The sequence below is a fragment of the Pogoniulus pusillus genome, chromosome 13 (assembly GCF_015220805.1).
Source record: "Pogoniulus pusillus isolate bPogPus1 chromosome 13, bPogPus1.pri, whole genome shotgun sequence".
Taxonomy (NCBI): Eukaryota; Metazoa; Chordata; class Aves; order Piciformes; family Lybiidae; genus Pogoniulus; species Pogoniulus pusillus.
The window spans coordinates 22061595-22200755 of record NC_087276.1 but is presented as its reverse complement, the minus strand read 5'-3'; the positions used below and the strand labels follow the sequence as shown (position 1 = coordinate 22200755).

Sequence of the window (139161 nt, the reverse complement as noted above, 5' to 3'; positions counted from 1 at the left end):
TTCAGGCATTGGAAGAGGCTGCCCAAAGAGGCAGTGGGGTCACCATCCCTAGAGGGACTGAAAAGATGTGGATGTGGTGCTGGGGGACATGGTTTAGTGGTACCCAGAAGCAGCGGTGGGATTGCGAGCTCCAGGTGAGGGGTTGGATGAGATCATCTCAAGGGTCTCTTCTACCCTCAACAGTTCTATGATTCTTTGTATCAGCATCACAGCTCACCCAGACCCACCCTACCAGCAACCCCTGGTAGGTGCCAAAGCAACATGGCAAAGAGCATCTTGCCGTGCCCCAGCCGGCTCCGCAGCCTGGTACCCACAGCTCCCCAAACGCCACCTCCCTTACAGTCCACAGACCTGTCTTTCAGCCACGCTGTGGGAGCACTCAGACAGAGGCTGAGTTAACCACAGCAGGTGACAGACCTCTTGTATCTTCTCAGATCAGGTATTTCCTGGCACATACGACAGCAGCCGAAGCTTCCTGGAACTTATCTTCTACAGGTTTGCACAGTTTGCGCCGTACAGAGACCTCATGGACTTCTACAAGGACTTCAATGGGGTAAGGCCACCTGCAGCTCTCACAGCACAGTTATCACAGTATCACAGTATCACCAAGGTTGGAAGAGACCTCATAGATCAAGGCTAGACCATGGCACCAAGTGCCACGTCCAATCCTGCCTTGAACAGCCCCAGGGACGGCGACTCCACCACCTCCCCAGGCAGCCCATTCCAGTGCCCAATGACTCTCTCAGTGAAGAACTTTCTCCTCACCTCCAGCCTAAATCTCCCCTGGTGCAGCCTGAGGCTGTGTCCTCTCGTTCTGGTGCTGGCCACCTGAGAGAAGAGAGCAACCTCCTCCTGGCCACAACCACCCCTCAGGTAGTTGTAGACAGCAATAAGCTCTCCCCTGAGCCTCCTCTTCTCCAGGCTAACCAATCCCAGCTCCCTCAGCCTCTCCTCGTAGGGCTGTGCTCAAGGCCTCTCCCCAGCCTCGTTGCCCTTCTCTGGACATGCTCAAGCATCTCAATGATCAACACCTTGCCAACAATCTGGAGCTGCCTTTTGCTCCTGCTGTGACTTCAGTGACTCCAAAACACTCTCTGAAGTGTTTTTACTACAAACTGCAGACACAAGCCCACAGCTCTGATGCTCTTACCTTTGTTTCTGCCCACACTGATGCTCCAAGGCTACAAACCAAGGCAAACTGGTGTAAGAATCTCACAACATATTTTCTTGCAAGGTTTCCACACTCAGCAATGTGCAAAGTATCAAAAGTTTTGAGTGTGGGTTTTTTTTCCCCCACAATCTGAACTTGCAGGAGATTTTATCTTCTTCCACAGCTATCCCCAAGGGAAGATCATAGGATGTCAGGGGTTGGAAGGGACCCAGAGAGATCATTGAGTCCAACCTCCCTACCAGAGCAGGACCACACTATCTAACACAGATCACAGAGGAACACAGCCAGACAGGCTTTGAAAGTCTCCAGAGAAGGAGACTCCACAACCTCTCTGGGAAGCCTGTGACCCTTACAGTAAAGAAGTTCCTCCTTGTGTCGAGGCAGAACCTCTTCTGCTGCAATCATTTCATCTGGAAAAGACTTTCAAGATCAAGCCCAACCATTAATCTAACACTACCAAGTCTCCAGCACCACATCTACACAGATTTGAAACCCCTTCAAGGAAAGGGACTCCACCACTGCCATGAGCAGCCTGAGCCAGGCCTTAGACAACCAGTCTAGGGTAGAAATCATTCCTCATCTCCAACCCAAACCTCCCCTGGGGCAACTTGGGGCCATCTCCTCTCATTCTACCACTTGTTCCTTGGGACACCTTACCAATATCCACCTCACTCTATCCTCCTTCCAGGGACTTGTAGAGAGCCAGAAGGTCTCCCCTCAGCCTCCTCTTCTCCAGGCTGAACAACCTCAGCTCCCTCAGCCACTCATCAGATGATGTTCACCAAAGAATCAGGAGGACTTCCTCCAGATCTTCAGTATGAAGTGCAGTTGATGATTGTTCCACACATTTTATGGCAGTGTAGCACTCCAGCAGGGACACTTCCTAGCCCAACATTTTCCCCTCCACTGCAGGAGTCATTGCCACTCAGGTTTTTAGTACAGCAGTGGAGTTAAGTGACTTGCAAAGAGAACAGAACGGCTACTACTTGACTTAGCTGTGACAGCTGATGATGGGCATTACCTTCAGCCTTCTGTGTCAGGACATAATCCTCCAGCACAGTGGAGGTATTCAGGTGGCTTTAGGGCTCTGATGAGTCATTGTCAGTCAGAAACATCAACAATGAACTATGCAGGTGGCTGAGGACTGTCACGTCTGGAGTTCTGTGTTCAGTTCTGAGCCCCCCAGTTCGAGAGGGACATAGAACTGCTTGAGAGAGTCCAGTGCAGAGCCACAAAGATGATGAAGGGAATGGAACATCTCTCGTACAAGGAGAGCCTGAGGGAGCTGGGGCTCTGCTGCTTGGAGAAGAGGAGGCTGAGATGTAACCACACCAATGTTTATAGAGATGCAAAGGGTGAGTGCCAGGAGACCTTAGCCAGGCTCTGCCGGGTGATGCCCAAGGACAGGACAAGGGGCAGTGGGTGGCAGCTGAGGCATAGGAAGTCTCATTTAAACATGAGGAGGGATTTTTTTCTCTATGAGGGTGACAGAGCACTGGAACAGGCTGCCCAGGGGGGTTGTGGAGCCTCCCTCTCTGGAGATGTTCAAAACCCACCTCTGTGATCTGGTCTAGGAGATCCTGCTCTGGCAGTGGGGCTGGACTGGATGAGGTTTGAAGGTCCCTTCCAGCCCCTGTGATTCTGTGATTACTGAACAAGCAAACAGCTTCCTAAGTATTCTTTCTGCTGTGTTCTCCTCACCAGTATGAAGTTCTGGAGCTGCTGTCTGCCAGCCAAATAGGAGAGATGGCAGTAGCCAGCAGTGCCCTCCGGGAGGAGCGCCTTGCTGTGCAGGTACTGCTGGAGATGGAGAAGCGCTCCCGGGAGGAGCTGACTGACTTCATACAGGGGCTGAACGCTGCAGCAGCAGAGGTATGCCAAAAGCTCTCATGCCACAGAACAGAGAGACACACAGTTCCAGGAGCTGGGACACCCCTGCTATGAACACAGGCTGAGGAAGTTGGGGTTGCTCAGCCTAGAGAAGATAAGATTCTGGGAGGACATTATAGCTGCCTTCCAATAGCTAAAGGTATCCTACAAGAAGGGCTGCAGAAGGACTTTTCATAAGTGTGCCTAGCAATAGGACAAGGGAGAATGGTTTTAAGCTGAGGGAGAGCAGGTTTAGACTAGACTGGAGCTTAGGAAGAAGTTCTTCAGCATAAGGGTGGTGAAACTCCAGAATAGGTTGCCCTATGAGGTTGTGGATTACTTCTCTTTGGGGGTGTTCAAGACCAAGTTGAATGAAGCCTTGGGCAGCTGAGTCTAGTTGATAGACAGAACAAGGGGACACAGTCTCAAGTTGTGCTGGGGAAGGTCTAGGCTGGATGTTAGGAGGAAGTTGTTGGCAGAGAGAGTGATTGGCATTGGAATGGGCTGCCCAGGGAGGTGGTGGAGTCAGCATCCCTGGAGGTGTTGAAGAAAAGCCTGGGTGAGGCACTTAGTGCCATGTTCTGGTTGATTGGCCAGGGCTGGGTGCTAGGTTGGACTGGATGATCAGCTTTCCTGAAAGCTCTGCATCACATGATGGGGAGCAGAAGAAACCTCTTGCCAGAGGCAGCTTAATGTACCTGTGGGAAGCAGGAATTGCTAAAATCATATTTTTCCCTGTACTGGTTGTGTTCCCAGAGGGATCTCACTGTTCTCCCTGACCCCTGGACTCGGCAGCTGCTCTTCAATTTGCTTTTTAAGTCTTTGCCACTCAGCACCTTCACAGCCAAGGAATACTCCTTCTGGTTTGGTTCAGAGCTGCAGCTCTTCCTGCCAGCTCTCAGTGCCAACCATCTGCAGCTCCTGCCTCTGGATATTGACTGCCAGTCTCATCAAAACCTGTGAGTCACGGGCTGCCAGCTTCCCTGAGGGTGCCCAAGCTCTCCCTATCCCATCATACCACCAGGGTTGCTTTCCCCAGGCTGACTCCTTACTGCTTTCAGCACACTGAGCTTTACAACAGTTTTGCATCACAGAATGCTTTGGGTTGGAAGAGACTTTAAAGATCATCTAGTTCTAACCCCCCTGCCATGGGCAGAGACATCAGCCAAAAGCATTCACCAGAGCAGCATAACATGTCCAACTATTCCTTCACTTCATTGTTCAAGTTGTTACAGAGGGAACAAGGAGGGGAAAAAAGAACAGTTTGATTTAGACCAGATTAAGCACCTGCCTAGTTGGGGGTGTCCCTGCTGACTGCAGAGGGGCTGGTCTAGATGACCTCTAGAGGTCCCTTCCAACCCAAAGCATTCTATGATTTCAGTTTTACCAACACAAGCCCTTTCAGCTCATGTTTCCTGTGGACCTCAAGATGTCTGGCCCACAACCTACTTCTGCTCTTGTGTTGACAGAGTGCAAGCAATGGGCAGAGCATATGAGCACTACACAGAGGAGCAGAGGCTCTCCATCCACCACAGAATACACACCTTCCTGATGGCTCACCTTACCACTCAGGGTAAAAGCACTCACACACACTTCTCCAAAGCTTTTCTTCTCCTCCTGTTGAAGATTTTCATCCTTGTGCTTAGCAAATATTTTCTAGGTTGCAATCTTCTAAGCCCAAAAGTCTACACAAGCAGAGCCAAAAGGGAGCTGTGCAAACCATCTGTGAAGTCCACTAGGGCCTTGCTATCACTGCTCATTTCAGATGTTAAGCCTCTAGGTGCTGCAAGTGATGGATAATGGTGCAGAAGTCCTAACACAAATCAGACAGGGAACAAATAAGATGCTCTCTGATGCCCTGTGCTTGCTTCCCTCACTCTAACACCCTGCTGCACACAGCTGAGGTGGATCTGATGTTCCTCCTGTTCCCATCACAAGACAGGCTTTGTTTGCAAGCTAACCAAGAGCTCAGGAAGCTGCTGACTGCTTTACTGACTGTGGGTTCCTCTGCCTTTCAGGTGCCACCTGCTCCCCAAGTGCAAACAGCAGTGCATGGATAGCTGCCAACTTTGGCTCCTTCAGTGCCTATGCCACTCTGAATGACTTCTCTTCCCTCAACCCAAATTTCAATGGGGTAGGTCATGTACTAATGCTTGATGCATCTGAGCACTGGCAGCCCCTCTCTACAGAACCTTAGCTGATCCATAACTTCTGCCACAGTGATCTCTGTTACAAATACACATCTCCATGTTCCTTCTCAGATGTCAGCCCTGGAAAAGCTGTCACCAGCTCAGCTGGCACAGCTAACACTGGAAACAGGGGCTCTGGCTGATGAAATCAGTGTGATCAGCATCATGGACAACCTCTGCACACCATCAGCCCTTGCAGAGTTCTTTGCCACGCTGAACAACATGGCATCGGTAACTTCCCTCACTGGGCTCCAAAGCTCTCCCACCCAAACCCTGCAGCCACTTGAATCAACACCTGCTGAGCTCTGATACTCAAACCCCAGCCCTGATAGGCTTATCCCACAGCTCCACTCGGGGGAACCTGCCTGAGACAGCTCAAATCCTGGTTCTTAAAGGCCTGGGGGTTGTAGCAACCTTCTGGCTCCATGTCCAGACATCAGGCTATTCTTCCTCCAAGGGCCTGCACACAGCCATAGCTGGATGTGATGGGAAGAGAGGAAAGTGTAGCTCAGAGCAAACAGACCCACTCAGAGACAAGCACTGGGAACTCTCTCCAGGAATTCCCTGCTTGGATTCTTCACTTGGTGCCACAGAGCCAGTCACCCTAATTCCCACATGTGAAGGGAGAGAGAGCAAAAAGTCCTGATCTGGGGAAGGCCATAGCTGGATGTGATGGGAAAAGAGGAAAGTGTAGCTCAGAGCAAACAGACCCACTCAAGGACAAGCACTGGGAACTCTCTCCAGGAATTCCCTGCTTGGATTCTTGGTGCCACAGAGCCAGTCACCCTAATTCCCACATGTGAAGGGAGAGAGAGCAAAAAGTCCTGATCTGGGGAAGGCCATAGCTGGATGTGATGGGAAGAGAGGAAAGTGTAGCTCAGAGCAAACAGACCCACTCAAGGACAAGCACTGGGAACTCTCTCCAGGAATTCCCTGCTTGGATTCTTGGTGCCACAGAGCCAGTCACCCTAATTCCCACACGTGAAGGGAGAGAGAGCAAAATGTCCTGATCTGGGAAAGGCTCAGCATGGCTTGGGGGAGCACAGTTAATGGTTGGACTCAATGATCTTGAAGGTCTTTTCCAGCCTAAAAGATGTGTCTGCTGAATGACATGACAAAGCTGGGAAGGTGTTGTGTGACTGCAGGTGGAGCTTCAGAGCAGCGACCTTGCCCATCTCCTGCTGAGCAGAGCCTTGCAGCAGATCGCTCCTACTCTTCCCAAAATGAAAGCTGCTGGAGTCGCCTCCTGGTTTCAAGACACCCTGCAGAACGTGTTGCATGCAGTGGATGAGCTGACTGTGGCTGAGCTACCTGTCAATATTTCCTGTGACTCCTATCAGCAAGTGTGAGCCATCTGTTCCAGCCTCATTTAGCTTCACCCAGCGCTTCTATTGACTCACGCCGCGTATGGCTCCCTGGCAATACATTCCCATCCTCAGAGAATCACAGGCTGAGTTGGAAGGGACCTGGAAGATCAGCTAATTCCAGCCCTCCTCCTACATACTCCTACAGCAGAGTGTAATGCTCCTGCTGAAAAAGCTCAACAGAACACTCAGCATTTCCAGGGCAGCTTCATACACTGAAACTCAACAAGTTCTTAATTGGAGCAGTCTTGGCAATGCTGTGGCTTTTATCTTAAGCAACTGCATTGAAGAGAGAGCATAAAGTCTCTAGAAGGGCCTTCCAGTATTTGAAGTGGGCTACAGGAGAGCTGGAAAGGGACTTTTCACAAAGGCTTACAGCGACAGGATGAGGGGTGATGGCTTCAAACTAGGAGAAGCTGGATTTAGATTTGATATTAGGAAAAGTTAGTCCCCAGGAGGGTGGTGAGACACTGGAACAGGCTGCTCAGAGAAGTTGTGGAGGCTTCAAGTCTGGAAGCATCCAAAGCCAGGTTGGATGAGGCCTTGAGCAACCTGGTCTAGTGGAAGGAATTTCTGCCCATAGCAGGAACTGGATGATCTTTAAGGTCCTTTCCAACCCAAACCATTCTGTGACTCTGATAAAACGACCTTACCACAGAGGTAGGCTCTCTTCAGTTTGCTCTGAAGATGCTTTGCATTTGCACCTTAAGACTCTCTCTGCTTGCAATAACTCATAGTAATGAAAGCTGTTGACATCTTTCTAACAGAAAAGTTTTTGTTCTTGGACAATTCTGACTTTGTTGTGTTAAAATCCTTCCTTTGACCACCCCGACGTTCCCTCCTGCAGGATGAAGGGCTTCAACAAAATCTATGCTGCCATCCCCACAGTGAACATCCCTCATGTGTTTGGATTCTGTAAGAACTTCTTGTCATCCAAAGTGAAACCAGGTAACCCTCCTTGAGAACCCTTTGACAGACTCCCACAACACTCCTGACTTGAGATAGCAGCAGAAGGTCCTGCAGCAATGTCTGAGATCACAGCACGCTTTAGGCTGGAAGGACCTTTGAAGATCATCCAGTCCAACCCCCCCTGCAGTCAGCAGAGACATGTGCAGCTCAAGCAGGTTGCTCAGAGCCCCAGACAGCCTGCCTTCTTCATGGCAAGAAAGGCAAAAGGCAGCTTATTGCTGATCTGAAACTGTGTTCTCCTTTCACTGACCTGTGTTTTGGATGGCTCCCTAGGACCTTAGAATCATAGAATCAACCAGGTTGGAAGAGACCTCCAAGCTCACCCAGCCCAACCTAGCACCCAGCTCTGTCCAATCAACCAGACCATGGCACTAAGTGCCTCACTCAGGCTTTTCTTCAACACCTCCAGGGATGCTGACTCCACCACCTCCCTGGGCAGCCCATTCCAATGCCAATCACTCTCTGCCAATAACTTGCTCCTAACATCCAGCCTAGACCTCCCCTGGCACAACTTGAGACTCTGTCCCCTTGTTCTATTGCTGGTTGCCTGGCAGAAGAGACCAACCCCACCTGGCTACAACTTCCCTTCAGCTAGTTGTAGAAGTGACCTTCAGCCACTGCAAGCCTCAACATCAGATTGTCCAACACTGTTAAAGGAGAACAAGCCTAAATTCAGACCACAAACCAAAAACTCTGCTCTCCCTTATGCCAATCTGAACTAAAAGTATTCCCCTCTCTGCAAAGGTTTGCTAGGATTTTGCAGGAGTGACTAGAGTTTCCAGGCAGAAGGTCAGGAGGAATATGTTTGCCCTGGAATTCCCAGGATAGCCCTGCAAAAGGGGTTCTTTACCTGGTGAGCAAAGCCACTGCACACACAGGGTCAAGCTCTTTGCTTCATTTGGGCTCTGCACAATCAGCTGCTGGGTGAGAAATCCCACAGCCACCCCCTGCCCCGAGCTCAAACAGCAGCAGTTTCTGCACAGCACAAGTGCAAAAGGCACTCCCATATGGCTGGGGACAGGATGTGACACCACACCAACCTCTGCACACAAGCTCCAGCCACTCCCTGGCTCCTTACACTAAGAGGGTCCCACACTGGCATTGTCATTCTCCTCCTAGAGGGGTGGCAGTTGGTATTCAAATCCCCACAGGTTCTGGAGGGGACACCTCAATGGCTTCATCTTTGCCCAAAGCTGCCTCTGGTTTCTCTCCAGGAGCCACAGGAAGACATCAGCTACAGAAGCTGAGAGAATTTTACTCTCTGTAGATACTGCTGAGTCCTGTTACTGGTTATTTCAACCTCTGAGCTCATCCCATTCTGCAGTCTCAAGGACCTTCCATCTTTGCCCTGCTGCTTCCAGACCAGTTCATTTTAAGCTTATTCAGCCTACAAGTCTTTAACTCCATCCTGCCAACACCACCAGCTACAGAAGCTGAGAAAACTTTACTCTCTTTAGAAACTGCTGACTTCCTGTGTCCTGTTTCTGGTTATTTCAACCTCTCAGCTCATCCCATTCTGTAGTCTCAAGGACCTTCCATCCTTATGCTGCTTATTCACCCTAAAAACTTTAACTCCATCCTTCTGACACCACCAGTGTCATTACTTTTCCAGGTGCTGCATGTGGCAGTGCAACTCAAAGCACCCAGAAGTGGCTGGAAGTAAACCTTGGGAACTTTAGCAAATATGCTGAGTATCAGGACTTAGTCACCTGGAACCAGCACTTTGTGGGAGTGAGTAGTTGTCATCTTTCCCCCCTCACCCTCTATTAGCATTCCCATGGCAGTGTTCCACCACAGAACACATTCCTGTGCTGGCACCTGCAAGGCCTTTAAGCTCCATACAGCATGGAAAAAGGATTTGACAAGTGCTGTGGATATTCCAAGCCTTGCAGATCTGTCCTAAGCCCTTCTGGGAGCACCAGATTTAACAGATCACTCTCACACCGCTTACAATGGCTTGCTGACTGCTTTGTGTCCCTCTTGCACAGATGGATGTTTTGGACAAGCTGTCCCCCTCACAGCTGGCATCCCTGACACTGTCATCTGGTGCCATTAATGAGGAAGAGGAGATGTGTCAGATCCTTGCTAAACTACACAAGAAGCCAGCAGAGGAAATCTATCAGTATTTAGACCAGTTCAACAGAGAGGCAGCCCAGGTAGGGGTATTAGCACTTCAAGTCCAGTAGCAAGTCCATGCAGTGTGGACTTCAGCTACCCAGGATCCTAGAATCATCCTGAAAGATGGGTTCTGAGCTGTTGTCTCAAAGTATGGACAGCTTCAACAAAGCAAGAGCATGTTGCTTTGTTGAAGCAACATGGCCCAGAATGTTCAAGACTTAGTGGCTGGCTGATGCTCAAGGCAACACCAAGGTTGCACCAAGGAGAACTACAGAGCCTCATGAGCTGTGGCCCTGCAGAGGAAGCTGATCCTCACAGCCACTTCTTAACTGAGACATGCACCTGCCTGTGCTTTCATAGAATCAACCAGGTTGGAAGATATCCCCAAGATCCAGTCCATCCTATCCAGCCCATCCAGTCCAAGCTAGCACCCAGCCCTATCCAATCAACTAGACCACGGCACTAAGTGCCCCATCCAGGCTTTGAGTGGTCACAAGAGGCCACAGCCCTCAGGGATCAGTGGCAGAGTGTCCATTCCAACTGGAATCTCCCCAGGATAAACTTGTACCTATTATTCCTTGTCTTTCCCATGTGAAAATTGAGTCTCCATCATCCTGGTAGCCACCCTTTATGTACTGGTATGTGGTAATAAGGTCTCCCAAGCAAGGTGTGCAAAACAGGCCTGGATGAGGCACTTAGTGCCATGGTCTAGTTGATAGGACAGAGCTGGGTGCTAGGTTGGACTGGATGACCCCAGAGGTCTCTTCCAACCTGGTTGATTCTTTGATTCTCCATTCAGGGGACGGCATTGGCTGCCTACATGGCAGGATCCCCTAAGATGCATCTTCCCTTCTCTAGGGCTTGCACTGGGGTCCCTCCCTTCTCACCAAAGCTCACCACCTCTCCCTTTCAGCTGGCAACAACCACTATAAAGAACAACAACGTGAGGAAAAAGATGCTCACCCAGTTCACAGCAGACATTGAGGCAGAACTTCCAGCTTTCAGCCCAGCTGAGTGGACTCATTTGCTCACAAGACTCGCTCCACTGCTGCCAAGTGCTGGCAAGGAGGACACCAACTTCTTGCTGTCCCACATTTCTGGCTGTGACAGTTTCAGGGCTCTGTAAGTACACAAGGGAAGCATCCTCTCTAATGCCTACAAAAGGAAAAACAAAGGAGGTTGTGAGGAGAGAGCAAGAGTAGCAGCGTGCTAGAAAACATCTGTGCAAGAGAGAAAGAAGCACTTGGAGAAATGCTCTGGCAGGTAACAAGGACCAGATCTCTGCTCCTTGGAGTAAAACCCTTGGAATGAAACCCTACAGAAGCCAAGAAAATCATTTTCTAGTAACTTGTATTAAACAGATTGGATTTGCTTAGAAAATAGTGCAACTCACAGCAGGAAGATGAGGAATTATCAGGAAGAAGAGCCAAGAGGAAATATCCTGGGTAATGAACCAGCTTAAGCTGAGAAATAAAGGGCAGCCCTTGGAAGGAAACCACTCAGACAGTCATGTCTGGGCCAGGCCAAGCAGGGAAGACCACACTGCCAACAGCAGTCCTGCTCTGCCCCAGGAAAGATGCAGGAAAACAAACAGCAGGGCCCAGAATAGACATTTCCAGTCAGAATACCCCTTTGCTGGCACAACTCTCTCCTCAAGGGCTGGTGTGGCATGGCTCTGCCTTCTGTATCTGCAAAGGACTTGTGTGTCTATAGCAAATGGTTCAGACTGAGCAGCTGACGTGGGCTACTCAGAAAGCACTCTGAGATTAATTTGGCAGCACTGGGAGTGAGGTCAATTACCCACTTCAGGAGCTGTTCAGGGGTTAATGGACTCGTGAAGCACACAAAGAGATCCCTAAGGGAGGCTCTAAGGTCTCCAAGGACTTCTGACAGGAGCCAAGACAAACATCTGCACAGAGTTAATCCTGCCCTGGGGCACAGATCTCTCAAGCCCTGCCCTTGTCACACACAGATCACAGCCAGCCAGAGATGAAGCAACCCATAATTTCCTAACAATTAAGCTATCCTTCCTCCTCTGCCCTGTCATTTTGTGGAGCTCTGTTCATCCTGCAGTTAACATCTCTCCCATCTGCAGCATCATGGCAGCAGCTGGAGAGCAGGAATTAAACCTCTCCCGTGTGGTTTGCCTCCACAGAGTGTCCTCCTTGAGCCAGGCATATGTGTCCCTGTCACCCACAAACCAGCAAGGCATCTGCAGTGCCCTGCTGACCTTCCTGGAAAGCCAACACACCCTGACAGGTAAGGAGAGCCAACAACAAGGGTCTACAAGAAAGCTGGGGAGGGACTGTCGACAAAGGCTTGTAGTGACAGGATGAGGGGCAATGGATTTGAGCTGGAAGAGGGGAGATGGAGACTGGAGGTTAGGAAGAATTTCGTTACAGTCAGGGTAGTGAGACACTGGAACAGACTGCCCAGGGAGGCCATGGATGTCCCCTCCCTGGGGGTGTTCAAAACCAGGTTGGGCAGGACCTCGAGCAACCTGCTCTAGTGGGAGCTGTCCCTGCCCCTGGCAGAGAAGCTGTAAGGAGATGATCTTTAAGGCCCCTTCCAACCCAAACTATTGTGTGGTTCCTGGGCACTCCAGCAAACCAGGAGTGATGCTCTCTTGCTCTGTGCTGCAGGTTCTGCCTGTGCTTCGGGGCAGGAAACAAGCCTGGACTGGCTGCAGAAGAACTTGGGGGCGTTCACAGCCAGTGCTCATTATGAGGACTTCACCAGACTCCTGACAGATTTCAGTGGGGTCAGTTTGGTTTTGGTCTCAGATCTGAGACCTTTGCCTTTGCTCAGGTTTAGCCTCCTGCTCTGCTACAGCTCTGCATGCACAATGCTGAGCACACTCCTAGGTGATCTGATTCAGCTAACAGGCATTGCCCCAGCCACAGCAGAGCTCTGCTTCCCAGCTGGGGAATCCAGACAACTCTGTGGCTGAGGTCTCTGCTTGTCAGCAAGATTTTAGTCCACTCTGATGGTGCTCTGTTGGTTTTGTAGTTCAGTGTAAGGGACAACCTCACAGCCACCCAGCTCGCCCACGTGTTCTTTGACCCTGGAGTTCTGGATGATACCAACATGGTTGAAACTCTCTTGGACTCCCTGGAGAACAGGCCAGCTCTGGACATCTCTGCCTTTGTTGCTGAGTTTGTGGCCACTGCTTCTCAGGTGAGACACCAACCTTTGCTGTAGGTTTGGAGGGAGACAGCACTCTTGGAGGTGTTGTTTGAGCACACAGTGGACTGCGACATCATCTGCAGGAACTGCTCAGGCTTCAGCCCACGTGGACTTAGATAGAGGGCATCTCCCCTGAGCTGTTCAATGTTTTAGTACACCCAGGCCTACACATCTGCTACAGCAAGAGGTGGTTGAGGTCCCATCCTTGCAGACTTTCCAGGCCAAACTCGACAGAGCCCTGAGCAGCCTGATGTAGTCAGGGGCGTCAGACAAGATGACCTTCAAGGGTCCCTTCCAAGCACTTAGTGATTCTGTGGAGCAAGTTCTGCTCCCAGCTGACCTGTGCTGTCCCTGGCTTTGTTTTGCAGCAAGGTTTCCCATCCCTGGAGAACGTGCAGGTCCGAGATGCTATGTTCAGGATGATCTTTCACAGACTCCGAGGCCAGTTCCCTACTTTTGGTGCCTCCCAGTATAAGGACTGGTTCCAGAACAAGCTTAGCTTGTGGCTGGGCAGCATAAATGCCTCTGCCCTTGCAGCTATCCCCAGGAACATACCTTGCAGGATATACCAAATCATGTGAGTATTCCTTTGCCTGCATTCCCTTCAGCTTCTCCTCTCACTTCAGCTCTTGCACAGGAGAACTCCTATGGCCCTGCTTGAGCCTGTCTGAACAGAGACAAAATTGCACCTTAGAACCACAGAATGGTGGGGGTTGGAAGGGACCTCTGGAGATCACCCAGCCCAACCTCCTTGCCAAAGCAGGGTCACCTAAGGCAGGTCACACAGGAAGGCATCCAGGTGGGTCTTGAAAGTTTCCAGAGAAGGAGACTCCACAGCTTCTTTGGGCAGCCTGCTCCAGGGCTCTGTCACACTCACAGCAAAGAAGTTTTTCCTCACGTTGGGGTGGAGCTTCCTGGGTCCCAGTTTGTGTCCATTGCCCCTTGTCCTATCACAGGACATCACTGAAAAGAGCCTGCCCCCACCCTTCAGGTACTTATATACATCAGTAAGATCTCCTCTCAGCCTTCCCTTCTCCAGGTTAAACAGCCACAGGTCTCTCAGCCTTTCCCCACCAGACAGTCTCTCAAGAGGCTCCAGTCTCTCAACCATCCTTATAGCCCCCACTGGACTCTCTCCAGCAGTTCCCTTTCCATCTTAAAATGGGATGCCCAGACCTGGACCCAGTTCTCCAGATGTAGGTCTCACCAGGGCAAAGCAGAGGGCTCTAAACATCCCAGGCTCTCCCTTCCTTCCCGTTTTCACTCCCAGCAGCTCCACTCTCTGACAGGTTCTGTCATCGCCATCCAGCTGTAACTTTGCCACAATGATGCTTGTTCAACAACGCAAGTTCATCTGAAGGAATCTGACTACCAGTGAGAAAACAAGCCACAGGCTGCAGGGATGTCCTGTGCCATCATGTCACAAACTCCTGCTGACTTCAGTCACCAAACCCAGGGCTTTGCTGCTGCCCTCAGTCTGCTGTTTTCCTTTCTCTTGCAGAATGAGTGGCTTAGAAGGCAGCTTCCAGCAGATGTCCCCTGCTAGCAAGCAAGATGTCTACAGCTTTGCCAAGGGCTTCCTGTCTGCTCAGGCCTCTCAAGGAGGTATGTTGAAGGTGTTCTGCACTCTCTCACCCCTCTGACTTCCTTCCATCTCTATCAGAGGCAGTAACAAAATTATGGGATGCTGGGCACTTACCCATCAAAAAGATGATCCCATTAAAACTAGCAGAGGTCATAGAATCAACCAGGTTGGAAGAGACCTCCAAGATCATCCAGGCCAACCTAGCACCCAGCCCTATCCAGGTAACCAGACCATGGCACTAAGTCTTTTCTTGAACACCTCCAGGGATGGTGCCTCCACCACCTCCCTGGGCAGCCCATTCCAATGCCAATCACTCTTTCTGCCAACAACTTCCTCCTAACATCCAGCCTAGACCTCCCCTGGCACAACTTGAGACTGTAGACAGCAGTGAGGTCTGCCCTGAGCCTCCTCTTCTCCAGGCTGCACACCCCCAGCTCCCTCAGCCTCTCCTCACAGGGCTGTGCTCCAGGCCCCTCACCAGCTTTGTTGCCCTTCTCTGGACACCTTCCAGCACCTCAACATCTCTCTTGAATTGAGGAGCCCAGAACTGGACACAGCACTCAAGGTGTGGCCTGACCAGTGTTGATTACAGGGGCAGAATAACCTCCCTTGTCCTGCTGGCCACACTGTTCCTGATGCAGGCCAGGATGCCACTGGCTCTCCTGCCCACCTGGGCACACTGCTGGCTCATGTTCAGCTACTATCTACCAGCACCCCCAGGTCCCTTATGCTCTATAGCAAGGGGAACAAAGTGTCTGCAGAAGCAGCTGTGTTCCTCCTCAAGGCAAGGAGAGGCTCTGGTGTTAATCCTTGCCCCTCACTGCAGTGACAAGCCACCAGCTCACAACTGGACCATGCCTGGTACCTCTCTCTGGCTGCCACTACCACAGTATCTGAGACTTCTAACATTTTTATCCCTATGGCTTTGCCAAAAAGAGTTTCCTTACCAGCTGCTGACAGGTCTGAAGGTGCACAGGGTCACTTCAGTGCTGTGGGCATTTTCAGGGGCACCTAGACATCTTGGGTACCACAGAATCACAGTATGGTAGGAGTTAGAAGGGACCTGTGAAGATCATCCAGTTCAATCCCCTTTCCAAAGCAGCTTCACCTAGGTCACACAGGGACATGTCCAGCCAAGCTCTGAATCTCTCTAGGGATGGAGACTCCAACACCTCTCTGGGCAGCCTGTTCCAGTGCTCCAACACCCTTAAGTGTTTAGATGGAACTTCCTATGTTCCAGCTTGTGTTCCTTATCCCTTGTCCTGTCACTGGGCACCTCTGAACAAAGTCTGGTCCCATTTTTCTGACACCCACCCTTGAAGTACTGATCAGCACTGATGAGACCCCCCACACCAGTCTGCTCTTTTCCAAACCAGAAAGCCCCAATCCTCTCAGTCTTCCTTCACAAGAGAGATGTTCCTGACCTTGTAGCCCCTTGCTGTGCCCTCTCTAGCAAGCCCCTGTCCTTCTTGAACTGGGCAGGCCAGAACTGGACCCAGTACTCCAGATGTGGCCTCACCAGGGGTAGCTCCTGAATCAGCACACTCATGCTGTTCCCCCAGGAGGAGCAGAGGAGTGCACCACTGCTTCTACCACCCTTCAATTATGCTTTGTTTAAAAGGCAGCCCCTGCACTGAGAACACCCAGGGAAGCTTGGGGTGGCTACGGACAAACCTGGGCTCCTTCAGCTCCTTGGCTACCTACAGAGACCTGACTGAGCTGAACAGAGACTTCACCACTGTGAGTACCTCTGCGAGACAGAGCCCAGCACAAGGCTCAGGCCCTGCCCTACCACAGCTAAGTTCTGGCTGCATAAGGCAAGGGCAGGAATCTAAACATTTGATCTCACAGGTTGATGCTGTGGCAGGACTCAGCCTACAGCAGCTGGCAGCTTACACCCTGGCCAGTGATGTCCTGCGGGACTTGGACAAGGCAGGAAAGGTCTTCAGCTCTCTGAGCTCTCACACCCTTGGGGACTTCATGGATGCATTCAATGTGGCTGCAAAGCAGGTAGCAACTCCAGCTTCAATTCAAGAGGCTGGAACACAGCACTTTACAGGTGAAGTGTATGTTGATGGGGGAGCTTAGTTTCCAGGTATAAGAAGAGGCCACAGCTCTGGGTTCCATCCTGGGAGGGATACAATTTCTCCTCAATAGTGACCTTCTTTAACCCAGTGTGAATCTCACAGAATGACAGAGGTTGAAGATCATCTAGCCCAACCCCAGCCTTCACCAGAGCAGGGTCACCTAGAGCAGGCTGCATAGAACAGTGTCCAGGTAGGCTTTGAATGACTCCAGAGCAGGAGACTCCAGTACTTCTCTGGGCAGCCTGCTCTGGTGCTCCACCACCCTCAAAGGAAAGAAGTTCCTCCTCACATCTAAGATGGAACTTCCTATGTTAAACTTTGTGCCTGTTACCTCTTGTCCTGAATTCCTGACACCAAATATTCAGTGTCACAGAGGCTAACAAACCCCAGGGAAAGAATGAAAAGGGCACTGTGTAGACACTGCACTAGTCTCCTTGATCAAACAAGGGTCCATCACTTACCCTCAGCCTTTCCAGGAGCCTGTACCCACAGGCTATGTGCTGCAGGCAGACAGTTTTGAGCACCTGCACCCTTAGCTGCCCAGGAGGATGCCCAGCCACAGCAGACTAGCACCAAAGCTGCACACACAGCAGCGAGCTTTGGATTCAAAAATGAAATGGATTCTGCCTTCTTAAGAAGCATCTCCAGCAGAGTGACCTCAGACCTGCAGTGTAGTTGGTCTTCAGTCTGCCTCCTTTTCACCTGTCCCACACCTTCAAATGTTAATTGCACTGCACACTTCTAACCATGGGTTTTTTATCTCTTCTGGTTGAAGCATAACCTCTCTCAGCTTCCTCATGGTGACGTGAGACGATTCATCCTGGGGCAGATCTTCTGTCACTTAAGCACAGTGTTTGAGCTCTTCTCTACCCAGGACTACATCACTTGGTTTGAAGGAAGGCTTGGCCTTTTCCTCAGCAGCTTCAATGCACAGAATCTTGCCTTCCTACCCAGCGACATGACCTGTGAAGCTCTTGCAGCCATGTAGGTATCAAGTCCGTCATCACGTTACAAAGAATTCTGTACACTGAGGGTGGTGAGACACTGGAACAGGTTGCTCAGGGAGGCTGTGGATGCCCCCTCCCTGCAGGTGTTCAAGGACAGGTTGGATGAGGCCTTAAGCAACCTGCTCTAGGGGAAGGTGTCCCTGCCCCTGGCAGGAGATTGGAACTGGATGATCTTCAAAGTCCTTTCCAATCCATTCTAGGATTCCATGATTTCAATGACACTCTTCTTACTGCTCTCTCTGCCTGCAAAGATGAAAGCCCCAACCCCTGGGTGAGGAGAGAAGCTTTCTTTATCCCACCCAACTAGCACCACACCTGAGATAGTCTCTTGCTAAACACCATCATGATATTTGTGACTGGAGTGTCACAATTCAGGCCACAAACAGAAGACCCTAAACAGAGACTTTGTTTCACTCCTACCCACCTGTAAACCCACATTAAGCTCACCTCCTGAAGAAGCAGTTTGGGTCACAGTCCCTGGCATCAGGGGAGTGGAAGCATCCCTTGAAGGCAGCCCTTACACTTCTCCACTCACTGGCAGAGAGCTCTGCAGGTTCTGTCCCAGACTGGATGAGGCACTTAGTGCCATGGTCTGGTTGACTGGATGGGGCTGGGTGCCAGGTTGGACTGGATGAGCTTGCAGGTCTCTTCCAACCTGGTTGATTCTATGGTTCTGTGATTTCTGCTTGTGGCTGACTGACTGCCCATGTCCTGCAGAGTGAAAACGCTGAATAACCACAAAGCCCAAGGGCCCTTTGAGAACCCAGAGCACATCTACTCCTTCATAAAGAGAGTTCTTCACTTCCAGCTGCACAACTCAGGTAACCAATGGCTCCAGGCCTGTGGGGACACAGGAGGGAGGAAGAATTCAGGCAACTTGTAAGACATGCCAGCTGATGATCTCAGGTGATGTGCAGAGCTGTTCTTGCTGCAGGAAAGAGTCGGTTTAGCACTTCAGCAATAGGACAGTGAAGTGCCTAAACAGCACCAGGCCTTTAGTGCCCCTGGAAGTCAGCAGACAGAGAAACATCTCTACCTTTGGATAAGCTGCTCTGGAGGATAAATGTGCTGAATTTCCTGCTGATTGAGTCCTTCCTCACTCCTCAATCTGCTTTTTAGCCCCTTCAGCCCACAGTGGAGAGGGAAAGGCATTGCTTTCCTCTCTGGAGGACTAAAAACTCTCTCTGGTGGCACAGAGGGGTCCAAAAGCAGAAGCTGCATCAAGAATGAGACTAGAAAATGCTGACACTGCAGGAATCTGACAATCTCAGTAGGCTTAAAAGCTAAATCATTCCCCCATCCCTCTCTGGTAGCATCCAGATCCTACCAGAAGCCTGCAACACAAACTCTAATCAACACTTCACTGCCAGCAGGGACTCAGAATGTCCCATAGCTGAGGCATCTGGTGCAATGTTTTCTCTTCTAAGCTTTGCTTTTCCTTTTGCAGGCTTTGCCTGTACCCAGGGCACTGCAGCAGACAGGGAATGGCTGCAGCAGTATTTTGGTTCATTCACCACTTTTGGATCATACTCAGATTTTGCAACACTGAAAAGCAACTTCCATGGGGTAAGGGCTGGATACCAAACACACAGCTGGCATTTTCTTGCCAGTCAGGAAACAAGCTGCCAGGAGCAGAGCTCAGCTGGATTAGCTCATTGGGGGGCTCATTTTCTCCTGTTTCTTTCCATTTTTTGCTCTCAGCAAATGAGGGATAGGTTGGACTGGATGATCTTTGAAGTCTCTTCCAACCTGGTTGATTCTATGATTCTTAACTTTTAATGCTAGAACAGTGCCACAAACACTACTTGTAAGAGACAAACCATCAGGATATAATTCCCATAGGGAGACACAGACTTCAATGCCAAGCTGCAAACAGCACTGGCTGATAAGACACAGGAAGAAGAGCTACTAGACCACAGCTACAGCTGACAGCATTCTCATAGCTGTTCTGTCCAGCAGCAGAAAGGAGCCAGTACTACATTTAATTCCAGCAGACACTGTGCTGGCTGTCCAGAGAGAAGTTAGTGTTCCTTGGATGTCAGAGCTCAGGTGGGGTGACTGAGATGAACACAGGGAGAATGCTGTGGCTTGGTCTCCAGGCCTCACTCTATGCTCCATCTTCTTCAGCATGACTCCCTAGACCTCTTCTCAGCTGAGGCACTGGCCCAGTTGACTGTTCAAAGTAAGACCATCTACAGCCCCTCAGCAATCCAATCAGTCCTGGGGATCATCAGGAGCAAGGAGGAGCCTCTCCAGTACCTCAGTGCCTTCCTAGAGACCTTCAATGCTTTTGTCCTGAAGGTGAGTAACCAAGCACCTGCAATAATCCAGTCCTGGGGAGCAGAACAGGTCATGAGTGAACTTCCAGACTTCCAACTCTACAACTCTCATGGCCAGAGAGAAAGTAAATCTGGAAGATGAGCCAGGAAGCAGTTCCTCCTGCTCCAGTAAAATCTTAAATCTCAGCCCAGCCTTTGATCTGGTTTAACTTCTGTGCTCAGACCAATGTGAAAGGTTCTTTGTGGAACTCTGGGAAGCATCCCCACCACTCCAGCCCAGAACCAGGGTGCAACCTGCTGATTTGTGGTAGCCTAATGATTTAGGAAAGGTTCTAGGTCAAGCCCCAAACATCATCAGCGTCCACTAAAACATTCTGAGTGAGGGAGAGCCTCTGCTGCTTGCCCTGGTCCTGCTGGGCTGAGGCTGTAGAAGCTAACAAGAAGCCAAGCTGAGAAGCCTGGGCATGCCTCAACTTCACTTTACACAACATGACCACCCTGCTGCTGCCCTAACAAAAGCAGGGGCTGGGGGAGTCTAAGGGAAAGGAAATTCAAAGCACCTGCCTTGCTCTGCTGACAAAAGAAAACCTGAAGTGCCAAAGTCAGCTCCCCATGAAGGGCATAACAGGGTCATATTTCCAACTTTTATTGTTAAAGAGGAGAGGAAGGAAGGGGAGGAGAGCAGAAAAGAAGTGAAATTGTGATTGTTTGGCCAGTTTCTTCTTCACCACTGCTTAGCTACAGCACTCAAGGCTTCCCAACAGCTCTGCTCATCACCTGCTCCAACTCTTCACCTTCCCTCAGAGCTCTGACAACCTCGGAAGCACTAAAGTTCGTGAAACCATGCTGATGATGTCAGCTGAGGTTGTCTTCCCAGAGATGATGGACATGTCCCTGGAAGATGCAGCTTCGTGGCTGCACCGACTGCGCATCCTGCTGCCCAGCGTCAACGCCACGGTGCTGGAGCTGCTGCCCCTCAGCACACCCTGCCCATACTACCAAGCTCTGTAAGTGCCTGCCAGCCTTGTACTGCTACCAAGCTGGTCACTCCTCCATCTCTAGTCACCTATCAGGCAAGAACTGCTTTTTACCTTCATGCTTCTCAAACTCTGCTCTAAAAAGGGTCATTTCTTGTAGACCAACACCCAATGAAACAGCCTCAAGTTGCCCCAAGGGAGGTTTAAGTTGGAAATGCAAAGAAGCTTCTTCTCTGGAATGGTTGTCCAGGGAGGTGGCTGAATCCTCATCCCTGGAGGTGTTTAAAAGATGCAGAGATATGATGCTGAGGGCCATGGTTTAGCACCAGACTTGGCAGAGTTAGAGAATGGTTGGACTGGGTGATCTGGAAGGTCTTTTCCAACCAAAATGATTCTGTGGCTCTAGTCCGTGACTCAAACATTAATCCTTATTCTCAAGCACACCACAAATTCTATGGCCCAGCAGAAGACAAAACTAACCACCCATGTGCCACCTTTGGTGTCTCAGTGATGTTGTCCTCCCCCCACTATCCCCAGCTCTGCTGCTTCACCCAGAAGCCATCTGACACATGGTTTGTTCCCTAGCATTGCAGCGCTCGATGGAGCCTACCCTGTGCTGTCAGCGAGGAAGAAACATGAGGTCTATGAGTTTCAGAAGGTCTACTTGACAGCACAGTTCAAAGACTCAGGTAAGATGTCCAGGCAAGCTCCCAGGAAAGCAGTGGTATTGTAAGGACCAGAATTCATGCCTCCAGCACTGAAGATCTTCCATCTCACAATCACATAACTTCCCAACACTGAGGTGTAGTCACTTGTGCTGTCCAAATCAATCCTGGGAAGTTCACCACAACCCTGGCAAAGAGGAAGGGAGATGACTTCTCCTTTTGAAGCTACACCAGCTCCTTACTGGTGTAAGGAGGTATAAGATGAACACCTGAACAGGATTTGGTGCAACCATTTCCCCAGCCTGGGAGTGAATCAGAGCACAAGAGATGGGAGCCTACACTTGCCACTCTTCTGGTAACAGTTACTCCATCACCTCTCTGGAGGTGTCCAAGGCCAGGCTGGATGTGGTCTTGAGCAACCTGGCCTAGTGGGGTGATCTTTAAAGTCCTTTCTGACCCAACCCATTCTATGAGTCCATGAATCACTCACATGAAAGACATTAAGATGCCTCCTTCAGGCTCTTAACTCTTGGCATCTGTTTCCCTTACAGGATCAGCCTGCCAGGACGGGACAAATGGGACCAAAGACTGGTTGAGAAAGAATCTGGGAGAGATCTGCTCAGTGGCTAAACTCAATGAAGTGCAAACCTTTTACCCAGACATTGCTGGAGTAAGTTTCACCAGTCTGTGCACTGAGCAACAGCAAAATTAGCCCCAGCTTCCAAGCACACCTGACAGCTTTAGCATCTCCAGTAATCCTTAAGGGCAAGGCAGAGGGAATTCCTCACACAGTGGCTGTAGCTCTTTGAGCAGGAACCAGCTTGGGTTTATCTGGGAGAGGTTGTTAGCAGGGGATGGAATGCACACTGCAGCTGCTTGCTCCTCTCTTCACAGCCTATCTTTGATGATCTCTGCTCTCAGCACCAGTGCCAAAAGCAGGAAATAGAGAGGCATATTCCACTATGAGTGGTGAGGGAACTTCATAGCATCATAGAATGATTTGGGTTGGAAGAGACCTCCAAAGGTCATCCAGTCCAACCCCCTAAGGACATCCCTCACTAGATCAGGTTGCTGAGAACCTCACCTTCAATAGCTTCAGGCATGGAGCCTCACCTATCTCCCTGGGCAACCTGTTGCAGTGTTCCAGCACCTTCATGGTGCAGAACTTGTTCCTCTCATCCAATCTAAATCTGTTCTGCTCTCATTTCAAACCATTGCCCTCATCCTGTCACTGCAGGCCTTTGCAAACAGTCCCTCTGCACCCTTCTTGGAGCCTCCTTCAGGTACTGTCAGGCTGCTCTGTGGTCTCCCTGGAGCCTTCTCTTCCCCAGGCTGAACACCCCCAGCTCCCTCATCCTGTCCCCATAGCAGAGATGCTCCAAGCTCCTAAGCATTTTCATAGCTCTCCTGTGGACCTACTCCATCAGGTCCATGTCCTTCCTGTGTTGAGGGCTCCAGATCAGGACACAGCCCTGCAGGTGAGGTCTCCCCAGAGCAGAGCAGAAGAGCAGAGTCACCTCTCTCCTTCTCCACTGCTTTGGATACAGATTTTAAATCATCTTTAAAATCAAAATGCCTTGAAGGTGACAGCACAATTGGTCACACTGCCTCTCCTAACTCCTCCAGACTCTTCAAACTACACTTTATCTTCAAAAACACCAGAACTTGCTCATCTCCACTGAAATACCAGAGACATTGCTGTACTCCCAGTTTAGCTTAATCAGTAGCAATGGGTCACACACCCTGAGAGCACAGTGAATTAATCTTTCAAGCTGCCTGCATTGTGATACCAACTGGAATCACACCATGGCTGCAGTAAGAAAAGAGGTGCCAAAGGGCAACAAGCAGCAAGGGCAACAAGAACTAAATCCTGCTAGGCTGGCAACCATGCATTTAATGTGATCATCATACTGGTTTAGCAGCAAGGACAGCAATGGCATGAATGAAATGATTCAAGCACAGTTTGATACATCCATTCTGGTGATCCTGAGGGTCTTTTCCAACCTGGATGTTTCTGTGATTCTGCTTTCATGGGGAAAACCCAAAGATTTTCCTCTTCCTAACAAAGATTTTCACCCAAAGATTTTCTCTCCCTATCATGTTGTAAAACCAACCCTCAGGCAATGCTTTAACTTCAGCCCCTCTGCCATTTATTCAAGCACTGGTTTTGTTGACAGATGATGTAGCACAACCTATCAATCACCAATAAAAGCAATGTGCCACAACCCACCTGCTTTCAGACAATCTTCTTGATGGTGTTTCCACTCATGAAGCTGGGAGTGGTGCAGACACATTGGTTGCTACTGGTTGAACTAACCTGAAAGGACTCAGCCCAAATCTTGAACCAGTTGAACTCCTTGCAGAGATCCTGAAAGCAAATGCCCTTTCTCTACACCAACAGACAGCTTCTGGGAGCTGAAGAAAACTTCAAGACACACTTAGACCAAATCTGAATTTACAATTCCACTCTTTCCTTGAAGTTAAGTCAAAGAATAAAGGTACTGCACTAGACCAAACCTCTCAGCTTACCACATCCACAGCATCTGAACAGTCTAAGGCAGAATTTTGACCACACAACTTATTTGTGTTAAACATTTGTATTCTGCACCCCAGGATAGCCCTGCAAAAGGGGTGAGCAAAGCCACTGCACACACAGGGTCAAGCTCTTTGCTTCATTTGGGCTCTGCAGAATCAGCTGCTGGGTGAGAAATCCCACAGCCACCCCCTGCCCCGAGCTCAAACAGCAGCAGTTTCTGCACAGCACAAGTGCAAAAGGCACTCCCATATGGATGGGGACAGGATGTGACACCACACCAACCTCTGCACACGAGCTCCAGCCATTCTCTGGCTCCTTACACTAAGAGGGTCCTACACTGGCATTGACATTCTCCTCCTAGAGGGGTGGCAGTTGGTATTCAAATCCCCACAGGTTCTGGAGGGGACACCTCAATGGCTTCATCTTTGCCCAAAGCTGCCTCTGGTTTCTCTCCAGGAGCCACAGGAAGACATCAGCTACAGAAGCTGAGAGAATTTTACTCTCTGTAGATACTGCTGAGTCCTGTTTCTGGTTATTTCAACCTCTGAGCTCATCCCATTCTGCAGTCTCAAGGACCTTCCATCTTCGCCCTGCTGCTTCCAGACCAGTTCATTTTAAGCTTATTCAGCCTACAAGTCTTTAACTCCATCCTGCCAACATCACCACCATCTTAGTGCTACAGGCTGGGGACAGAGTGGCTGAGAGCAGCCAGGCAGAAAGGGACCTGGGGGTGCTGGTAGATAGTAGCTGAACATGAGCCAGCAGTGTGCCCAGGTGGCCAAGAGAGCCAATGGCATCCTGGCCTGCATCAGGAACAGTGTGGCCAGCAGGACAAGGGAGCTTATTCTGCCCCTGTACTCAGCACTGGTCAGGCCACACCTTGAGTGCTGTGTCCAGTTCTGGGCTCCTCAATTCAAGAGAGATGTTGACATACTGGAATGTGTCCAGAGAAGGGCACCAAAGCTGGTGAGAGGCCTGGAGCACAGCCCTGTGAGGAGAAGCTGAGGGAGCTGGAAAAGTGGAGGCTCAGGGCAGAACTCATTGCTGTCTACAACTACCAGAAGGGAGGTTGTAGACAGGTGGGGTTGGGCCTTTCTGCCAGGCAACCAGCAACAGAACAAGGGGACACAGTCTCAAGTTGTGCCAGGAGAGGTCTAGGTTGGATGTTAGGAGGGAGTTGTTGCTAGAGGGAGTGACTGGCATTGGAATGGGCTGCCCAGGGAGGTGGTGGAGTTGCTGTCCCTGGAGGTGTTGAAGCAAAGCCTGGCTGAGGCACTTAGTGCCATGGTCTGGTTGACTGGACAGGGTTGGGTGCTAGGTTGGACTGGATGAGCTTGGAGTTCTCTTCCAACCTGGCTGATTCATTCATTTATTCCCAGTGACTCCACATCAGCAGCTCTGAAAGGAGAAAGGCTGAAGTGTCTTTGCTTAGTGAGCTCCCTGCCAAATGCTGTGACATTAAACCCCTTGACTGTCACCACAAACTGTGACCTCTCATACACTACAGCAAACAAGACACGTCCTTCACAGGCATAGTGGTCCATTAACAACACCTCAAAGGGGCTTGCAAACAGGAGACTCTACTTGTTTTGATGTCATGTCCTGTTCTCTCATGACATCCCTCACCCTCTGAGGAGTGCTGCTGCATTCCCTGTAACATCCACAGAGCAATGGGTAACTGCAGTGACATCAATTTTGGGAAATCCACAGAACAATCCTCCATGCAAGAGCATTTCACTTCAATGGCAAACCTAAGATATTGAGCTGGAAGTCTGATCAGCGAGGCCACAGTTCAGGGTTGGTAACAACATCTTGTACTGGGCTTCAGAGGAATTCCATTTTCCAAATCACAGCCCAAGAGGTCATCAAATTTATCTCCAACTACCCCATCACAGTCAACAATACATTCACAGGCCTTAATCCAGCAGAAATCATGGAATCCTCTAGGATTGGGTTGGAAGGGACCTTAAAGATCATCCAGTTCCAAGCCCCTGCCATGGGCAAGGACACTTTCCACTCCACCAGGTTGCTCAAGGCTTTCTACAGTCTGGCCTTGAACACCTGCAGGGAGGGAGCATTGACAGCCTCCCTAGGCAACCTGTGCCAGTGTCTCACCATCCTCAATGGAAAGTTTTTTCCCTAACCTCCAGTCTAAATCTCTCCTCTTCCAGCTCAAATCCATTATCTCTCCTCTCTCCACTGCAAGCCCTTTCCAGAAGTCCCTCTCCAGGTTTATTGTAGGAACCTAACACAGTACAACTGAGCACTGCTGCTTGGAGACCATCATCTCTGTGCAGAGCAGAGCCAGGACCCTGCACAATCCCACCTGGGGACAGTCAGCACAATCCAAGTGCTAAAAGCCTCTATTATGCAACTACTGAAGAAGAAATCACCTTACTTTGTCCCTAATTCTTGTATTACTATTCCTCCTGTGTAGGAATTAGGCACTCAGAGCCTGCAAGATTTGCTGGGACCTAATGTTGGGCTTCACCCTGAAGGAGGATACTCAGAACAACCATCAGCAGGTGAGAGAAAAAGAGGACTTAGGAGTTGCCATCAACTTCACTCTAGCACAAACAGCCTTAATACTTGTTTAGAAGACTACAAATCCCAAAAGGTTCCAATCAGCATGGCAAGAGCATCCCAAAAGGTTATTCCTTGTCTGCCTGAGGGCAGAGTCTCTCCCACTGTACAGTTCTTCATAGAACCCAGAATTCCAACCAGGTGGAAGAGACATCCAAGATCATCCAGGCCAACCTAGCACCCAGCCCTATCCAGTCAACCAGACCATGGCACTAAGTGCCCCAGCCAGGCTTTGCTTCAACACCTCCAGGGACAGCAACTCCACCACCTCCCTGGGCAGCCCATTCCAATGCCAATCACTCTCTCTGACAACAACTTCCTAACAACATCCAGCCTAGACTTCCCCTGGCACAACTTGAGACTGTGTCCCCTTGTTCTGTTGCTGGTTGCCTGGCAGAAGAGACCAACCCCACCTGGCTACAGCCTCCCTTCAGGTAGTTGTAGACAGCAATGAGCTCTGCCCTGAGCCTCCTCTTCTCCAGGCTACACAACTCCAGCTCCCTGATTTTGCAGGGATTTGTGGTGTCCACTCTGCTGTAAGCTCAGCATCAATTCCCACACAGGATCAGTTGGAAAGCCCCTCTGGGTCATCCTTAGTTTGCTGTGAGGAAGCAGCAGGATTGTCACATCCCACACATTCCCAGAACTTCGTATAACCCAAGTGCAACCTTCTTCCACCAGTAGCTTTCCCACTGTCACTCCTCCCTGGGCAATCTCCTCCACTAGTAACACATTTCTAAGCAGGCTTGTGGGAAAGCTGTCTGGAATAGCTATTCCAGATCCTTCACCAGATCACCATCTCTGAGGATGCTCTCTGTGGATTCACAGATGATTAGATGCCTTCACTCTTTATTTCAGCACCTCCAGCAACTGGGCAAGCACCAGCATGGACAAAAACCCACAGGTCTTGGATTTTGTGCTGTGTTCTCCTCCTCTGGCTACTAAAGACTGGTTTGTAAGAGCTGATCTCTAAACAGTGAGGTTTTCTAGCACAGAGAATTATGCACAACACTTCAGCCAACAAGGCTCCTTCACAGCAATTCAGAGGTCACAGGTGCAATTGCAGGATGTCAGAGTCACAGACAAATCTGCCCAGTCTGGTGGACCTCTTGTCCAGAGCTCCATCTTCACATCTGAAACAGAGCTTCTAAAGGTGCAAGGGCAAAACCCCAACGCTTTCAAGGTCAGGACCAAGATTCAGCCACTCTGTCCTTGCATTCTGCCTACCACTGTGCCTGTAGGGCAGCACACTGCCCTTAGCAGTTTTCATCTAGGTACCTCAGGGCACTTCTGCAACAGTGCAAAGAGACAGTCTTGTTAAATAAAGCTCTTGTTAAGAAATATTCAGCTGCATTCTCTTGAACCACCACTGACCCTGGAAAATCTTCAAGCAGGGTCTGCCACTGAGAAGGTGCAAAGTTTTCACCTGGACAGTGCTACAGCCTCAGCTGAGACCTCCAAAGAGCTGTTCTATCACTTTGTCCATCACTTCACACACAAATAAAACTGTCTTCAAAGAACTCTTTGGATTCTCACAGAGCTTGGAACCTCTACCACACAAAAACAGAGTCTTCTGGGCTGGAAAGGACCTTCACAGACTCCACACAGTCCACTTTTAATTCTCACAGAGCTTGGAACCTTGACCACACAAAACATCACACAAAAACAGAGTCTTCTGGGCTGGAAAGGACCTTCACAGACTCCATCCAGTCCTCTTTTAATTCTCACATAGCTTGGAACCTCGAACACACAACACAGAGTCTTCTGGGCTGGAAAGGACCTTCAAACTCCATCCAGTCCTCTTTTAATTCTCACAGAGCTTGGAACCTCGACCACACAAAATATCACACAAAAACAGAGTCTTCTGGGCTGGAAAGGACCTTCAAACTCCACCCAGTCCACTTTTAATTCTCAGAGAGCTTGGAACCTCGAACACACAACACATCACAGAGTCATTTGGGCTGGAAAGGACCTTCAACCTCCACCCAGTCCTCTTTTAATTCTCAGAGAGCTTGGAAGCTCGAACACACAAAACATCACACAAAAACAGAGTCTTCTGGGCTGGAAAGGACCTTCAAACTCCACCCAGTCCTCTTTTAATTCTCACAGAGCTTGGAACCTTGAACACACAACACATCACACAAAAACAGTCTTCTGGGCTGGAAAGGACCTTCAACCTCCAGCCAGTCCTCTTTTAATTCTCACAGAGCTTGGAACCTCGAACACACAACACATCACACAAAAACAGAGTCTTCTGGGCTGGAAAGGACCTTCAACCTCCAGCCAGTCCTCTTTTAATTCTCACAGAGCTTGGAACCTCGAACACACAACACATCACAGAGTCTTCTGGGCTGGAAAGGACCTTCAACCTCCAGCCAGTCCTCTTTTAATTCTCAGAGAGCTTGGAAGCTCTACCACACAAAACATCACACATCACAGAGTCTTCTGGGCTGGAAAGGATCTTCAACCTCCACCCAGTCCACTTTTAATTCTCAGAGAGCTTGGAACCTCGACCACACAAAACATCACACAAAAACAGAGTCTTCTGGGCTGGAAAGGCCCTTCAACCTCCAGCCAGTCCAACCCCCCTGGAGTCGGCAGGGACATCCCCAAGTAGAGCAGGTTGCTCAGAGCCCAAACCAACCTGCCCTGCAACGGTTGCAGGGCCAGGACCCTGCCCACCTAGCACAGGTTCTCACCACCCTCAGAGCCTCCTTCCCCCTCTCTAGCTCGGATCGCCCTCTTCCAGGCGATTCACCCCCCGCTGTCACAGCGGGCCCTGCTGCCAGCCTGCCCGCAGCGCTCCCCTGCCCCCGGAACAGGCTGCCCGGGATGCGGCCGAGCGCCCAGCCCTGCAGACATCCACGGCCAGACGCGAGGCGGCTCCGGGCAGCCTGACGCAGTCCGAGGCGCCGCCGCTCAGCGCAGAGGCGAGAAGCGGAGCCGCACAAGCCGAGCCCTGCGGGTCCCCTCCGCGCCGGGTCCCGCCGCCGCCAGCCGCCGCCGCCCGCACGCCAGCTCGGCCCGGTGCCGCCGCGCTTTGCGGCAGCGCGGCTCCGCCCCTTTTACGACCCCTGTGGGCCCCGCCCCGCCCCGGCTGCCGCGCTGTGCGGCGGCCCCGGCGGCCGCCATGGCGTCTCCGTTCAGCGGCGTGCTGCAGCTGACCGACCTGGACGATTACATCGCGCCCTCGCAGGTGGGTGCGGGCCGGGCGCCCCCGGGGGCCGTGGCAGTGTGAGGGGACGCGTGGGGCCTGTCCCGCCGGCACTGCCTGGGGAGGGCGAGAAGATGGCGCTGAGGGGAGGTGGGTGACAGCCCCGGCGCCGAGCCGCCGGTCGAGACAGCGGCGTGAGGAAGCGAAGGGCCCTTGCTGGGGGCTGTTACAGGATCGCAGGACGTTAGGGGGTGGAAGGGTCCCAAGGAGATCATCGAGTCCAACCGCCCTGCCGGAGCAGCACAATACAAACACGGATCACAGAGGAGCACATCCAGACAGGCCTGGAAAGGCTCCAGAGAAGGAGCCCCCACACCTCTCTGGGCAGCCTGTGCCAGTGCTCTGGGACCCTTCCAGTCAAGAAGTTCCCCCTTGTGTTGAGGCGGAACCTCCTGTGCTGCAGCTTACACCCATTGCTCCTTGTTCAGCAGTAAAAGGAGAACAAAAGAGTCTTGCTTACTGCTACTACCATTACAAAGTAGTCAAAGGCAAACATGGAGAGAGTTTTCTGTCTCTTCCAGCGGCGCATAGGGCAGGAGAGAGGGCAGCGGCGCTGAACACAGCCCTGTGAGGAGAGGCTGAGGGAGCTGGGGGTGTGCAGCCTGCAGAAGAGGAGGCTCAGGGGTGACCTCATTGCTGTCTACAGCTACCTGAAGGGAGGCTGTAGCCAGGTGGGGTTGGTCTCTACTGCCAGGCAACCAGCAACAGAACAAGGGGACACAGTCTCAAGTTGTGCCAGGGGAGGTCTAGGCTGGATGTTAGGAGGAAGTTGTTGTCAGAGAGAGTGATTGGCATTGGAATGGGCTGCCCAGGGAGGTGGTGGAGTCACCATCCCTGGAGGTGTTGAAGCAAAGCCTGGCTGAGGCACTTAGTGCCATGGTCTAGTTGACTGGATAGGGCTGGGTGCTAGGTTGGACTGGATGATCCTGGAGGTCTCTTCCAACCTGCTTGATTCTATAAGGGGCCAGTGTAGAGTCGTGCACCTGGGAAAGAACAACCCCATGGATCAGTATAGGCTGGGGACTGACCTGCTGAAGAGCAGTGAAGGGGAGAAGCACTTGAGAGTCCTGCTGGATGGAAGGACAGCCATGAGCCAGCAGTGTGCTCTTGTGGCCAGGAGGTACAGTGCCAGTCTAGGGTGTATTAGAAGGGCTGTGGTTAGTAGGTTGAGGGAGGTTCTCTTTCGCCTCTACTCTGCCCTAGTGAGGCCTCATCTAGAGTATTGTGTCCAGTTTTGGGTTCCCCAGCTCAAGAAGGAGAGGGAGCTGCTTGAGAGAGTCCAGCACAGAGCCACAAAAATGACTCAGGAAGTTGCACATCTTCCTTGTGAGGAGAGACTGAGGGAGCTGGGGCTTGGAGCTTGGAGAAAAGGAGACTAAGTGGTGACCTCTGTTGTGTTTATAAATATGTAAGGGGTGAGTTCCAGGAGGAACTCTGGAGCCAACCTCTTCTCAGTGATGCCCAGTGACAGGACAGGGGGCAGTAAGTGGAAGTTGAGGCACAGGAGGTTCTGTGTGAACCTGAGGAAGACTTTTTTTTTCCCTGTGAGGGTAAGAGAGCACTGGAACAGGCTGCCCAGGGAGGGTGTGGAGTCTCCCTCTCTGGAGATACTCAAGAACCATCTGGATGCATTCCAGAGTGATCTGCTCTAGGTGATCCTGCTCTGGCACAGGGGCTGGACCAGATGAGCTTTGGAGGACCCTTCCAGCCCCTGACATTCTGTGATTCTATGTGGTGGGGGAGGTTGGACTCAATGATCTCCAGAGGTCACTTCCAACCCCTACCATTCTGTGCTTCTTTGTCCCTGCCTGCTGTAAGGGGGTTGGACTGGATGACCTTGAATGGTCCATTCCCATCCTAACCAGTCTGGGATTCTGGGATTCTGTGCCAGTGTTCAGAAGTGGATGGCACAGTGGTGGGAATGAGCAGCAAAGATAGGTCAAACTTCCTCACTTTGGAGTCTTCAAGCAGTAGCAGAAGTACAGAACATTAATCTTGGAGGTATTTGCTGCCAGGTCCAGCAGCAAAATGAACTCCTGGAATGAGATCAGTGGAACAGGGCATAGCAAACCCCATGAACACCCCTTGCAGTGCTACTGCAATCTTTTCACCTAAGTAATGCAACCTGCTTTTCTGTTTCAAGTCAAGATTGTTGCTTTAGTCAGTGAAGAAGCAGAATCACTTCTTCCTGATGGTCTCTGGATTCCCAAAGTGTGGTTAAACTGGAAATCCCTGCTCCCTGCAGGGGTTTCAGCCAAGATGACCTTCGAGGGTCCCTTCCATCCAGCATTCTGTGATTGTCATTTAGGAGGGGAAGCCTGAAGGTGTGGGCAGGGCAAGGATGGTAAAAAGCAGAGAGACTCATAGCTGTAGAAGTGGGATAAGGAGCTGTAAAGGAGCCTAAACAATAAAAGTCACACAAAATGCAACAACACCCTTGAGGCTTCATCTCAGCAGAGTACAAAAAGCTGGAAGCTGTCCATTGGAGGTCATCAGAGCCCTTAAATGGAACTCCATTGGCAGTAGCCACATGGTGACTGTGGTGACCCCGCCTCCCTGCCTTAACATTTGCCATGAGGAATGCGGGATCCTGGTAGGGCTTGAGAGGGGAGGGCTGTGCAGGCAGGCAGGCTGTTCTCTGAGCCTTTCAAGGCTCTGGAAAACAGAGCTGTGATCTTCAGTAAAGCTAGCAGAATTGGCCTCTCTTTTTGCTGTGATGCTGGAAAAGTGTTCCTTCTGCAAAAAGGGGGTAAGGAGGTTCTGCTTTCATGTTTTTTCTTGGTAGTGAGGTGTGCTGTGACTAAATCCAGCATCTCTTAAGGGGGAGTAAGCAGCATTCACTCTCAAAGTAATGTTTGATCATTCTAGTTCCTATTAAATCTCCCTCCTCATTGCCCATCTCCTCCCTTCTGGGGCTTTGTTTCTCTGTCAGGAATGTATCAAGCCTGTAAAAGTGGAAAAAAAGCCTGGAAAAGCAGCAGCCAAGATCAAAATTGAAGCAGATGGAAGCTACTTTCAGATTGATCAGGTATGTGTGAGTTTTCTTCATTCTTGTGTAAAACAGCCACAAAACCTGAGTGTACTCTTAGGTATTTGAATAATCTACAGTTAATCATTGCTTCAGAAAGGACCCAGGGGCTAGAAAAGTGTTGCTGTTGCTGCCAGCATTCTTGTCTTTTTTTTTCACCCCAAGTGCAGCTTTTTAACTTCCTGCTTTTAGCAGCAGTAATTTCACTTTTGTGCCAGTTATTTATGCCCTGCAATTAAGTGACATTAATGAATGATGATTTTCAGTGTAACAGCAGCCAAGCTTAAGTCTCCTTTGCTGTCCTAGGTTATTTGCAACGCTCTCATTTCTCCTTGTGTTGTGTCTCATGCAGCAGAGCACTCACAAAGAGCTTCCATCAGATCCTCTGTAATGCTGCTCTGATGTTTTCAGTGATACTCTAAATTATTTGTTCACTACTGCAATACTGCACTGCAAAAATGAATGCTGAGCTTTGCAGAACCAGTTTCCTTCTCACACAGAAAAGCATTTCTTAGGTAACCAAGCTGGGAATTTATCTGCTGCTTTTAACTTGAGGCAGATGATGACTTCAAGGAGGATCGAGCACTTCTGATGGAGTCTGCTTTCTGATTTTGAGCTAGCACTGTGCAGTGCCAGCCCAGTCCCAACCATGGCCTGTCTGATACCCAGCAGTGTGGGCAGCAGGTAAAGGGAGGGGATTCTGCTCTGCCTTTCTAGCTCTGAAATCCTCAGCACAGGACAGACATGGACCTGTTGGAGCAGGGCCAGAAGAGGCCACAGCAGTTGTGGAAGGACTGGAAGCCCTCAGCTGTGAGACTAGGCTGAGAGAGTTGATGTTGTGCAGCCTGGAGAAGAGAAGGCTCCAGGGAGTCCTTCTGGTGGCCTTTCAGTACTTAAAGGAGCCGTAGAAAAAAGCTGGGAGAGACTTGAGCAGAGCCTGTTGTGACAGGACAAACTAAAAGAAGGACATTCAGAGAGAAGGAAGAAATCCTTTATAATGAAGGTGGTGAGGTACTGACCCAGCTTGCCTAGAGAGGTGGTGGATTCCCCATCCCTGGAACTCTTGCAGGTCAGGTTGTTTGGGGCTCTGAGAAGCCTGCTCCCTCCTGACTGCAGGGAGGCTGGACTAGATGGGCTTTTAAGGCCCCTTCCCACCTAAACCATTCTATGATTATTTTAACTTAACAGCACCTAATTGTTTCTGACTTCATTGAGAAGTGATGTGTAAGTGGAGGGTCTCATGAGAAAGCTGACTTATTCAGGTCAAATATGAAGAAAAAGACTTCCTTCAAGTGGCAAAGACAGATGCTGTCTCTGCCAGGCTGCCATCCACTTCTCCAGTCTAAATCTAGATGCCTGTTCTTGGTCTTGCTTAAATGTGCCTGAAGTTCCTCAGCACATCTGCAGCTGTGGGTTAAGACACCTTATTAAAAGCAGCAAACCTCACAGATTCTTCCCTTCCTCCTCATCTTGCTAAACAGAAAAGATACTTTATTAGTGGCAAAGCAAAAGCATTAAAAGGTTAACATCTTTATTACTAAATATAGTAAAAGTGGGAAAACTGCTGCTGTGATCTGAGTCTGAGCTGTTTCTTTCTAGAGTGGAAGAGCCCAAAAACTGGAAAAGGCTAAAATCACCCTGAATGACTGCTTAGCCTGCAGTGGCTGCATCACCTCAGCAGAGAGTGTTTTGATCACTCAACAGAGCCACGAAGAGCTCTGCAGAGTGCTGTCTTCTAACAAGGTGGGTGGCAACTCTTGGTCAGGTAGGCTTCAGAGTTTGAGATCTGTTAAGATTGGTGAGGGGCATCTGCAGAAACCAGCATGGAAAGAGCAAACATAAAATGAGTGGCAGTGATGTGAATGTTGAGGATGTTCTCAGTGCTCTGTTGTGTTTAAGTGGTTTTTAAAGATCCTTTCCAATCCCATCATAACTTATTAATGAGTTGCTGACTTCAGAGATGCTTCCTCATGTTCTGGTGTGCTGGAAGTTCTGCGTGTGCTGTATGAATATTGTCTGAACCAGAGTGCTGTTGGGGTCTTTTCAGAGTGCTGCTCCCAGTGAACAGAAGTTGGTGGTGGTTTCTGTTTCACCACAGTCCAGAGCTTCCCTGGCTGCAAGATGTCAAATGAGTGTTTTGGAAACAGCAAAGAAGTTGACAGCGTTCTTGAAGAGCTTAGGCAAGTGTGGTGGTGGTAGTGGGGTCTGTGTTAAGCCTAACTGTTGAGAGAGCACCAGATTGATGTGATTTAACCTCCTTATGGAACTATGATTAGCATTAACTAAAAGGCAACATGACTACAGCCTCATCACACAATGAACTTGGAGTGATGGAAGGAAGGAGCTTCGAATTTTAGATGTACAACCCTCCTGACATAGAATCACAGAATGGTTTGGCTTGGAAGGGACCTCCAGAGCTCATCCAGTCCAACCCCCCTGCCACCAGTAGGGACATCCTCTACTAGAGCAGGTTGCCCAGAGCCTTGTCCAGCCTGTCCCTCAGTAGCTCCAGGCATGTGGCCTCCACTCCTTCCCTGGGCAACCTGTTGCAGTGTTCCAGCAGCCTCTTGCTGCAGAACTTGTTCCTCACATCCAATCTAAACCTGCTCTGCTCTAATTCCAAATCATTGCCTCTCATCCTCTCACTGCAGGCCTTTGCAAACAGTCTCTCTGCAGCCTTCTTGGATCTCCCTTTGGGTACTGAAAGGCTGCTTTGAGCATTTCCTGGAGCCCTCTCTTCCCCAGGCTGAACACCCCCAGCTCCCTCAGCCTGTTTGCATAGCAGAGGTCCTCCAGCCCCCTGTATATTTTCATGGCCCTCCTCTCGACCTGCATCCTAGGATGGAATGATGATTAGCATTAACTAAAAGGCATCATGTCCACAGCCTGAGTCACATGAGCAACTTGGAGTGATGGAAGTAAGAAGCTTTAGATCTTAGATGTACAGCCCTCTGGCCACTTGTGCTCCTCTCACTGCACTGACTTGCAAGGGAAAAAAGGTTCAGTCTCAGCTGTAGAGGTCAACACCTGCAAATAAGACATTCTTAACTCTGTAAATAAGGCTTTTTGTTGTAGTTTGCCACATCCTTGCTGGGAGTTCTAACACAGCCTCTCTGCTGCCCAGGTGTGCACTATGTTTTTGATACCACCTTCTCAAGAAACTTCAGCCTGCTGGAGAGCCAACGAGAGTTTGTGAAGCGTTTCCGAAGGCAAGCCGAGGACAAAAAGGCTTTGCCAATGCTTGCTTCTGCCTGCCCAGGTATGGCATTAAATTGAATAAAGTGGCAGAGGAATAAGACACTAATGGGAAAAAAAACCCACAAATGTCCTCTTTGAGGATTTCTCTTCTCACAATACCAAGAGATCTTGATGTTAACAGCGGTAGTGATCGCTACAGTGACCTGAGGAGCTCTGAAAGGAGCCTCGTATTACCCTTCCTTTGCTCTTCGTGCTGCAGCAGGGCTGAAAATGGTTCTAAATGGGCACTGAGCCTGGGGCTGGGGACAGAGCAAGTCAAGTAAAGGGATGCTTGTTAAGTTTTTCACTTCACTTGCTAATTCCACTCTTGTCAGGTTGGATCTGCTACGCCGAGAAAACCCACGGCAGTTTCATCATCCCTTACATCAGTACCACCAAATCACCACAGCAGGTCATGGGCTCCTTGATCAAAGGCCATTTTGCAGCACAGCAGGTGAGGGTCTGAACTTATACAGTGCTCAAATGAAACACCTGAAGCTGATATTTTTAGTTTTGCTGCATGTTCCACATTAGAGTTTATAGGTCAAAATGACCTTGCAGAAGCCAACACCTCTCTCACTTCTATTTTATCTAGCGAGAAGCCAGCAACACTGAGCACACACTGCCTGTACTGCTTAAAACCTCTTGGTGCATGGGAGGAAACTTATCATTTGAGTGTTTGTGCTCCCATCTTGTCTGTGTGGGAGATTTTCATCTTGTTTCAAGTTGGGGAATAATTGAAATCATCCTAACCCAAAGCTTCAGTCAGCGCTTACGTGCAGATCATGTCTTGTCTAAAAATTACTCGCTTGTTCCCAGCTTCGTGTTCTGTTTCAGTTTGCCTTAGCTCTGTTCTCAGTCTTTTAACCTTTGGACTCTTGCCAAATGTAAATTTGATACCTAGAGAGTGGAGTTATACTAAAAGCCTAGCAAGAAACTTAAGCACCCCTTTTCTGGGGGGGGAGAGTGGGCTCTGATTTATTGTCCGTTAATGAGCAGCGGTTTAACACTTGCGTTAAGTAAGAGCTGACATCTGCATCCTTGTAACAGAACTTGGCAGCTGCTCACAACGTTTGGCACAAGACCACTGAGACAATGGCCTTGAGTCAATGATTTGTTTCCTCAGCCTGTGCTTATTTCTTGGATGGTCATGAGTTTGTTTTTATCTGGCTCCAGATCATGTCTTGGTTGCTGGAGCAGGGGACTGGGGTTTAGCAGCACGGAGGAAGCTTGTTCTAACTGCAGAATTAGGGATTCACTTCACTGACTGATATTGTTTGGACCATCTGAGCAAGCAAAAAGAGGTGTTGGGGAAGCTGTAAAGGACACACTTGCTGACACTTGCTGCAAGTGAAATTATTTCTCTCTTAGAACCCAATTTCAGTGTCTGTATACATACGAAAATAAGGCTCAGCAATCGTGGGGACTATTTCTAGAGGCATAGTGGCATTAGTGGCATCATTTGGCAGCTCGTGGGGACTCCTCCTTTGGGTGTTTAACCTGAAGAAGAGCAGCCCCAGAAGGAGAATCTTCTCAATGCTCAGAGCTAAAGGGTGGGGGGCAAAAGGATGAGGCCACACTGCTGCCCAGTCTGTGGTGCCCAGCGACTGAGCAGCCGGCAAAAGCTGGAACCCAGGAGGTTCCATCTGAACAGGAGGAGAAACCTGTTTGGTATGAGGGTGCTGAAGCCCTGGAGCAGGCTGCCCAGAGAGGCTGTGGAGTCTCTTTGTCTGGAGAGCTTCCAAACCCAGCTGGGCATTGTGATGCCGGGCAAGCTGCTGTGGGTGCCCTGCTTTAGCAGGGGTGGGTTAGACTGGATGATCCCCAGAGGTCTCTTCCAACCCCTGCCCTGCTAGGATTCTCTTCTGTACCTGGAAAACCTCTGCCTCAAGATGGGTTCAGTACCAGCCAATCCAACTCCACAACTTTGTCTTTCTTCCAGCACTTAAAACCCAACCAGATCTACCATGTGACAGTGATGCCCTGCTATGACAAAAAGCTAGAGGCTTCAAGGCCAGACTTTTTCAACCAAGAGCACCAAACTCGTGACGTGGACTGTGTGATCACCACAGGTAAGTGGAGCTGGGTATAGCCCAGCTGATTTCTGGAAGCCTCAGGGCAAGGTGTTTGCCAGCTTTAATAACCCCCTGTCTCTGATGGAGGCTGTCAGCATGAAACTGCTAATCATGGCCTGGTAAAAACTGCAGATGCAGTTATACATTGATCTGTGAGGGTTCTTTACTTTCATCCTCAAAATAATGTTGTATTTTTGTGTGTCTTAGGAGAAGTGCTAAAGTTGTTGGAACAGGAAGGAGTATCTCTATCAGATGTAGATCCTGCCCCACTGGATACCATGTAAGAACAAAATCTCATTTACATAGAACCACAGAATGGTTTGGCTTGGAAGGGACCTCCAAAGGTCACTCAGTCCAACCCCTCTGCTACCAGCAGGGACATCCTCCACTAGATCAGCTTGCTGAGGGCCTTACCCAGCCTCAGTTTCTATAGCTCCAGAAATGGGGCCTCAACTCCCTCCCTGAGAAACATGTTGCAGTGTTCCAGCAGCCTCATGCTGCAGAACTTGTTCCTCACATCCAATCTAAATCTGCTCTGCTCTCATTTCAAACCATTGCCTCTTGTCCTGTCCCTGCAGGCCTTTGCAAACAGTCCCTCTGCAGCCTCCTTGGAGCCCCCTTCAGCTACTGGCAGGCTGCTCTGAGGTCTCTCTGGAACCTTCTCTCCTCCAGGCTGAACACTTCAGCTCACTCAGCCTGTCCTAATAGCAGAGGTTCTCCACCCCCCTGATCATTTATATGGCTCCCCTCTGGACCTCCTCCACCAGGTCCATGTCTTTCCTGTGTGGATGGTGCCATAGCTGCACACAGCACTGCAGGTGAGGTCTCCCCCGTGCAGAGCAGAAGAATCCCCTCTCTCCACCTGCTGGCCACACTGCTTTTGATGCAGCCCAGGCTGCCCTTGGCCTTCTGGGCTGCAGATGCCCACTGTTGGCTCATATCCAGCTTCCTACCTAGCAGCACTCCCAAGTCCCTCACTCATGTTCTTTTTCAGCCAGTAATTACAGAGTTCTTGAGCAGAATTTGCTTTTCCACTACACGAGGCTGCATAGGTTTGCATTTCATCTGTTTTCTTGCATCCCCCTGAATCAATACAATTGTGCTTTAAGATGCTGAATTTCCAGGACATGAGGAATTTCCGCTTTTGGAGAAGCTGTAACTCTTTGTTCTGGATTTTAGGAGGCCAGAGATTAACATCTCTCTCTGTAAATCACTGAGATTGCTAGAACAGGCTCAGTGAGTGCCAAATAAGTGTACAGAGAAGTATGAATTATATGAGAGTTGTTCATTTCACTTCTGTTACTCACACTGTAGCTGGTGGAATCCCTCAAAAATCTACCTGCAGACTTTGGAAAGTGAAAGAGTCTGGATCAGAGCTAAGGGAGTTTGCTAACCACAGCCTGTTCCTGCACTGTGCTCAGCTGGCTTCTCTCTGCTCACAGTTATCAGAGCTACTACAAAGATTCCAGAACTCAAGCATCAACTAGAAATATTTAGGTCACTTAGCTCATCTCTAGGAGTCTTTAGGGGTACAAGAAATGAGATCTAAAACATGTGCAGTCCAGATGGGCCTCGAGTTGCTTCAACTGAGAAAGAACAGCTGCTTAAGTGACAACTGCACAGGGATCTGAGTGGTTACAGCAACATTAAGATCACATTTTCCTCATCTAAACTGTGCAGTGGTGGTTCCACAATGAAAGATAAACCAGAGCATTCCCCTCTTCAGAAGAAAAATGGCTTTGCAGCACTTTGCACATCAGTAGACAGGAAGGCAGCAAGCTTCAAGAGCTGTCAGAGCTGATTAAGTGCATAAGGCAGAAATGCACTGCTCATGCTCCTTAGGTTTGTTGGAGAGATTCTTGGTTACCCAACATGCAGCATCTAGGACATGGTGAGTGTATGCCACAAGAATGTTTTCAGCTGTACCCCTTGCAGACAAAAGGTCTCCCCTCAGCCTCCTTTACTCCAGGCTGCACAACCCCAGTTCCCTCAGCCGCTCCTCCCCAGCTCTGTTCTCCAGACCCAACACCAACTTCATTGCCCTTCTCTGGACTTGCTCAGCACCTTCATAGAATTGTTTCAGTTGGGAAAAAAGTTCCAAAGTCATTGAGTCCAACCATTAAGCTGTGTCCTGAGCAGCAGAACAGTAGGCCTAGGTTTCATACAACACATTTACTACCATGGGTCTATTTATGGACACTTTGTCCGGGATTAAGAGTTGAGTTCTGGGGTTGTTCTTTTTTGCCTGACATTGTTCAGGAAAGAGAAGTATGCCCAGATAGAAGTCTGCATGGTTGAGTCCCAAAAGAGCAGCTTCACATTAGATATTAGACCCCACCTGGATTACTGCATCCAGTTCTGGAGTCCCTATTACAAGAGGGATGTGGAGATGCTGGAGCGTGTCCAGAGAAGGGCCACGAGGATGCTCGCAGGGTTGGAGCAGCTCTGCTATGAGCACAGACTGAAAGAGTTGGGGCTGTGCAGTCTGCAGAAGAGGAGGCTCCCAGGTGACCTTCTTGTGGCGTTCCAGGATCTGAAAGTGGCCTACAAAAAAGCTGGGGAGGGACTTTTTAGGCTCTCAGAGAGTGACAGGCCTGGGGGGAATGGAGCAAAGCTGGAGGTGGGGAGATTCAGACTGGAAATGAGGAAGAAGTTCTTCAGCATGAGAATGGTGAGAGCCTGGAATGGGTTGCTCAGGGAGGTGGTTGAGGCCCCATGGCTGGAAGTGTTTAAGGCCAGGTTGGATGAGGCTGTGGGCAGCCTGCTCTAGGGTAGGGTGTCCCTAGGCATGGCAGGGGGGGTTGGAACTGGATGATCCTTGTGGTCCATTCCAACCCTGACTGATTCTATGATATTAGCAGGTATTAGGAAGAGGGTGGCAAGATTGACACAGGTTGCCCAGAGAGGTTGTGGCTGCTCCCTCCCTGGAGGTGTTCAAGGCCACACTGGATGAGTTCTTGAGCAACCTGCTCTAATGGGAGGTGTCCCTGCACAGGGCAGGGGGGCTGGAACTAGATCTTTGAGGTCCCTTCCAAGCCAAAGCACTCTAGGATTCTCTAAACAAGAAATTCTCTTCTGCCACTAACAGAAGGTCAGGGAAGGGGAAAAAAAAATCCTATTCTGAAGCATTTGGGTTCCCTCAGGAAATGACTTTATGGAAGTGTCAGTTATAAGATAGAGCTCAATGTCTAATTAACTGATAAAAATCTCTGGCCAGCTTCTGAGCAGGACACTGTGAGCAACAAGCCTGCTGCTTCTGGTGATCAAGAGCCTCCGTGTGTAAGCTTGGGTGAGCTCTGCCCCACTCAGTCAATGTGCTGCTTACAAACAGCACGTATCCCTCAGCGCTGGGAGCGTTCCCATCCGGGTCCAAGGGCTGTTGTTGTGCTTCATCCACCAGCACGTGGAAAAGCCCATTAAGAGGTTATTACATTTGGCAGCCAGAAGGAGCTCCAGTGCCAGAAATCTCCAGACTTTTGCTGCTATAACGTTTGCTCCAGGCCTTCCTGGCAGCTGCGGTTTAGGAGAGGAGCAGTACGTGAGGCCAGACACACTGAAACGTTTAGTTAATGAAGCTCAGTTCCTGTAAACAAGACCAAATTAAAAATAGTTGTGGAGGGTTGATTGCAAGCTGAAGTGTTGCCTTCTGCAGTTCTTGCAGAGCTGAGATTTTTATCTGCAACATCTTCCATTTGGCTTGAAAGAGTTTGGCCTGGCTTCAAGTGTTTTCCCCTCTGCAGCTGTTAGGAGGAGCACAGGAGTGTCACTGCCTGATGAGTGCTCCTAAGCAGATCCCTTCTCTTGTTATGTTCTCCTAACAAAAGGCATTGTTGTGGCTCCCAGCTGGTGAGCTGTTCTCAAGAAACATTGTCTTGACCTCTGAAGGGTTTGGCATGTCACTGAGCTGCAGTTATTTGTGGGGAGCTAGGAGTGCAGAACTCCTGTTGGCCTGCTTGTTCAACACCAAAGCTGGGTTGGACTTGAACCAGGATCCCACTGAGGATAGTCCTGTCTGGAGCAAGTGTCCTGCCGCCATTTGTGCACCACTCAACTTCAAGCACACAAACCCACAGATCTCAGCTCTGTGCTTGTGGTCACAGCGCTGGTACCTCTCGAAGCTCTTCTCTCACTCCCAGTGACCACATCTGAAGTAGCTGGCTTCAAGAACGGTGCTGTAACTTGGAGCTGGAGCTTTCAGGCATGGACTCTGCTTTTGTTGGTATTGCTGAGAAGCTTTAGTACTGGTGAGATGGAGAGAGGATATCTGCTAGTTTGTGTTCTCCAGGAGAAGCACAAACCACACAGACCTGCACCACCATCACTTCCTTAGTCTGAGCCTGGAGAAGAGCAGCCCCAGAGGGGTTCTATCAATGCTCAACAAGAGATAAAGGGCGGGGACAAGAGGATGGGGCCAGACTCTTCTCAGTGGTGCCCAGCAACAGGACAAGGGGCAACAGAAACAAACTGGAACCCTGGAGGTTCCATCTGAACAGGAGGAAAAAGTTCTTTGCTATGTAGGTGCTGGAGCCCTGGAGCAGGCTTCCCAGAGAGGTTGTGGAGTCTCCTTGTCTGGAGAGCTTCCAACCCCAGCTGGGCATTGTGATCCTGGCAAGCTGCTGTGGGTGCCCTGCTTTAGCAGGGGAGTTGGAGTGGATGATCTCCAGAGGTCCCTTCCAAGCCTTACCACACTGGGATTCTGGAATCATATCCTTCCTCCCATTTCTAAGTGCATCCCAGGGTCTTTGTAGACCACAAAATGCAGGCCAGGTAATTGCCCTGCAATTCTAAACATCCCCAAGTGTACATTTGATACACGAGGATTAAGTTGGCAGTGCCTGGGCCGGGCCTTGTTGTGACACATGACAATATTTTCCCTGAACTTGATCTTAAGTATGCTGGGCAGCATGGAGTTAACATTCTGGGTTCTGGAGCTATAAATAATTGGTTCCCAGGGGAAAGACAAGAGCCAGAAGCTCAAAGGAAGCTGGTGTCGACCTGCTCTGTTGCTCTGCATGCCCAGGACCTTTGTGCTCATGCTGACTGTTCTTGTCTAGCAGAGATTCCCCCACATCTTCCTCTTTCTCCCTGTCTCCAGGTTGAGTGGTGCTGCAGAGGAGGAGCTCACAAGCCACTCAGGAGGTGGCTCTGGGGGTTACTTGGAGCACATCTACAAGCACGCAGCCAAGGAGCTCTTTGGAATTCAAGTGGACACAATTCAGTACAAGCCTTTAAAGTAAGGAGGTGAAAGCCCTGCAGAAATCTCTGGGTTGAAGCAGTTCTGCTGCTGCTGTTATCTTGCTGATGGGCTCAAACTTTGTTTGCAATGTTAAACATTTCACTTCAAGGCATGGGAACTGGCTGCTCACTCCCACAGCTGCCAAGTGTTATCACGCTCCAGGCAGCCTTTCCCTTGGAGACTTCTGACCCCTTCACCACCCACACACTTTATTCTGGCCTGAGGAGGTTTTTTTCCCCAGTATCAAGCTGCAGACAGTTTTAAGAGTAATTTAGAATTAGAGTGGTTTGGGTTGGGAGGGACCTCCAAAGGTCATCTAGTCCTGTAGTCAGCAGGGGCATCCTCCCCTAGATGAGGTTGCTCAGAGCCTTGAATGGCTCCAGGGATGGGGCCTCAACTACCTCCTGGGGCAACCTGTTGCACCCTCATGGTGCAGAACTTGTTCCTCACGTCTAATCTAAATCCACACTGCTCTCATTCCAAACCACTGCCCTCATCCTGTCCCTGCAGGCCTTTGCAAACAGTCCCTCTGCAGCCTTCTTGGAGCCCCCTTCAGGTCCTGGCAGGCTACTCTGAGGTCTCCCTGGAGCCTTCTCTTCTCCAGGCTGAACAACCCCAGCTCCCTTAGCCTATCTTTGTAGCAGAGATGCTCTAGCCCCCTGAAGATGATGAAGCTTACATGGATATAGACTCCTAGAATGGGTTAGGTTGGAGAGGACCTTAAAGATCATCTAGTTCCAACTCCCCTGCCCAGAGGCAGGAGCATCTTCCACTACAACCAGGTTGCTCGAGGCCCCATCCAACCTGTGCAGTTGTATCCCTATGTTGATGTTTAGGATTGTCTAGTGTAAGAAGCAGAGTCTCAACATGAAATGTTGGTTAATGAGAGTTAAAGTTATTTGGTTTTTACCAGGAACAGGCATTTCCACTCCCCTTAGGAGCCTGAAAACTTTCAGTAATGGTTTGCGCCTTGGCTTTATTCCTCAGTGGCCTCACTAATGGGTAAATTGGCTGAAGCCAACTCAGCAGGCCTGTCACAATGAAACATCCATTTGCTTGGCTTTTAAGGATTTATTCAATCCAGGTGCTCCTCAGCAAACTCACTTTGAGCAGCAGGTCCTCAAAGAAGCCTGGAAGCTCATCTGCAAAACAGTTCTTTCATCTCTTTGGCTCGGGTGGCAGAGAACTAGGACAGCTTCCATGACTAAGATCTGACACAAGGACTTCGAGCTCAGGGCTCTTTGAAGTTGAAAATAGAAGTTAATTTGGCTGAGCCATTTTCTCTGCTCTTCTTCCTCAGAAACAAGGACTTCCAAGAGGTGACACTAGAGAAGGATGGAGCAGTCCTGCTCCAGTTTGCTTTGGCTTATGGGTTTCGAAACATCCAGAACTTGGTGCAGAAGTTGAAACGAGGCAAATCTCCCTACCACTATGTTGAGGTCATGGCCTGTCCATCAGGTAAGGCTACCCACAGCTGTGAAGAAGTCATAGAAAACTACACCTGAAATGTACTTAAAATGGGGGGAAAAAAACCCAACAGGCAATTCCTGACACCTTGGACCTTGTGGCAAAGCCTTCGAATTCTCAGAGATGACTGTCACAGCACCACAATCTCAGAGCTGCTTCTGGATGTGTTTTCCTACCTAGGAGCTGCTAATTCTTCAGCATTTAAGCAATTGCAGTTAAATTCCAAACTCTCCATAACTGGGGCTTTTAAGGGGAGCCTCCTGGTTTTCTGAGCTCTCTGCTGCAGGAGGAGATGCTTCCTCTACAAGGGCACCAAACTGACTGCTGCACCCTGACAGATTGCTGGTGAAGAAAGTCTCTTTCTACTCTTTCACTTCCTTTCTCTCCTTCATGGTTCTCTCTGAATTTGCTACCTGAGAGTGTGGGCAGCTTGAACCCAGCCCAAAGTGACACTGAGCTACCACTCTGGGCTCCCTCAAGAGTACAACTCCCAGTCCAAGAAGCTGCTTGGCTCTGAGACACCTCTTTGGGCAACCACATGCTGTGCACCTCTACCCCACCAACAAACCCAGAACATGGCCCAGGCATTTTTATCTTACCTGCAGTCGAGACTCCAAGGCTGCCCTCACCCTGATTGTCTTCTGGAGGCAGGAGATAAGAGCCAGAGCTCCCTGATGTTGTTCCCCCAGCCTGCCTTAGCAGCTGTCTCAGCTGCAGGCTATAAGCCCTGGAGCACACCACACCAGTGAGCTCCAGAATTGTGCCCCACCTGGTGCTGTTAGCTGACTGGGTAGTAAACTACCACAATAGTGATGTTTTCATTGCTGAAACTGTTTGCAGGTGCAGAGTAAAATAACTACAGTTGGGCTGGGTTTTGTTGTTTGGGTTTTTTTTTCCCCTGATAAAGCTGAGGAGGTTTCTAAACTCAGTGACATTTCCTCCCTTTGCTGCTCACAGGTTGTTTAAATGGAGGTGGTCAGATCAAAGTAGATGGGGAATCCAGCAAGGACCAGCTTCAGCAAGTGGAGAGGTTGTATGAGTCTCTTCAGGCTGCAATCCCAGAGGAGAACCAGGCTGTGAATGAACTGTATGAGCAGTGGTTGGGAGGTGTGGAATCAGAACAGGCTGTGAAGGCTTTGCACACCCAGTACCACGCCGTGGAGAAAGCCAGCGCTGGATTTAACATCAAATGGTGAAGACTGACACTGTGAAGCTCACTCAGTGCCTTTTTAACTCTATTTAAAGACTCTCAAAACACAGCTGCACTTCCATGCTGTCACTGGGAGATTGCCATGTCTGACTCTTTGTGGGGTATAGGTAGGATTCATACCTACAGCTTTAGGATTGTGGAATTGATGTAAATAAAGCCCAAAACACTGACTTAAAACACGTCCAAAGGAGCAGTATAATGCATCAAGCAGGCTCTGAAGGCTGAATCCAGAGTTCTGAGGCCAGCTCTGGAGCACCCAGAACAGCAGACCTGGACCTGTTGGAGTGGGGACAGAGGAGACCATAGCAGTGCTGGGAGGGCAAGCTGAAAGAGTTGAGGTTGTTCAGCCTGGAGAAGTAGGCGGCTTCAGGGCGACCTTGGAGCCTTTCAGTACATAAAGAAAGCTGGGGACAGACTTTTGAGCAGGGCCTGTTGTGACAGGACAAGGGGTGGTGGTTTAAACTGAAGGAGGGAGATTCAGACTGGAGAGAAGGAAGAAATGTTTGACACTGAGAGTGGTGAGTCCCTGGGCCAGGTTGCCCAGAGAGGTGCCCCACCCTAGAACCATTCCAAGTCAGGTTAGTTGGGGCTCTGTAGTGGCAGATGTGCCTGCTGACTGCAGGGAGTTTGGACAAGATTTTGGCTTTAAAGGTCACTTCCCACCCAAACCACTCAGGGATTCTATGCAATTTGCTCCTCCCAGAACTGATGAATTCAAGTTGCAGACTGTGGCCCCATCGAGATGAGCTTTATGCTGTGTGACAGCACCACCTGTCCAGGCCCTGCTGCACTGTCACAGCTGCAGTGCCACTGCTTTATGGCTGGCTGTCAGGACGTCCTCACTTCAGTTATGAACAGTTTAATGTAGACCTTGGGGTCTGGTTTTCCATTTCACTGCAGGGGCAGAGATCAGCTGAGAAGCATCACCTCTAGGGCTGTGCTGCTGCCTGCTGAAATGGGATGTGGATGAATGCTGAAGAAGAAAAAACAGGCATTTTTTCCTTTAATTACAGCATTTGTCTCCAGTTGTGGGCAGTTAGACCTTTCTCTCCCTAAATCAACAGCAGAGAGAGTGACAGTTGTCACATCCAGCCCAGCCAGCTCCTATCAGGTTCAGAGAAAACAATTTCTGTCAGTGTTCCAAGGAAGAGTTCCTTGCCAGCTTTCTTCCCAACGAAGCTGGTGTCTCTGTAAGGTGTTAACTTCACAAAGTGAATGGTAGGAGACTGTGAGATGTAACCATTACAAGGAGCAGTTGAGCAGAACAATGGCAGAGGTCAGTAAAATCACATCTGGTTTAATGCTGTGTGCCACGAAGCCCTGCCAGGAGGCAGGGATGAGTAACTTCAGTAAGGGCAAGTGCAGAGTCCTGCATCTGGGGAGAAGCACCACCAGGCACCAGCACAGACTAGAGCTTGTCCTGCTGGAAAGCAGCTCCACAGAGAAAGACCTTGGAGTCCCTGTGGACAGCAGTGTGCCCTTGTGGCCAAGAGAGACAGCAGCGTTCCAGGGTGCATTAGTGAAAGTGTGGTCAGCAGGACTTCCTCCCACTCTGCTCTGCCCTGGTGAGACCACACCTGCAATACTGTGTCCAGTTTTGGGCTTCCCAATTCAAGAGAGGCAGAGATCTGTCGGAGAGAATGCAAAGGATGATGGTGGGACTTGAACATCTCTGTGAGGAGCAAAGACTGAGAGCCCTAGGGCTGATGAGAGCCTGGAGAACAGCCTCAGAGGGGATCTGACCAATGCTCAGCAAGAGCTAAAAGGCCTGTGGGGAGCAAGAGGATGGGGCCAGACTCTTTTCAGTGGGGCCCAGTGACAGGATAAGAGATAATGGGCACAAACTTGCCCACTGCCCAGGAGGGTGCCACCTGAACAGGAGGAGAAACTTCTTTGGTGTGAGGGTGCTGGAGCCCTGGAGCAGGCTGTGCAGAGAGGCCGTGGAGTCTCCTTGTCTGGAGAGCTCCCAAACCCAGCTGCTGTGGGTGCCCTGCTTGAGCAGGGAGGTTGGGCTGGATGATCTCCAGAAGTCCCTTCCAACCCCACCGTGCTGGGGTTCTGGGATTCCATGCAGAAAGTGAATGAGAACTGACAAAGCAGCTGCCACACTCCTGCCTCAGATTGAGAAGAGACAGATGGAGCTGCTCCCTGAAACCTTGCCCAGACCTTCATCCAAGGCCCTGCTGGCCTCCAGCTCAGGGCTGTTGGGACACAAAGCTGTCAGACCTCCACCTGCCCCTTGTGGCAGCTCTTCTGGCAAGCCTCGCCTGTGTCCTTCTCCACTCCACCTCCACTCCTTACATAAATAAAGCCAGCAGTGGTCCAAGTCTGTTGTGTTTTTTGATGGTTTTAATTAAAAGCTTTACATTTCCCAGGCTCCTGATGAAATGTTGAATTCACAGTGTTGATAAGGCAAGAATCTCCCCCTGCCTCTCCTTCCTTTGAGAAGTCAGTTGGTAGTTTCCTGGAGCCCTCTTCCATGTGTGACTTTTACAACAGAGTGCTCTGCTTGGCCATGAAAGTTGAACCTACAGCAGGAGACCCCAGTGCCAAGGAGAGCCAACCCAGTGCCAAGGAGAGCCAACCCAGTGCTGAGACCATAACTAACCAGTGCAAAAGAATCACACAGGTGCTGCTGGGAGCATGCACAGCAAGCCAGGAGTGCACAAAGACATCAGCTGTAGATAAACAGGTAGGGCTCTACATTTTGTCTCCTGTTTGGGTTGAAAGGGACCTTCAAGATCATCCACTTCCAATCCCCCTGCCATGGGCAAGGACACCTCCCACTAGGGCAGGTTGCTCAAGACCTCATCCAACCTGGCCTTGGACACCATCAGGGAGGGGCCATCCACAACAGATTCACAGATTGCAGCAGGATGGAAGGGACCCTCAGGACATCTTGTCTGACCCCCCCCCTGCAGGCAGCAGGAACACCTCCAACTACAGCAGGCTGCCCAGAGCCACATCAAGCCTGCAGGGATGTGGCCTCAACCTCTTCCAGTAGTTTATCTCTCCTAGTGAAAAACTTCCTCCTAATGTCCAACCTAAATCTGCCCTGCTCCAGTGTCAATCCCTTGCCCCAGGTGCCCAGCATGCTGTCAAAGGACTTTCCACCCAGAGCACACCAAGACCTGAGCTCCTCAGACATTCCTGGGTGTCTGCTCTTGCTGCAGTACCAAGAGCAGCTTGAGTTCCTCCAAGCCTCTGGGCAGGCTGGGTGTTGGTTCAGGAACCCTCCCCAAACACAGACAGGTCCATCTGTGCTCCAAGGATGAACAAACCTCCAGAGGAACATCCCTGAAGTGTCCCATGACATCTCAACTGAGTGACTTTGAGGCAACCTGTGCAGCAAGGTTAATTCTTCCCCCTCCTAGGAGGAAGAGTAAATTAAAACACCAGAAGTTAAGAAAAGGTATAAAGAAAAACCTTGGTTGGGTTTCTAGGGAAGAAGAAACAAAACCAGACCTCAGAGGCAACAGATGCAGCTGAGTCCACACATGAAAGACCCTCAAGTCAACTCTAGTCCAGTGGTAGGAACTTTAACATCTACTCAATACCTTAAAACACCACCACAAGGTAGGGGATGGGACCAGCTCTGATTGTCACCTCTGAGAGCTCAGCATCACTGAGACACTCTGCACATGGAGGGAAGGAACCCAGGGACTTGTCACTGTCTCACAGGATGCCCAAGCCCTGACACAGCTACCACCAAACTGGTGTAGTTTTCCTCCCACTCTTCCCCCCCCCAAAAAAAAACAGTTCTTTAGCTGGCTCCACACCCCCTGCAAAGAAAGCCTTTGTATATTCCCCAGACTTCAATAAACCAAGCCAAAACACAACCCTGATGGTGCACACAGTGAAGGCTGAAAAAGCTCAAGGGACCCAAGCTGCTCCCTTGCTCTTGTTCGAAAGGCAACAGCAACAGAAGTTTCATCTCCATTTTTGCCTTGAGGGAAAAAACAAACCACAGCAAAAAGCAGTGCAGCAGCTCCCTGCTGCTGTCCCACCTGGAGAAGTATTTCCCAGAGCTGGAGGGGTGGAGCACACACACCTTGCTCCAGCCCTCAGCTCCACCTGAGCGTGCTTGGCGTGATTTGAGTGGTTCAGATGGCTCCTGTAAGCCAGTGATGGTGCCACAGATGCCTACAAAGCCTGCTCTAAAAACTGGGGGTGGGGAAAGGCACCCAGACCCCGCTGCAGTGGGGGTGCTGTCAGGGCAGGGCTGGAGTCAGGTAGGTGCTGCTGAACACCAGTGCCGATGCCAGGCCCCATCCCTGCTTCCTCTTGGCACTCAAGCCTCTGCCCATGGAGCTGGGCAGCTCCCTGCCCACCCTTGGCCTGCAAAGGGCTCAGGGACAGCTGGAGAGGTGCAGGCAGGACCAGGAGGATTTCCCAGTAGAGCCCAGTGGGCACTGCTTGGGCTAAGGGGTAGAGCACCATGGTCATTGAGTGTTACCACCTGTTCCATACCCTCCTCTGTCTCCTAAGGGCGAAGGCCTGCAGGATGGGCAGCAGGTCCTGCACCCACCAACATCAACATCATGAGCATGGGTGTCCTCTCTCCAAAACCACCTCCACACCAACAGCAACCACAGCCCAACGACTCAGGGGGGCCTCCACAGCTGGCTGACAGCACCCACAAGCTCCTTTCCCTAGGGACTGGGCGCTCAGCAAAGCTCCTGTGGTCCAGGAGAGCCAGGCATGCTGCTGGAGGGAATGAAGCAGAGCAGCCTCAGAAGGAGCAGGTTAAAAGACAGAAACCACCTTCCAGGAGGTCAGTCAGAGCACAGCCAAGAGGAAGCCCCCACCACCATGGGCAACGTTGCCTTTTGGGAGCCACTTCTCCAGGAGTGGGCTCACTTCTTCTCCAGGAAGGGGCTGAAAAGTCCCCAGTCGAAGGCGAGCACAGCCTGGGGGTTGGGACGCTCCTTGGGCTTCCTGAAGTTATCCTTCTGGCTGCGGAGGCTCCTCAGCACCTCCACCGGCTCCGCCTTGCCCGCGAACTTCTGCACGGCCTCCTCCCTGCAAGGACACCAGAACGAGAGGACACAGCCTCAGGCTGCACCAGGGGAGATTTAGGCTGGAGGTGAGGAGAAAGTTCTTCACTGAGAGAGTCACTGGACACTGGAATGGGCTGCCCGGGGAGGTGGTGGAGTCGCCGTCCCTGGAGCTGTTCAAGGCAGGACTGGACGTGGCACTTGGTGCCATGGTCTGGCCTTGAGCTCTGTGGTAAAGGGTTGGACTTGATGATCTGTGAGGTCTCTGCCAACCTTGGTGATGCTCTGATACTGTGATACTGTGATGCTCTGATACTGTGACCTCAGCCCTGCCGCAGCCGAAGGGGACCTGGGGGGGACCCATCCTGGCACGCTGGGACGGACAGACAGGGAGCCACTCCCTCATGCTGGGTGGGCACTGGGGCGCATGGGGCTCCTCCATAGGCACCCCAAGTAGGGCAGGGCAGGAGCCCCCCTGCAGGTGTGCCAGCGGTGGGTTTCCCACTGCCAAGCGGCCCCAGGGCCGCGGGGGGGGATGCTGCAGCCAGAAGGGGAGCTTACGTGACGCGCAGGAAGGGGTTGTAGAGGAACTCCTCTTGCAGCGTGGAGGGCACCGTGGGCAGGTCCTCGTCATCCCGCTGCTGCCAGGGAAGCAGAGACATCCAAACACCTGCTAGCACCCAGCAGCTCCCTCTGCCCACGCCCCAGCAGGGCTGCAGCCACCTACTTTTGCCCAAGCCAGCTTCCTCTTCACCATTTCGTTCTCAGGTTCCACTTTCAAGGCAAACTTGAGGTTTCGGACGGTGCATTCGTGGCCACAGAACACCTTCTGCAACACCACCAGGGAAGGACCCAGCATCACACCTGTGTGCTGGCTCTCACCTGGCCAGGGATAGGTGTTGCCCCCTGAATGGTGCCAGCCTGGGCACCTCTGATGATGCTGGGGTCCCTTCCCTGAGATGCAGGGCACTCACCGTCTCCTTTGGCAGAGTCCCCAGGACTTGGGTGAGGTTGGTGTACATCTGCTCAGCTGTCCCCTCAAAGAACTTCCCACAGCCTCCCACGAACAAAGTGTCACCTGAGAGGAAAGGGTGTGGGCACCCCTAGTCCCACTCTAAAAGGAGAGGATCCCAGGAGCCAGATTTGCTCCACGAGTGCCAAGCATGGCAGGGACAGGCAGCACGTCCCACGTTCCCAGTGCCCACGGGGTGCCCACTGGCAAGGTGGGATACCTGAGAAGAGAGCTGGAGCATCTGGGGAGCCATCCTCCCACATGAAGTAGCACATGTGGCCCGAGGTGTGGCAGGGTGTGAAGAGGCACCTCACCCGGATGGCCCCAAACTGTGGGGAGAAAGAATCAGAACCTTACTGGGGTCACCCCAGCCCTGATGGGCAAGGCAGACCCCACGGGGCATGGGGTAGGAGTTTGGTCTCTTCTTCCTAGGTGATAGAAGGAAAGGAAATGGCCTGAAACTGTGCCAGGAGAGGGTTAGGTTGGAGAAGTAGAAAGAATCCTCTGCTGAAAGAAAGGGATTGGAACAGGCTGCCCAGGGAGGTGGTGGAGATCCATCCCTGGAGGTGTTCAAGAAACATGTGGCCATGCTTTAGTGGCCATGGAGGTGTTGGGTTGATGTTTGGGCTCAAGCTTAGAGATCTCCTCTAACCAAAACAATTCTGACTCTGAAACCCCATGGCACTGCCCTCCTGGAGCACAGGGGTCACAGAGGTGCCAGGAGGGGTGGTCTGGACGAGTCCCAGCCTGCAGGTATCTGCTGCAGCACTGTTTGGCAGCAGGGTCCCAGGAGAGGGACTGGGAACGGGATGAGGTTTCTTCTGCATTCCAGTGCTCCAGCCCAGAATCCACTGTGCTACACAGTCACAGAGCACACTGGGTGGGAAGGGACCTTTAAAGCCCACCCAGTCCACCCCTGCTGCAGTCAGCAGGAACATCTGCAATCAGAGTAGGCTGCTCAGAGCCCCATCTGCAACCACCCCACAGATCAGGGAGCCCAAGCACAGCCCCAGCCAGGCACCAGCTCCACAGGCCCCGCTCCACCACCCAGCTCCTCTCCCCAGCAGCCCAGCGCCCTGCCAGCCCCAGCTGCCCAGCGCCCTGCCAGCCCCAGCAGCCCAGCACCCTGCCTGCCCCAGCAGCCCAGCACCCTGCCAGCCCGGCGCTGCCCTGCTCCTCCAGCCACGCACCGTCAGCTCCTGGCCGTGGGCCACCCTGTGCGTGAGGGCCCCGATCCGCTCGTCGGCGCCGTACACCCGCAGTCCGGGGCACAGCCTCGCCAGCTCCTCGTTGCCCCTGGCGTGGTCCCTGCATCGGCAGAGGGAATGGATGCCCAGCTCCACACCGGGCACGGCCACCTCCAGTGCCCGGCTCCCGCCGGCGGCTCTTACCAGTGGTGGTGCGTGGTGAGGATGGCTCTGAGCACCACGTCCTCCTTCCTGATGATTTCCAGCAACTGCAAAGCACCCAGAGCAGAAGGAAGTGAGCACAGAGAGGTGACACACACGCCACGGCCACCACAGCCACGCAGCTCACCAGTGCCCACCCTGCCCCTCCCAGGGCAGGATCTGTCCTGTGGGCACCGCTCTGCGGGTCAGGAGCCCAGCAGAGCAAGAGCACAGAACCACAGGACGCACTGGGCTGGAAGGGCCCCTCCGAGGTCACCCTGCCCACCCCGCTGCAGGCAGCAGGGACACTGCAACTGGAGCAGATTGCTCAGGGCCCTGGCGAGTTGGACCTGGAATGGTTCCAGGCGTGGGGCATCAACCACCACGTCTCTGAGTAACCTCTCCCAGCGTCTCACCACCCTCCTGCTGGAGAACTTCCTCCCGACGTCCCAGCTCAGTCTCCCCTGCTCCAGTTTCAAACCATTGCCCCTCGACTTATCACCACAGCCCCTTCCGAGCAGTCTCCTCGCGGCCCTCCGAGAGATGAGAGGCTGAGGGTGGGATGAAGGCTCAGCTCCCTGTGCCCAGCCTCCTCACAAAGAGCAGAGCAGGCAGACAGGACCCTGCTGCCCCACCGGGACTGTGGCTTTTCGTGGCAGACAGGACCCTGCTGCCCCACCGGGACGGAGGCTTTTCGTGGCAGACAGGACCCTGCTGCCCCGCCGGGACTGTGGCTTTTCGTGGCCAGTGCCTTAGCGGGGCACAGGGTCATTGCCACCGCAAGGCGACAGTGGCTGTGCCACTCATCCTGGCCACAGCGAGGGGCCCTGTGGGGCTGCCAAGCGCCCGGCTCCGCCGGCAGGAGGCTCTGAATGCCAGCCGCCGATCCAGGGCTGCACCGAACGCTGCCAGTGACGCTGCCCAGGAAGGAAGGACGCGTCCCAGCCGGTGACAAACCAACCACGTGCGGCAGCTGAGGCTGGCACAAGAGGGTCACCAGGCAGAGGGTGCTGAGGGCTGACCCCGGCTGCTGCCTCCAGCGGCACAGCCAGAGGTTGGCTCCCAAAAATGGGGCATCCCGTGGGAAACACGCTCCGGAGCCCCATTTTGGGCGATTCTCGCTGCATCGGGCTCGGCACAGCTCCCGGCTGTGGCATGGGGAGGGCTGGGAGGTGACAAAGAAATCCCCCCACAACCCGAGAGTGGGTAAGAGCCCACTCCGTGGAGGCTGAACCCGGGTCACCCGCTGGTGGGACGGTACCCACACAGAGAGAAGCATCCGCTGCATGCTAAGACCCCACATTGCCAGCCCAGAGTGGGGCCACCACCATGGGCACATCCCTGGGCGGGACCCTGCAGCCCACTGGGGGCGCGGTGGGGCCGCGACCACTGGGGGAGGGAACAAAACATCTCTCACCCTTTTGGGGACAGCAGCGTCCACCGCGATGGCATCCCGGGTGCTCTCCTCGATGACCAGGTACATGTAGTTGTCCTCCAGGACAGAAATCACCTTCACCTTCATGGTCCTTCACCAGCGCTGCACACGAACACGAGTGGGGGTAGCGGGAGGGGGGAAGGGAGGGCGGTGTGCAGCCCCACGTCAGCAAAACGCCGCGGAGTGGCCGCAGCCCCAAGCAGCCAAACGTGGGGAGAGGGTGGGCAGGACACGGGAGGCGTGCGGTGTGTCCCCCCCGGCAGCGGGACCCTCTGCGGAGCCCACGCGTGCCGCGGCGGTCGCTACCTGCGGGCGGCCCCGGCGCGGCCCCTCCCCGCAGCGGACGGTCGCGTCCCGCCCCCGTCGGTGCGGTGCGGGCGGGTCACGCTGCGTGGGGCGGGCAGAGAGCCCGCAGGGCCCCGCGGCGGGCATGGAGGGCTCTGCGTGTACCCCACCCGGCACTGCCCCCCGGGGCTGCAGGGAGAGGGAGCGGAGCCTGCCGGCACTGCGAGCTTTGGAGGCAAGGGACAGGTCCCTCCATCGGGACCACCGTCAAGTCCCAGCCTGGTTTGCTTGGGAAGGGACCCTAAGGCCTGCCCAGTCCAGCCCCCTGCAGTCAGCAGGGGCATCCCCAGCTTTGCTCACAGCCCCACACAACCTCACCTGGGGTGGTTCCAGGGATGGGGCATCTACCATCTCTCTGGGCAACCTAGCCCAGGGTCTCACCACCCTCGGTGTCAAACGCCTCTTCCTTCTCTCCAATCTGAATCTTCCCCTTTTAGTTCAAACCATCACCTCTGCGCCTGTCCCAGCAGGCCCTTCTCAACTCCTTCCCCACCTTTCCCCTAGACTTCTTTGAACGTTGGAAGGCCACCAGGTCTCCCTGGAGCTTTCTCTCCAAGCTGAGCAAGCCCAACTCTCTCAGCCCGGTCTCACAGCACTGCTGTGGCCTCCTCTGGCCCTGCTCTACCAGGGCTGTGTCTGTGCTGAGGACTCGAGAGCTGTCTCCAGCACTGCAGGCATTGCTCCTGAAGCGACACTCACTCTGGCGACACAAGCTGGCACAGACAAGCGAGCTCCTGGGAGGACCAGAACTCCAGGGACAGCCCCCAAACCATGCAAGCCCAAAAAGCACCAAAGGTGTGGGGCATAAGCAGGTCCACACCACAGCTCCCTCTCCAGCTTCATTTCAGGGTTGGCCATTGTCCCCTAAACACCACTTGTGAGGTTGCAAGGAGGAGAAAAGTGCTGGACATTCTCTGGTCCTCTTCAAAAAGAACTTGGAATAAAGCCCCAGAGAAACTCAAAATGCCACCACCTCCTCCCCAGGATCAGGCAGAAAGACTCTTCCAGCTGGTTGACTCCAATCACTAGTAGTAAATAAACACACAAAGCCAATGCATGAGATAAAGACATCTTTAAGGAGATAAAGAATCTTGTAAGACAAAGCCCCCTCCTCTTCCCCACCACCACTGGCTTTGCAGCTGTCTATTTGCTCCCCTGTCAAAGAGAGGCAGGCGCCCCTGAAGCAGCACAGCACTGAAGCAGAGGAGGCAGAAAGGTTTCAGGTACCACTTTTCTTCCCAAACTACAGCAAATGTATTTTGTTAAAGCAAATAAAGGGCTGGTGCTACCCCAGGTCCTGCCCAACACCCTGCCAGCCAGCACGGTAGCTGGAACAGCAGATCAAAGCCACACCGGTGACACTCAGGTGGTTACAGGCTCCATCGTGGTGTCACTCACCAACAGAGAATCATAAACTGTTCCAGTGGGAGAAGAGACCTCTGAGATCATTAAGTTCAAGCACTAACCCAATGCCATCATGGCCATTAAAGCATGGCCCAAAGTGCCCTGTGCACACATTTCAACACTTCCAGGGACGGTGATTTTGCCACATCTCTGGGCAGCCAGTTTCAACACCTGACCACTCCTGCAGCAAAGAAATTGTTCTTAATCTCCAATCCAGTGATCTGAGCCCTGCTTTGTCTGTTAATATATGGACACCCTCACTACAGAATCATTTTGGATAGAAGAGACCTTTAATATCATTGAGTCCAACCTTACATACACTGTACTATATATAATGTCACCTCTGGGATCTCTCTGGAGCAGGCTGCAGAGTGGGTGATGAACCCCAGTGTCTGCTGTCACTCAGGCCCAGGAGATGGAGGCTCCTGCCAGTGCTCTCCACCTCAGCTGTCCCATCACTGAGGAGCAGCACTCAGCTAAGAAATGCTCATTTGCCACTTTACTCACAGAAAGGTACAAAGCAGTCATGCTGGCTATGGGCAGAGAGGCATCTGCTGGAGAATCTCATGCAGTGAGGCACTAGAGAAGCTCTTCTTGGGGTTTTGAAGCAGTAGGGAAATGTCTTCTCCATTTGGGTGGCACTGATCCCAGTAACACATAGGTGACACTGAGGAGCAATGAGCAGGTCCATGCAGACAGACTTCAGCGAAGAGCAGGAGGGGATAAGCAGCAGGGTGGTCTCCAAGCCAGCATAGTGCCTGGAGGAGCCACTGCAGCCCACAAGCTGGAGAGAAGAGGAAAGCTGAGCAGCTCCCATGTGCTGTTCCCAGAGCCAGACCACCCTGCATATTGCACAAAGCCAGCCTTGAGCTGGTGGTGGCAGAGTGGGTCTGTCACTGAGAACTGGTTTTAGTGGAGCCAGAAGCAATAGACTCAGGCAGCAGCATGGAGAAGTCAAACCTTCGGCTGCAGATGCAGTTGCTGTTTCTGTCTCTGTTTAACATGAAGACAAATCAGTACCACCATCTCCCTTCACATCTGCCTCCCACAAAAAGAGGAGCTTTTTCCTAGACCCAAAGGTTTGACCCTTCCCCATCCCAGGCCCTGAGCCACGTACCAACACCTGTGAGCCAAGCTGCATGGGACAGCTGGAGAGCCAGCAGCAGGAGGATAAATACTCTTCATCAGGACATAAATATGCTGGATGACATCTCAACAAGGGCAAAGTGCTTTGGGGTTTATCCTTAATCAAAATCAAAACCTAAAGAAGACTGAACATCTCACCCACAATAGAAGGTTCAACTGCTAAAACATCTGAAGAGTCTAATGGACACCTGAAGTGACACCAAAGTGACCCAGGCAGAGTGCTCAGTCCTTGGGGACTCGGAAGTTGTCCTTCTCCTTGCGGATGGCCCCCATGGTTCGAATGGGGTCGGTCTGCCCAGCGTGCTCCTGAACTGTCTTCTCCCTGCCAGAGGGGAACACCAAGGCTGCAAGATCAAAGCTCCAAGATGGTGTTACCACTATCAGGTTTTGCCTGCATCAAGAGGAAATGTGGCACTCAAAGATCAAGGACTTTGGCACTGCCTTATCAGCAACCTTGGCTGAAATACTTCTTGGCCAGAAGAACACTCTCGTGCCTCTTGCATGACACCTTCTGCTGAGCCCATCTGCCAAACCCTGCTTGGTGAAGGAACCCAAGTAACACAGCAAAATATCTCCTGTCTCCTGAGCCAGGGACGCTCACTGCAACCCTTCACACTTCACTGCAGCAAGCTTCTGCCAGAATGGAGAGGGTGTTTTAAGGAGGGTATTGAGAGCATCAAACCAGGACCATGCAAGAAAGGAGGGTCTTTTCTATACAGAACTCCTTTCCACACCTCTTTCCCTTCAAGCACAAGGAGCACTCCCACACCCACGTCTGCCCCATACCTCACTCGCATGAAGGGGTTGTAGGTGAACTCCTCTTCAATGGTGGAGGGTATGGTTGGCTCCCCGCTGTCATACTTGGCCTGTGACAAAGGAGAGGTCTCTGCTCAGTGAGGGATGTTCCAGTGAATGTTCTGGACATGAACCATGCAGAGTTACTGCTACATCTAACTGTCTGAGAATCACAGAATCCCAGACTGGTTTGGGTGGGAAGGGACCTTTCAAAGCTTACCTAGTCCAAGCCTGCTGCAGTCAGCAGGGACATCTGCAACTGGAGCAGCAGGTTGCTCAGAGCCCCAGACAACCTGACCTGGGATGAGGCATCTCTGGGCAGCCTGGGTCAGTGTCTCACCACTCTCAGTATAAAGTATTTCTTCCCTCTCTCCATTTTGAATCTCCCTCTTTCAATTTAAACCACCTCCCCTTGTCCTGTCACAACAGGCCCTGCTGCTCCTCTGGCCAGGGCCATGCACAGCTAGACAGACACACACAGACACTTGGGATGAAGCTGACTCTCCCTGACAGATATGGGCACCAGCCTGTTATTACACCAAGAAGCTTCCACCAGACAGCAAACCGTCTTCTCTGGGCCTCATGCAAACTCTGTTCCCCAACACAACACCCCTCTGGAGGCACAACACACATAAGGGGCTCTTAACTCCCTTTCCCTTAGCCCCTCCATCTCCCCAGCGTTGTCTTTTCTCCTCTGCCTCCACGAAAGCAGCAAGTCAAGGGATGATCCAGCTTACCTTGGCCCAAGCAAGCTTTTCCTGAACAGCAGCATTATTGGGTTCAACATGTCGAGCAAACTTGAGATTGTTGATGGTGTACTCATGGCCACAGTAAACCCTCTGGGAAGAGAAAGGAGTGACAGCAGGTACAGAGGTGGAGAGCAAGGTACCACCAGCAGTGTTAGGCAGAGTAGGTACAGCACAGCTAACTCTCCAGAACATGCAACAGCCTCCACTGGAGGCAGGCACGGAAGTGGTGCCAGGAGTTATCAGCCAGCACTACCTGCCAGTTTTGTGGCAAGTCTGTGGAAGAGTTCAGGCACCCCACCTCACTAGCTCTTGTTTTAATAAGCAGCTGCTGTCTCCCCACCAAGCACCAACATTCTGGGGTATGTCCTTCCCAGAAGACTCCAGACATTCAACAAAGACAACTCCCAAGGTGGGGATTCATTCGTTCAACTCCTGAGAAAGTCTGTCTCTGAAGAGCAGGCTCTTTGCTGTGTGCAGGAGTTCCTGGCTGATTGCCACACTAAAGGACAGGTCCATACCGTCTGGGGGTCCAAGCTGCCCAGGATCTCAATCAATGCTCTGTACATTTCCTCTGGAGTCCCCTCAAAGAACTTCCCACAGCCAGCCACAAACAGGGTGTCACCTGCAAGGGAGACAGAGACACAGTGTCAGGACCAGACAAGGTTCCTCACACCAAAGTGTGAGCACAGGTTCCCTGAGGCTTCAGTTCTGCCATTGTTGTCCCCTCTTGTCCTTTCTAGAGCAGTCAAGGAGCTCTTGTCCTCTTTGCTATGAAGATGCACAAAGATGAGTTGCATTTTTTCTCCCTCTGGCTTGAGCCATTACTTCTTCCATGCAGCAGTGGGTGCAAGCTCTGGAGAATGCCCTTTGGGAGAGGAAGGACAGCCTGGGGAGGCTGGCTGCAGGTTCGAGGAAGGGTGAGCCCTACTCTCCAAAACAGGATCCAGAAGCAGGCTAGCAGAGGAGGAGCAGCAGCCCTCTCTCACTCTCGTTTTCTCAGGGTTTTCTCAGCTTTGTTACAGAACATGGAACACCAACAGGGTTTGGAATCAGCCACGTCTTGGCCTGAGATAATAAACCAACAGGTGTTGTCTGAAGGAAGGAAATGCTAGACGTTGGACTCCTCCAGGGCTTGCTCTTGATATTGCTTGCAGGGTGTCCAGCAATGGTTTATAAACCCAGAGGGGTTTCACCTACAAATCAGTGTTTGGCACAGGGCTTGGACTAGAGGATCTCCAGAGGGCCCTTCCAACCCCTACCATCCTGATTCACACAGACTGCATCAGGTTGGAAGGGACCCTCAAAGGTCATCGTGTCCAACCTCCCTGCAGTCAGCATGGACACCTCCAACTAGAGGCTGCCAAGAACCACATCAAGTCACACCTAGAATGACTCCAGGGATGGGGATTCAACACTCTCACTGCAAAGAACTTCTTCCTGATGTCCAACCTAAGATATGCCCTGCTTTAGTTTCAAACCACTACCCCCTGTCCTGTCACTATACAGTCCCTTACCAGTCTTCCTGTAGGTCCCCATCAGATACTGAAATGTAATTTTAAAGTCTCCCTGGAGCATTCCCCAGGCTGAACAACCCAAATTCTTTCAGCCTGCCCTTACAGGAGAGGTGATCATCTTGGTGGTCTTCCTTTGAACCCACTTGAGTGGGTCCATGTCCCTCTTGTGCTGGGGAACCTAGAGCTGGAAGCAGTACTGCGAGTGAGGTCTCACCAGAGCAGAGTGGCAGAATCCCCTCTCTCCATCTGCTGATTCTATGATTACCACTTAGTAAGGGGGCAAGAGGTGGAAGTCAAGCACAGGCAGTAAGGGATGATGCACACAGTCTTATGTTCTCCAGCTGAGGGGACTGGGATTGTTTAGTCTGGAGATAAGGAGGCTGAAGGGAGATTTCATTGCTCTCCACAACTCCCTGAAAGGAGGTTGGATCCAGGTGAGGGCTGGTCTCTTGTCCCTAATATCAGGTGATGGAATGAGAGGAAATGGCCTGAAATTGTGCCAAGGGAGGTGTAGGTTGGAGATTGGGAAAAATGCCTTTGCTGTAAAGTGGTCAGGCACACGAACAGGCTGCCCAGGGAGCTGGTGGAGTCACCATCCCTGGAGGTGTTCAAGAAATGCGTGGCCATAGCACCTGGGGACATGGTTTATTGGCCATGGTGGTGTTTGGTTGACAGTTGGACTGGATGATCTTGGAGGTCTTTTGCAGCTGACACAACTCTATGCATATCCTATGCACATCCAGAGTCAGGAGCACAGAGGCAGAGGGGGAGCTCAGCTCTTTGCAACGCGGACTGCCGGCAATGCAACCTCCCAACTCCTCACCTGTAAAAACTGCAGGTGGCTCGGAGCTATTTGGCTTAGTCACATAATAACAGATGTGTCCAGAGGTGTGACACGGCGTACTGAGGCATTTCACATTAAGAGATCCCACCTGAGAAGAAGGCAGAAGACTGGAGCTTAAGCTACTGTTTGCTTGCATTGCTACGGTTAGAAAAGAATCGCGACTCTTACAACGGCCTACAAGTCCCACAGGCAAATTCTCACACAGCTGGCCAGGAAACATCAGCTCTGCTCCTGGGAGACTCCAGCAAGAGAGGTTTTCATGGCAGGGACTTGGAAGGGAGTTGCTTCCTCCTAGCAGGTGCTGTGACAAAGAGAACTGCCAGATTCTTTCATTTACGTGAGGAGTGACTCGGTGCCTGGCTGGCAGCAAAGTGCGAACAGATCCAGAGCAGCACAGAAATTCCAAACAAAGTTAATCAAGTGGAAAAAGCTCCAAAGAACAACAACAACAACAACAACAACATGAAGCTGTAGGGAAAAGCGGATAGCGCTCACCAAAGGGGAAGGATTCAACATGTCCGTGAAGCCAAGGGGATGTTTTCCCAGCCAGGCCTGATTTGCACACCTTCCTCTGTGTTTCTGTGCTCCCTTCTTTGCTGCTGCCCTCACAGCTCCCCCACCAAAGGTGCACTACCAGCCCAGCAAGTGACTTCCAAGCCAGCCTGCACAGTTGAGGTCATCTGCCAGATCATCTGTACACACACAGCTAGGATCCAACAAGGCTGGCTGCTTATGCTCTGGGAAAGCAAGGCAGCAAGCTAGGGCTGGCCCATGTTCTCCTCACCCTGTACTCCAGCCTTGGCTCAGAGGACCACTTGCAGCTGCTCAGTGATAGCTAAGCTCCAAGCAGAGCACAAGCCCTGTCGTCTCACACGTTAGTGCTGACCACCCCAGTTAAAGCAGCTGTCAAGAAGCACATGGACACCCAGCACACCCCACAGCTGAGCCATGCCAACGTTCTCACCAGCCAAAACAAGCAGAGGGGTTATGGTCCAGAGGGCTGGAAAAGGGAGAAAGCTCCACTTTGACTACCAACTACATCCAAGAGAGGTTAAACAGTAAGAGCTTTGACCACAGTATGAACTCAGATTGGACCACACTAGCCCAGCACTGAAGCTGTGACACAGAGACCAAATCCTGCATCTCACTCCCTTTACCTTGAGTGAAGTAAGGTGGGACACTTTCTGTGTCAGTGCTCCGACTCTGCTGTCTCCTCCATACACACGCAGCCCTGTCTCCATCTTCACAAGCTTCTCGTTTCCTCCAGCATGGTCCCTGGCAGGTCAGAAAAAGCAGTTTGGGCAGGGATGAAGACAAATATATCATGGTTCATTTTGCAGTGGTGACCTCCAGGTGATCATTTCTAGTCAGCTGCTCTGCCAGTACTAGCACTGGCTTCATACCAAAGGGAGGTGTGTGAATCCCCATCCTTGGAGGCGTTTGAAAGACGCAGAGATGTGGTGCTGAGGGACATGGTTTAGCAGCAGTTAGGTAATGGCTGGACTTGGCAATCTTAAAGGCCTTTTACAACTGAAATAATTCCATGATTCTCACTTCTCCAGGGCAGTGAGAAAGCAGAACAACCCCCCTAAAAGTTCTTACCTAGCTGGGAAACATCAGCCTTAGGGGCTCGCAGTCAACCTTGCAGTAACCAGGGCAGGAAGAGAGATGAGTAACTGGGAGAGATGCAATTCAGTGGCCCACAGGACAGCACGGAGCAGGCACACATGTCCAAACAGCTCAGCATTCGCTCATGCTCTGGTCCTGCCCGGTCAGAGCTGGTTCACAGTATCACAGTATCACAGTATCACCAAGGTTGGAAGAGACCTCACAGATCATCAAGTCCAACCCTTTACCACAGTGCCCAAGGCTAGACCATGGCACCAAGTGCCACATCCAACCTTGCCTTGAACCCAAGTGCCACATCCAACCTTGCCTTGAACGAGCCACAGAGGTGGCTCTATTCCAATCTCAGATGGCTCCACTCTGACCTGAGGTTACTCAGGTTCAGCACTGCAAAACTGCTGAAGCAAAACACTCAGCTTCATATCCCTGGCAGAGTTAATCTGACACAGAGGTAAAATCCCCACATGAGTAGCACACCACAGGCATGCCCTGACACCTCAGAGTGAAGAGGCTCCCTCCCATGCCTCACAGCTACCTTCTCACACACCCCTTTCACTGGCCACCTGGGAGACAGCAGTGTTTTAAAGGTTAAAGGTGCTGACACACAGAGTTGGCAGCCTAAACAACCCATCTGGTCACAGTAAACTCAAGGGCTTACTTGATTAGAGCTTCCTGAGCTCTGATCCTTCTCTTGACACTTAAGCTCCTGCTTAGAGAAGATCAACTTGATCTAGAAAAGCAACACTTCTCCACTGCTGGTGTTTATGCAGAGGGATCACACTACAGCAAATAGTTACCAGTGATGATGAGTGGTCAGGACAGTGGTCAGCTTCACGCCATGCTTTTTGGCTGCATCCAAAACCTGCAGGCACAGGGCACAGCAAAGACATCACAACTCATATAAAATGACTTCAGAGTACACCTAGTGCCTGGTCTCACCTGGACACAACTGCTCCAGGGTTTGAAAGCCACCCCAGCAACAATACAAGGCAGCTCAGCCCCCTCTGAGCTGCACTGACAGATCAGGACGCGAGGTCTCTGCCAGCTAAGCCCTCAGTCCCATTTCCTTTTCTGCACTACATCAAACTAAGGGCAAAACCCCAAATCAGGTCAACAACCACAGAGAGGCAGGGATCAGCTACCTGAGCCCACCAGCAGACTGCCTGTGAAGCCCTGGCCCTGCTTATGCAGAGCTACTGTATGCTGACTCCCCCACGTCTGAGTCAGCCCGACACTCATTCTCTTGTGGATGCAGCAACCTGCAAAGAGCTCCCCAAGCCACAGCAGAGAGTGCCCTGCTTCTGAGGGCAAGAGAAAGCATTACCTTCTGGGGCTGCACAGGGTCAACTATGGCAGCCTCCTTGGTCTCCTCATCGATGAGGAGGTACATGTAGTTGTCCGTGAGGGCTGGCAGCAGTTCCACCTTCATGTCGGCTTGCGTCACCGTGTGTGACTTCCTCTGCTCGTGCTCCGTGTGCAAGAAGAAAGCTCGGAGCTGCCCAGGACCTGAGGATCCCAAAATAGGTTAGCCCAGGGAGGGGAACAAATAAGACAGAGAACAGCAGTCTCTCAGCCCACAGCCCCAAAGAAGGAAGGGTATGGACAGCCCAGCCTGCTGCCTTCAGAGGAAGAAAAGAGGCCACGACAGGACAAAGCCTTAGTGTCTGGCTGTGTCACCTGCCCCACGGTGTGGGAGGCTCCTCGTGTCCTACAGATGCACCAAAGAGGGACAGGACGCTGCTCACAGAGGTGTGCTCATGCAGGGAAACCACTGTACTTCGGCTGGAGAGAGGATTTCAAGGATAGGAAAGCAGAACAGAGAGGGAACAGCTGGACAAAGGTCAGCCTGGGACAGTGACTACGCTAAAAAAAAAGCACCAAAGGCCACATTGCAGCAACAAGGTAAAAAAGAAGGGGGGAAATGTTAAAAAATACAGAAAAAGAACCCCACTGCTACAACACAAGCACCTGGATGGTTACTTGGGACTATCACATCCTGCATGGAGAGAAGACAGGCTCAGCTCCTCACCTGGCCATGTACCAGGCACACATAACAAGCAGATTTGCTGCTCAGAGGCCACCCTGACGCAACAGCAGTGCCTCCCTGTTTGCTTTTGGTTCAATGTTTAGTCAGATACAAAAGGCAAATCTATCTGCAGATGTAAATAACCTGGGCTCCACTGTTCAACTTGGATACACAAGTGGTAAAGAAGCAATCAGGCCCTAAAGGAAGAGGACAAGGGCTTCCACTGCCAGAGCCCTGCCACGCAGGCCTGGGTCCTTACACAGAGGTCTCTGCAGGTCAGAAATGAGCTGGGTTTAACCCCAAGGCCTTTGCACGCCACTGAAGGTGACTGCTTTGCTCTGAGCTGTGTCAGCTCAGCTGCTCTTTCATTTTGCACTGCTGACTCTGCCCCCAAAGCTCCAACCCTTGGTGCTTAGTCACCTCCACCAGTGCCAAAGGGAGGGGTTACCACACTCCTAATCAATCTGCCCCACTCTTTCAAAACATTTGCCTGCCCCTGATAAGAGCCTGCTCTAGAAAGCAGAGGCCCCACAGCTTGACTGCAGCCAATGCTGACAGCCTCCCTGCAGCTCCACACATTAACAGGCAGTGCCAAACCCAGAGCTGCCAAACCTAGATCCCAGCTGGGACTGTGGCATGGAGCTGCTCAGAACCCAGCCCTGCCACAGCTCCACACATCAACAGGGCCAGCAGGGCTGCTGCCAAACCCAGATCCCAGTTGGGAGTGGGGCATGGAGCTGTAAAGCACCTCTGGTACAACTGTCTGATCCATAACTTCTTCCCCTTCTGCCTCTTAGCATCTCACTTGCTTATGAAAGAGCTGAGAATGGGAGATGGCAGCAAAATGGAGCACTGTGCTGCAAGGAAACTCCCAAGACAGGACAGGGTAGGCATGCACTGGATATTTGATGAGGGCATGCAGCGCTGTGCAAAGCATCCATACCTGGTGAGGGTTCCTCTGGAGCAGAAGAGGCTTTTCAACAATAGAATAAAGCAACAAAATCCCCTTACTACTGTTGGATTGGGGGTGGGGGGATAAAATATTAAGTGCTTTTTAACTGTTTCTCAACACAAAGCACTGCTGGGTGCCATCAGATGCCACAGCTATATATACTGTGCGTGTGTTTGCACACTGGATGCTAACTGGGGAACAAAACCAAGCCCACAAACAACATAAAGCACAACCTTCGCTTGGAGTCAAAGGAATTATTCACATGCTTCAAATGCTTTCTTTTTACAAACCACTTCTAACCCTGGCCAGGATTCCAGCATCTCTTTGCATGCTTAATTCACTACTCTTGCAAAACAAACAAACAAGCTCCACCGCATAAGGAAACGTTTTCTACAATGAGAAAGGGACGAGAAACATCCAGGACTATCAACTCCCACATCATTCCAGCTGCCTGCTCAGCCAGCAGACCAGACACGCTCTGATGAAAAGGATGTTTTCAACCCCACTTCTGCGGCAGGAAGCTCTCCAAACTGTATGCAACCCCTGCCCTGGCCCACCACCAACAGAGCATTTCAGGATGGCTCTAATGCGTGCAGCTCTGCCCCAAAATGAATGCCCAGCCACTCAGTTCTGTACCGAGTCTCTCCTGCAGCAGAGAAGACCGAGGAGAGCAGAACAGCGCACGGCTCAGCTCTCTAGAATGGGTGTTTGGTGCAGGAGGAGCTGCCAAGAGGGAAGGGTTTGCAGATGGGAAGTGTTCATGTCATCACATCAAGGCAGATGCGCTGCAGAGGGAAGGAGAGCAGGCAGCAGTACAGCTTTCCAACGCAGGTTCCTTTAGACATGCTCTCCACAGCGTTTTGGTTTACTCCATTACATAAAAGGGTGGAAAATTCCTACTTCAGACATGGCTGTCACTCAAAAACTACAGCCAGAAGAACATCCCTGCGTTGCCTCAGAAGGAGAAACAGAGCACACGCAGATGTTTTTTGGAGACCCAGCAAGTCTGTGGCTTCACACAACACCAAGGGAGTTGGTCCCCTAACCCAGAGCAAGTCCTGCTCGATGACGTGGCTGGACTCGATCTTAGAGGCCTTCTCCAACTGAAACAATTCTATAATTCAGGTTGCCAGCCTGGCACAGGCTGCCAGAGGCTACAGCCAGTGTGGGCAGGGCACGCACCCACCCTGCAAGCTGGGGATTTACTCACAGACTGCATCAGGTTGGAAGGGACCCTCAAGGATCATCTTGTGCAAAACCCTGCAGTCAGCAGGGTCACCTCCTATTAAAACAGGCTGCCGACAGCCACATCAAGTCTGACCTTGAATGTCTCCAGGGACGTCAGAAACTCCTGCTTCCTCTGTCTGATGTGCTCCCCAGACAGCACCAGGGTCTGGCAGTTAACTCCAAAGGATTCTCACTCTTTACAGCCAGGTTTACAGCTGGAGTGATGCAAAAGGCCCCTAGCAAGGCGTCCCCAAAAGGCTGCAAAGCTAAAGCCCAATGTCTAGCTCAAGATGCTTTCAGAATGCAGGCCCTGAATGTAAATGCAAAGCTTGGACAGTGTTAGCCTTGTCTTTTCGCTTGCATTGCTAGTACATCCTAACAGCCATCAAACGCAGTTTAAATGGCAGCCTCTGCCCCCTAAGCCCTCCTCCCAGAGCAATAATCAGTGCCAGCCCAAAAACTCCACAGGAGCCTCTCAGGCAGGTTATGGATGCAAAATGCCACTGAGACAGAAAGACAAGCGCCAGCTGAGCAGATACTGACCTACTTGGGGCTGTGAGTCAGCTCAAAAACCTGGGCACACCCCTGAGCCGGGAAACCAGAAGAGAATAAAATCCACCGTCAAACTTGCGAGCTGCCAGCCCCAGGGCCCTGCAACTCCCAGCTCCTTAAGGGGTCCAGTTACACGGGACAAGAGGCACAGCGTGCCCGGTCTCGGTGCCAGCTGCACGGGGGGCATCACATGCCCAGTCCCCGGTGCCAGCTGCACGGGGGGCATGGCAGGCCCGGTGCCAGCCGAGCGGACGCGTTGCACGCCCAGTCCCCATGGCACAGCATACCCGCCCGGTCCCAGCCGCACAGCGGGGCACCGCAAACGCCCTCCAGCCGGCGCCGGCTGCCAGGGAGTCATTGCACAGCTGCCAGCCCCGCTGCACCGGGACTGCCCCCCCGCCCCAGGCTGGCCGCGGAGCAGGCGCTGCCCGGCTCATCGGGCCCTACCCGGGGCACATCCCCAGTGCCGCCCGCCTTCCCACGTACCGGCTCGCAACAAGGCCCCAGCTCCCAGGGCCACCAGGGCGGTGCCGAGGCTCCGCCAGCCCCCGCCGAGCATGGTGCGGCGCGCCCCGCCCGGTGCCCAAGGCCCGGCCCGGTTACCTTTGCTCCCTGCCCCGGGGAGGCGGGCAGCGGCCCCGGCCTGGCCCCGGCCCGGCGTGCGGCGGGGGCGGTGCTGAGCCCGCCCGGCCCCTTCCTTCCTCACTTCCCTCTGCCTCCCGGCGCGCCGGGGCCGAGTGATTTGCTAGCGCGGTTGAGGAGGAGGAGAAGCGGTAGTAACGCGGCTCCGGGCCCGGCGAGGACGGCCCAAGGGCAGCCGCGGTCCATCCCCGGGAGTGCAGGAGCCAGGCCGCCACCATGGCCTCCTCCAAATCGCTGTCCCGCTTCTGGGAGTGGGGCAAGAACATCGTCTGCGTCGGGCGCAACTACGCGGAGCACGCCAAGGAGATGGGGAGCGCCCTGCCCCGGGAGCCCCTCTTCTTCCTCAAGCCTTCCTCGGCCTACGTGAGGGAAGGGTCGCCCATCGTCCGGCCCTACTACAGCTCCAAGCTGCATCACGAGGTGGAGCTGGGAGTGGTGATCGGTAAGAGGGCCCAGGCTGTGCCCCAGGAGGCTGCCATGGAGCACGTGGCAGGTTACGCTCTCTGCTTGGACATGACGGCCAGGGACACGCAGGAGGAGTGTAAGAAGAAAGGTCTGCCCTGGACCTTGGCCAAAGGTTTCAGTTCGTCGTGCCCAGTCAGTGACTTTGTGCCCAAGGAGAAGATCCCAGACCCTCACAAGCTGAAGATCTGGCTCAAGGTGAATGGGAAGCTGAGGCAGGAAGGGGAGACCTCCTCCATGATCTTCTCCATCCCTTATCTGATCAGCTACATCAGTGAAATAGTCACCCTGGAAGAAGGAGACTTGATTCTGACAGGGTCTCCCAAAGGGGTTGGGTCCGTGGAGGCCAACGATGAGATAGAGGCTGGGATCAGCGATGTCCTCTCCATGAGGTTCAAGGTGGCTCAGCAAATGCGCAGATCCTAACCAGGACTGTCTGCATGGGAAGAGGCTCTCCTGGAAGCATCTAGTGGACAGACACAGAAGCTTGTCCTGTACCTTGAACAGTTGTGTGCCACAAGACACACAACCCATGAACTCCAAAGGACTTTGAGCCTTCATGGAGACTTCGTCCTCCTCTATGTTCAGGAACCTAGGGTCCAGCCCAGCGTGGGGCAGATAGCTAATACTCAAACCATACCTTGGGACTGTTGATGAGAAGTGTCCTGGACAGCTGGGGAGGGACATGGGCTGATTCTCACCGTGTGCATTCTTCTGATGCTCTGAGCTTTACCAGTGTATTGCCTTGTAATAAAAAGTATAAACTAATTAAAATGGTGCTGTATGAGCTGAAGCTCACCCATGCTATGAAAAAAGGTGTCTATGTAACAATAAATCACCTTCAGAAAGAACTCACTTTGGGGTATTCCACAATACAAATATTAGAGATCTGGCCAGGCTGGATTAGTGTGCCAAGGCCAATTTTATGAGGTTCAACAAGGCTGAGGCCTGGGTCCTGCTCTTGGAACACAGTAACCCCATGAGCACTCTAGGCTTGGGGCAGAGTGGCTGGAAGCTGCCCAGCAGAAAAGGACCTGGGGGTGGTGGTCAACAGCTGTATGAACACAAGCCAGCAGTGTTCTCAGGTTGCCAGGAAGGCCAACAGCATCCTGGACTGAATCTGCAGGAGTAGGGAAGAAATCATGCCCCTGTACTGGGCACTGGTGAGACCATACCTTAAATACTGTGTTCAGTTTTGGGCCTCTCACTCCAAGGACACTGAGAAGCTGGAGTAGGTCCAGAGAAGGGCAACAAGGCTGGTGAAGGGTCTGGAGAACAGGACTAGCGAGAAGCAGCTGAGGGTCCTAGAGCTGTTTAGTGTGGAGAAGACTGATGAGAGACCTCATTTCTCTCTACGACTCCCTGAAAGGAGGTTGGAGCCAGGTGATAGGAGGAGAGGAGATGGCCTGAAATTGTGCCGGGGAGGTTTAGGTTGGAGATCAGAAACGATTTCTTTTCTGCAAGAGTGATCAGGGACTGGAACAGGCTACCCAGGGTGGGTGGAGGAGTCATACAAAAGATCAAGAGCCAAGAAGCTCCTTGGTAAGCTCATCTTTACCTTCACCGATTTAAATATATACCTAATAGAAATCTGACTGCAGCAATATGCAGGGCAGCAGTTGGGGTTTAAAACCATTTCCAGCTGCTAACAGCCACGCAGTGTGACTCTGCCCCTTGCCAGACTCCAGCTGATCAAACCCTCTCCGCCACTTTGCACGACAGCAAGTTCTCTTTCAATTTGAAGGAGTGACAGAGCAAGTTGTAAAATATAATTAAAAACATTAAAACCCAACATCAAAACTTCCCCTTTTCAAAGGTTGCTCAGAACTGACTAATTCTAACCAAACCAGATGGATTTTTTTCCTACGTACATGCGAGCTCCCAAGTTAAATGTTTCCATTTCTTGGAAGCAGCTCTTCATAACCATCAGGAACAGTCTGGGTTTGAGTTCTGTGATTCTGAAATTGCTGGAGCCCAGAGAAGCACCTCTGTGAAGGAGCTGCATTGTTCAGGGCACTGTGAATCACACACTAAAAAGGAAAGCAGAACATAGACATAGGTTGGGTTAGAAGGGAGCTTGAAGATCATCAAATGCCAACTGCCATGCTAAGGGCAGGGACACCTCCCACTAGACCAGGCATCATCCAGCCTAGCTTTGAACACCTCCAAAGAGGGGACATGTGTGGGCAACCTGTTCTAATGTCTCACCAGCCTCACTGGAAAGAATTTCTTTCTAATCTCCAGTTTAAATCTGCTCTACTCAAGTTGCAGAGCAAACATGTTGTAGAAGAAAAGGAGGCTTTTAACCAACATTTCATTTCACTGTACTTAGACTTAAGCAAATGGCTTAAAGCATGTGTAGAAGTTCTCTGGATGATGAGGTCTAAATGCCAAGGGAACAATTCAGGTGTCACTTAAAGGGTGGCTCAAGAGCTACAGGCTCCTAGGAATCAAAATACTTCTTGGCTTAAGCCCACCTCTGTCAGTGGGGAATCTGCTCTTTGAGCTGCTGCGACTCAGTTGTGCCCAAGCTCAGATGCCCCTTGTTTTCACTCACATGGAGCAAAGGGATGTGATGTTGGGTGGGGCTGCTTGCAAAAACTCCCTGTTTCTGTAGTTGTTTTCTCTCTGCCACATTGTTTTAATTGGCAAGTGCGTACCAGTGTGATGCTCAGAGTTCTTCAGGGTGTTCCATCTGAATAAGTAGTTTGCAACAGGAGTGCAGTATCTTCCCACCATTTGAAAGAGGTCTGCTCCCAATATGCTCAGAGGGTGAGGACTGGTGGATATAGCAAAGACACCAGCATCAAGGGGCAGGGCAGGGCCAACCTCTAGATGACTGCCCTCCACAAAACCCTCTGCCCTCCCAAAGGGAAGGGAAAAGGAGCAATGGAGAGAGATTGATGGGAAAGATATGAAAACAGAGCAAGACAATCAGCTGCAGAAAAACACACAAAAAAACAGCAAATAGGAAAAAATATAGAAAGAGATTGAAAGAACAAAAATTATTTAAACCCCAGGAAATAGACCTGGAGGAAGGCAAAACATGCATACCTGAGTTCTTTATGTTCAGCTGAGAACAGCTATCTTGGTGAGGAAGAGTCCTTTCTTCTCTGCCACCTGTAGTCTTTGCTTGATTGCATGTCAGAGATCCCTAGTAACTTATTACCCTGCTCTAATCAGACTCACTCTGCTCTGAAGAAAAGCAGCCTTGCAAACATCACAGGTACTTCCAAACCTGTGCAACTGCCAGAACTTCCACATTTGGGCTCACAAGGTGCATCACAAACCCAGGCAGTGTTTCAAAATGGGCTTTTATTACTGTTTGCTTTTTAATTAACACAAAAGTAGCAACAAAAGTGATTACAACCCGCAGAAACTGAACACTTGTGGTACCATTAGTTATTTCTGATTGCTTAGAATGCATTCTAAACTGAGTGAATAAAGCTTCCACCTCTCGTGTAAAGGGCTGAATTCAGTTCATCTTAAGCTGTGGTACCACAACACTTTTTAAAGCACAATTACCTGGAAGATGAACACAGAAGGTCCCCCACAGGCACCAGTAAAGCACAATTCTTTCCTTACCATCAGAATATAGTTAGCAAAACAGACCAGCAGCCTTCCACCTCTAAGAAGGCAGTAAGTGAACTCCTTCCTTAGCTGTTTTGTTGCTAATGATGCCATCTCTTGTTTCCAGTCTCTTTTCCCAGCAAGCTCTGACTTGCCTCTCTAGGGTCTGCCAGTTTGCATGAAAGAACATTCACTTTCATCCCAGTTCTCCAGCTGGGTGCCATAGTAACCTGTGGAAATATTGGAGGGGTTTTGTTTTTCAGTGCTGCATAGCACTTGGAAATGTATTCTCCTCAAATCTCACACAGCATGCATCGCTGCAAGCTTGGGTTATACAAACTTTACCTTATTTTATAGAATTACAGGCTGGTTTGGGTGGAAAGGGAGCTTTCAATGCCACCTATTCCAACACCCCTGCAGTCAGCAGGGTCATCACCAACTAGATCAGGTTGCTCACAACCCCAAACAATCTGACCTGGAGTGGTTCCAGGGATGGGGCATCTACTATCTCTCTGGACAAGCTAGAACAGTGTCTCACCACCTTTGGGATAAGAGAATCTCTTCCTTCTCTCTAGTCTAAATCTCTTTCTTCCCCAAAAGGGTTGTCAAGCCCTGGAACTGGGCTGCCCAAGATAATAGCAGAGTCCCCATCCCTGGAGGGGTTTCAAAGCCATGGAGATTTCACATCATCACAGTATTATTAGGATTGGAAGAGACCTCACAGATCATCAAGTCCAACCCTTTACCACAGAGCTCAAGGCTAGAGCATGGCACCAAGTGCCACGTCCAATCTTGCTTTGAACAGCCCCAGGGACAGCGACTCCACCACCTCCCCAGGCAGCCCATTCCAGTGTCCAATGACTCTCTCAGTGAAGAACTTTCTCCTCACCTCCAGCCTAAATCTCCCCTGGCGTAGCTTGAGGCTGTGTCCTCTCGTTCTGGTGCTGGCCACCTGAGAGAAGACAGCAACCTCCTCCTGGCCACAACCACCGTTCAGGTAGATTTGGTGCAGAGGGCCATGGTTTAGCAGCAGACTTAGTAGCATTGGTTTAACAGTTAAGTCAGTGTTTTTTACCTCTAAAACAGTACTGTGATTCAGAATATGTACAAAAACTAATCCTTATTCTTAAGAGTTCAGCAGAATCAACAAGTACAAACACACTACTGAACAAGAAACAGCCCTGGGCTTAATGACCCTCAGATACCTTAAAATAAATCTTGCTGCGCTCCAAAAGAAGCTGCCATTTCAGTGCAGTCTTCTTGTCTTCTGCTAGGGCCAGGAATTCATGGACCTGTTAATAACATCACAGAGAGTCCTTCAGCCTGTAATTGGAGCATCTCCACAACAAAATGGTGATGAGAAAAGCATCTTACATATTTTCAGAAGTTTCAGATCTGTATTTTACTGCTTAGAGTTGGTGTTTGGTGTGATCTGTGTACTGAGAAAGTCAGGCTTATCAGAATAAATTAAAGAGCATTTGAAAATCAAAGATAAGGAATTCCAAATGTGTTCTCAGAGGTGGGAATTAGTTAAAATGAAGTGGTGGCCTGAATAGGGGCTTTACTTTTGCATTAAACAGGTTTCTTCTTATTAGCAATTACTGACTTCTAACTTTTGACTGGAGAACCTTTTACCAGAGGTACACATTTCTTTTAACTGGTGTACACAGGAAAACAAACCCCAGAACATTCCATAGACTCATTCCTAGAACGGTTTGGGTTAGAAAGTACCCTAAAGCAACCCCTTTGCTATGGGAAGAGACTACTCCTACTAGACCAGGTTCCTCAAGGGTCCATCCAGCCTGGCCTTAAGCACCTTCAGGGAGAGGCCATCCACAGCCTCCCTAGGCAACCTGTTCCAGTGTCTCACCATATATATATACACATATACATATATATATACACACATACATATACATATATATACACACATATCTACCTATATATATACATGAACACATATTTACTGATCATTTTCCTCAGGCTTCACAGCTCAAATCAAATAACCCCCAGTTCATTTCTACTCACTGTGCAGCCTAATGTTTCCTCAGCGATGCAGTCAGACAGGTAACAGGAGAAAAGAGTGCCTGTGTGATCTGTCACATCCACGAAGATGTCAAAGCTTGTAAATGTTGACTTGGAATCTGAAGAGACATCGCTGCAGAAAGTGCAGGTGTTGGACACTTCGCTCACGATGAAGCGGCAAATTGAGCTGAAACAGCAGGAGAGAATTAATGCTGCTCTGCAGTTCCTCCTGCTTGGAAACTCTTTGCTAGGCTAAGGTTTCCCAAGAGGCTTTTTTTTGGTTGGTTTTTTTTCATCTTCTAAGCTCTTAAGGCTGTATGAGATGAAATGGCTTCTCTCTCCTGCTCTCCTCTGGAATCAGAAGAGCAAGTCCTTCATAAAGCTTACTGCTTTTCCTTGCAGCTTCTGGAATTCAAGAGTTCAACCCTGTAAGTGTTAAAAGCTGAGATGGATGTGGCCTTGAATGATCTGGGCCAGTAGGAGGTGTCCCTGCCTATGGCAGGGCTATTGGACGAGATGATCTTTAAGGTCCCTTATAACCCATAATCCCCCAAGGGAAGCAGTGGATTCCCCTACACTGGACAGTTTTAAGGCTCAGCTGGGACAGATAATTTCAACTATACTATCACCTAGAAAGGTTGGACCAAATGATCTTTGGGGTTCCTTCCAACCTAGTATTCTGTGATAACCCAAACCATTCTATGATTCTAAGTCTAGACAGTAGGAAACCACATGGCATTCAGATTGGATGTTAGGAAGAAGCTCTTCACCATGAGGGTGGTAAGACACAGGAACAGGTTGCCCAGGGAGGTGATGGAAGCCCCCTCCCTGGAGGTCTTTAAGGCCAGGCTGGATGGGTCTCTAAGCAATCTGATCTAGTGTGAGGCATCCCTGCTTATGACAGGGGGTTTGGAGATAGATGGTCCTTGAGGTCACTTTCAGCCCTGGCAATTCTGTGATTCTGATTCTCCAGAGGAGTTTTATTCCTTGTCTGGAACTGAACTAAAATATTATTCTATCTAATTTGGGTCAGGAGAAGAGGCACAAGCACTGCATAATACAAATGTAAACCAGGCAGTTGCTTACCATCTGTTACGAATAACTTTAGATGCATTATCATCAATGTCCAGGGTGGAAATGTAGCCATAAATAATGCCATAGACTGGTTCCAGTTTCCCATCACTCTGTAAAGCTTTCTCCTTCAGCTGTTCCACAGTGTAAACATCAACTATAGTCTCCACTAAAAAGTTTAAAGGGCACATTAAATGTGTCTGAGAAAGAAGCAATGTAGAGGAGCAACAAAGAGAGATATTAAGGGAATCAAAAGGAGAGGGTTTGATCTAAAACAATCAGAAAAGCCCCCTCGTGCTTTCCTTTTGAAACAAGTTTGTCATCCAGGGGCAAGAAATAAAGCAAAAAAGGGAGTCAAGGGAGGACTTTGTATACCCCCAAAAATGCATTGGGACAAAAATTTCCCCTCTCCATTTTTAGTTCTTCTTCAAGACAGAAAAAATATGCCAGACAGGCTGCAACTGGCAGAGTCACCAACCTTGAAGTGATAAGGGATAGTCCCAGTAAGAACAATTCAAACATTCATCTAGGCAAGACTCGGGTTTTGGTTTTGTGAATGTACAGAGCAAGAACTTGATATTTCAGCTGCACTGTGAAAGTACAGATAAGGTCAGGATGTTTGGATCCATGCTTACAGTTAATGGAATCTTTTGACTGCTCATCCATTCTGTCATGCAGAGCTCCTGAGAAAGCACTGTCTTTTATGAAGCTGAACAGAACATTTGCTTCTGCTGTTTCTGAAGAGTGCATTTAAAAAAAAGTTATTACTCCCTGCAGCACAGAAATACAACAGCATTATTAGATAGGATCATAGAATTATTTTGGTTGGAAAAGCCTTCCAAGATCGTTGAGTCCAACCGTCAGCCCCACACCACCATGGCCATCAAACCATGTCCCAAAGTGCCATGGCCACACCTTTCTTGAACAGCTCCAGGCATGGTGACTCCACCACCTCCCTGAGCAGCCTGTTCCAATGCCTAGCCACTCTTGCAGAGAATAAATTGTTCCTGATCTCCAACCTAAACCTCTCCTGGTACAGCTTGAGACCATTTCCTCTTGTCCTGTCATTAGTTACTTGGGAGAAGAGGTGAACACTGTCCTCAATCTAACCTCCCTTTCAGGTGGTCTCCCATCAGCCTCCTCTTCTCCAGACTAAACAATCAGTTTCTTCAGCTTTTCCTCACCAGACCTGTTCTCTAGACACTGCACCAACTCCACTGTCCTTCTCTGAATCTGTTCCAGCCCCTCAGTGTCCTTCTTGGAGTGAGGGGCCCAACGCTGAACCCAGTATTTAAGGTGTGGCCTTATTCAGTTAGCACCAACACCTTGTCTCCTGGAACTGGATATCCAAGAGGTGCTTTTGGCTTTTTTTACTTGAAATTTTAGTCCTATATGGAATATGAGAAGGCTGCTTAGATAAAACAAGAAAAAAATAAATGGAAAATTAAGAGTGTGGAAGTCAAAAGTCACTGGTAACAGAGAACAAACAGAGGGCTTCTCAAAGCAAGCAGGCAAAAGTCATCAGACCTCCAGTAGATCCAATCCTACATTCTAGCCCATAATAATTGTTAATACTGGAGTGATATTTCAACAGCTCTTACCTGGATTAGTTGTGATGATGGTTTTTGATATCACAGTTGCAGTCATGCAGTTCCTAAATTTGTCAAAATTTATTCTCACATCTGATGCAAAGATTACTGTGCACACAGGAAAAAAAAAACCCACAACCCTGTTACTGTAGAATATGACATTAAGAACCACATAACAGCATAAAAAACAGACTGTGATACCTGTTTCTCGTGGGATCCAACTCTGTGCAAGCTGGATGGATTCATTATCCCAGCTAAATTAAAGAGAGATAATGGATCAAACACTTTAGAACCACCACTTGAAGTGTTTATTACTAAGCTACTAAATTATGTAGTTGAGTGGTCAAAGGGGACACAACTCCTTTGTCAAACGCACGTGCAACTGAAATGCTGTGTGCACCCACAGGGATCTACTTTGCAGCCAGACAGGATGCTTTATGGATGGTCTGAGACAGCCCCTCTTTTATCCCATGCCAAACTGGATAAAATAAAGAGCTATTAGAGTGTTCAAAATGATTCAATGCAGAATATAATGGGTGGAAATACTGTCTGCATTTCAGGGCTGTGACAAAAGGAATTTCTAACTAAAGCAGAGCACAGCTAAAATGACTGCTTATCAGCTGAGCCTTTGCTGAGGGAACCAGTTGATAGCTCACGTCACTAGGCCAAATGTTCAGCCAGCTTTCCAACACTGGAGCCCTTGTGACTGTGGATGATGAGACTGGAGTGAGGTCAGTGGCATCCCTCAGAAATGATAATGCAATGGTTTGGTCCCTTGATAAAATCTCTTTCAGCTCTTCCTAAGTTTGGATGGCAAGAACACTGCCAAAGCACAGCTCTGTCTGGTGGGTTTTTAACCCTTGGGAAAAGATTTAAGGCATTTCCTTTCCATCTGGAGCTGCTCAGCCACCTCTTCACTGATGGCCTTAGAAGTATCTTCACTACAGTCCTGTTGCTCATGGATTTCCTAAATCTTTGCCTCTAGCTATGGCTCCACGAAGGCACAAAAAAGCAGAGTTTGGAGTGAGTAGAGCAGCAGCACCACCTCATCTCTGCTTCTGAGGAGTTCTGAAGGACGCAGTTCTTGATTGCTACTTGCCAGCACTAGAATAGACTATCAGTGAAGGTGCTGCACTAATCGACACTGGAAGCAGCTCAAGGGCTGGACAGCCTCACACTGGTGACGCCTGTTAGTGTTTGTGTATGACCATTAACTGTGTTAAACATTACAGGGAGTGATAACTGCAGTTTCTATCTCAGAGTGCAACTCTGTCTTGTTACATCTAAGTAGGGAACAAAGGTCGTTTTGACCAAGGCACAGCAACCCCCATGCAAATGGCTACCCACAGACCTTGTACATAGATTAATCATGAGTTTATTGAACAAACTGTGGGCAAAATGCAAAAGCCTCTGGGTAAATAAGTCACTATTTACATCCATAAATGGGATGGGTGTAGTCAGTAAATGGGATACAGGTTGAAAACATTGCCAAGTACTATCAACATACTAAAACAACAGCAACAAAAATGTTCTCAACCTGTTTCCATTTCACCTGTTAGTTCTGCTTGGCTTCAAAAACAAAGCCTGCTCCTCTCTTTATTCTCAGCCTAGCTTGTGGAAGAAATGTACTGCCTTTGCAACTGGTTTTAAATGCCATTTCCTGAATTACCCCAAATTTCCACATTAAAAAAAAAAAAGTAACTGTTTGGAACTGAGCTTCACTTTGCCATTCATGAGCTCACAGTCTGTCAGCAAAGTCATAAACTAGACAATACATATGAGGTCACTCTAATGAATTCCATTTTCTTAGCCTCTGCTTAGTATGCATTGCTGTTTGCACACAAATATCAACACATCTAAATTAAAAGGCAGTGTTTTATCAGTACTATAGTTAGTGTCTTTACTGACTTTGCACTGGTTTATGTATTTTAGTGCATAAAGAAACAAACCTAACAAGCAAAAACACTTTACCATACTATTGGAAAAGACATCTCTGTTTCATCATACAGCTTTACTTCACACCTCTGACCTTTTCTCTTGTCTGAAGTCATAAAATACTTTGGCTCCCCAACCTTTAAGAAGAAAGAGAAGCAGTCACTTTTCCTCTGATTAAGTGTTTTTAGGAGGATAGAAGTGATAACCTAGGAAACAAAGAGTTAAAAAAGATGGGGAAGAAATATAAACAGCATTAAAAATTCTTCTATGCACCACTGAAAGTTTAACAGCACCAATTTTACTTCAAGGTAAGAGGTCACATTTTAAAATCATTTCTAGTTTGTATTAAATTTCTATATAATAGAATCATAGAATCAACCAGGTTGGAAGAGACCTCCAAGATCACCCAGTCCAACCTATCACCCTGCCCTATCCAATCAACTAGAACATGGCACTAAGTGCCCCATCAAGTCTTTTCTTGAACTCCTCCAAGGATGGCAGCACCACCACCTGCCTGGGCAGCCCATTCCAGTGGCAAATCACTCTCTCTGTGAAGAACTTCCTCCTAACATCAGTAATATCATGATTAATTTGTAAGAGTTCATGGTTTACATATTTGCAAGTTCTCTACTCCTTGCACATATGTGATCCGAAGATGAAACTGATGTGGGACATTCAAACACAGGCTCCCCAGGGAGGTGGTTGAATCCCCATCCCTTGAGGCATTTCAAAGCTGCAGAGATTTGATGCTGACAGGCATAGTTTAACCCTAGGTTGGTTAGAGTTAGATAATTATTTGACTTAATGATCTTAAAGGTCTTTTCCACCCAAAGTGGTTCTATTCTGTGATTTTTATGCCTGCAATTTTCTTCCTCATGTTGCTGATGAAAATCTCAGGTAGCTGATATGGTTGTGGTAATTGTGCTGAAGTGGCTGCCAACTTAAACAAAACCAGCAATTCCTGTCCACTCTGAGTCCACAGCCACACTTACATCAATAGAGTTACCTATGGTACAGCAGAAACACATCCTGCTGTGGCTCCTTAACTTACTGACATTACAGCTGCAAGCACATTAATGATTCTCCCATCAAGGCTTTGTCCGTTTGCAATGATATCACCCAGTGAATAGTAATCCTGAGGGTCCTTGACAGGCTGATGCAGCAACGAAAGCAGCCTTGTGTCCATTTCATAACAGGAGAATGTTTTGACCACGGAGTGATTTTCACTCAGCAGTAATTTGTAGCTGCTAAAAAGTGTGCACAAAACACAACACATTGATCAGCATTTCACACTGTAAAATCTGGATTCAATTCACAGGAGGAAATAACTGCTGGTTTATGCCTTTATTGTTTTCCCTAAAGATATGGAAAAGTTGGAATTAATTTGTTCTAAAATTAGTTTTGAAAGTCATACACTTTTCTGTTACTGAAGACTTAGTGAGTACTTTATACTTATACATGATCTAATGAGAATGTCCCTCATGACTGCAGGGCAGTTGACTAGATGACTGTTGGAAACCCCTTCCAAACCACTCTGTTCTATGGTTCTATGAGTTAGCAAAGAAATTCTAATTAAAGAACAGGTACATGATTCCATCTTGGCCCAATATCTGCATTTTAGATATCTCAGGTAAGTTAAAACATATCTAAGTTAAAATCTGCCATGTTGAATCACTGTATGAAGCCAGCTGGTTATGTCTGATAAAACTCCTGGGCAAAATCAATTCCATTTCAATTGACTGAACTCAGCAAGATTTACTCTGGTTGGTTACAAAGAGCATTACTTATTATGTTATTACTTTATGATCATATGCTGACAAATACTTCCTCTTTTGAGATTTCTTGCCCACACCCAAATGAATGCAGGAAGAAGGTAAAACTTTATAAATTGACCAACTCTAAAGTCTTGCACCTGCTGCCAACTAATTCAGGTAATAATTTTGGTCTTCTTGGAAAGAACCACCAGTCTGTGCTTTACATTTACCTAGGAGTCACAGGATTGAATTTTTCTTCCCTCTCTGTTTCCTTGGACTGAACTAAGGGATTTTCAATTGTGACTAAAACAAAACACAGAGAAGTAGAGTTAGAAAACTGAGCATAGACAATTGAGAAGTGGCTCTTAAACATTGTTATTTTCAAGGTTAAGGAAAGCAAAAGTGTGCAGTAACTACTGACCAACGTTTCCATACTCTTCAGACAGCTCATAGAATCATAGAATTATTTCAGTTGGAAAAGGCCTCTAAGATCATCGACTCCAACCATCAACCTAAAACCACCATGGTCATTAAACTGTGCCCCAAAGTGCCATGTCCACACCTTTCTTGAACACCTCCCTGAGCAAGATAATCAGTGCAATTTTGAGGACAGTCCTCAAGATATTCAATGGAAACAAAAGAATGCAGAGCTCTTGAGCAGCATTCTGCAGTCAGAAGTTGTTTCTACTCTGATCTAGCAAAGTCTTTGTGTTTACATAACAAGAGAAAAGCATAGACTGTAAATAGTTTTATTGGGGTCTTTTGAGCAGTCACAGTCGTATCTATGACCAAATTAAGACAAACACCAAAATCTCTTGCAGAGCTTCCTTTTTCATCATTTGCAAGGTCTTAATATAATGTAAGAATTTAGATGGATTGACTATAGGAAGGTGCTGGGTGGCTGCATTCAGGGGATTGCATCAGGTCCTTTTGTTGACATATTTACTGGTTTTGAATTTAAATCCTTGAGGTCTTATTCCCTTTCCTCTTTATGCTTGACATAACTGAAGGGTTTGTTTCCAATTAGAATGTTTTCCGAGTCCTCAGAGAAAAATATAGCAAAACCACAAGTACATAACACTGATTTACTGGGGGAAAAAAAAACACATCACCACCTCGGATTCAAACAGAAACATGCTGAGAAGAAACTCCAGCTTACCACAGTCACCAACTCTGAAGCTTTCTGAAAGTGATCTAATGTATTCTTCTTTGCCCCAGGCGCTGACGTTAATGAAGTAAGCAGGTGAATCACGAATGGTGAAGCTGAAGGTGTATCTCTCGGACCCAATGTCTGCAAACCCAAACAGCACCGTCACAATTTATTGGCGTGGCTTGAATGTAGTGTAGAATTTATCTGTAAGATCCCCGATTTTGAGGCTTTCCTAGACTTTGCCATCGATTTCCTACCCGCATTGTGGGCAGTGCCACTAGAGGGCAGCAGACCGTGTAGTAAACCCGCTGATGCTCCTGAATAGGGATGGCTCCAAGCCATGCCTGCATCATCCCCTCCACGTATTCATAAATACCTCTTTAGGCGATACTTCATAAACTTACAGATCTAACACAAGAGGAACAGGCTGCAGGACGACCTTACTGCAGCCTTTCTGTACTATAAAGCTTATCACAAACCTTTGAGCAGGGCCTGTGGTGACAGGACAAGGAGTGATGGTTTGAACTAAAAGAAACAGATTCAGACTAGAGAGGGGGGGGGGGGGGGGGGGGTGTTTGGAATATGATGAGAATGGTGAGACCCTGGCCCAGGATGCTCGGGGAGGTGGGAGATGCCCCATCCTTCGAACCATTCCAGGTCAGGTTGTTTGTGGCTCTGTGCAATCTGCTGTAGTTGCAGATGTCCCTGCTGACTGCAGAGGGTTGGACTAGATGAGCTTTGATGGTCCCTTCCAACCTAAATAATTTCATTCTGAGAAAGAGAATCATATGATGCTATATTCCAGGCATGGACAAACACATCAACAGAGATAAGGGGAAGCCATGCTATGAAAGGGTGTACAAAGTAGCTCAAATTTTGTTCCAGGTAGCCCATCTAGATGGCTGTGTCCATGCAGGAGACCATCAGGGTGACATATAAGGCTGCAGGTCTGAGGCAGCATTACTGCTGTCCAAAGAGTGCTGAGGGGTTTAACTGCATAAAGCAAAGTGCTCCCAGCCCTGGGGAAAGCTCATGCTCAGGAAGATATCAATCTCTGAGACCCTGCTCTCCCTTTCCTCTTACAGCTCATTATTAAAGCTTTCCATGGAGCATCCAGCATAAATCACCAGTGAAAACTACAGTGACTGGCACAAAGCACAATGGGACTGCAGCTCCATGGAGAGATAAACACAAACATATTTCACACTACGTACACATGTTTCTTGGTGATGATGACAGCTTCCTTCTAAAAATCCACCACTGGAGGAGCTCAGCATGGCAGCAGTGCCAGCAGAAATGCTGAGAGCGTCACCCAGAGCTGGAATGACTCTCTGGGAGCAGAGGTGCTTCCCAACAGCATCTGTACCATCCCTTAGTTTTACACATACCATTCCAATTCCCAACCACTGCTGGACTACCACCACATTAACCTCATTTTAAGAACATATGATCTCTTCTCCTTAATAAGAAGTGACAGGAGGAGAGGAAATAGCTTCAGATTGTACCAGGAGAGGTTTAGGATGAGCATTAGAAGAAATTTCTTCACTGAAAGGGTTCTCAAGTACTAAAATAGATTCCCCAGGGAGGTGGTTGGATTCTTCACCCATGGAGGTGTTTACAAGACAGAGGGATGTGGTGCTGAGGGACGTGTTTCACCACAGGACTTAGTAGTGTTAGATAATGGTTGAAGTCAATCTTGAAGGTCTTTTCCAACCAAAATAATTCTGTGGTAAGCTGAGGCTGGTGCTGTTTATACCAAAAATCACTTGTTCCCCTCCTGAAGTTGTCTGCTTAACACTCCTGTTTTAAAAGAGAATGATCATGAAGGAAGCAAACCAAACACACAGTCCCTGAAGATGTTAAAAAACTGCATAGACCTGGCACTTTGGGACATAGTTTAGTGGCCATGGTGGTCATAGGTTGTTGATTGGATTCAATGATCTTGAAGGTCATTTCCAACCAAAACTGTTCTATGATTCTATAGAATAGTGAGGTCATATCAGCACCATCTTCTTCAGACCCTTCATTCCATGACAGTTTCCCCAGACAAATTCTGATCAATAAGGTTTAGCCAAACTAATGCTGCTCTTTCATCTCCCTCCTCCAACAGACAATTGCTCTTAGTTTTTATTATTCTGTTTGACACTAAGGAGTCTGTTTATCATTTACCCATCAATTTCAGTCATAGACACCAAATTATCCCACGTAAGAAAAAGAGTAGTAAAAAGAGTTAAAAGGGACTTTACTTTTTCTGTCTGGAAAGCCTCTGACATCTGTTTTCCCAATAACCACACCGATTACATTCTAGAAAATAAAGAGATTATAGAATACAAGCATTAAACACAGATGTATACCATGAATTAGATTTCATGGGCTTGCACTCTACTGATGATAATAAACATATTTCTGACTGGAAATCAGTTTAATCTACTTATCCCACAGCACCATATGAAGTAAGGACTAGAACATAAACATCCCATTTTCCTGTAAGAAAAGAGAGACTAATAAAAATATTGAAAGGAATCCATCTGGTTCTGTTTGGGAAGACAAGGGGAGGACAAAAGTTCACCCAAAGCATGCCCAGCATTGGCTGCTCTGCAGCCATCTCTCCTCAGGTGGGCAGCAATAGTCTTATTTCACAGTCTCTGCACAGATCTCAGGTCCCCTGACATACACCTGGAAAAGTCTGGGCAGAATTTATTTTACAGCAGAGTATCTGAGCTTTGTCTTGCTGCCAGCACAGACACACACCTCTACATGGAGGGACACTGATCCTGTTCTCATCTCACAACACAACTGTGGACAGGTGCCTCTCTCCTGCCAACCACAAAGGGAGCTTAGACAATGAGCTTTGTCCTCTAGGACAAAGTGTCTCACATCCTTCTAGTCCACACATGATTTCCCATTGGAATGGGCTGCCCAGGGAGGTGGTGGAGGCATCGTCCCTGGGGGTCTTCAAGAAAAGACTGGATGAGGCACTTAGTGCCATGGTCTAGTTGATTGGATAGGGCTGGGTGATAGGTTGGACTGCATGATCTTGGAGGTCTCTTCCAACCTGGTTGATTCTATGATTCTATGAACCACCACACTTCCTTGTTCCAGCATGGGAAGCCCAGGTAAGGAGCTAGCCCCAGCTAGCAGGGGCCAATGTGACAAGCCAGTAATCCACCCAGGCTGAATTTTGCAGCTCTTCACACAGCACTGCAGGCTGACTGACCTCAGGGAAACTGAACTATCGACACGTGCTCAAAAACCAGACCTGATGGTCCCAGTTTCCTTTGGATCACTAGATGGAGCAAGGTGGCTGCCTTAACCCCACAGAGATGGAAACGAGCTCCTCAAGAGCGGCCGTGTACAAGTGTCAAATCCTAGTTCTTCCCGTCTAAGAGACTCTTTTCTAGCTGTCATCGGTCTCGCAACATGCAGTGATTTAGATTAGGGATTTTTTTTTTTTTTTCCTTCTATCTATTTCGGGATTTGTTTCTTAAAAGACCACATTTCAATTAAATCAGAATGCAGCACACCCTGCATCTCGCCACCTAAAGGCTGACACTTAGGGTGCCTCTTGACATGAACTAAGCTTCCAAGAGATCCTTCCTTATCCCTGCTGTGAGTATATTCCCTCTCCCTGGTGTTAGGACCAAGGCTGCACAATAAGCGGAGAGAAGGAAGTGATCTGTCTGGAAAATGTTTTTTTTTTTTCGTAGTGGGGAGAAAGAGGGTAGAGAAACTTCTTTTTCTTTGCTCAGATAATCATGCAGCTACACGAGTGTTGGTTTCACCACAAGAAGAGGAGCAGCCATGCCTGCAGTGAGGAAGTGGGCTGTACTTTTCGGGCACAGCATTGCTCAAGGCTGCTCAACCGAATCACAAGCCTACAGCACAAACACTCTGCAAGTTCCTTAGAGTTTGACCTATTGTGCTTTTTAAAAAAAATTAAATTAAAAAGTCTTTTAAAAGAGGCATTTTGATACTTGGAGTGATGTGTGCTCAGCTATTTTAACATGTTAAACCCATGGCTGATCGTTATCGTCAGATAGTAGTGAGCTCTATTTGCATAAAAGTGCTTTTTGTGACTAACTGCAATACTCAAAGGAGAGATTTTAACTGAATTAGAGGAGCGTTGTTTGAGAGTAACTCTGAACGACAGATTAAATTTAATCAGGAGCTGATAAAAAGTTGGAAAGAATGAGGAAAAAAAACCAAAACCACTGTGAGGGTATAAAAAACTCCTCCTGGCTCACTCCTTTGCTGTGATTTCTCTTTCACTTGTTCAAAGTAAATGAGAAAAAAAATGTGTCCTTCCCCCAAAAAAAAGCTGTGGAAACTGAAAAAAAATGTCCAGATGATACCAAGCTGAGTGGTGCAGTTGATAAGACTGAAGGATGGGTGACAGCCAGAGGGACCTGGGCAGGCTGGAGAGGTGAGCTGAGAGGAATCTCATCAGGTTCAATAAGGCTGTCTCAGGTTTAGTTTTTCATTCACCTTGCTATCCCGTCCCCTCTACAAGAACAAAACCTTAGCTCCTTATAACCCAACAGCCACCAAACCTACTTTTTGCTCCAAATAGGTAGAAACAATCCTACCTGATGTGCACCTGTGAGATTTTTATCCAGTCAAAAGACAGAAGTTTTGTTTGAACAATTCAGGATTAGAATTATGTAGCCCAGAGGAACTGAGCACACCAGTAAAGACTGCAGGACTGGGTCTTACACATCCACGGGCTTGTAGTGAAAGACCATTGTGGGTTGCAGATGTATTGTGACTACACAATGCTGATTCTGTAGATGTCTTTACTAATTCAGTATCCATTTAAAACACCACAAAGAGGCCTCTGATAGTCTCAGGCACTGAATTGATAAGTCAATATCTATAGTTGTCCATAGCATGGAGAAACCACAACAGCAGCATCAATTTTCATTTTGCTGCCTTGTGCACAAAGGAGGAAAGGTGCTTTCTGTCTAACAATTACACTAATGCTGTTAGTACCTAAATACACATCAATTACATAATTTTGCAGTAATGTAATCCAGTCCTATACGATTTCAGTGGAGAACAAAAGTACCACGTCTGTGAGACTTACAGGACGAGCAAGGTTTGGATGCAGATCTGAAAGCCCAACAAAGTCCCGTGCTGAGCTGGAGTAAGCCATTCTTTATCTGCAACTTGAGAAAACCAGTTTAGATTTTTTTTCCTTTTCCTTATTTTTTTCTTCTTTTTAATCTAAACAAGTCATTTTAAACGATTCACAGTGAGAACAGCAAGTTATTTTTTGAACACAAAGTTTTGACCTAAGCAGCATCTGTTTTCAATGAAAAGCATTTCGAGCCATCTGAAGTAGACAGTTCCTTATTGTTTGGTTTTGGCCATGTAAGTTGCAAATTCTAGTTCTGGTCTACCTTTGCTTCTCAAACTTGAGGTCTGTAGGTTTTATTTATTTATTCAGCATAAACGACTCCATTAGCACAAACTTCTGAAAAATATTTACCCTCCTTCTCCTGTCTAGGAAGTCCAACTGAATTTAATGAGGCAGGTCCTATATAAAAGGTCATTTAGCAGGAGAGGAAAGAAAAGTGTTGGGTTGCAAACCACCTTAATTGAGGTTTTGGGCTTAATATTAAACTACCTTAGAACGTCAGCTTATTCCACCCTCAAAGTAGAGAGGTTTTTGAGTTTATTAAGTTATTTTTTTCAGATCAGTTCTTTTCAGGCTGCCAACTTCCCATTCCTGTGAGCTACTGAGCACTCAAGTCCTCTCCACTGATGCCAAAAATCAGGCCATGGATGCTTTGTTAGCCCAGCTGAATGCCTCTTTATTATTTCATGGGTATCCTCAGAGACATTATTGACATTTAGCAAATAATTGTCAGATTCCTTTTAATTTTTTTTGTTGTTTTGCTTGTAAAAGGAACCATCAAGTTGTCCAAATCTTGATAACCTTTAATAAGAGACAACTGCTGACATTTTTCAGAGGATGCCTGTTCAGACTTTATAACAGAAGTTCTGGATGGCTTTTGCAGTCTTTCTACCTGGCATCTCATGTGAGAACTGCTAAACCATTTCAGTGGGCATTAGTAGGATGATCTGTTGAGCACACTGGAAAAGAAATGGACTATGCATCCCTGTTTTTTTTTTAAGCAAACCAAGCAAAACCAAACAGTTCCCCCGAGAACGAAGTGATTTCTCTAAAAGACCATTTCAAACAAAGCTCACAGAAAGGTATCCCAAATTTACCTTACAAAACCTACTGGATAATGAGCCCCTGAGCCTATTCTCATCCCATCACATGGAAGAATTCACATTCCCTGAAAGTCACCTCAACTATCCCTCCAAGGCACGGTAATATCCTTGCCTCAAAAGAAGTTAAATATTATTAAGTGACGTACCTCACACCACAGCCCTGTCGGGTTAAAGGAAACAACACTGGGAACACAGAAAGCATTTGGGGTTTAAAATGCTGCAGGGTCTGGCAGGGGAGGCTGCAGCAGGCAGTGTCTCCCCTCACCCCTTAGAAGCAGGCAACACAGAAAGCATTTGGGGTTTAAAGCGCTGCAGGGTCTGGCAGGGGAGGCTGCAGCAGGCAATGGTTCCCTTCACCCCTCCGAGATAGGGAACATAGAAAGCATTTGGGGTTTAAAATGCTGCAGGGTCTGGCAGGGGAGGCTGCAGCAGGCAATGGCTCTCCTCACCCCTTAGAGACAGGGAACACAGAAATCATTTGGGGTTTAATGCTGCAGGGTCTGGCAGGGGAGGCTGCAGCAGGCAATGGCTCTCCTCACCCCTTAGAGATAGGGAACACAGAAAGCATTTGGGACTTAATGCTGCAGGGTCTGGCAGGGGAGGCTGCAGCAGGCAATGGCTGCCCTCACCCCTCAGAGACAGGGAACACAGAAAGCATCTGGGGCTTAAAATGCTGCAGGGTCTGACAGGGGAGGCTGCAGCAGGCAATGGCTGCCCTCACCCCTCAGAGATAGGGAACACAGAAATCATTTGGGGTTTAAAGCGCTGCAGGGTCTGGCAGGGGAGGCTGCAGCAGGCAATGGCTGCCCTCACCCCTCAGAGACAGAGAACACAGAAAGCATTTGGGGTTTAAAATGCTGCAGGGTCTGGCAGGGGAGGCTGCATCAGGCAATGGCTGCCCTCACCCCTCAGAGACAGGGAACACAGAAAGCACTTGGGGTTTAATGCTGCAGGGTCTGGCAGGGGAGGCTGCAGCAGGCAATGGCTGCCCTCACTCACCTCTCAGGCAGGGAACAAGCTCACGCAGACAGCCGAGGGGAATTCTCTCAGCCCCACCCAGGATCAGACCTTCTGTGGGAAAGGAGAAGAAGAAAACCCCTATAAGCAGCAGCATGAAGCCTTCCACAGCACCAGCCCGGCCCAAACCCACGTCTGGCTCCTGGCCAGCTCGCACCCCTGGATGCAGGACTCTGCACTTGGGACGAGACCTCCATTTGGCAGCCATGCTGCGAGCCCCGGGGCCATGGCCTCCCTCTCGCCCACGGCAGCCCTCAGAGGAAGGCCACACACAAGCAGGCACAAAGGCCTTTGCCCGCCCGCAGAGCTCGCCGCCATTTTGCCTCCCCCTCCTCAGCACCTTGCACCTCCCTTCCAGGGCTCTCCCTCCCCTACGCTGCAGAGACCTTCCCGTGTCACGCTCCTTCCTTTCCCTGCCTGAGCAGCACACGGTGGCCATCCCACGGAGCGAGGGAGGCAGGCAGGAGCCCTTACCTCAGCCCCACCGAGGGCTCTCAGGGACCACGCAGCAGCGGCGCCGAGGAGGAAGGTGCACAGCACTGAGGGCGGGGAGGCAAAATGGCGGCGAGCAGAATGGGCGGGAAAGGGCTTTGTGCCCTCTGGCTGTGTGCGACCTCGCCTCAAGGGCCAGCACAGCTGTGCGAGGGTGCCCACACTCCACACAGCAGGCACCGGCCACAGACCTGGGGTTTGGAGGGTGGCTTCCAAAAACCAACCCCCCAGGAATCCAAGACTCAGTCCTGAGGCTTTCACATGGAGTCACCAAGGTTGGAGACCACCAAGTCCAACCACCAGTCCAAAACCACAACAGCCACTACGCCCTGTCCCACCGTGCCACGGCCACACGTTAATCCCTCCATGGATGGTGACTTCTTCACCTCCCTGGGCAGCCTGTTCCAGGCCTTGACAGCCCTTTTAGGGAAGAAATCATTCCTCATGTCCAATTTAAATCTCTCCTGGTGCAACCTGAGGCTGCTGCCTCTCCTCCTACTGTTTAGAATCATAGAATCAACCAGGTTGGAAGAGACCTCCAAGCTCATCCAGTCCAACCTAGCACCCAGCCCTGTCCAGTCAACCAGACCATGGCACTAAGTGCCTCATCCAGGCTTTGCTTCAACACCTCCAGACACGGTGACTCCACCACCTCCCTGGGCAGCCCATTCCAATGCCAATCACTCTCTCTGCCAACAACTTCCTCCTAACATCCAGCTTAGACCTCCCCTGCCACAACTTGAGACTGTGTCCCCTTGTTCTGTTGCTGGTTGCCTGGGAGAAGAGACCAACCCCACCTGGCTACAGTCTCCCTTCAGGTAGTTGTAGACAGCAATGAGGTCTGCCCTGAGCCTCCTCTTCTGCAGGCTGCACACCCCCAGCTCCCTCAGCCTCTCCTCATAGGATTTGAGTTCCAGGCCTCTCACCAGCTTTGGTGCCCTTCTCTGGACATGTTCCAGCACCTCAACATCTCTCCTGAATTGAGGGGATCATCAGCAGACTCTGTCCTCTCATTAATGTCATTGATGATGATGTTGAACAGCACCGAACCCAGCACTGATCCCCGGGGGACTCCACTGGTTACTCTCTACAGAGTTGTAGAGAGCCCAAAGGGACCAGCACAGAGCACAGCACCACCAGCTTCAATCAGTGAGCTCTGCATCAAGTCCAGAGTTAAGGATTCAAAGCTCAAGTTTAACTCTATTCTGTGAGTTCTCTGCTCCAAAGGGTTTTACTCAAGCCCTCCTCCATCACTGCTTCTGGGGCAGCAGCTCCATCCCAACACACACAAGGTTTTCCACCTCAATGATAATCTGAACCACCTAATTGCTAACAAAATGTTGGTGTTTTCTTGCAGTGCTACTCCACAGCAAACCATAGAAGATTTTTCTCCTAACTCAATGCATTCAGAAGGATCATTAATAAACTTCAGGTCCCTGAACATAAAGCTGCCAGCCCAAGAACCTAGAGCCAGGCTTATTCTGCTACAGTTATAAATGTACAACACTCCATTGAGACAAAGCAAATCTCAGAAAGCTTTTGAGGAACCATTCCATAGTTCTTTCATTTTCATTCCCCTCTTTTATTTCTAAGGAAAAGCCTCTGCAGCCTGTGTTTCATAAACTGAAATTTATGGTTGAAGATATTGTTTGTATTGATTTGATCACAGCACTCCTGGGCTTTCAGGCTCTGTAGAATCATAGAATCAACCAGGTTGGAAGAGACCTCCAAGATCATCCAGTCCAACCTATCACCCAGACCTATCCAATCACTAGACCATGGCACTAAGTGCCTCATCCAGTCTTTTCTTGAAGACCCCCAGGGACGGTGCCTCCACCACCTCCCTGGGCAGCCCATTCCAATGGGAAATCACTCTCTCTGTGAAGAACTTCTTCCTAATATCCAGCCTATACCTACCCTGGCACAACTGGAGACTGTGGAGACTGTAGGAGACTGGATTGAGCCATTTCTGCCTCTTTGTATGGGACACAAACTCTTTTCAATAAAATTAATACTACTTTTACTCCTGATGAGCAATTTTATGACCTCAGGGTCACACCTATTGAAGATTTTAGTGTATCCTGACAAATTCTGTGTTGACTCTGTTACAAGATCTTCTGTTTCTTTGGTGAAGCAGCTGAAAATGAATACCAGCTGTGCTCTCGTATTTATTGTCCCACTAAAGTCCATGGTAATTACACCGTGCTGGTGACAAACAGCATGCCAGGCAACTGGCAGCCTGGGTGGGTTGGCTTTTCGAGGTGACCCTTTATGCAGTATGATCTCACTTTGTTCTGTAAGTTTGAAGTCTCCAGTAAATAGAGTTTTGGTCTGGGGGTGTTGATTTCTTTCAGGTTTGTTGGTAGTTCTGTTGCTTTAAGCAAGCAACAGGTAATGAACAGGGTGATGGGATCCTAATCAAATAGGAAGGAGAACTCATACTACACTGTCTGGAAGTGGTACAGGTCTCATTATTATCGTGGCTGCAAGATATACCAGGCTTAAAACCAAACCTGAAATGTGATCTGCAGGGTCCACCCCTGCGTGATAAAAGCTGGATCGCAGCCCACTGGCTTGCAGGTGTTGAGCTTGCCTGGCCTCTCTGCAAGGTTTTGGTGCAACACAAGCACCTGCACTTCAATGGAGCTTTGCTGAACTGAGCGGAGATCTTGTGCTGCTGCCCAGCATGGTCACTTTCATTAGGTTTTGTCCAGGTTGAGCTGTTTTTTTTCTCCCACAGGCACAAAGGACAGGTGAAACCCAACACTGCCAGTGTCCCCCTAGCCCAGGGCTGCAAGCTTTGTCTTCTTTCAAAGCCACCTGAACAAGGATTCTGTTGTGTGTCTCCAAAGCTTTGGTAGACATCTAATGATCGGGTGGGTTTGCTTTGTGGTTTATTTCCACTCCCATTTTCAATGTGGCTTTTTGCTTTCCCAGGACAGCTCCTGCTAGAAAGATGTTATCAGGGCCAGTGTGAAGGGATGCAGCGATGATCTGGCCAGAGACACAAAGGAGGCAGACCTGAGAGTAGAGTTCTTTCCCTCAGAGATGAGATCAGATGCTGAATTTCTGCTGTGCAGATAGTGAGACAGAAATAATTTGATTGACCTACCTGTCTCTCAGTTTTGTCACTCCTACAGCATATGGCACCACAGGGGACAGTCAGGGATTCGGACTCCTGGAGGTTGCTGTAAGCAAACAACATCTTTGTTGGTGTTTATAATCAACCACTGCCTAACCTGGATGCCTCCCACTAATTTACAACGTCAGCTGATTCCCAATTTAGGAATTTTTAATACAGACACCAAAGAGAATCTGCAATAACAGAAGTTACTCAGCGTGTACACAGCTTTACTCAAGCTTCCTCCTCAGCTGACCTCAAACTGGTCTCTACAAGAAAGCAGCATCACATAGGGTGGTTTGGGTTAGAAGGCACCTCCAAAAGTCATCTCGTTTAAGTCCCCTGAAGTCAGCAGGCATCTGGTTTACGAGGTTGTTCAGAGCCTTGTTCAGCCTCACCTTGAGTAGCTCCAAGGATGGAGCTTCACTTACCTCCCAGGAGAACCTGTTGCAGCATTCCAGCACCTTCATGGTGCAGAACTTGTTCCTCACATGCAATCCAAATTTGCTCTGCATTCATTTCAAACCATTGCATTCGTCCTGTCACGGTAAGCCTTTGCAAACAGTCCCTCTGCAGCCTTCTGGTAGTCCACTTCAGGCACCAGCAGGCTGCTCTGAGGTCTCCCTGGAGCCTTCTCTCCTCCAAGCTGAACACCCCCCAGCTCCCTCAGCCTGTCCTCATAGCCGAGGTGCTCCAGCCCTCTGATCATTTACACCATTATCTCTGTTTGCATATTTATCTTCTTTTGACAGCTGAAAAAAGAGGCTCAAGACCAGAAGCAGTTCCCTGAGGCTCCATGCACCACACCAGTACCTGCTCCCCTCCCCAGCCCTACCACCAGCCCCTGCGGGAGGACAACACTATCAATCCAGTGGGGTTTTTTTTCTGATCTCCAGCTTGATCCCTGCAAGGCCTGAACGATTTTTACCTCTCCAGCACATCAGCAGCACTTAGCACTCTGCCAGATCCAATCTGATTAGCAGAGACTCGCCGTACAAGGGCTGCAAATTGCACGGTCCCTGCTAATTAAGCCTTCACGAATGGATTTGTTTAAATGACATTCCCTGGCATGGCCAAGGAGTGCAAGTGGCAGTTGGTAATTCGCTTAGCAGCTTGTGACGTGAGGAGAGGATGCAGTTTGCATGCAGGGGAAGCCAGTCCTCATCCAACACTTCACAGGGACATTTCCAAAGCCATCTCGAAAAGGGTCTTCAAAGCAAACTTAATATAAACACATTTGCTCTCTCAAACCTGACTCTGCCTGCAGCGTTTGCTGAGTGGGCTCACTGAATATTTATACCTTCTCAGGACAAAAAGAATCTGTAAAATGAAAAGGGCAGACCTGTAATTTTGTGTAATTGCCCTGACTGAATGCATTAAAAGCAGCACATTATTGAAGGTATTCACTGCTCAGCAGCTTTGGCTGATACCTGAACTGGCCATGAATCCAGAGTGCCGATGGAGTAGTGATGGATGCCTCCAGCAGAAGCTGTGCAGGTGCTGATGCAGCCAACAGGTGTTCAGGGGGATTTAATCTTTGTTTCTTCTCAGCACTGCAGCAGCTCATTGTTCAGCTCTTCCTTCACACTGTGTCTCCCTCATCCTGGTCCCCAGCACTGCAGTCACCCTGGTTCTTTTTTGCTGGGAATTCCTCTCTTCTGAGTGGCAACATGAGCTCCTGCAACACAGGAGAACACAGCAGCCCAAAGTTTTAGCTTCAAATAAAACAAAACTGGGCTCCCTAGTCCAAGAGAGACAAAGAACTACTGGAAGGAGTCCAGTGGAAACTACAAAAATGCCAAGGGGCCTGGAGCATCTCTGTGAAGAGCAAAAGCTGAGAGCCCTGGAGCTGTTGAGCCTGGAGAAGAGCAACCCCAGAAGGCATCTGATCAGTGCTCAGCAAAAGCAAGAAGGACAGGGGGCAGGAGGCACAAACTAGAACCCAGAATGTTCCACCTGAACAGGAAGAGAAACTTGTTTATTGTGAGGTCCTGGAGCAGGCAGCCCAGAGAGGTTGTGGAGTCTCCTTGTCTGGAGAGCTTCCAAACCCAGCTGGGCATTGTGATCCTGGGCAAGCTGCTGTGGGTGCCCTGCTTTAGAAAGAGTTGGACTGGAAGATTCCCAAAGGTCCCTTCCAATCGCCACCATGCAGTGATTCTCTGAAAATGAAGATGAGCCATGGCTGGGTGCCCCCCTAATGTGTGTTAGTTGTGGCTTACTCAGTCCAGGGAAGACGTTCAGACCTGAGGCTGGTGCAGCAACTTGAGCAGCATTTACATGGCAGCTCAGACACCAAACATGCATGAGCAAACAGGATCATGGGCTAAGAAGCTCGGCTGGGGAGATCAACAGCTCTCTTCTGCATGAGGAAAGCCCCACTGCTGTCAAGGAAGGGAAAAGTGTCTTCTTCAAAGTGTAAAGCTGCATAGGACATGTTAAGTGCTGCTCCTCGCAGCCGTCCAGGAAGGACTGTATTTTGAAACAACAGCTGCTCTCAAGACAACAAAGTCTCCCTGTTCTCTCTGATGAAGTCACATGAAACTGCTTCAAACCAGACTCAGCCTTCCCAGCGGGCAGGGAGTGGGTGGCATCTGCAGGGTCCAAGTACAGCATTTCTGCAGTGGTCCATGCTTGGGGCAAGGCAGCATCCATACTCCCCAAGGCCAGACTTGAATGCCCCTTCATCTGCAAGCTCAGGTCTCAACAGCACTAATTGATCCCATTCAGCCAAGGGTGGAGCAGAAATGTCACGCGAGGCAGGCAAGCAGCACAATCCAGAGAGGAAAGCAGGAGAGTGGCAGCAACCCATGGGCTGAAATCAGCTCACATCAGGTGACCATCACAGCATTTTGGCAAAAAAAAAAACCAACAAAAAAACTCAAACTGAAATCTAAGACCTTCTGGATACTCACTGAATAGTTGGTATATATCCAGTAAATAGTCTGTGAATAAATATATCCCAGAACTAATCCTTCTCTGTCTTTTATAGTACAAAGTCAGAATGAGATTCATAGAGGAATTCATTGCTTGGAAACGCTGCCCCAAGTCCTTCTGAGTCAGTTTTGTCAACAGACTGACACTCTGCATGGATCTTTTAAAGATGAGGTTCAATCTATGCAATATTTTAAGGCCCTCAAGCCTGTTGTTCAGCTTGCCTGAAACTATAGAATGGTAGGGATTGGAAGGGGCCTCTAGAGATCATAGAATCACAGAATCATTCAGGGTTGGAAGGGACCACAAGGATCATCTAGTTCCAACCCCCCTGCCATGGGCAAGGACACCCTACCCTAGATCAGGCTGCCCACAGCCTCATCCAGCCTGGCTTTAAACACCTCCAGCCATGGGGCCTCAACCACCTCCCTGGGCAACCCATTCCAGCCTTTCACCACTCTCATGCTCAACAACTTCCTCCTCACATCCAGTCTGAACCTACCCACTCCCAGCTTTGCTCCATTCCTCCGAGATCATCAAGTCCAACCCCTGTGCCAATGCAGGATAACCTAGGACAGGTCACACAGGAACACATCCAGCAAGGTTTGAAAGTCTCCAAAAAAAAGGAGACTCCACAACCTCTCTGGGCAGCCTGCTCCAGTGCTCTGTCACCCTCACCATAAAGAATTGTCTCCTTGTGATGAGGTGGAACCTCCTGTGTTCCAGCTTGTACCCATCGTTCCTTGTCCTATCGTTGGGCACCGTTAAAAATATAGCCTGACCTCTTCATCTTGACACCCACCCCTCAGACATTTATGGACATTGATCAAATCCCCTCTCAGCCTTCTCTTCTCAAGACTAAACAGCCCCAGGTCCTTCAGTCCTCATAGCAGAGATGCTCAAGTCCATTCACCATCCTCATAGAATCAACCAGGTTGGAAGAGCCCTCCAAGCTCATCCAGTCCAACCTAGCACCCAGCCCTGTCCAGTCAACCAGCCCATGGCACCGAATGCCCCATCCTTGCTTTTCTTGAACACCTCCAGGGACGGTGCCTCCACCACCTCCCTGGGCAGCCCATTCCAATGCCAATCACTCTCTCTATGAAGAGCTTCCTCCTAACACCCAGCCTATACTTTCCTTGGCACAACTTGAGACTGTGTCCCCTTGTTCTATTGCTGGTTGCCTGGGAGAAGAGGCCACCCCCCACCTGGCTACAATGTCCCTTCATTGGACTCTCTCCATCAAATCCCTGTCTCCCTTCAGTTGGGGAAGCCCAAAACTGGACAGAGTATTCCACATATGATCTCACCAGGGCACAGTAGAGGAGAACCCTGCTAGACCTGCTGAAAGTGGAAAGTGCTTCTTTTTAGAGCCTCCAAGAGATGTGAGAGCATTCAGGTTGTAGAAAATAACTTCTCCTGCCCATGATTCCAAAACAATTTCAGTGAAGTCAGAGAAAACACTTGGATTTTCACCACTTTCCCCAAGACCAGAATTTCCTCCTCCTTCTCTGAGCAAACAGAGATGTTTTCCAACAAAACATCATGGATTGAAAGAAAATAAGGGGGGGGGGGGGAAGGCAAGAATTAAAAATAGTTTCAGTGACAACTCCCTGACAGAAGAAATGCTTTAGAAATGAAGAAGAAAGAAGATATTTAGCATCAGTTGGCTGCCAAATATTTTCAGCTATTCGAGTCAATGAAACCAAACCCAAATAAAATCTATCTGGATTTCAGTTTGAGGCAGATGATGCACAACAATACCAAGCAGGACACAAGGGCTGTGTGTTCTCCAGTGACAACACTGGGGCAAACTCGTCCAACCTTTGGTTGCTCCACTTTCCAACCCAGGCTAAAGTTCAGTCCCTGCCTGAGCAGCTCATAGAAGGAGGAAAAATTGGGATGTAATTCTCAGAGACATAGGGGGATGGCTGTAACAGAAAACTGGGATCTCAGAGTAAATAACATTTTTTCCCCACCACAGAACTCAGTGAGCAGAGCACCAGTGAAATCCAAACACCTTGTCCAAGCTAAGCTTTCCAACAAAAATACACCTTTGATCTCCTGGCCGAGAGCTTGGCCCCGACACGGCGGTGGCAAACCTCCCACTGCCTCCGAGAGCCAGGACCACTTCCAGCCCCATCCTAGGTAATCATGTGTCAGGGTTTCCATGGTGCAGCCGGCTGCCTGTCAGCCAGCTCATTAGAAAATTCCTGCAGACCAACACTGACGTTTGCAGTTCTGATCCTCTGGAAAAACAGAACCTCCTCCCGAAGCCTGTTTGGGGTGCAAAGGGACGAGAGCTGAGCAAACCCTGACTGAACGGCAGTCACCGCTTCTGGAGGAATCAACTCTCTCAGCCCGCAGGAGGTGGTGCAGCCTGGAGAAGAGAAGGCTCCAGGGAGACCTTCTGTTGGCTTTTTAGGACTTAAAGGGGCTGAGAAGAAAGTTGGGGACAGACTTTTGAGCAGGGCTTGTTGGGACGGGACAAGCAGCAATGGCTTGAACTAAAAGGAGATTTAGACTAGAGAGAAGGAAGGAATATTTTATCATGAGGCTGAGGAGACCCTGACTGAAGTTGCCCAGAGAGGTGGTAGAAGCCTCTTCCTTGGAACCATCCCAGGTCAGGTTGTTTGCAGCTCTTTGCAGCCTACTCTGTTTGGGGAGATCCCTGCTGACCACAGAGGGGGTTGGACTAGTTGACCTTTAAGGATCCTGTTCATCCCAAACCAAGTTAATTCTTCGGTTCTAAATAAACAGGACTTTATCAAAAGGTTCTCCCTTAGAAAAATGAACACTAGAGGTCCATCTAACAGCCTGTCCCAGAAACAGATATCCCTGGAATTAACCATCACAGCCTTTTTTTGTGCTCTCTGCACCTCTCTAACTACATCCAGATCGACTGGCTTGGCAGGGCTCTTCAGATCTAACAAGAGTTCCTTCTCCTCCTTTGCATCCGTTCTTGTCTTGCTGCACATCAGCATTTCCTCTTCTGGAGCTGGCTGGCTGATGGCTGTCCCGACTCATGTGGCTCCCTAATGTACTTAACTACCCATTTATGAAGCCACCAGGGAAAATGGCACTTGTGGCTGTAAGTACTGGAGGAAAAATGTGTCCCTGATGCAGTTCTGCTGCAGTCAGTTCAGGTAGATTACAGCTGAGTGGAGAAGCCATTGCTAACTCAGGATCTGGTGTCTCATGGCTTCAAAGAGAGGCAGCAGGAGAACCTGTGGAGGACTGAGCTGGGATGTGAGCAATGGGATTTACCTTCAAGTCTGATTGCCTGCCAAAGTGATTCCCAACTAATAACAAAAGCAGTGACTTTGTTACCTGCACCACACAGTTACTTCATCTCATCACTGTAGGGAAAGTGATTGTCCCCCTGTACTCAGCACTGGTGAGGCTGTGCCTTGAATACTGGGTTCAGTTTTGGGCCCCTCACTCCAAGGAGGGCATTTTGGTGCTAAAGCAGGTCCAGAGAAAGGCAACAAAGCTGGTGAGAGGTCTGAAAATCAGGGCTGGTGAGGAGCAGCTGAGGGACCTGAGGGTGTTCAGGCTGGAGAAAAGGGGGCTGAGGGGAGACCTCATTGCTCTCTACAGCTGCCTGAAGGGAGGTTGGAGCAAGGTGGGAGTTAGTCTCTTCTCTCTAGATCAGATGATAGAGGAAATGCCCTGAAATTGTGCCAGGAGAGAGTTAGGCCAGAGATTAGGAAACTGTTTTTTGCTGCAGGAGTGGTCAGGCATTGAAACAGGCTTCCTGGGGAGGTGGTGGAGTCCCCATCCCTGGAGGTGTTCAAGAAACCTGTGGCCATGACACTTTGGGACATGTTTTAATGGCCATGGTGCCAAGGCTGTCCTGTGCAGCCTGCTCTAGGTGAACCTGCTTTGGAAGCAGGACTGGGCCAAATGTTCTCCAGAGGTCACAGAACTGTAGGGGTTGGAAGTGATTCTTAAATGTTCAGCCTTCCAATTTCAGTGAACTTCTTTCTCTTTCCAGTTCTTCACAGAAATAAGACCTATCCCTACCAAGCTGCTTCAGTCTCCCAATTTCAACCTTCTGCACAAAATCCCCTATTAAAAAAGTCCCTTTTTAGCCTCTTCAATGGGATCCATCCTCAATGGAGACATGGAAGGAGCTCAGGCTTCACCAACACAGAAGCTGCCTCCACCAGGAAAGCCAAAGGACATTTAAAAAGCCAAACCAGATAAAAGTGCAGACCCAGCAAGGACTTTAAGCACAAAACTTCTCCAGGGGAATCACTGGGAGCAGTGCTGTGCCTCGCACTGAGCACATCTGTGAGTGCTTTGCTGAACCCAGGCCAAGATGCACTTCTTCTGACTGTGGGCCAGATCCTGCAGCACCAATAACACCAAGGAGTAACATTTGTTCACACAAGTGGTCTCTGCAGAGCGGGGCTGCCAAGTCCTGGCCCTGTAGGGGTTTTTTCCCCCCCTTCAGCAAGCAGCCAGAGCAGAGCTCCATATGGCAGTGCCGACTCCTCACTCAGCAGCTCGCCTGCTGCCAGCTCCTCGGTGGAAATGGCCCAGCAAAGCAGAAATGTTCCAGCCCAACCTTCGTGTTAAAATTACCTCTAAAAAACCTGCCAGAGAAATTCCTTTAAATTCTTCCAGGGGATTTCTTTCTGCAGTGGTTGCCTGCATGATTGTGGCAGTGCTGCCTATAGATCAAGTCATAGCTCACAGAATGGTTTGGGTTGGGAGAGACCTTAAAGATCTCCTAGTTTCAACCCTCTTGCCATGGGCAGGGACACCTCCTACTAGACCAGAATGCAGAAGCCTCCATTCAGCCTGGCTTTTAATACTTCCAGTCTCCACAACTTCTCTGAGCAACCTGTCCCAGCACCTCACTACCCCCATGGGGAAGAATTTCTTACTAATGTCCAATCTAAATCCAGCCTTTTCCACTTTGAAGCTACTACCCTTCTCCTGTCACCCCATGCTGTGTAACAACTCCAACCTCCCCATTCCCAGAACCAGCAGCACAGGCACCAAAAGCTCCTCCAGGCTGTACACAGGGTTTTATCACAGGACAGGCAGCCCTCCCCACTGGGGGCAAAAGGATGTGCCCAACAGTGCTCTCCTGGGGCAGCACACACACATTTCCCCAGTGATAGTGTCTTCCAGAACACATCCAAAAGTTGCCCATCCTTATTGCCTAGCCCCTGATAAACTGACACATCCTGACCCTGCCAGAGAGGTGATGAGCTGGCTGCAACAAGCCTCTTGCACTCCTCTTCAGAAAGCATGGCCACAACGTGAAGCTTAAGCTGGCGCAGAGACACACCTGGTAGCCCTTCCTGGTGAGTGCACACACAGAAAAGATTTAGAAGGGGTTCAAGAGTGGTGGGGTACAGAGATAGATTCCTTGTGCCACCATGCAAGCTGTGCATCAACAGCCTTGTTCCAAGACAGGCAAAACTGGGCAGAGCTGAACAGGAAACCTCCCTCCTCACTGACCTCCTGTGCAGTGTACTCCTGGAGCAGGCTGGGGGTCTCAATCCCTCACCTGGGTAGGATTTTTGGGCTTTTTTTAACTATTTAATGTGTTTTCTTCCATTAAAATGCACAAAGGGAGGTTTAATCCCCATCAGCCACAGGTGCTGCCCTTGCCAGTGCCACCACACATCCCCAGCCACCTGAGCATTACTGCAGCCAAAGGTTGGATGCACCCAGAGGACCTTCCTGAGTGCTGGCAGCAGTGATCACAACAAGAAACCCCTCCCCACAGCAGAGACATGACACAAGGCCCTCATCAGCCCCACTGCCAGCTGCACCAGGCACTGTGGGGACCCTGTTCAAGCCCCCCAGCACCACATGGACCTCACAGCAGAGAGCAGCAGCTGCCCAGCCGGGGTCCCATATGCATCCTGTGCTGTCCCCCTCCTTCACCCTCCCCTCTTCCAAGGGGCCACACATGCAATGGCTGGCAAAGATCCATAAGGGAGGCTGATGGTTTGCAAAGGTCTCTGAAGGCCGAGCAGAGTGCCTAGAAGACAAAGCTGCCAGCAAGCACTGGCAGCAGTTAATGGGAGCATGGCCACCTCACATCCCTCACCACCAGCAGTTGCTCCTCACCACCTCCAGCACAGCCTTCAGTGCCATCACCCTCATCACAGGATCTGGACTTACAGCAAAGCCAGGAGGGACACCAAAGGGGCAAAAGCCACAGCAGCACCTGAAGTAACCTGTGCTTAACCCAGGCAGGCTCAGCCATGCTGAGCACCTGGGCAGGATCAGACCCAAATCGAGGCTAAGACTGAGCCTAGGTTCCATGCACAGGGGCTTTCAGCATCCCCACATGCTCAGCCCTGCAGTGTGTGGCTGCTGCCAAACCAATTTGTGGATCCTCCTGGTGAGTAATTGTGTCAGTGGGACGTTAATGGTGCGCAGTGCTCGTGGTGTCAAGCCTCCTTTCCTTTATTTTGGGTCAACAAAGCAAAGTCATCTGCTTCCCTCCCCCCCCTAAAATTGCACAGAATGGGCTCCAGACCCACCTCCTACAAGGAAATGAGAACCAGCCCTGGAAGATCACCCAGCAAGAAGCCTCTGTTCAGAGATCTGACGCCTCTTCAAAGAGGGGGCAGCAAATGTGCTCCTACCTCTGCTGATTTATGGGCGACGCCTGCATCACCGGTGCAGGGGAAAGGCTTAAACGCTACCAGAAGAGCCAGGCACTCAGGGAGCTGCCTGACTAACCCCTCTGTTTAGTAATTTGCTTTCATATCATTACATCTAGGTTGCATTTTGAAGAGAAAACCCAAACAACCCAGCAACTGCAGCCCAGGCTGCAGAGTGAATACCAGTGTGCCACTGCCAGGGCTGGCTGATGGCAGGGGGGATGTGCCAAAGCCATCTCTGGAGCTGTGCATGGCAGAGCTGGCCTGGGACTGTGCCCCCTATATGCAAGGGGATATGGGGAAAGCAGGTGGCTTGCCCATGCTGGTAGGAAAGCCATCAGCAGGGGCTGGAGAGGAGCAGCTGAAGGAGATGGAGTCGTTCAGCCTAGAGAAAAGGAGGCTGAGAGACCTCATTGCTCTCTGCAACTGCCTGGAAAGATGTTGGAGTGACGCTGGGGTCAATCTCTTCTCTCTAGAATCAGGTGATAGAAAGAGAAGAAATGGCCTGAAATTGTGCCAGGGGAGGCTTAGGTTGGAGATTAGGAAATATTTCTTTGCTGCAGGAGTGGTCAGGGATTGGAACAGGCTGCCCAGGAAGGTGGTGGAGTCCCCATCCCTGGAGGTGTTGGAGAAACCTGTGGCCATGGCACTCTGGGACACGGTTTAGTGGCCACAGTGGTGTTGGATTGAAGGTTGGATCTAATGATCTTTGAGGCCTTTTCCAAGTGAAACAAGTCTATGATTCTATTCCATGACTCCATATGATCTCAACTGGTGGTAGGAGCATAGCTAGAACCATGAGTAACTGACCTAGCATCCCAGGAGGGGCTCAGTTAGTTTAGGGGCACAGCCCAGCAGCATTATCTGAGGCTGTTGTTTCATTCCTTCCCTCCCCAGAGTGCTGAAAATCTGAGTGTAAATCATTCCAAGTTATCTGTGTTTGGTTTTAATTTCTGCTGATGCCCCAGTGTTATTTATGCTCTTGAAATATGGCAGCAGGCACGTGTAGGGCATTGTGCTTATGAAATACAGCCTGCTGCCCATAGTATTTATTGATCAAGGCAATAAATAATCCCAGCAAGCACAACTCATCCCAGCAAGCAGAGGCTGCCCCATCTGCCAGGGCCTAACACACATCCCTGCCAGGGCTGACAGAGCTGCTCCTGAAATGCTCTTTCTCATCCAAAACAAAAATCAAGAGAGATAGTTTAGCTCCCAAGAGGGTCTCAGTGGCAGCTGGACCCTGGGCTAGCACAAGGCTTCCAGCTAGGCTGGCTAGTGCTGTGAGGACATCCCTGAGGACATGGAATGCAGCCCTGTGCTCACCACAGGATGCTCCCAGTTAACACCAGAAGGGCAGTGACAAAAAGCAGCTGCTCAACTGCATCTGTGTTATGACTTCAAGCTGCACCAGGGGAGTTTATATTGGATATCAGAAAACATTTCTTCAGCAAAAGAGTTATTGGGCACTGGCCCAGACTGCCCAGTGCAGTGGTGGAGTTACCATCTCTGGAGGGGTTTAAAAGATGTTTGGATGAGGTCCTGAGGATGTAGTCTAACAGTCATGTACAAGGAGATGTTAGGGTATGGTTGGACTCAATGATCCTAAGATCTTTTCCAATCAGGTGACTCTCTGATCTGAACTGGAGACACCAGGATTTGGATCCCCACATCACCACACATCCCAGGACAGGCAGGAATAAAAAGCTCACTGCAAAGACCTTTTTCAGGTTGATTTGACCATGCTTGGGGGGAAAGAGGAAGGCAGCAGCACAGCCCTGTGCATGTGCAGTTGCTTGATTAGCATAGTTAATGTGCATGGAATTTATGCAGTGTCTGAATTCTTGCACTTTTTCCAGGGGAAAGGCAACAGAGGACTCTGCCTCACGTTGTCCATGCAGAACTCTGTCTCTCAGCTGTCCCAAGTATTTCCCTGGAAGCCTTCCCTGCCTTGCAGCAAGAAGAGAGACTTGGGAAAGCCAAGCATGAGGCTAGATAGATTTAGTGTTGATAGACTGGGACTCATTTATCTTAGCTCAAAGGTGACCCAAGATCATCATTGATGACAGGAGCTTAACAAGCAAAGGAGGCAGATCTGAACCAGATCTTGACCCAGTCTTAAACATGCAGCTGAACCAAACAAGGTTAATTTATGGAAGTAAGAAGTCAGTCTCAGGCTCAAATTCATGCCCAGCTCTTACTACCACCAGCACTGCTGGGGCTGTCTATGCTGAGCAAAGTTCATCCCACTAATGCTCTCCCAGTGCAGAGCCATGATGTGACACCCAACACTGACAGCACAGGATTTCACACAGAGACACTGAACCACTGACCTCAACATCCTGCTTTGGTGGCAGTCTTAAGTGTCCCAGAGTAAAATAAAGGCCCTGGAAAGAGAATGTGCTGCAGGAGACACTGCTCTGGGCTTCATGTGGCTGCCCATCACTACAGGACACCACACATAAGCAGCCTGGATTTAAGGACCCTCAGCACCATATCATGAACATGGGACCACCAGGCACTCACAGGCAATTCCTCTTGGCTTTGCTGGAAGAATCAATCACTTCCCAGAGGAGATAAACTTGCACCAAACTCCTGGCTCAGCCATGAAGCCAGTTTTGGAGAAGGTCCCTAACCAAGCACTGAAGCAAGGTAAAGGAGAGCAGTGCAGTTGTGCAAACCTGCAGATCAGAAGTGGAATTTGTCTTCAGCTCTTGTGCTGCCTGCCTGGGTGACAGCTGCAGCACCCCCACATCCCCTGCTAACATCAGGGTCTTGCACCTTGCAGCACCTCCCTGCTCTGCTGCATGTCAGTGGGGCTGTCACAGCAACACCTCCAGTGGCAGAGTGAGCTCTGGCCTTGCCTGTCCCAGTTCATCTCATGGCAGTGTTCCCAAAGCAGGGTGATACAAAGCACAGCACAAAAGGCTGCTTTCATCAGCTCTGCTGGTTTCCACCCTGGAGTGAGCATGACACCCTGGTGGCCTTTCCAATTTGGCTGGCTGCAGCCCCAAAGAGGTTGAGCACACTCTGGAACACCTCAAAGACCAAAGTGGTCTGCCTGGGCAGCATTAAGCATCAGATTGTCCTGTCTCCAGACAAACCCACTACTTTCCACCACTGCCTTTTGCCTTCCCAGTCTCCCCCAAATCAACTCTTGCTCCTCAGGCACAGAGTGAGACAGCAGCAGACACCTGCTGGCCCCATTTCATAGACTCAGAGTGGTTTGAGTTGGAAGGGATCTTAAAGATCATCTAGTTCCAACCCTCCTGCCTTAGGCAGGGACATCTCCCACTAGACCAAGGTTGCTTTTTCCCAAGCTGCCCTCAAGCTCAGGACCTTTCCACCACCAAGGAACCTTTCACAGCCTTGAGGAGCTGCAACATCTTCCATCTCCTGCAAGATACCCTAACTCACTTCCAGGGCTGAAGGCACCAGTTCCTGCTGCTAGAGATGCCCCCACACACCCAGCAGCAATAGGGTGAGGGAGCCAGCACCCACTGCACTCCCCAGTTACCCAAACCTCACAGATGAGGAGTGGAACCACTTCACCTTGGCCCATTCCCCAGGTCAGAGCTGGTTGCCAAATTCAAACTTGGATCTAGCAACAGACTTTTGTGCTTTGGCTCACAGATCCTGCAAACAAGAGCTTTAATCATTGCTTGCTCCTATGTGCTGAGAGCCAAAATTGTCTTGTTAAATACAGTAAGTGATCAGTGCTCTCAGTGAAGAACATTTCCATGACTGCCTGTGTGGGTAATTATTTCAGGCTTGCCTCTCTTCCCCTCTTGAGAGGAATTATGGAATGTGGAAATTATTGCAAAGCCTCTCCAGACTTGGAACGTTTTCTGCTGGTTTCTGGGCAGTACTTCAGCCTCTGCCTGCATTTAGCTGCCTGCTCGGGCACCACCCTGCTCCCCCAGCAGGCACCGTTCTGCACCGAGATCACAAGCAGAGACATAGAATGGCTTAGAACCATAGAATCAACCAGGTTAGAAGAGACCTCCAAGATCATCCACTCCAACCTAGCACCCAGCCCTAGCCAGTCAACCAGACCATGGCACTAAGTGCCTCATCCAGGCTTTGCTTCAACACCTCCAGGGATGGTGACTCCACCACCTCCCTGATGCAGGCCAGGATGCCATTGGCTCTCTTGTCCACCTGGGCACACTGCTACCTCATCTTCAGCTACTATCTACCAGCACCCCCAGGTCCCTTTCCTCCTGGCTGCTTTCCAGACACTCAGTCCCCAGCCTGTAGAGCTGCTTGGGGTTGTTGTGGCCAAAGTTCAGACCCTTAGGCTGGAAGAGACCTCCAAAGGTCACCCAGTCCACCCCCTCTGCAGGCAGCAGGGACATCCTCCACTACATCAGGGTCTAGCCTCACCTTGAATAGTTCTACTGCCTCCCTAGGCAACATGACTGGCCTTTAGCTCAGACTGGTCTAAGTAGCCCCCAAACCTCTCCTAAAGGCAGTAGAAGTCTCTGCTCTGCCAACCTTGGATGAGCCTGTCCTCTCCCTGCCTGAGCACGCCACGACACACATCAAAGAGTGTGTGACTGTGGCACTTTGGGACAGGGTTTAGTGGCCATAGTGGTGTTAGTTGTGAGACTCAGACTCAGGGATCTTAGAGATCTCTTGCAACTGGAGCAATTCTGTGGCCCTACAATCAGCCAAGCCCAGAAGACATTGATTTTGGTGGGTCTTTTTCCACCACCCTCTGTGGGTGACAGCCACAGCTCTATGCCATTGGTCTCAGCCCCAAGCAGGAAGCTTTTTCTTGGTTAACCGAGACAGAGGTGAAAACCCCAGGCAGGAATCTTTTCCTTCCTGCACTTCCCTTCCAGCTCTCTCTATAATGACACTGTTAAAGTTGCCTTTTATTGGTCTTTTTCTCCAAAGATAGAAGTGCTACAGAAGCAGAGGGACCCCCAGCACCAACCATGTCAGTGGAGTTGACAGAGTGGGGAAGCTCAAGCTGGGAGCACTGGGGTGAGACCAGGATGCCCAGGGGAAGAAGAGGATGATGGTGCTCAGCTGTCCCAGCTTTGGAGGGATCAGGAGAGCAGACTTCAGTGATGCTGTCTGCTCCAGCATCAGGAGATGTTTTGCTGGAAAAGGGAGGGTTTTTCCCCTTTGAGCACAACACCCCCAGCCCTCTCACAACCGGTTTTACGTCACCTCCTCCTCTGCAAACGCAGCTGCTGGCTGGAACCTCAGCAGCAGGAGAGAGAGGGAAAAAACACAGACAGGGGACAACTGTCAGCTTGCACTCATTTCTAGAGAGAGGGTTAGGGTTGGAGAAGCACAAAACTGGCTTTTAAACACAGACAGCTTTGCACACAGCATGCTGCACAGCAGGGTTTGGCACCCACAGGTTTCCGCTGAGCTTGGAGAGGCAGGGAAAGCCCAGGCTGTGAGGAGCAGAGGGAATCACCTCCATCTACAGATGCATCACCAGCTGCCCTTGGTGAGGAAGAACACCACAGTGCCCTTGCCCCAAAATTCCCCAGCAACTCCCATCCCCTGCTGCCACAGCCTGAAACCTGATCATAGAATTGCTTTGGTTGGAGAAGACCTCTAAGGTGGCAGAGTCCAACCATCAACCCAACCATGGCCACTGAACCGTGCCCCAGAGTGCTGCCTGCACACAGTTCTGGAACACCTCCCAGGGATGGTGACTGCACCAAATTTACATGCAAAGCAGGGTCTGTCCCCACCTGGCAGGTGGACCCCCTGATACCTTCTCAGGGCAACTTAAGCAAAGTCAGAGCAGAGACCTTTCAGGGTGGACTTTAACTTTGGGCTGTATGACCATAGGCAAAACCTGCTGTGAAGACAGAGTTAAAGGCATTACAGATCCACCCAGCACTGAAACGTGAGGGGCAGAGATGTGCAAAGTCGACCTTGGCACCACGAGCAGTGGAAGCAGATGTGTCCTGTGGCAATCAGAGCTCCATAGCATCAAACCAAAAGCATCCAGGCACAAAAAAAGAACCGGAGGAGGAGCAAACATCTTTGGAGGAAGGTCCCACCCTTAGCTGGGTGTGAAGCAGCTCTGCACACGAGCTCAGCTGCACGCACATGAAGGTTGCTCCATATGGGTTTGTGTTTTTGTAGAGGCATCAGTGAAGCCACAGGTAGAGCATAGAGCAGAAGGGTTTGCCTTCTTCAGCTGAGACAATCTCCTACCTTCCTCTTCAGCTGAGACAATCTCCTACCTTCCTCTTCAGCTGAGACAATCTCCTACCTTCCTCTTCAGCTGAGACAATCTCCTACCTTCCTCTTCAGCTGAGACAATCTCCTACCTTCCTCTTCAGCTGAGACAATCTCCTACCTTCCTCTTCAGCTGAGACAATCTCCTACCTTCCTCTTCAGCTGAGACAATCTCCTACCTTCCTCTTCAGCTGAGACAATCTCCTACCTTCACTGTGCCTGCCTTGCTGCACACTTCAGGTGTAGCCTTGACCTCTTGCATCTGTCCACAGATCTCCCCACTACCCACCTACAGCCACCCCAGGGCTGGCCTCCTGGCACTCTCAATCCCAATTCCCCTGTGCTGGGGTCAAGACCATGCTGTCTCCTCCCAGCACCCAGTGATGCCACCAGCACACTTCCCACACCAACTCTGGGCCTGCAGAAGCTGCATTAAAGATACTTCTTTAAGGCTTCTTCCCTGCCTCATTCCTCTGCAAGTGCAGAGCTCCCCATCCTCTCCACCCAGGCATGGCCCCAGTTTTCAGGAGGCATGGAGGACTGGGAGCAGTGGGGTGGGGACCCATCACCCTCACACAGAGCCAACAGGAAGGGAATCATTCCCAAAGAGAATTGCTTCTAAACCACTCCAATATGGCCAGGCAATGTTAACCAGCTGGGAAAACGCTTTCAAGACCCTTAATTAAAGGCTGGCTGTTGCACAAGCCCCTTTCCCACCCCCACCAGAAGCCTCCTTTCCCAGTTCCTGGCCTCTCCCCCTGCTGCCCTCCATCCCTCACACTTTCTTTCTCTGCTGGCATCTGCCAGCAGCATGCTGTGGCTGCTGTGGGATGTCTCTCCAGCAGCCAGCCCCTGCTGTCAGAGGGAAATTTGTACTCACAGCAAAGGCGGGGGTGGGGGAGAAGTGAAAAATCTTCTCCCTGTTGATCTTCAGGCATGGCTGGAGGCAACAGCTACCAGTGTGGATGTTGGTGCTGGGGCAAGGCTGGCACAGCTATACCAACCTGCTGCTGCCAAGGTGCTGGGGCTTCACCTTCCTCATCTGACCATGGTCTGCATAGTCCTCATCAGCTATGAAACAGCCTGGTTTGGGTAGGAAGGGGCTTTGGGGCTTTTCAAGCTCATCTACTCCAACCACTGTGCAAGTCAACAGGGACATCCCCAGCTAGAGCAGGTTACTCAACACCCCACCAAGCTCACCAGGAGCAGCTCCAGGGATGGGGCATCTCCCACCTCTCTGGGCAACCTGGGTTGGGGTCTCACCATCCTCAGTGTCAAGAATGTCTTCCTTTCATGGGCCTGAATCAGACCATCTAGCACCACTGCTCAGCTCTGACACTGACCCTCACATAGTGAGCTGCAACATCTCTTGGTGCCCCGCCACAAGCCAGCCCCATGGCATCACGACACAGATGCACCACTCCTGCACTGACCATCAGGACCACGTCCTCCATTTTCTTCCTCTTGTCTCCACACCCTGGAGCTGCCTACACCTGATGGTGGTAATCTGTGCCCACATGTGGGATCCAGCCCACAGTCTACATGACTTGGAAGCCACCACCAGGCTCCTGGTTGCAATTACAGTGGTCCCCTCCCTCAGCGTGGGCATTTTTTATCTGTTGGGGAATATGGCATGAGTTTATTCCATGTCTTGAGGTCACATCAAGATCAAAACCAGAGCACAAACCAGCAGGGCTGGCAGTGCCAGGTGCTCCAGGAAGCCTCCCAAGAGGCCTCCTCCCTGCTGGTCAGGAAGGGAGGAGATCACAGTTCACTTTGCAGCATCACCACTCTGAACATCCTCTAGTATGGGACAAGCCAAGGTTTGCAGGTGATCCCTGGGAAGCACAGCCATGTCCTGTAGGGGTAGCCCAGCCCTGCTCCACAGAGCCACCACAGAAGCACCAGGGCCCTGGGGAAAAGTGAGACTGCACCACAGGACTAAAAAGTTCCTCTCAGAGACCTCAAGCACAAGTACCCTGAGATGCAGCAGCACCCTCAGACACTCACTGAGCACTGCTGCACCAGCCCCAAGCACCATGCTAGCATAGAACTGGTTTGGTTAGAACAGACCCTTAAGATCAACTGCAACCCTTAACCCAGCACTGTCAGACCACCACTAAGCTGTGACCCTCAGCACCACATCTCCAGGGCTTTGAAACCCCTCTGGGGATGGGGACTCTATCACTGCTCTGGGAGAGCTTGTTCCAGGACCTGACAACCCTTTCAGGGAAGAAATTGTTCTTCATGTCCAACCTAAATCTCCTCTTGTGCAACTTGAGGCCATCACTGCTGTCTACAACTACCTGCAGGGAGGCTGTAGCCAGGTGGGGTTGGGCTCTCTGCCAGGCAAGCAGCAACAGAAGAAGGGGACACAGTCTCAAGTTGTGCCAGGGGAGGTCTGTGCTGGATGTTAGGAGGAAGTTGTTGGCAGAGAGAGTGATTGGCATTGGAATGGGCTGCCCAGGGAGGTGGTGGATTTGCCATCCCTGAAGGTGTTCAAGAGGAGCCTGGATGAGGCACTTAGTGCCATGGTTTAGTTGACTGGACAGGGCTGGGTGCTAGGTTGGACTGGCTGATCTTGGAGGTCTCTTCCAACCTGGTTGATTCTATGATTTCCTCTTGTCCTATCACCTGTTCCTTGGATGGAGAGATCAACCCCCACCTCACTCCAACCTCTTTTCAAGTCACCAGAAAGTCTCCCCTCAGCCGCCTTTCCTCCAGGCTGAACAATCCTAGTTCCTTCAGCTGCTCCTCACCAGACCAACAATGCAGGCCCTTGCCCAGCTTCCTTGTCCTTCTCTGGACATGCTCCAGCCCCTCAATGTCCTTCATGTAGTGAGGCCCTCAAAAATGAACCCAGCAGTTAAGGCACAGCCTCACCAGTGCTGTCCCTACAGCCCCCACACAGCAAAAATGACACCCAACCCCTCCAGCAGCAGACCTCACTTACCAGCCAGTTCCTGCTCCTCCATCTAGGACAACTCCCTGCACCCTCCTCAGCTAGGACAGCTTCTCCAGAGACAACCCAGCCTGCCCTCATCCCCACATTTATAGCCTGCAGCTGCCCCAGCACAAGCCCCACCTGTGGACCATGATGTGGGGCAGGTGTGACCACAGAGAGCAGGCAGGAAAATGGGGTGGGGGGGGGTTGGGGCTTTTTCAGGGACAAGCATGGATTTTTCCCTGTTCCAGGTTCTAAACCATTCCCAGGGCACGTCAAGATGAAATATGGGACTGCAAACCAGCCCTGCTGCTCTCCTCCGTCTCCTGAGCTGCACAAAGGCCTCTTTAATTTCTTCCTTTTGGAACTGTTATTTTTTTTTCCCCTCCCCTATTTTTGTGCTTTCCCTTCTGTCCTCCTAAATTTGGTATGAATGAAAAATGAGTAAATAAAACTGTTGGAAAGCTCTTGCAATCCTACTCTCCCTGGCTCACGGAGTAGTTGGGATGAAGCAAGAGGCCCAGGGCACTGGAACCACAACCCTTTGGAAGCTGGGTTTTCAAAACAAAAATGGGGTTAGAAATGGAAACTCTGGGTAACTGAGATGGGGCTGAAAACTTCCATTTCCCACTTGGCAGCCACGCTGGATCTCCAGCAGCCTCTTGCTCTGGCCCTTCCCCCGTTTAAGTTGGTGCCCCAAAGGCATTTCTGCAGCTCTGGCAGTACCATACAATCACAGAATGGTAGGGGTTAGAAGGGACCTCATTGAGTCCACCTCCCTCCAGGTTGGTGATTGCCAGAGATCCCTTCCAGCCCCTACCATTCCATGATCCTGGCAGAGCCACCATCCTGCACCAAGCTGGGAGCACACCACAGAATCATAGAGTGCACTGGGGTGGAAAGGACCTTTCAAGCTCGTCTTGTCTAACTCCCCCGCAGTGAGCAGTGACATCCCCACCTAAATTGGGTCGCTCAGAACCTTGACCTGCACTAGTCCCAGGGATGGGGCTTGCATTAGTCCCAGGGATGGAGCCTTCACCACCTCCTTGGCCAACCTGGTCCACCACCCTCATAGCAAAGAGCAGCATCTCGCTAGTGTGGCTATGGCACTCTGGGACACGGTTTGATGGCCACGGTGGTGTTAGGCTGATGGTTGGACTCGGTGATCATAGAATCATAGAATCAACCAGGTTGGAAGAGACCTCCAAGATCATCCAGCCCAACCTAGCACCCAGCCCTAGACAGTCAACCAGACCATGGCACTAAGTGCCTCATCCAGGCTTTTCTTGAACACCTCCAGGGACGGTGTCTCCACCACCTCCCTGGGCAGCCCATTCCAATGCCAATCACTCTCTCTGTGAAGAACTTCCTCCTAACATCCAGCCTAGACCTACCCCAGCACAATTTGAGACTGTGTCCCCTTGTTCTATTGCTGGTTGCCTGGGAGAAGAGGCCACCCCCCACCTGGCTACAATGTCCCTTCAGGTAGTTGTAGGCAGCAATGAGCTCTGCCCTGAGCCTCCTCTTCTGCAGGCTGCATACCCCCAGCTCCCTCAGCCTCTCCTCATAGGATTTGTGCTCCAGGCCCCTCACCAGCTTTGTTGCCCTTCTCTGGACACCTTCCAGCACCTCAACATCTCTCTTGAATTGAGGGGCCCAGAACTGGACACAGCACTCAAGGTGTGGCCTGAGCAGTGCTGAGTACAGGGGCAGAATAACCTCCCTTGTCCTACTCAGAGGCCGTTTCCAACTGGAACAGCCCTGCGATTCTACCCTAAATCTGCCCTTCTCTAGTCTCAAACCATCACCCCCTGCCCCGTCGCTACATGCCTCCGAAACGACCCAAACTGCTGCCGTGCTGGACGCCAGGCGGAGAGCTCACCCTGGGCACCTTCCCCCTTCTAACCCGAAGCCGCTTTTATTGTCTTGATCTAATGAAGTGCAGCCTTCACCTGGACGGACCCAGAAGTGGCTCCTCTTGGAGGCAATGAATACAAATACTTGACCTCCTGAGCTGTGGGGGCAGCAATTAGTTTAAGCAGGGGGTTTGTGTAACACTTCAAAAAGTCTTAATCCGGGCGGTCAACCCTGGCACGGTATTTGCCAGAACCTATTGAGTAGTCTTAATGAGTCTGCAAAGCGAGCTTTCAAGACATTTTGGGTCGCTTCAGATGCTCTAAATGGCATAGTCTATATGGTATTGTGGGGCTTTAGAAAGGCTGGGGCTTTAAAAAAGTGTGGGTGCCTTTCAGTGGGCAGACAGAAACCATCTTTAGAGCTGGGGACCCTCAGCGTTTTTGCATATCAATGTGGCTGGGGCTGAATGCGGTCACTCAGCTGGGAAATAGGATCACTATCAGCGTTTCCAGGCTTTCACAGGCACTTGGGAAACTTTAAAGCCTTTGCTGGAGAATAATTTGGTCGAATGTCATGGCTGGAAACAAAAACTCAACAAGCAGAGCGCAGTCCATCACGCTGAGCTGCCAGTGAGGCTGACAACGGGCTCCAGCAGCTCCGACATCCAGCCCCCAGCAGCTCTCACATCCAGCCCTCAGCAGCTCTGACATCGAGCCCCCAGCAGCTCTCACTTCCAGCCCTCAGCAGTTCTGACATCGAGTCCCCAGCAGCCCAAACATCGGCCCCCCAGCAGCTCCAACATCCAGCCCCAGCAGTTCTGACATCCAGCTCCAGCAGCTCAAACACCCAGTCTCAGCACTCCAACATCCAGCCCCAGCAGTTCTGACATCCAGCTCCAGCAGCTCAAACACCCTGTCTGAGCATTCAAACATCCAGTCCCCGCAGCTGGACATCCAGCCCTCAGCAGCTTCATCACCCAGCCCCCAGCAGTTCCAGCATCCAACCCCCAACAAGGCAAATATCCAGCCCCTGGCAGCTCTGACATCCCACCCCCAACAGTTCCAACCTCCATCAGTTCCAACATTCAACCCACAACAGCTCCAACACCCACCCCTCAGCAGGATATGATGGGGGCACTTGCAGACCTGGGGTGACATGGCTGTTGGGGTCCCAACTATGGGCACAGGATGCTGAGTCCCACCCAGCAATGGCCACAGTGGTCTGAGAGTTCAACCAGCAGAAAACCAGTCTCAATTCCATCTCTTCATTTCAAGTTGCAGTTTTCCCCCTCGGTTTTTCCAACTCCTTGCAGTTTTCACCCTCAATTTCATCTCTTCTTTTGACAACATCCCAGTTTCTTGACCTCTACCTCAAGCTTTGGCATCTACAGCACATCCCCAGCATGCTTATGGACACCATGAGGCCTGTCCAGAAGTAGCCAACTGTTTGCATTGACCTCTCACATCACATTAAGACCATCCCCACACATGTCACTTGCCCCAGCAGTGACCAGGGAAGCCCAAAAGCTGTGTGCTGAACCTCAGCTACAGCCTGGAGCACTGGGACAGAAAATAGGTGTCAGCTCCAAGGGGCACAATGAGGTGGCAGTAGGTGGGACACACAGTGGGGAGAGCTCTTGGGGGTAAAGTACAATGTGCTGGTGTACAAATAGGAGTAAATGGGACAGGGATGCATCCCAGAAGTGGTATCTGCTGTCTCCATCCCCCTTGGAGAGCAGCAGGGAGGAGGGGAGGTGATGGCACAGCTGGCAGTACATGCCAAGCAGGGTGGCCAGTACATGATGGTACCTGTCAGGCTGGATGGTCAGCTTGGGGATGCTGCTCCACGGAAGAAACCACTGCAGTCAAAGCATACTTGCAAACAATGCAGGGCCTGGGGGGGGCCCTTGCAAGCACCTAATTAGCTCATTAAAGAGACAAAATCATGTCACTAATAAGATATTAGAGGTTAATTGAATGTTTTCCCTTCCTTTAATTAAGGGAGAACTGAGTTAATTCAGATTAAAGCAATTGCTGCAGCTTCCCCTGATGGCATTCTGCAGCTTCAGGTTTGAAAATCTGTTAGGGTGATTGAGCTGAAAGGGCAAATTTTGGAACTTCTGTCTGCTCTGCTGGAGTGAATTTGAGGAGGGGGAGGAGGGATATTCATCCCCAGGGTTAGAAATGCCCTGCTTCATCATCTAGGTAACCAAAAGAATAGAAGATGTGTGATTGCAGCTCCCTCACCCGTACCCCAAAGCTGGCATTTATGCCGCTCATGGCTTGGATGAGTGGAGGCTTTGCTGAGTAAAGAACTGGCTGAAGGCCAGGCCCAAAGAGTGGTGGGGGATGGAGTTAAATCCAGCTGGTGGCCAGTCATTAGTGGTGTTCCCCAGGGCTCAGTTCTCTCTGAGATCTTCATCAAGGATCTGGATGAGGGGATTGAGACACCCTCAGTGAGTTTTCAGATGACACCAAAGTAGGTTGGGAGTGCTGATCTGCTGGAGGGTAGGAAGGCTCTGCAGTGGGATCTGGGCAGGATGGATTAATGGGGTGAGGACATCTGTGTGAGGTTCAACAAGGCTAGGTGCTGGGTGCTGCACTTGGGTCATGACAACCCCATGAACGTTCCAGGCTTGGGGCAGAGTGGCTGGAAAATGCCCAGTGGAGAAAGGCCTGGGAGTGCTGGCTGACAGCAGCTGAACATGAGGCAGCAGTGTGCCCAGGTGGCCACGAAGGCCAACAGCATCCTGGCCTGGATCAGAAACAGTGTGGCAGCAGGAGCAGGGAAGTGGTCATCCACCTGTACTGGGCACTGGTGAGGCCACAGCTCAAGAACTTGTTTCGGTTTTGGGGCACTCACTCCAAGGACATTGAGGGGCTGGAGCTGGTCCAGAAAAGGGCAATGAAGCTGGGGAAGGATTTGGAAAACAGGGCTGGTGAGGGAGCTGCAGGTGTTCAGCATGGAGAAAAGGAGACTGAGGGGAGACCTTCTGGCTCTCTACAACTCCCTGAAAGGAGGTTGGAGCCAGGTAGGAGTTGGTCTCTTCTCCCTAGTATCAGGTGATAGAAGGAGAGGAAATAGCCTGAAATTGTGCCAGGGGAGGGTTAGGTTGGAGATTAGGAACAATTTCTTTGGTGCAAGAGAGGTCAGGGATTGGAACAGGCTGCCCAGGGAGGTGGTGGAGTCCCCATCCCTGGAGGTGTTCAAGAAACCTGTGGCCATGGCACCTGGGGGCATGGTTTAATGGCCATGGTGGTGTTGGGTTGATGGTTGAAGTCAATCATCTCAGAGGTCTTTTCCAACCCAAAAAATTCTATGACTCTCTGATTCAAACCTGCTGTTGGCATTTGTGGGGGTTGAGTCTTTCTGAACCTGGAAACTCCTGCAGACCATTTTCTGTCTGCAGCACACACCTCACCCTTGGGCTCTGCTCTTTGGTCAGCCTCACCCACCCCATGCTGCCAGCCCTCAAACCCCAAGTTTGATTAAACAAGAACCCCCTGGCCACATGCCCCACAGACCAACTGGCTTCCAAAGCAGAGCCATCATCCCCACACACCCATCCATGCACTCACACGCTCCCAGTTTGCCACCCAGAATGGTCCCAGTTAATACAGACCAGCAAGGTTTATATGGAAGAATATTTAATCTGGTCAGGGAGGGCAAGAGGGGTTGTCTGTGGGTTTATTTCTTAAATATTTCTCTCTACTCCAGAGGGGTCCATTTCTCACCAGAAAAGGTCTGATATAAATTAGAACAAAGGGAGGAGGTTGATGGTAGGGCAGCCACGGCCAGCCCTGGACCGTGACAGCCATGAGCATCCCTGGACCAAGGCAGCTGTGAGACCCCTGAGCCAAGAGCCATGAACATCCCTAGAGCACAGGAGCCGTGAGCATCCCTGGGTCATGGAAACCATAAGGACCCTGGACCATGGCAGTCGCAGACATCCTTAGACCACAGGAGCCATGAGACCTCTGGACCACATCAGCCACAGGCATCCCTGGACCGCAGTAGCCATGAAACTCCTGCGCCACAGAAGCCACAAGCATCCCTGCACCACAGGAGCCATGAGACCCCCGGACCTCAGAAGCCACAGGCAGCTCTGGGCCATAGCAGCCATGAGCATGCCCAGACCACAGGAGCCATAAGACCCCTGGATCTTAGAAGCCACAGGCAGCCCTGGGCCGTAGCAGCCACGAGCATGCCTGGACCACAGGAGCCATGAGACCCCTGGACCTCAGAAGCCACAGGCAGCCCTTGGCCATGGTCTTGGCTCCACACACTGCTAAGCAGCCCAGGTCCCAGCACAGTGACGTGCCCTGTGGATGGCTCAGTCCCACCCAAAATCCTGTCCTGTCATCTGATAAAACTTCATGTTGAAGGGTCTGTAGAACTCCCGCAGGCGCTGGACCACCTGCAGGTCGATCTTGGGGTGGGGTCTCCCCTTGGACTTCCCCAGGCAGCGAGGCTTGCTGCTGCCTTCTGGCTTCTTCAGGCAGGGAAAGCCCTTGGTCTCGTTAAAGTAGAAATGCTTGTGTGTCACCACCCTCTTGAGCCCCAGAAAGTCCTGGACACGGCCCATCTCCCCCGCCGGGTCGCTGACCAGCCTCTCCCCGCTGACGAAGAGGAGCTGGGAGAGGGGGAAGTACTGCAGCCAGTTGTCCAGGTGCTTGGCGTAGATCCCGATCCTCACCGCGCTCCAGCTCGTGTCGATCAGTCCCGTGCTGACGTTTTTGAAGGCCAGGGCCTGGAAGCTGGGGATGGAAGGGTTTTTGGAGAGTGTCTGTGTGTAGTCTGAGATGGCCCTGGTGACAGGGTTCCTCACCACCACGATCAGCTTGGTGTCCCGGGACATGTTGTAGATGCGCCGAGGAGCCTCCTTGGTCACGAAGTAGCTGGGGGTCTTCTCCATTGTGATCTGCCCCTCCAGTGTCCGTGGCATCAGGCTCCTGGGGGGGGAAAGGGACATGGTCAAGGCTTCAGGCACAGCCACGCCAGCCTCATGCTGCGATGGGGAGGAGCAGGAGCACACTTCTCTGTGTCCAGAGAAGGGCAACAGAGCTGGGGAAGGCTGTGCAGAGCAGGGCTGGTGAGGAGCAGCAGAGGGAGTCGGGGTTTAGCAGGTGAAAAGGAGGCCAAGGGGAGACCACATTGCTCTTTACATCTCCCTGAAAGAAGGTTGGAATCAGGTGGGGGTTAGTCTCTTCTTCCCCGTATCAGGAGAGCAAATGGCCTGAAACTCTGCCAGGGGAAGTTTAGCTTGGACAAGAGGAACAATCTCTTTGCTGCAAGAGGGTGCAGAGATTGGAACAGGCTGCCCCAGGAGCCACCACCCCTGGAGGTGTCCAAGAAATGTGTGGCCGTGGCACTTGGGGACATGGTGTGGTGGCCATGGTGGCGTTGGGTTGCTGGTTGGACACGATGAACTTCAAGGTCTTTTCCAACCCATTCTGTGATCGTGTGATGCACAGGGACAGGCGATGGGTGCCACCAGAATCAGGGCTGGCAGGTTCTGTGTCATCACCACCAGTGCAAAGGGGGGGATGAGGTGGGGTGGGGTAGAAGCCCCTTCTCCATTCTCATTAAAAACCCAAGGACTGACACAAAAAGCCCCCAACAAAAGGGAGTGAAAGGGAAAGGGGATTTTTTTTTTTGCTGGGGGTGACACGGTTGAGAGCTTTCTGCAGGCCCAAAGAAAGTGACTCTTTCAAGGAGCTCAGATGGGTGAGGGGATGATGACATGGGGGACAAAACCAGGCAGGCCAGCCCAGCTTAGCGGTGGTGACGGCTCCTCTCACCCACCCCACCCCAACTGTGTCTGCCATGGGGCACCCAGCATCATCCGGCTGCGCTTCCAGGGGACCTCCTCTCTCAAAGGCAGGGTGACAGGCAGCCCGGGACGGGGCTCAATAGGGGGACAGAACCTTTTTTGTGTAAATGTAAAACAGTTTGGAACCAGGAGAAGGGGACAAGGCTCGGGACAGATTTATCCTCTCCCAGCAGACACCCGGTACCACCCAGATCTGCATATGAATCACCCCACGGGGCTTATCTCAGCTGGCTGGACAAGGCTGCCTTTGTGGCTGCACAGCAGCTATGAAGTTGTTAAACTGGAACCAGTTATGTTAGAATTTAAGATACTGGCCCCTGCCTTCGAGGCAGCTAAAAGAGCAGCACCTTTGCTGGGAAGCAGGGAGTGAGGAAGGAGCAACAACAGAGATAGGATGTCAGCGAGGACAGATCCAGCTTTGTGTCCCCTGCTCCTGGCTCTGCCGAGGAGACCTTGGCTGCTGGAGGGTCCCCAAAGCAGGGTGGGGGCCATGGTGGGCAGCCATGCTTACCCCCCTCCATCACCACCTCCTCCCTGAGGAAACTCTTGGGGCTGCTGAGGGGTGCTGCAGCTGGGGTCAGGGCTGCAGCAGCGCCTCTTTGTGCTGGCTGGAGACCCTCCACTCGTGGTGCTGGGCTGTTGCCCCAGCCAAGGGGCTGCATGAGGGCAGGAGGAGATGCCTTTCCTTCAAGACAGCTAAAAGAGCAGCACCTTCGTGGGGAAGCAAGGAGTGAGGAAGGAGCAACAACAGAGACAGGATGTCAGAGGGGACAGATCCAGCCTTGTGTCACCTGCTCCTGGCTCTGCCGAGGAGACTTTGGCTGCTGAAGGGTCCCCAGCGTGGGGTGGAGGGCACGGTGGGCAGCCATGCTTCCCCCCCACTCCTGTCCCTTCCATCACCTCCTTTTCCCAGAGGGAGCATCAGGGCATCTGTTGAACCTCTGTGCGAGGCCCAAGGGGCTGAACTCACCAGGCTGAAGTCCTCGACGAGCCGCCCGGGAGCAAATTAGTCCTTGTTCCTTTTGACTCCTCATTACTGTGCTATTCCCCCTCCTCACCCTCACTGCCCCTTCAGAGCAGGCAGTGGGTCCTGCCAGCACCTCCCCGAGCGGGCAGAGCCCCCGGGGCACTTTCCATCCCAGTCCTGCCTCCATTATTTTCTGATTCTTTCACCAATTCAGAAAAGAAAAACGTGGAAATGAGGCCAGGGCTTCCCAAGCAGGGCTGGCCAGGAGCTAATTGGCTTTAAGCAGGGAAACCTGAATATGCTAATGCCGGCAGTAACGAGCCTGGGCTGCGCCTGGAAGGGGCTCAACGATCGGCTGACTCTGAGACACGTCAATTAACAACAAGGAAGATAATTTATTAATGCTCCTTTGCACCCCCTTGGCCTTTGCTCCTAATTACAGCTTGATACATGAAGCATCCTGGAGGTTTGACGGGTCCTGACGCAGCTCCGATCCCAGCTGGAGCATCTCTGAGCATCTCCTCCTGCTCCCCCCCACCCTCAAGCAGCCTCTCACTAGGGCAGCAGCCTAGGACCACAACTGGAGTGTTTGCAGCCGTAGCAAAAGGGTCCTGCTGCAGCTCCTAGTCCAAGTCAGAGCACCTTTGGGCAACCCCAAGTATCTTCTCCTGCCCCCCTTCCCCCTAAAGCAGCTCTTTGCTGGGGCGATAGCCCAGGACAACAACTGGAGGGCCTCCAAGCAATGAAAAAGGGTCCTGCTGCAGCCTTGATCCCAGCTGGAGCACCTTGGGCAGCCTCAAACATCTCATCCTACCCTTGGAGCAGGCCCTCACCAAGGGCAATAGCTCAAGACCACTACTGGAAGGTCTCCAGCCAAACAAAAGGACCCCAGAGCTCTCCTACTATGCAGAATGGGGTCCCTAGACTGGGATTCAGCTGGGTCAGACTGCAGAAGAGACTTGGAGAAGGAGATGAGATGGGCTTGGTGGTACCACCAGCCAAGATTGTGTCCCACAAACCCTTCCTGAGGGGTTCCCTCACCAGCTGCAGAGCCTGGCTGCTCCGTCCTGTGAAGGGCTGGGGCTGGAAGGCAGTAGGAAAGCAGCAGTGGGGTCTGCTGGGGGGGCTCTGGGAATGGCCAGGAGCTGGGCAGTTTTGTGTTTGCTTGGCCTCAAGATGTGGGAGCTGTGGAGCAAGGGAAAGGGGAGAAGCTGGAGCCAGCATTAGCACTTCTAATGGAGTGGCTGCTCTCACAAGTCACCGACACCCAGCCGTTAACCCCGCTAGGAGCTAGGACCACTGGGGAAGCCGTGGCTGCTCTGTCCATCACCCAACCTCTCTGCAGCCCAAGCTGCTGGTCAGGAAGGTGAGGAGACTCTTGCCCCCTCCCCTCCACCGCGGGGCAGCTGCTGCCCTCTGCTGCTGCCCCTGTGCAGAGCTGAGTCTGTGCCCTCCACCAGCAGCATTTGCATCCCCATCCTGCTCATGTTTATGGCTGAGGGTCGCAATTATGGGCTGCTGGAGGCCCTGAAGGTTTTTTCCTATGCATGGTTATTCCAGTGGGGTCGCTAAGGCCAAAGGGCTCCTGGTGAATGCACAGAACAGCATCTGATTAAGAGGAGCAAAAAGCAGAGTTAATAAGGGCACAGCTCCTTCAGAGGAGGAGGCTGCGTGGTCTCTGTCCCCACCCATGGCATTCACAGATGATCTCTCTTCATTCTTCTCCACTCTAGAGCTGTGCTGCATGGGTCACTCAAAAAAACCCCAGCTGAACTGCCTGTTGATACCTGCTATGGACACAGCACAGCCACCACCACGTCCCCCTATGCTCTTGCTGAAGGTGGTGTCCCTTAGCCGAGGCACAGAGCTGTGGTCACCCCAGGACTTCTGCTCACCACCCACGGCTGCAGCAGCGAGCATCAGGCACCTGCCCAGAGAAGTGGGAGATGCCCCAACCCTGGAACCACTGCAGATCATGTTGCTGGGGCTCGGAGCAACCTGTTCTAGTTGCAGATGTCCCTGCTGACTGCAGGGTAGGGGAGGACTAAATGAGCTTGGAAGGTCCCTTCCCACTCAAACCAGTCTGGGATTCTACGACACTTGGCACCTCCAGAGCTCAACCAGTGACAGAACCACAGGGACAGTCCTCCCTGTGGTTCTCCAGCCCTTGACTGCAGGAGAAGGGCCCAAAGCACAACCTACCTCATGGTCCCAGGAACAACACTGCACCTCCAACCAGCAGAGATGTGCTCTGTGCAGCCACCAAACCTGCTGCTGGGGTTAGAGCAGGTGAGACACAGGACAGCAGGGTCAGCTCCCCCACGCAGCCTTAGTGGGATGCTGGACTTGGGGGGTGTACTCCCAACCAGCAGAGATGTGCTCTGTGCAGCCACCAAACCTGCTGCTGGGGTTAGAGCAGGTGAGACACAGGACAGCAGGGTCAGCTCCCCCACGCAGCCTCGGTGGGATACTGGAGTGGGGGGTGTAAGGTGAGGACAGGGCTGCAATGGGCACACCAGTCCCTCTCCATCCCTCTGGAATGAAGTGTGTCTGCCCAGCAGCAATTAGAAACCCTCCTCTGGCAGCTCCCTCCCCCATGTGCCTTTGATTCCTGAATCCCGGCAGCCCGGGCGCTGTGGGGACAGCCTGTGGCAGGTGTCTTGCCTGTGACCCAGGTCAATCGAGGGCTCTGATCTCCAAATGACCCTTCCCAGCAGCGAATATGTACCCAGGCTCAAACAGCTTGCAGATGAAGGAGCAACAGACTGGAGATGATTTATTCAGGAATTAAAGGTTCAGTTCCCCTCTTAAAGGCAGTGCCTCGGCACTGTCAGCCTTCATTGCACACAATTAAAGGGGCTGCTTGCCCTGGCTCACCGTGGGCCTCCTCCCTGCCAGGGGAATGAAATTCAGCAAAACCAACCCCCTGGACAGCCCTGCCAAACCCCCCAGTGCAGTTCCTTCAGCCTATTGCAGTCTGTGCAGAAGGACTTGCGAACTCAGTACATGAATGGCCTGGGCAACTGCTCCAGCTCCATTCTCTGCCCAGGATGGAGGGATGGAGATACCTGGGGTTCATTCCCAATCACAGTGGCAGATGCTGGGGTCTCCCTTTGTCTCACAGAATCATAAAGGTTGGAAAAGGCCTCTAAGATCATCCAGTCTAACCCTCAACCCCACACCACCACAGCCATTAAACCACATCCCAAAGTGCCGTGGCCACACATCTCTTGAGCACCTCCAGTCCAGGGATGGGGACTCCACCACCTCCCTGGGCAGCCTCTTCCAGTCCCTGACCACCCTTGCAGCAAAGAAATTGTTCCTCATCTCCAATTTAAGCCTCCCCTGGTGCAGCTTGAGGCCGTTTCCTCTTTTCCTGTCATTAGTTACCAGCACTGGCCTCGCTCCAGCCTCCTCTCAGGGAGCTGTAGAGAGCAACGAGGTCTCCTTTCCTCCAAGCTGAACACCCCCAGTTCCTCAGCTGCTCCTCACCAGCCCTGTTCTCCAGACTCTTCACCAGCTGCTTTGTCTTTCTCTGGACCTGCTCCAGCCCCTCAGTGTCTTTCTTGGAGTGAGGGGCCTGAAACTGAACCCCCAGTATTTGAGGTCTGGCCTCACCAGTGCCCAGTACAGGGGCATCATCTCTTCCCTGCTCCTGCTGACCAGACTATTGCTAATCCAAGACAGGACCCTGGTGGCCTTTCTGGCCACCTAAGCACAGTGCTGGGCTCATCTTCAGACAGCTCTCAACCAACAGCCCCAGGTCTTTTTCTGCCAGCAACCATCCAGCCACTCTGCCCCAAGCCTGGAGCGCTGCTGTCTATCACTGATCTCCTCTCAGGCTGCTCTTCTCCAGCAGCCCCAGAAGCCCCATCCCTTCCTCCTCACAGAGATGTTCCAGGCCCCTCAGCAGCTTTGTAGCCTCTCTTGGGCTCCCTCTTGTTGCTCTCTGTCTCTCTTGAACTGGGAAGCCCAGAACTGGACTCAGGACTCCAGCTGTGGCCTCATCAGGGCTGAGTAAAGGGGGAGGAGAACCTCCCCCAACCTGCTGGTCATACCCTTCTGAATGCACCTCAGGAGACCATTGGCCATTTTTAGCACGAGGACAACCTCCTGTCCACCAACCCCTCCCAGGTCCTTCTCCACAGAGCTTAACTCCAGACATGAGCCAGCAGCAGCCAGGGGAGGACATGAGAAAACAGAGTTCTCTCTAAGTTTACAGTTGCCTGCAGGGCCCTGGGTGGCTGCACTCCAGCAGCAGCCCTGCTGAGGAGCTGTGAGACTCAAACATGAGGCAAAATCCACCAGGATTCTAAGTGCCCCCATCCCCTCGCTTCCACACGGTGCCAAACCCTGGGACTCCCAGCCCACGAGCACTGCCAGCCTGAGCCACAAGCTCTCAGCTCATTAGCTCAGACTAATTAGTCACACTGCAGCACTGGTGGCAGGAGCCACACTTCCCTCCGTAGCAATGGCTTGCTGAGATTGCCTCCTTGGTGGGCATGCCCTGGATGATGGGGGGCAGGCGATGAGCATCCCTGCCCAGCCCAGCCCCAACGAGGCTGCCCTTGGGCAGGAACCCCACACTGGACACCCTAATGCCAGCCCCATCACAGGTGCAGGAGCAGCAGGAGCCCACGTGAAGGAGGAAGAAAGGAGGAAGCAATGCACACATGTCTGCCAGAGCGAGACCTTCCCGCTGGCCGGCGACTTGACAGCTGCTTTGATTTGCTCAGCAGCTGCTGACGAGGCAGCGAGACAAGTCCCCAGAGCCATGAATAATTTCAGTCTATTTGTGTTTATTTGATCTCAGTATGGGGCTGGCCCCACCACCTCGCCCCACTCCCAGCCCAGACCCTCGCAGAGCGCTGGGGAAGGAGCTGCTGGGCTCTCCAGATGGTCACTTGGAGGCTACTACTGATGGCAGGGCTGGTTATTCCTCTCCAGCATGTGCTGCACTCTTCACCATCCTCCTTCCTCTCCTCCTTCCTGCACAGCAGACCAAACAGGCTGAGGGGTTAAGGGACATCCCCCCCAAAACACACCTCCATCCACTCCTCCTTCCTGCACAGCTGACCCAACAGGCTGAGAGGTTAAGGGACATCCCCCCCCACACACACACCTCCATCTACTCCTCCTTACCGCACAGCTGACCCAACAGGCTGAGGGGTTGAGGAAGGGACATCTCCCACACACACACCTCCATCCACTCCTCCTTCCTGCACAGCTGACCCAACAGGCTGAGGAGTTGAGGAAGGGACATCTCCCACACACACACCTCCATCCACTCCTCCTTCCTGCACAGCAGACCAAACAGGCTGAGGGGTTAAGGGACATCCCCCCCCACACACACACCTCCATCTACTCCTCCTTACCGCACAGCTGACCCAACAGGCTGAGAGGTTAAGGGACATCCCCCCCAAAACACACTTCCATCCACTCCTCCTTCCTGCACAGCTGACCCAACAGGCTGAGGGGTTGAGGAAGGGACATCCTCCCCCCCAGTCTCCATCCCAGCAGCTTTCAGGGAAGAGATCCTTTCAGCCTCATTCCAACATTTCAAAGCCCTTTTAATACTTTCCCTCCTCTTTTAAATAGGAAGTTTGCACTTTCTAGTTTCTGGACAAGAGCTGGTATCAGAGGACAGGTACAAAGGCCACCAGGTCCTGCTGGCATCACCAAGGGTCAGATGCTCTGACCAACACACAGCCCCACTAGGTGTTACCTCTGAGGCACTGCACCCAAGCACTGCACCAGGGGTTGGATTTCCTCTGCCAGTGAAGGGGTTCAGTGAGAAGGGAGAGCTGGCCCAGGCTCCAAAAAGGACAGACAGTGGAAAACCATAGAATCCTGGAATTGTTTGAGTTGGAAGGGACCTTAAAGGTCTAGTTCACCTAGGACACCTCCCACTAGGTCAGGTTGCTCAAGGTCCCATTCAGCCTGGCTTTGAACACTTCAAGGGATGGGACATCCACAATGTCTTTGGGCAGAATGCTTCTGGCAGAAGGGATTAAGAAAAAATCCCTGCTTGGGATGCCCCCAGGATGCTCAGCTCCTCTGCCCCAACACCACGGCTCCTGATGGCACATGGACTTGGCTAGAGTTGGAGAAAGGGTTCTGAGCCCAACATAAGAGCTGAGATTCCTCTCACAGATCCTCCTGGGTGGCTCTGGGAGAAGATGAGCCAAGACCATGCTCACCAGGACTAGCCCTGAGGACCCCAGGTTCTGCTCCAGAAGGTAGCTCAAGCAGAGAAAGCTGGGCACACAGTCCATGGCTTAACCCAAACAAATTCAGCTGCTTGAACAAAAGCAGTTTGAATGCAGTTGTGCTGCCCAGAGCACCTTCCACATCCAGTCTGAGACTGCACTGCCTGGATCTGATGACTTCAAAATCAGAGCTGCTCCAAGCAAGGTGAGACCCTGACTCCTGCCATCAGGGTCACATCTCTCTCACCACCATGTGCCCATCTGGCAATGTGGTGAGTCCATCAGCCACATTTCATGGAGACTCCTGCAAAAACACTTTCCCAGTCTGGCTCTTCCCTGCTGAACGAGCACCAAGTGCTGCTCAAAGCTGCAGCTTCAAGCCAGCCACGAGTCATTCCGAAACGCAGCCAGAACTGTTTTGTTACCTAAGGAAACATAAATTAGCCCTGTCTGGTGAACTGGAGCCAGGTCTGAGGTCTGCAGAGAAGCCATGAGGGTCCACCAGCACAGTTTGAAGCTCTCTTGGCTGAAGCCACACAGGTCTTTGTTCACCAACAGCATCGGTGATTGTGTGCCTCCATCTTTCTGTGACCAGGATGCCTGGTTCCTCCAAGGAGGAGAACCTAGTCAGTGCCTTGCTCTGCCCCAGCTCACCCTCTCCTCCATCCCAGCCAGCCAGGAGCACCTCCCCATGCTGCTCCTGCATGGTAGGACTCCTGTGCTCCACAGCATCACAGAATTCCCTGCCCGGAGAAGACCTTAAGATCATTAAGTCCAGCCAGAACCTAACATCTGCCTGTCTACAACTCTCCAATCATGGCCCTAAGCAACTCATCAAAACAGCTTTGAAACCACTCCAGGGATGAGGACTCCAACACTGCCCTGGGCAGCTTCTACCAGGCCTTGGCAACCCTTTCAGGGAAGAAATTGTTCCTCATGTCCAACTTAAACCCCCACTTGTGCAACTTGAGGCCATTTCCTCTTGCCCTCCCAATTGTTCCTTGGAAAAAGAGACCAACCCCACCTGGCTCCAACCTCCTTCCAGGGAGCTGCAGAGAGCAATGAGCTCTCTGTCTTCCCTTCCTCAGGCTGAACAAGCCCAGCTCACTCCCTGAGCTGCTTCTCACAGGACCCCTCACCACATTTGTTGTCCTTCCATGGACATGCACCAGCACTTCAATGTCTTGCTTGGAGTGAGGGTCCCAAAACTGAAGGCAGAACTGGAGGTGTGAGCACTCTTCAGCATTGAACAGCTGCTGGCACTAAGGTTTGAGACGGGCGGCTCTGGGCTGCCCACAGCAAAGTGGGGGCAGGACCCAGCAGCACCAATCCTACCCTCACAGCATAATACTGAACCAGCTCAGTTCTCCTCAGAGCAAAGATCAGCTTCAACAAACAGCCCACAGTGATGGAGGAGCTGGAGGGTTTGGCTCCAGGGAGGACAAGCCACATATTGGTGCAATTACCTGAGTTTGGACCGAGCTCTGCGGGTGCCTGGGCTGGGACCAAGAGCTGGCAGATGAGCAGCAGCATCTGCAGCATCAGCTCTTGGCTGGGTGTGTGGAGAGCCTCCATGAGGCTACCGAGGGGTTCAGGGCAGAGAGCAGGTGTCCTGCAGGCACACAGCCCCCAGAGCCAGCGCGGGTGTGGGGCAGGAGGGGAGGACGGGCGGGCAGCGATGCTGCAGGCAGGAGGGGCAGGAGTGCGCCGAGGCAGCGCTGCCACCATCGCAGACCTCACCACCCAGCTCTCCAGATGCTGGGGGCTTGAGGCAGGATCCTGCCATTGCCTCTTCCCTAGCACCACCATAATGCCTTTGACAGCTCCAGTGGGTGGTCACTGGGCTGCTGCCCACCTGGCCCTGGCAGGAAGGAGGGCTGCATGCTGCCTGATGGCCTGGAGCAGGCAGCAGCTCTGCAGAGCTGCAGGTTGCCCCCAGGTTAGCCCATCCAAAGGTGACAGGTGACCCCTGACCCCTCAAGAGAGCTGTCTGCAAGGACACAGGGATGGAGCCAGGATGCAGGGAGGGACATGGATCTGTAAGGATGCATGCATGGAGATGGGGCTCCAAGGATCCAGGGCTGCAAGGATGGAGCCAGGGTGACTCTCCTGTTCCTCACAGTCTTCCCCTGCCAAGCAGAGCAAGGAAGGCATCACTATATCTGAATTGAGAGAGGTTTCACTCTGCAGCTGGACAGCAAAGCCCAAAGGGTGCCCAAAAGCTTCCAGGCAAGAGCAAAGCATCCCCCTTGTCTTTCCCCTTCCCAGAGCAGTGGTCACGACAGCAGCCATCAGCCCAGACCCCTGTGTCTCCCCAGTTTCTGCCCTGATGCTCCAGGTTTAGAGGTCTGTAGGGGAAACTTTGACTTAAACCCTCCCTGTCATGGTCACCTTCTCTGCTCCTGGCTGGTGTCCACACAAGAGCAGCTCCTGCAAAGGACGCACTGCATGTGACAGCTCTGAGCTGGAGGAGCTGATCTGCCCTCACTGTCTCCAGCAGGGGACAAAACAGGGTTTGGTTGGTGTTTGCCTGGAGTTGAGACCCTGTCGTGCTGCTCTTGCTGGGATGGAAAATGCATCCAGCTTTCTGCAGGAACAGAAAAGCTTCTCCCATCTGCCTCAAATTTGTAACAGCCTGGAGGAAGAGGGGAAACAAACTTAGCCTTTTTTTTCCTCTCTGTTATCAGAAGAAGCCTCATTTCCTGGGGGGGAAAGAAACAGAGCCAGGTTTTCCCCCACACCAAAGCCACCACTGCTTGCACAGCCCAAGCTGCCTCATGCCACCCCAGCCTGTGGCATGTGCCCAAACACCAGTAGGAGCCAAGTAAAGGGGCTGGGAGAGGAGCCCCAGCATACAGCTCAGAGCCCTGGAGCAGCTGCCAAATGGTTCTTGTCCCTGCCACCCAACTCCATGCTTGTGCAGGACTTCCCCAGTCTGCAGCCCAGCCCATGAGAGCTAATCAGAGAGTCAGTAAGGTTGGAAAAGACCTCCAAGATCAACACAGCACCACCATGACCATTAAACCATGTCCCCAAGTGCCATGGCCACACATTTCTTCAACACCTCCAGGGATGGGGACTTCACTACCACCCTGGGCAGCCTCCTCCAGTCCCTGACCACTCTTGCAGCAAAGAAATTGTTCTTCACCTCCAACCTAAACCTCCCCAGGTGCAACATGAGACCATTTCCTCTTACCCCATCACTTGTTTCTGGGGAGCAGAGACCAACCCCCACCTAGCTCCAACCTCCTTTCAGAGAATTGTAGGGAGCCAGAAGGTCTCCCCTCAGACTTCTCTGTGGATAAGAGAGAAGCCTCAAAAATCCAGCCCAACCTGAACAAGGCTTTGGTATGCTGGGAGCTACTACTGGGCAACCAGTGGAGTCCTTCCCTCCTCCTCCTCATGCTGTGGGTGAGCTGGTCCCAGGTGAAGGAAAGCCTCTGTCAAGGAGAGGTGGTGGGAGGATCACACAGATTGCTGCAGCAACCCCCAAAAAGCTGCTTCTGCATCTCTAGAGAAAGAAGGCACCAAGCCCTGAGCAGGGCTTGGAGGATGTCACCAGTAGCCACTACCACAGGAAGGTTCTCAGCATCCTTCACTCACAATGTGGGACAGCCTGGGAATGAAAAGCAATTTCTTCCCCAGAAGGGTTGTCAAAGCCTGGCCCAGGCTGCCCAGGGTAGTGGTGGAGTCTCCACCCCTGAAGGGGTTTCAAAGCTGTGGAGATGTGGTGCTGAGGGCCATGGTTTAGGGGTGACCTGGCAGTGCTGGGTCAATGGTTGGACTGGATGATCTGAAAGGTCTCTTCTAACCCAAACAACTGCATCATTCTCTGGCATGGAGGTTTCTTCAGCCTTGTGGCCAGGCTGAGCCCTTGGCAGCTTCCTGTTCCCCATCATGGACTAGATGCTCTTTCAAGGTCCCTTCCAGCCCCTGACACTCTGTGATTACCCACACTGAGGTCCACCCTCTGACCTGGTAGGTTCAGGTTGGGCATCCCCACATCGGTGCTCCATCCTCCCCTCCCTCCCTGCAGCAGGATCAAGAGGGAATTCTCTATCAAAGCATTTCTTCCCTGGAGAAGCATGGCTTTGTGGCAAGGGGAGCTGCTTGTGGGAAAGGGCTGGATTTGGGCTATTTTTAGCCTGACTTCCTAAGGAAATGTGGCTTAAGCAATCACACGGTCTGTCTGTCTGTCTGCCTGCCCCCCCTAGCTGTCTGCCTACCTTCCCCCAGCCTCCTCTAAGCTCAGCAGCCTGCTCTAGCCAGATTCAATGCAGGACAAGCCTTGAAAGTTGGAATTTTGAAAAGATGTGGCCAGGCAATGGCTGGGACCCAAATCAATGTACTCAGCTCAGGGGAAGGCAACCCCATCACAGCCCAGAATGCAGCAGTCCCTTCTACACCAGCTCCATCCATTCCAGCCCCAAGGAGATTGCTTTGGCAGGCTTCAAGCTCCCCAGGTCTTGCTCAGCACCAGGGTCTTTGAGTGGCCAAGGAAAGCCATTCCTTGCATGCAGTATACCCAAGGTCAGGTTGGATGGAGCTGTAGCCAGGTGGGGTTGGTCTCTTCTGCCAGACACCCAGCAGCAGAACGAGGGGACACAGTCTCAAGTTGTGCCAGGGGAGGTCTAGGCTGGATGTTAGGGGGAAGTTGTTGGCAGAGAGAGTGATTGGCATTGGAATGGGCTGCCCAGGGAGGTGGTGGAGTCACTGTCCCTGGAGGTGTTGAAGCAAAGCCTGGATGAGGCACTTAGTGCCATGGTCTGGTTGACTGGCTAGGGCTGGGGGATAGGTTGGACTGGATGAGCTTGGAGGTCTCTTCCAACCTGGTTGATTCTATGATGATTCTATGTCCCTACTCACTGCAGGTAGACTAGATGAGCTTAGAAGGTCCCTTCCCATCCTGGGAATTCTGTGACACTTGGCACCTCCAGAGCTCAACCAGTGACAGAACCACAGGGACAGTCCTCCCTGTGGTTCTCCAGCCCTCGACTGCAGGAGAAGGGCCCAAAGCACAACCTACCTCATGGTCCCAGGAACAACACTGCACCTCCAACCAGCAGAGATGTGCTCTGTGCAGCCACCAAACCTGCTGCTGGGGTTAGAGCAGGTGAGACACAGGACAGCAGGGTCAGCTCCCCCAAGCAGCCTCGGTGGGATGCTGGACTTGGGGGGGTGTAAGATGAGGACAGGGCTGCAATGGGCACACCAGTCCCTCTCCATCCCTCTGGAATTAAGTCAGCCCCACTTTAAAGCCAGAAAGTCTCCATCCTGCCTCCTTTTCTCCAGACTAAACCACCACAGGCCCCACAACTGCTCTTCATCAGCCTTGTTCTTCAGACCCTTCATCACCTTGGTTGCCCAGTTTGGGAACCTGCCAAGGATGCTACATGGGAACACAACAAATTCTACTCTAGGATGAAGTCTAATGTTGGGAGGAGGAGGGAAAAAGTCATTCTAAAAAGCCACCTTCCAGTAAATTGATTTTTTTTTCCTTTGCTTTTTCTTGTTCCCAGCACAGCAGCAGCTTTAAAAAGAAAACAAACCCAAAACACAAACTTCTTTGGGGCACTTCAGAATGGGTTTTTGTTGGTTTGAGGTTCCCCCCCCCCCCACCTCCTTATTGTGAAAAATTTAGATGAGCAAAACGTGTTGGGTAAAAAAAAATACTCAACTCCTCACAGCTTGGAGAGCCTCATCAAAAATCCATTTGAAGTATTACTCCCAAATCCCTGGTGGGCAATGGGATATTTTAAGGTCAGTTAAACTTATTATTCACTCAAGATTTCCTTTCAGGCCCTTGCATATTTCAAACAGATTCCCCACCCCCCAGCTCCATCCCTTAGGCTGACTATGTTACAAAAAGCCCTTTCCCCCCCCCCTCCCCCCCTCCACCACCACCTTTTTTAACCCTCCTGAAAAGAGAAAGAAACAAAAAAAGAAGTTGTCAAAAGGAAAGATACTAATCAGAAACAGCTCCTGGAGTCTTAAAACCTGACACAGTTTGTACTTGTTACCAACAAACACTGACACTATCTCCAGATCCCCAAATCCCCTGACTTTTAGAGTGCTTGAATGGAGCTGTGCTTGGGAGGATGGGAGGAAAGAATTAACTCCAATTTGGGGTTTCTTATTGCCAATCCAATTTTTTTTCCCCCTTTAAACACATTTTTTCCACCTCCTTTCCGTTGTGCAATGGGGAAGGAGAAAAAGTCAACTTCAAAACCTGCACCTTGCATTGTTTTGGGGATACTTTAGCCTTTCCAGCTTAATCTGCCTGCAGTTTCTGCTCCTGCCGTGCCTGTCCCAGCAAAAGACACCAAGCACTTTGGGTTGGTTGGGGTTTTAAATAAGGAACACCTCCAAAAAATATGGTTTTGGGGTGTTCCACACAACCTCTTGAAGCAGCACACCCAACCTGAGGGTCAGCTTGGTTGCCCAGTTTGGGAACCTGCCGAGGGTGCTGCATGAGGTCAGCTCTCAGATAGTGAACCCAAACCTCCCTGGGGTGGAGGAATCATCCTCACAAATCGTTGCTTGCTCCTGGAAAGATGCTGAGCATTCATAGTGCAGAAGAAAATGTAAGTGACAAGTGGTGAGAAAAGTGGAAATGGCCTCAGGGAAGGCTTAGGTTGGACATGAGGAACAATTTCATCCCCCAAAGGCCTGGCCCTGGCTGGCTGGGGCAGTGGTGGAGTCTGCATCCCTGGAGGAGTTTCAAAGCTGTGGAGATGTGGTGCTGAGGGACATGGTTTAGTGGTGACCTGATAGTGCTGAGGTAAGAGTTGGACTTGATGATCCTAAGGATCTCTTCCAACATAAACAATTATCTGGTCCTAGGACATTTCTGAAGGTCCCAAACAATGCTGCAAGCTCTAGCCACAGCCAAGGGGGGTGCAGCCAACACAGGAGGCAAACTGAGCAGAGAGGAAAGGGCTGCAAGTGCCCAGAATTTTGCTCCAGAGAGCAAAGAGTTTTGAAATGATTAAACAGCTCTTGGTCCCTGCAGCCATCTGGCCCACATTGCTCCATCCAGACAAGCAGACATGTGTTGCTTTTATCCCCAGCACTGCCATCTCTCTCTCTCTCTCTCTAAAACACATGCAGCCTCCCCTGGCTGATCCCCTGCGGCTCAGCACAAAGCAGAGGCTGCGAGGTCAGCACAGTGCAGGCTGCTACCAAGTGAACATGGCCATCAGAGCCACCTCCACCAGCAGATTTCTCCTACTTGTCCCTAAAACAAACCAGCCAACCAACCCAGCAGCACAACGAGGCAGCTCTGGCAGACTGAGGTGGCATTTGGAGTCAGGAACCTCCCTGCTTCAAAGCAGCATAGAATAATAGGATGGGTTGATTTGGAAGGGGCCTTGAAAAGTCATTCAGTCCAACCTCCCTGCAGGCAGCAGGGACATCCTCCACTGGAGCAGGTTGCTCAGAGCCTTGTCCAGGCTCAAATAGCTCCAGGCATGGGGCCTCAGCTCCTTCCCTGGGCAACCTGTTGCAGTGCTCCAGCAGCCTCATGCTGCAGAACTTGTTCTTCATATCCAATCTAAACCTGCTCTGCTCTCATTCCAAACTATTGCCTCTCATCCTGTCTTTGCAAACAGTCTCTCTGCAGCCTTCTTGCAGCCCCCTTCAGGTACTGGCAGGCTGCTTTGAGGTGCCCCCAGAGCCTTCTCCAGGCTGAACACCCCCAGCTGCCTCAGCCTGTCCCCATAGCAGAGGTGCTCCAGCACCCTGAGCATTTTCATGGCCCTCCTCTGTACCTGCTCCATCAGGGCTATGTGCTTCCTGTGCTGGGGTCTGCAAAGCTGGATGCAGCACTCCAGGTGAGGTTTCACCAGGGCAGAGCAGCAGAATTCCTTCTTTCCACCTGCTGGCCATGCTGCTTTGATGTGCAGCCCAGGATGCCATGGGCTTTCTGGGCTGCAAGCCACACTGAAGCCGATGGCATCCCCTCAATTCCTGCCAGACAGGGTCTGGAAGGAGAGGCCTCCAGAAAAGCCTTTCCTCTGGGATTCTGCTCTTCAGCCCTACTACAAGCAGCCTTCCAGTACCTGAAGGGGGCTACAGAACAGCTGGAGAGGGACTGCCTCTAAGGACCTGTGGTGACAGGACAAGGGGCAATGGTTTGAATCTAGAGCAGGGGAAATTTAGGCTGGACATTAGGAAGAAGTTCTTTACAAAGAGGGTGGTGAGACACTGGAACCAGAGAAGCTGTGGATGCCTCATTCCTGGAAGCGTTTGGGACCAAGCTGGATGTGGCCTTGAGCAACCTGTTCCAGTGGGATGTGTCCCTGCCCCTGGCAAGGAGGTTGGAACTGGATGATCTTTAAGCTCCCTTATCATTCACCTTGACTTTGGTTGGATGTTCCTCTTCCATGAGGCTCCTCCAAAGTCCACCCTTCAAGCAGGAACAGTCTCTTGGAGTTTAGAACAGGGCAAGGAGTAAATTATGTTTAATTACTCATTGTCCAGGGTCTTAAGTATCAGGCCAAGTGTTCCCAGATGTGGTGGGACCTGCATCAAAACCCAAGTGCCTGCTTGGATATTTAATCTGATGGTATTTGGGGTGTGAGGGTCAGAGACAGGGCTTTGGAGGCAGATGTTCCAAATCTTCCCTACTCTTACCATCAGCCTTTTAATGACGCCATAAATCATCAGGCACTTCTCAGGTGACCACATAATTGCCCAGTGGTGTATCTCAGCAAGCTTCTCTGGGCTCTTTGCTTGCCAGTGAAGGAGAACCTGCTGAGAGCAATCTCCAGGCTTTTGCATGCCACATCTCCCCCTTCCACCAGTCACCTCTTGGCATCTGTGCTTCAGCTGCGTCCTGGCAGCACGAGGGCAAGACAAGGAACCGATACAAGGAGATGAAAAGAAGGTCGGATGGGTCTGTTCCTAATGTGAGCCCCTTTGATGGCAGCAGAAAGAAAAGATGGAAATTCACTGGAGGCAAAGGAATTAATTAAGGGGAGAATAAAGGAGCATCAGTCTGCCGGAGCCCTGGCACCGCTCCGCGGGCTGGGTTTGAAGTGGCAACGGTTGGGCTTGTCCTTTCAAGGGGTTCTGTGGCCTGTGTCTGGCAGCCAGTTCAAGAAGGACAGGGACTTGTTGCAGAGGGCACAGCAAAGGGGTGCAAAGATGCTGAGGGGACTGAAATGTCTCTGTGATGAGGGAAGACTGAGAGGATTGGGGCTTTGTAGTCTGGGAAAGAGAAGCCTGAGAGGGGATCTCATCAATGCGGAGCAATACTTAGAGGATGGGTGTCAGGAGGGTGGGACCAGGCTGTTTGCAGTGGTACCCACTGACAGGACAAGGGGCAATGGGCACAAACTGGAACATAAGAACTTCCATCTAAACATGAGGAGGAACTTCTTTAGTTTAAGGGTGACGGAGCCCTGGAGCAGGCTGCAGAGAGAAGTGGTGGAGGCTCCACCTCTGGAGAGCTTCAAAACCTGCCTGGATGTGTCCCTGTGTGACCTTCTCTAGATGACCCTGCCTTGGCAGGGGGGTTGAGTTGGAAGGGACCTTAAGAAGTCATCCAGTCCAACCTCCCTGCAGGCAGCAGGGACACATACTCCACTGGAGCAGGTTGCTCAGAGCCTTGTCCACACTCACCAAGGAACGGGGCCTCAACTCCTTTCCTGGACAACCTGTTGCAGTGCTCCAGCAGCCTCATGCTGCAGAACTTGTTCCTCACATCCAATCTCTATCTGCTCTGCTCTCATTCCAAACCATTGCCTCTCATCCTGTCACTGCAGGCCTTTGCAAACAGTCTCTCTGCAGCCTTCTTGCAGCCCCCTTCAGGTACGGGCAGGCTGCTTTGAGGTCTCCCCAGTGCCTTCTCCAGGCTGAACACCCCCAGCTGCCTCAGCCTGTCCCCATAGCAGAGGTGCTCCAGCACCCTGAGCATTTTCATGGCTCTCTTCTGACTCCTACCATTCTGTGATTCTGTCCCACATGGTGACTCAGGGACCTAATGTGCAGCACCTGCAGTGCCTTACACCAATGTCCAAGGACAAGACAACCCAGCTAGCCCAGGACCTACCTGCCAGGCACTGCCCCAGCATCCTGCCACCTTCTGCTTCAAAGGTTTTCCTCCAGACCATGAAGAAAAAGGAATTCTGCAGAGACTGCATCTCTTCAGGACCTCACACCTAAACTGAACTGCTGCTAACTGCTTTCTTCTGGTCCACTGTGATCTTCAAATCATGGTGGAGTCACTGTCCTTCAGCCAGCATTCATCTGGGGCTTGGAAGTGGTTTTATCACTCTTCAAGCTGAGGTTTTCCTGTAGTTGAGAAGAACACTAACCAGCTTCAGGTGAATCACAGCTCAATGTGGGATGGTCTTCCAAAGCACACCTGTGTTCTCCTAAGGTTTAGTTTTCCTTGTCTTCAGGAGATACTTGCCTCAAGCAAGAACTGAAACTCTTCCTGCTGGCTGCAGGAACTGTGGTTCAAAACCACCCTACCAAGTCTCTTGAGATTCAGGACATAATCAAAGGAGCTTCTGCTCTCCACCCAGATTCACATCCAGCTGCCAAGTGAGGAACCAGCTCTGTCACCAAGAGCATCCCAGCTGAGACTGGGAGTGTTTCACAGACAGATTTCCTTCCCTTCCTCTTCACCCATGAACTTGGCTCCAACTTCACCCCAACAGAAGGATGGAGTTGGGGGGCTGTTTTCATATCAGAGCTGGGTCCATCAGTTGTGTGATTCATTGGCCCATGATGTCATGCAACCAGAAACCCACTAATGACAAGGTGTAAGTTGACTCTTCCAGGCAACTCATTGAGCCGTGATACAAAGGCTGACATGAGGCTCCCACAGCTGGACACAGCTGGAGTTGGGTGGTCACTGAACCTTGGCAGGATTGGAGCCTTAATTTGCCTTTGTTTTAAGAAGGAGATGAGATTCAAGCTCCAGCTTTGGGCTGATGCAGAGCACTGACGTCCTGCTAGCAGCCCTCCTTCTTCTCACAAGCTCAGCATGAATGATAAAGTCACAGAATCACCAACCTGCTGTGGTCAGAACAGATCCTTGAGTCCAACCCTTAACCCAGCGCTGCCAGGTCACCGCTAAACCACAGCCCTCGGCACCACCTCTCCACGGCTTTGGAAGCCCTTTAGGGATGGGGATTACTCCACTGCCCTGGGCACTCTGGTCCAGGCATTAACAACTCTTTCAGAGATTAAATCGTTCCTCACACCCAAACTAAACCTCCCCTGGTGCAATTTGAGTCCATTTCCTCTTGTCCTTTTGCTTGTTCCTAGGGAGAAGAGACCAACCCCCACCTGGCTCCAGCCTCCCGTCGGGGAGTTGCAAGGAGCCAGAAGGTCTCAGCCTCCCTTTCTCCAGGCTGAACGACCACCGTTCCCTCCGCTGCTCTTCACAAGCCCTGTGCTCTGCACCCCTCCCAAGCGTGATTTCAGCGGCAGGACCAGGCAGACACAGCGTAGAGCCCAGGAGACCCTGCTGGGTGAGGGCAGGAGGGTGCCCAGCGGCGGCAGGTTTGGTCCCGCTCTGCCGCACGGCTGCTCGCCTGGCCCGGGGCGCCGCCGTGAAACCCTCCTGTCCAACACATGCCCCGATCCCGCAGCTGCTCAGGCCCTCCCCGTGGGGCAGGGGGACACTTTCCTCCCCTCTCTTTCCGGCAGCAGCCCAGCCCCTGCCCGACAGCTCCTTTGTGCGGGGGAGGCAGCAGTGACAGCCCCGCAGCGCTCGGGTGGCAGCGGAGCGGATGCAGGTTGTCACGCTTGGGTCTCCGACACCACAGGGGGACGTTCAGCTCCCTCCCTCCCCCCTAAAACGGGCTTTTCACCGAGACAAACGATCCCTTCCCTCAACAAAACCCTAAATTCTCAGCCCAAAGTACTTGGCAGCAGCCCCTTGACGTTTTTCTCATGGCCTGTGTGGCTGAGGAACATCATTCGCTGGAACATAAAAGCAGCCGGAGGAAGCGCCCGATGCTCTTGTTGGAGAATAATCCCCCGGGCCCGCCCCGGCTCCGCGTCCTGCTGCGCTGCTGCTCACAGGAACCGAGCTGGCAGGTCCCAAACAGCCAGGTCTGAGCGAGTGGGAAAAGCTCTGCCCAGCCATCACCCACCCACCGAGCCGCGGAGAGCCAGCGCCGTACCAGGGCTGTGCCAGCCGGAGCCCGGCGGTGCTCCTCCCGCGAAATCCCAGCGGGCTGCGCTTGGAAGGGACCTCTGGGATGGCTCCAACCCCCCTGCTAAAGCAGGGCACCCGCAGCAGCTTGCCCAGCATCACAATGCACAGCTGGGGTTGGAAGCTCTCCAGACAAGGAGACTTCACAGCCTCTCTGGGCAGCCTGCTCCAGGGCTCCAGCACCCTCACACCAAACAGGTTTCTCCTCCTGTTCAGATGGAACCTGCTGGGTTCCAGTTGGTGCCCACTGCCCCTTGTC

General features: G+C 51.0%; 6 protein-coding genes across 13 annotated transcripts; 2 read left to right on the top strand and 4 right to left on the bottom strand.

The window, feature by feature from the left end:
* Nucleotides 1–29676: 29676 nt before the first annotated feature.
* Nucleotides 29677–46229, top strand: CIAO3 (cytosolic iron-sulfur assembly component 3). Its single transcript, XM_064153511.1, has 11 exons — nt 29677–29781; nt 32732–32827; nt 34427–34570; nt 34875–35007; nt 35952–36086; nt 36400–36518; nt 38007–38136; nt 38347–38419; nt 43235–43372; nt 44676–44833; nt 45800–46229. Exons 1-11 carry the CDS (start codon nt 29716–29718, stop codon nt 46036–46038), a joined length of 1431 nt encoding a protein of 476 aa, XP_064009581.1. The 5' UTR covers nt 29677–29715; the 3' UTR covers nt 46039–46229.
* Nucleotides 46230–49565: 3336 nt separating this feature from the next.
* HAGHL (hydroxyacylglutathione hydrolase like) lies at nt 49566–55205 on the bottom strand. The gene is made up of 9 exons (XM_064153512.1): nt 55191–55205; nt 54867–54986; nt 53453–53517; nt 53252–53369; nt 52282–52390; nt 52024–52127; nt 51777–51878; nt 51611–51690; nt 49566–51074 (listed from the first exon to the last, which is right to left on the bottom strand). Exons 2-9 carry the CDS (start codon nt 54969–54971, stop codon nt 50909–50911), a joined length of 849 nt encoding a protein of 282 aa, XP_064009582.1. The 5' UTR covers nt 54972–54986; nt 55191–55205; the 3' UTR covers nt 49566–50908.
* A 1081-nt stretch (nt 55206–56286) lies between these two features.
* On the bottom strand, nt 56287–68750 carry HAGH (hydroxyacylglutathione hydrolase). Of its 4 annotated transcripts, none has more exons than XM_064153507.1 (10): nt 68668–68728; nt 68056–68097; nt 64632–64813; nt 64105–64169; nt 62839–62956; nt 61661–61769; nt 59842–59945; nt 59312–59413; nt 58566–58645; nt 56287–58101 (listed from the first exon to the last, which is right to left on the bottom strand). In XM_064153507.1, the coding sequence occupies exons 3-10, from the start codon at nt 64734–64736 to the stop codon at nt 58002–58004; spliced, it is 783 nt and encodes a 260-aa protein (XP_064009577.1). In that variant the 5' UTR covers nt 64737–64813; nt 68056–68097; nt 68668–68728; the 3' UTR covers nt 56287–58001. The 4 variants fall into 4 exon arrangements, with proteins under 4 accessions (XP_064009577.1, XP_064009578.1, XP_064009579.1 ...); XM_064153508.1 differs by lacking the exon at nt 68668–68728 and adding an exon at nt 68551–68602; XM_064153509.1 differs by lacking the exon at nt 68056–68097 and having other exon boundaries at nt 68668–68750.
* A 33-nt stretch (nt 68751–68783) lies between these two features.
* On the top strand, nt 68784–70019 carry FAHD1 (fumarylacetoacetate hydrolase domain containing 1). The gene has a single exon (XM_064153510.1). The coding sequence runs from the start codon at nt 68923–68925 to the stop codon at nt 69592–69594; it is 672 nt and encodes a 223-aa protein (XP_064009580.1). The 5' UTR covers nt 68784–68922; the 3' UTR covers nt 69595–70019.
* Nucleotides 70020–72464: 2445 nt separating this feature from the next.
* MEIOB (meiosis specific with OB-fold) lies at nt 72465–111935 on the bottom strand. Of its 5 annotated transcripts, none has more exons than XM_064152696.1 (17): nt 111871–111935; nt 94563–94810; nt 93124–93199; nt 89502–89573; nt 87346–87427; nt 84509–84566; nt 82272–82403; nt 81343–81415; nt 80410–80605; nt 79395–79495; nt 77625–77677; nt 77436–77531; nt 76470–76571; nt 75850–76003; nt 74767–74950; nt 73944–74030; nt 72465–72968 (listed from the first exon to the last, which is right to left on the bottom strand). In XM_064152696.1, the coding sequence occupies exons 5-17, from the start codon at nt 87412–87414 to the stop codon at nt 72840–72842; spliced, it is 1434 nt and encodes a 477-aa protein (XP_064008766.1). In that variant the 5' UTR covers nt 87415–87427; nt 89502–89573; nt 93124–93199; nt 94563–94810; nt 111871–111935; the 3' UTR covers nt 72465–72839. The 5 variants fall into 5 exon arrangements, with proteins under 5 accessions (XP_064008766.1, XP_064008768.1, XP_064008767.1 ...); XM_064152698.1 differs by having other exon boundaries at nt 80410–80602; XM_064152697.1 differs by having other exon boundaries at nt 87346–87421.
* A 5413-nt stretch (nt 111936–117348) lies between these two features.
* HS3ST6 (heparan sulfate-glucosamine 3-sulfotransferase 6) lies at nt 117349–120794 on the bottom strand. The gene is made up of 2 exons (XM_064153505.1): nt 120522–120794; nt 117349–118670 (listed from the first exon to the last, which is right to left on the bottom strand). Exon 2 carries the CDS (start codon nt 118661–118663, stop codon nt 118052–118054), a length of 612 nt encoding a protein of 203 aa, XP_064009575.1. The 5' UTR covers nt 118664–118670; nt 120522–120794; the 3' UTR covers nt 117349–118051.
* Nucleotides 120795–139161: the final 18367 nt, after the last annotated feature.

What these genes read in the sequence shown, in the direction of transcription:
- CIAO3 (XM_064153511.1), top strand. Translation starts at nt 29,716, where the DNA reads ATGGCGTCTCCGTTCAGCGGCGTGCTGCAGCTGACCGACCTGGACGAT. An exon ending in GGACTGTGTGATCACCACAG is followed by an intron (nt 38,137 to 38,346) that starts GTAAGTGGAGCT and finishes TGTGTGTCTTAG; the next exon opens with GAGAAGTGCTAAAGTTGTTG. An exon ending in CCTGCCCCACTGGATACCAT is followed by an intron (nt 38,420 to 43,234) that starts GTAAGAACAAAA and finishes CCCTGTCTCCAG; the next exon opens with GTTGAGTGGTGCTGCAGAGG.
- HAGHL (XM_064153512.1), bottom strand. Translation starts at nt 54,971, where the DNA reads ATGAAGGTGAAGGTGATTTCTGTCCTGGAGGACAACTACATGTACCTG. An exon ending in TGCTCCAGCTCTCTTCTCAG is followed by an intron (nt 52,128 to 52,281) that starts GTATCCCACCTT and finishes CTTTCCTCTCAG; the next exon opens with GTGACACTTTGTTCGTGGGA. An exon ending in GGAAGCTGGCTTGGGCAAAA is followed by an intron (nt 51,691 to 51,776) that starts GTAGGTGGCTGC and finishes CTTCCCTGGCAG; the next exon opens with CAGCGGGATGACGAGGACCT.
- HAGH (XM_064153506.1), bottom strand. Translation starts at nt 68,623, where the DNA reads ATGCTCGGCGGGGGCTGGCGGAGCCTCGGCACCGCCCTGGTGGCCCTG. An exon ending in CTGACCACTCATCATCACTG is followed by an intron (nt 62,957 to 64,104) that starts GTAACTATTTGC and finishes CTGACCTGCCAG; the next exon opens with GGACCATGCTGGAGGAAACG. An exon ending in AAAAGCTTGCTTGGGCCAAG is followed by an intron (nt 58,646 to 59,311) that starts GTAAGCTGGATC and finishes CCTTTGTCACAG; the next exon opens with GCCAAGTATGACAGCGGGGA.
- FAHD1 (XM_064153510.1), top strand. Translation starts at nt 68,923, where the DNA reads ATGGCCTCCTCCAAATCGCTGTCCCGCTTCTGGGAGTGGGGCAAGAAC.
- MEIOB (XM_064152696.1), bottom strand. Translation starts at nt 87,414, where the DNA reads ATGGCTTACTCCAGCTCAGCACGGGACTTTGTTGGGCTTTCAGATCTG. An exon ending in CTTCAGAGTTGGTGACTGTG is followed by an intron (nt 81,416 to 82,271) that starts GTAAGCTGGAGT and finishes GTTTTGTTTTAG; the next exon opens with TCACAATTGAAAATCCCTTA. An exon ending in TTGGATCCCACGAGAAACAG is followed by an intron (nt 77,532 to 77,624) that starts GTATCACAGTCT and finishes CTGTGTGCACAG; the next exon opens with TAATCTTTGCATCAGATGTG.
- HS3ST6 (XM_064153505.1), bottom strand. Translation starts at nt 118,663, where the DNA reads ATGCCACGGACACTGGAGGGGCAGATCACAATGGAGAAGACCCCCAGC.